Genomic DNA, 137186 nt, shown 5'->3' with positions numbered 1-137186 from the left:
ATGCACCCATCTATATCTTTTAAGTGCATGCCTTTATTGATCTTGTACCAACATTAGCAACCTCCATTTAATGCACCATATACATCTTTATTATATATATATAAACTAAACTTTTTTTCTTCAAACACCAAATATATTTCCACAACTAATGTTCATGGACTCCATAACTAGAAGAACTTTTTGGTCATGGGGGCTGCTTGTTGTAGTGCTAGCTACTATTGTCATTTCCATTTGTGAAGCTCAAGACTCTACTACTATAGTCCCGGCCGTCATTAGCTTTGGTGACTCTGCGGTCGATGTGGGCAACAACAACTACCTCCCCACCATCTTCAAAGCTAATTACCCACCCTATGGTCGCGACTTTGCTAACCATCAACCTACCGGAAGATTTTGCAATGGCAAACTTGCTACCGACATCACCGGTACGTATTTTGAAGGGGTCGTTTAATTCGTATTAATTAATTAATTTGCTTAGACTAAAATATGTTTATCTACTTTTGAATTGAAGTAAGTTATGGATATTAGATTGCTCAATATAAATCTTGTATACTCGATCAGCAAGTATCCATGAGCCTATATATCTAAACAAACAATTGTTCTTAAAGTGTTTGAATTAGTTAGTTATATTCGTCAATAGAAAGAATGATACGAAAGTCAAAGTATTAACAAGACAAATTTTCACTCTCCCCTAAAGGTGAGGAAAGGAGTTCGAATCTTTTAATTTACTCTTTTTGCCATTCAAAAAATAAAAATGTTACTCGTAATAATTTAAATTCATCAATTAAATATTTAAACATACCTTTGTTACTCAAAAAATTTTACACATCCGCTTTAAAATAAACGAAGGGACACAAATAAACAATCCGAAAACACCTGCTAACAATATATACTTATTGAAATAATTAGATACCCATGTATGTAGCTTTCATACTAATTATGCAAAGTAAAGTGCTTAATTATTTGAATATGAAAAATAAATATATTTAATTTGCTATATATGTTACTACGTACGTACAGCTGAGACCCTGGGATTCAAAAAGTACGCACCAGCATATCTCAGCCCCGAAGCTAGCGGAAAGAATCTTCTGATCGGAGCCAACTTTGCATCTGCTGGATCTGGTTACGATGATAAGACCTCCATTAATAGCGTAAGTAATTGAAAACTACAACAATATTAATTTTTGTTAACTTAAATATATTTATTGTTAGTGGTTTTATAGTACCAAAAATAGCAATAATGTCTAGGTACTAATTACAACTTTCTTTGATCTTGTAAAGCCTACTCATTTTTTCATTCCGTAACATAGTATAAAAACTAGGATTTAACAGATTAAATAAGGTTCAATTAAATTACGTAAACGGATAGAAAAAACTTTATAATTACCAAGATGCACACAGCACACTTGGAAAAAGTTTTACTCTAATTATTTGTGATATATATATTTTTTTATATAACTTTATCTATGGTGTATACTTTATAGTTAATTTATGTATGTCATATGTAGCATGCAATACCCTTATCACAACAACTACAATACTACAAAGAGTATCAGGGCAAACTAGCCCAAGTTGCAGGAAGTAGCAAATCAGCTTCCATTATCAAAGATTCATTGTACTTGCTGAGCGCGGGCAACAGCGATTTTGTTCAGAACTACTATGTTAATCCTTTTATTAACAAAGTCTATACTCCTGACCAGTACGGATCTTACTTAGTAGGAATCTTTACAAGCTTTGTTAAGGTATTGTTTTTTTTAATTATTATTATCTTTTTTTGGATATATGCTGGTGTGATATATTGATCAATGTATAAACAAAAAAAATATATTTATAAAAAAAAAAACAACAGGATTTGTATGGGTTAGGAGCAAGAAGGATTGGGGTGACATCACTCCCACCGTTGGGGTGTTTGCCTGCAGTTAGGACTTTGTTTGGATACCATGAAAAGGGATGTGTGGCCAATATCAATACCGATGCTCAAGCCTTCAACAAGAAAGTAAATGCAGCTGCAACCCAACTCGGAAAGCAACTTCCCGGTCTCAAGATTGTTATTTTCGACATCTTTCAACCACTCTATGATCTTGTGAAAGATCCTGCTTCTCAAGGTATGTAATTATAAATTGACTTAGCTAGATTCGGGTTCAAAGAGTTGGAACTTTTTGACAAATAAGTACTACTGTAATATGTTTGAACCTTTTTAGCTATCAGTTGTTTACACTCATGGCTGGCTGCTACTTAATTGGCCTATTTGTTATTTCCCTTAGGTTTTGCGGAGGCTACAAGAGGGTGTTGTGGAACGGGAAGGGTGGAAACAACAGTGTTGTTATGCAATCCAAAATCGATAGGCACATGTAGCAACGCCACTCAGTTTGTCTTTTGGGACAGTGTTCATCCGTCTGAAGCTGCTAATCAAGTACTTGCTGATGCGTTGCTCCTCCAAGGGATCGCACTCATCAGCTAATCATCATTTTCTGCTGCATCTTTTTTTAAACTTTGTATACTCATTTACAATGTTCTATATTTCAAAACAGGTCTACTTGAGTTTCTATTACTGTTTATTACCAATTCTGTATTTTCTGCTTATGTGAAGAATTTCAAAACACGTGTAAAAGATATGTTCATCCACTGGAACCCATGTATAAGATTTGTACTCAAATGCTCCATTTTCTGTTTCCACATGCATTTATTTGGCAACCCTTATCTATACAGACATACAGTGTAAACTAAACAATACAACACAAACCATGAGTTAAAATTTCACTTGCTAGGTGACTACATTACTAAAACAAATCCATCATCTTCATTATCATCACAAGAGCATGCTCCATTTGCTGGCTCTTCTTTCTTAGCTGGGTTTTCCACTGACTTCTGCAAGTCTGATGCCATATGAGTGAGAGGTGTGCATTTGGTCTTCAAGAATTTTGCAATTTCTTCTTTACTCAGAGCTAGAGACACATTCATGGACATTCCATGGTAAACAGATCCTGCAGAAACCCAAAACCAAGATCAAGTTAGAGAATGTAAAAGTCTATAAGAAACGATTAAACATGAAGTAAAACAGTAAATTGATTTAAATACCGTTAAGGGAGCCCATAGCTTTCTTTGCTTCATCCGGTTTGGTAAAGCAAACTAACGCAACTCCTTTACTAAATACCACTTTTGCCAAGGTAACACAACCGAAAGCACCAAACACTTCCTTAAGATCCTTCTCGGTTACAGAAGTAGCCAGATTTCTCACAAATAGATTTGAATTCTTAGCTGGTTTTTCCACTAAATTCTGTAAGTTTGATGCCATCTGAGTGAGAGGGACTGTGCAACTTAAGGCAAAAGCGGTCTGCAAGCGTTTTGCAATTTCTTCTCTACTCAGAGCTAGAGACACATTCATGTACTTTCCATGGTAAAATGATCCTGCAGAAACCAAAACCAAGATCAAGTTAGAGATCGTAAAAGTCTATAAGAAATGATTAAGCAGGATGTAAAAAACTAAATTTGATTTAATTACCGTTAAGAGAGTCCATAGCTTTCTTTGCTTCTTCTGGTTGGGAGAAGCCAACTAACGCAACTCCTTTACTGACACCATTCTCATAGTATACCACTTTCACCAAAGTAACAATACCAAAAGCACCAAAAACTTCCTTAAGATCCTTCTCGGTTACAGAAGTAGCCAGATTTCTCACAAACAGATTTGAAACCTTTGGGGTCTCTTCTTGATGAGCACGTCCTAACGATGCATCCCTTTGGGCTTTCATCATAGCCTTTCCAACAAACCATTTCTTAGTACCTAGTTAATGCAAGAACTACTGGTTAAAAATCTTCACAAGAGAGTAGAAAATTCATATATATTAACAATGGTATCTATGTTTTCTTACCAATTTGTGTACCATTTAAGGCCTCAATAGCCTTTGCAGCATTCTCATGTGACTCAAAATTGACAAATCCAAACCCTCTTGAAGTCCCCTGTTCATCATTCATAATCACAGCACTAGTGACCTCTCCATATTCTGAAAATCTTTCTTTTAAGGAACTCTCCGTGAAACTCTCATCCAGATTTTTCACATACAAGTTCGTAAGATGGGCTTCATTCCTTTCAACCTTCTTTAGATACTTAGCAACAGTCCTAAACAAGATTGCATTGGACAATACCAACAATGTTATTCAAACTGCTTTCAAGAAAAGGAATGAATATTTATAATCAACCCTTTGTAACAAACACATTTAGAGGACAACTATCAGCCATGCATCAGAAACTAAAAGAATGTAGGTTCAACATAAATACATCAAAACGAAGAATCGATTATTCAATACGCATGTCAAAATACATAGCACAACCATTGGCATAGTTACAAAGAAGGTCAAGATTTTGAAGGGATGTTAACAAGGAACACGCATATTAACATGGTGATTATATTCTTGAAATTGTAATAGTCAACATTATCGACACTTATAAATCCGTTGACATCATCAACGTCGTAAGGCAATCAAGAAAACGAAACAAAAATAACAAGAAAATGTATCAAGATCAGGATTCCCACAAAGTTACTTAAATCATGAACATATACTAAAACATAAACAAACAAATGCAGTAGATGAATAAGAAAGATACTTACATAATCTTGCCTTCAAAAACAGAGCCATTTAAGGCAGAGAGAGCATTTGAAGCAGATTCTTCGGAATAAAACTGAACAAACCCGAAACCTTTACTATTTCCATCATCGTCTTTAGCAATCTTACAAGAACGAATCCATCCGAAAACTCCGAAAATCTCTTCCAGTTTACCTTCATTCACTTTCAAATCCAGATTTTTAACAAACAAATTCCCAATTTCATTATTTCTGATAGTGGGGTCCTTTTCAACCCACATTACTCTTATGGGTTTCCCTCTCAATTCACTATGATTTAAATCACGCAAAGCAGCAACAGCTATTACAATAAACAAAACAAAAAATCCCAATTAATATCAAGATTCATAAACCCATATAGAAAAACATCAAGATTCATAAACCCATATAGAAAAACATCAAGCTTCATAAACCCATATAGAAAAATATCAAATTTCATAAAACCCATATAGAAAAATTTCAAGATTCATAAACCCATATAGAAAAACATCAAGATTCAAGAACCCCTACAGAAAAATATCAAGATTCATAACCCCATGTAGAAAAATATCAAGATTCAAGAACCCATATAGAAATATATCAAGATTCATAAACCCATATTGAAAAATATCAAGATTCAAGAACCCACCAAAAGAATGAAAAAACCTAAATTAATTCAAAATTTCAGGAACTCATAAAGAAACAAATCAAGTGGGTTTAAAGTAAATTGAGTTACCATTAGAAGGTAAGTAGAAATTGACGTAACCATAGCGAAGGGATTTGCCGGTGGAACGGTCCCTGCAGAGGCGAACAGAATGAACCGGGCCGATTGTCGAAAACAGAGTATACAAATCGCCCTCTGTAACGTTGGGATGGAGGTTGCCTGCGTAGAGTGGAAACAAGTTGTCGAGCAATGGCGGCAGTGATGGTGGTGTTGCGGTGGTCGGAATTTCAACAGATTTCGCCATTAAAGAAACGACTTGAACGTGAAAATGTTGTGTGATTGTATGTGTGTGTGTGTGAGAGAAGAAATCAGTTTGGGTAATTCTGTTATGAAGGAAAATGATTGTACTTTTTACTTATATAGAATTCAGTTTAGGGGGGAAGTGAACTGAATTGAATTTTCTGCAAATGATCGAAAACGATGTCGTTTTGTGGGGTATAATTTGTCTAAATTGGACTTGGTAACTTCATTTGGTTTCAATGTATATATTTACAAATTAAAATTGAAATTTCAGAAAAAATTCTACAATTATCATTTTCATTATGAATGAATTAGTTATTAGTGTAGAGTGTATGCAAGAGCCAAACCGACTTAGCCTATCACTAACTTCTAACAAACCATCTTTCCAATATACATAATTAGTCTCTCAAGCTATTACATATTACAACTGAGTCCCTGTACTACATATCTCCACAAACATTTAGATATCTTTATAATATAAAACTCGAGACTTGTGAACAAATCTTGTAGTTTTTGAGTCTATGAATACACTGTGAAATTGATGTAGCTTGAGATCTTCTTATATGATCTTACAATGTTATGTTTGTTCAAATTTTGTCACATATTTTTCTTCAGTACTTATGCCTCGATGAATAATGTTAGACACTATTTGTTTTTCATCTAAGCAGTGTTGAATCGGTGAGTCACATGTGTCAAATTGCACTAGCTCGTCGAGGCGTCACAAGAAAAATAGACGAAAGCGGATACAAAGGAAGGAAATGTGGTGGTTCATATGATGCATTGTTTGCTACAATAATGATGCATGATCAAAAGAAACAAAGTGATGGGGAACTCTTATGTGACTTGAAATTAGATGTTGAACGAGAGTCATTCAAAGCTTCTGCATATTTCGCTAGCTCTGATTTTTGACCACCTGAAGACGATGAACGACGACTACCACCACGACTGCTCCTGCTGATGCTGCTCCGACCACTTTGTGCAACAGAATCAATTTGTTTATAGAAACTCGAATCACTGTGCCTATGTGTCAATGTTTTAGAGCCTCCTAATGGTGTTTTCAACTTCTGATTCTCAGGTGAAACACAAGAAATAATGTCATCCCCACCTGACTCGGATCTTCCTAACGAGGAACTCCTACTATGATTATGGCGTGGAGGGTTAGGACTACTGTGACCGTCTTTTCCTCTTAACACTCGCATCAGTTTTCCAAAGAACTTATTGTTGCTTTTTTGAAGTGATGAATCATCAGTAGTAAAGGAGGATTCATCAAACTCCCCAAAATCAGTGATGACAGAAGTTTGTGAAGTTGACCATCTACCTGAGTCAATTTCTTCTATATTAATAATACCCTTTTCTCGGCCACCTTCTTTGTTGGCGTATTCTAGGATCATTTGTTTGGCTTTCTCTTCTGATTTGGGGCTTAATGTTTTACTAAGGTCCCTGGCGGTTGTTTTGCCAGGTCCGGGCTTATAATTCCTAAGTTCGTATCTTAAACATGCGTTAATCCATTTAAGATAAACAACTTCTTCTACATCAGCACATCTGTCTGCTTGGATTTGCTCAATTTCCTTTGATAACTCTTCATTGTGTTTCTTTAAGTTCTTAATTTCCTCTTTAAGTTTTTCTGTCTGTGAATATAATCAATAACTCTTGATATATGAGGATAAAAAGTAGATAAATTAAATATCGATGAAATGAAGAGTTGAATCCACTTACTTCAGCATCTTCTAAGACTGATGTAGCAAGGATTTGAGCAGAGTCCAACCTACAAGCCAAATCAGCATTTTCTAGCAACAAATCGTGGTTCGATTTTCTCAACACTTCAACTTCCGATTCCAAACCCTTCAATTTATCAAGGCTTAACTCCCATTTTTGTTCATCATCCTGCATTTTTTGAACTCGTTGTTGGAAATCCAATATTTCATTTTTGTGTTGTTCGGTTTCTGATTTAAGCTTCTTCTTGAGCACTTTTATTTTGCATCGTGTAGCCTCAAGGTCTGCTACAACTTTCTTATAATTAGTCATTTGTGTCTCTAATCTTTTATTATCAGCTTGTAAAGACTCTATTTTGAGTGTGAAAATTTTAGCCTCCATGTTACTCAGTTTAAGACGGTTTTGAAGTTCCATGACTGCAGTTTCTTGCTCTTTGAGACCATAGTATTCAAGCAACTCCATCTCCAAGTTACTTTCTCTTTCTTTAAGGATTTTAATCGTGTTTCTTAGACTTTTGATCTCCTGCTCATGGGTATCCTTCGCGGATCGTGAATATCCTTTGAACACTTCATAAGCAGGAATTTTTATTTGATGGGACTCCTCCTATACCAATTTGAAACCAATAGTCTCAATCATGAAAGGTAAGACACTAGTTGCTTGTCACTAACCAAATTTACATGAGACCCACAAATGCCAAACAAAATGGTAAAAACAAAAAGAAACTTACATGATTTTCCAAAGGATCAAAATGTAGAGAACTTGGTGATTTTCTTCTTGAAATCACCTGATTTTTGCAATCATCTAAACACCAATTTATCATTGAGAAAAGCACGAACAAATAAATTTACGAAAAAAACTATTAACAAGAAAACATATAGCCCAAATTAACCTGAATGTTTATATGGATCATGCGAGGATTGTGAAGCTTTACATCTTTTGTTTATCATCAAAGTAAATATGATTCCACCAAAAGACACTACTAATGGCACCCCAAATTTCAACACCAACGGTGCTACATCTCTATTTTCGTTTCCCATTTCTTAGCAAATTTTAATCGTCATAAAATATCATCATTAATTAATGTTTTTTCAAAAGCCTTGAAGATAACAAAGCATGCATTATACATATGTTTTTGTTTTTCATCACCATCATACGAGTATATGCATATGTACCCCATCTATTCAATTCATCCTAAAAACAAATTTTGAGCATGACCCATTTCAGAAAATGTACAGATTAGCAAAACCCTTGATTTGTTTTACACGTATATACGTGTGTGTATATAATCTTTGACCTAACACGTATATACGTGTGTTTATATATTGAGATTGAGATGTGGTTCTTGAAGAAGTTGGTTTCGTCATGTTAAATTATTGTATACAGGACCGATTATGGTCATATGAATATTGAAGGTTAAATATATAAATGCAAGTGCAAATTAATTAATTTATTAATAAAACATGTTTTGTTGAAATAAAAAAGCTTCATGTTTTTGATAAGCTGAAAATGGTCCTATTTAAATATAGGCATAAGGACGGGTCAAAACTTGGCAGGATCTAGGTAAACTTGGAATTCAGTAGTACGAATACATGACCTGGCCCGTTATGTTATCGAACATGTTGGTTCGGCTCGGTTCGATTCGTGTTTGATTCTCTAGATTTAAGGAACATTTGTTCACCACGTGTCAAAATCAGGCCTGATCCAACCCGAAACTTGGGAGTGCAATCAAACCCCTAACCCAACTTGTTACCTTATTGGGCCGGCCTGGGTCGAATATCAGGTTTTTGAGTCATATGCTTATTCCTAATCCTATGTAACTTATTACCCTTTTCACATTTTCAACCATTGAAATATCAAAAATACCCGCATACAATCTACATTTAACCATCAACAAACTTGGTTTATACCTATACCTCAATTATTTACACTACTTGTTAGAAGTGTATGCTTTCTAGAAATTTTAATTTTGACATTTATTTTTTAAATTTGTAAATATTTGATTTTTTTTCCCATTGTTTTATCTAAAAAGAATTTTAATTTTTCTTCAATTGGAATTTTTGTCTTTGTACTATTTATGACCAACATCACAAACACTATTTATAACTTATCTTATTTTTGCATAACAGTTAATTAATTTATGTAAATTTAAATTTTATAAAAATAATCTTATCAAAAGTAACCCAAACACCCATCAAACGTATAAGCAATTTAGATGAATTATTATCTTTTACCTCATCATATCTATCTCTTCCTTTGAAAGAGATCACTTCATAAGGTAAAATTTATAAAAATTGGTGATTATTATGCTACATTAAAATACCTGTCCATGTTTTGATCATCAAATGATCCTAAATTTTGAAATTCGCGCGTCTTCTTTATTAAACCCTAGAAGAAACCCCAATTCCTAAAACCCTTATGCTGAGCACAGATATGATGAGGCCTTTTCAAACCCTATACAATCGCACTCAATTTCTTGCCCCACAAATTCGCAAACTTTACAAATCTTTTCATTCCACTGAGTACCGTTTCGTCAAAGAACCCTCAACAGTGTCCACCTTTTTCGACCCGGTAACGGGCGGTATTTTAACGAGACGTGTAGCAGAGTCAGAACACACAGAAACCGAAAATGAGAAAAACCCTATTAGTAGTAAAACACCTGGTTCTGATTATGCAGATGGTTTGAAAGATGACAGGTCTTATGGGAGTGTTATGAAGGGGAATCTTGGAAGTGGGTCTGGGTCGCGTCGGGCCGGTTTTGGGGTTAGTAAGAAAAAAAGTAAAAATAAGACTACTTGGGTTTGTTCTGATTGTGGGTATAATGATGGACAGTGGTGGGGGTATTGTCGTGAATGTAAGTCCGTTGGGACGATGAACGAGTTTACAGAGATTGATAATGGTGGGAAGACGAGTGGGTTTCAGGTTTCGGAGAATATTGTGAGGTCTTGGTTGCCTAAAGGGTCAACAGGGGAAGCTGGTCCGTTGAGGTTAACCGATGTGAACCGTGGGGTTAATCACTTGGAATGGCGGTTTCCTTTGTAAGTTTTATTTACCTTTTAAAAGGAAGTAATTGATTATTTTGCCCATTTTTTGTTGTTACTTGTTAGCTTAATATTAAATATTATATATAAGACTGTATCGAGTTGAGAAAATTGTATTGAATATAACCTGCTTATAGTGTTAAAGATTAAAAGATTTTAGTGGAATTGAGAAGCTTATGATACGCTCTTTCGCATAAATTAGGATTGTTATGTTCTCACTATCTTGCTTCTACAGAGTTACTTATATACCCTTGTTCAATCTTTCATTTTTCTAAGAAATGTGATTGGTGTGCATTGAATTGGTGCCTTAATTTTACAAAGGAATGGAAATACATGATGTATACAAGGAGAGGAAAAGCGTAAGACGTATGTCAAAAGTCTAATGAATTAGGCCTACACATTAGGCGCATATATCATTACTCGTTGTTAGAATGCGCCAAACTCTCAAAGGCACTGGAAGTGAATATTGCAGCTTTGAACAACAAAATTTAATTCGAAAATTATCATCTGCACTATGTTTTATTTAAGATGATATCTGGAGCCTATCTTGTGGCATAAGCAAATAATGATCTCCTGCATTATGTTTCTATAAAAGTTGGTCATCTGATTGTGGTTATTCAACATACATTTCAAGTGAACGTACAAAAAACTATACATTCATTTTCTGGCAGGCCTTCACTTTTGTGTTGTAGGTATTCAATGGTTCATTTTTATTCACTGCAAACCCTCATACTTTGTTTTTGTTGTATTTATTAACATCGGTATAGTCGTGGTTCTAAATGGATGCTAGTTTACTTTCTTTAACAAAATATTTTGTGTATTCTTTGTTGTAACTGGACACTAGTTTCACTTTTTCTTTAACAAAATCTTATGGTGGCTCATCTACAAGGTTTCTTAATTTGTATCTATGTCTTGCTCAATGTTTAGGCCTGGACTATTTGGAGATGAAGTTTCTAGGGTTCTTGGTGGTGGTCTCGTACCAGGTACCCTTTCCTATGTTTTGCATTATATTTCATTATGTTTTATCGTAACCTTATATACACAATAATGTCAAGAGTTGCAGTTACTAGTGGTGATATTCATAAAGTTTTATTCATGACGGATTTTTTGTTTTTGCAGGTTCTTTGGTTCTGATTGGTGGTGATCCAGGTGTTGGGAAGAGCACACTAATGTTACAGGTATTGTAGATCATAATTATATATTATTAATTTAAACTTGTAATTTGTTATGCTTATGGATGTGTTATATTTTGACATACATATTGAAACGGGAAAGATAGCAGCACTTATAGCGGAAGGGGAAAATATTGGCAAACCAGCTCCTGTACTTTATGTCTCGGGCGAAGAAGTAAGAATTTACGTTCACCATTAATGTATGCATTCAAATGTATAGAAACTTGATTCACTAATATATTCAATGCAGAGTGTTGAGCAAATTGGAAATAGAGCAGATCGTATGGATATCAACACAGATGAGCTGTTTTTATATTCAAGTACTGACATTGAGGTACTTGTTTCACAAGATGCACGATTTAGTTAATTAGTCAGTGGATTCATGGACACTTTTGACATCTACTGTTGATACGTTAGTGAAGTTCATTATACTTGGTTACTTTCAGGATATATTGGGAAAAGCCCATGGTCTCTCTTTACGTGCTCTAATCATCGACTCTATTCAGACCGTTCAGTTGACTGGAGTTACTGGAAGCGCTGGTGGTATTTACCAGGTTAGTCTTTTTTCTTTTCATACATTTCTGGTCCCACATCTCCCACCACCTGTGTCGAGGTAGCCATATTGTAGAAACAAGCTCAGCCTTGACCTGTGGGGCAGACTTTGGGTGATGAACTTGCCCGTCTCATGAAGAAATCCATAAGGTGGACATACCAAAGCGGACCATGGTGTGACGTATCAGAGATGTCGGGCTAGCATGGAAATCCTCTTTGAGGACAAAGAGCTTTCCTCGGGGAACGTATTGATATATTCCTTGACCCATATTGCCCACCAACAGATGATATTCTGGGTAGACATAATACATGATTGGCTATGTCTTCGGGGACACGTGTCATTCTGGGTAGACATTATAGAGACCCTTAATGTAGAAGTACTCAAGTACCAAATTGGACCATATCTATCTTGAAAGGGATAGGTCATAAAATCTTTTTATCAAATTATACTTGTCAAAACAGCCATTTTGTAAAATTATAAAAAGTGATTGGATGTTTTACAGGTTAGAGAATGCACAGCAGCCTTGCTGCGCTTTGCTAAGAAAACAAACGTACCTGTATTCTTGGTGAGTACTTTTATATCCATTTTATGATTGTTATCTTCTTTTGCTATGATCATTTTCTATAGCTTTTAAGATCTTTTTTCTATCATAAAAAGGTATGACTTGGTGATATATACTAAACCTTTCTGGATATGTATCAGATCGGTCATGTAACGAAGTCTGGAGACATAGCTGGACCCCGCGTTTTGGAACATATAGTTGATGCAGTGTTATATATGGAAGTTGGTACCCTTTTGCTTTATATTTATTATCAGAATGATGATGTGCTCGTAAATATTAATTGTTTTGTTATAATGTTATTCCGTGATTATAGGGGGAGCAATATTCGTCTCATCGTCTTCTTCGTGCATTCAAGAATCGCTTTGGCTCCACGGACGAGGTGTGCATATATGACTCTTAGTGTTTGAATATGCTCTTACATCAGATCCTTTTGAAGCTGAAAGATAACTGTATTCCCCTCCTTTTTAGCTTGGAGTGTTTGAAATGTCTCCAACTGGACTGAAAGCTATCACAAATCCAAGTGAGATTTTCTTGAGTGAGGAACATTCGGATTCAGAGGTATTAGCAGGTCTAGCAATGACTGTGATTATGGATGGATCTCGCACATTCGTCATTCAAATTCAGGTGCCCATTACTTGTAATTTTGTATATCTGTTTTGCGGTTTGACAGAATTTTGACTATTTAGCCACTTATTTAAAAACTTGAAGAATACAAACAGGTGAAAAAGTACTCATCGAAAAGAAAATTGCTATAAAAATGAAATTAGTTGCATTAAATTTTAACAAAAAGTATTTTTATAGGAATGGCTTCATGATATGTGAATTTTCCTTACAGGCACTATGTGCACCAGGGATCTCGCTTTCTAAGCAAGTGAATGGAGTTCAAGCAGGCAAAGCTAATCTGATCATTTCTGTGAGTAATCATCAAATGTTTTTATTATCAGGTCTAATGCAAATTAGGAAATTGTAGTAGTTCAAGGCTCTTACTAATGTAGTAATGTTCCTTGTAGGTTCTTATGAAGCAAGCTGGTCTGAAGCTCCAATCAAGTGTAAGTCCATGTTTCTCGTAATCCACTTCAAGTCAGGAACTCATGATCTGAAGTTTTCTTTTTCTGCCTATCTTTAACTAAATTTTGGTCACTTGCATGTTATAGGCAATATTTTTGAATGTTATTGGTGGGGCTACTTTAAATGAAACTGCTGGTGATCTAGCAGTTGCAGCTGCAATATGTAGCAGGCATGCTGTCTATTTCTCTATCTTTATGCCGTTTAAAAATGTCGCTTTATCTTTCTAAAATATAATTTGCAAATCTTGTGTTATAATATTTTTTCTGTTGCGATCTTCAGTTTTCTCGAGTTCCCTATCCCTAGCAATGTAGCATTTATTGGGGAAATCGGTCTTGGTGGTGAGCTACGTATGGTAAGAATTTCATACCTTTGTTTAATGAAACACAAAACCACACATATGCTGCAGCACTAAGCATGGTAACTACAGGTTCCAAAAATGGAAAAGAGGGTGGGTACCGTAGCGAAACTGGGGTACAAAAAGTGCATAGTTCCAAATTTGGCCAAAAAGGTGTTGCAGGGGTTAGATTTTGGAGAACTTGAGATCTTGGGGTGCAGTAACCTGAAAGACGTTATTAACAATGTATTTGTTAAAAGTTGATATCTTCAATAGATGGTTTACTTATAATTGGATCTGTTTTGTACAGTGTTATATCATGAAGAAACTTGAATTATCTAATCTTTTGTTAAGAAAACCAGTCTTCCGTAAGTTATTTGTGTCTTTTTTATATATATACTAGATTTATTTACCCACACGATGTGCGGATGTTAATCAATAAATGTTTACTTGTAATGATGGATGAGACGTGTTATAAAAAAAAGTTAATGATGACTAAAAATTTACTAAAAATGAGCTAGAGCACAATCCTATTAATGACATTGGGTATTATGCGTAGCAGTTTCATAGTTTTTTAAAAATTGTCATGATGTTTTCAATTTTATATAATGATTACGTATAGAATGATATGATCTCTCTACATAAAAATAGTTAATAATTGTACAAAATATTAATTGATTTATTAATGATGATTTTCTCGTACAAAATATTAATTGATTTAGCAATGATGACTTTCTCGTGATTTGGTTTGCCAAAACTAAGCGATATTGTAGTTTAGTTGTTAAAAGAGAACCAAAATTCTAGATGACCAAATAAACTGTATTAATTTATCATATATCTTTACCAAATTTAAATCTAGTGCATCTAATTTTAACAAAGGGGGTGTTTTTTTTTAAATACGTACCTACATTTTAATATATTTTTCTTATTTAGAACTTAGTAATTTATTTAATTTAAGATAAATATAGCAAAAATAATATGGAGATGTCACGTAAAACAAAATCTTATGTGACAATGTTTAAAGCTAGCTTTAAATTGGAAGAAGGCTTCAGAATGCTAGGATTTTTACTGTTTTAATAATTATATAGATATTTTGTGCATTATGTGTGTGACGTTTCACCGGGTATGAGTTTTATACCGGTTTATGCTTTGGGTAGTAAGATGATACATAAAACTAAGGGTCTCACCATTTACTTTTTTATTTGCAAGCATATGTCATTTTAACAAACACTCAATTAATATATATACATACCACCCTTGGGTAGGAGAACAACAAATATGAAGAAAACGGTAAGATTTACTAGTTTTCCTCCTTTTTTTTTTTAAATTTTTTTCTCTTTTTGGTGTATTTCTTTAATTTTTGTTGTTTGTTTTTGATTTTCTTTTAGGAAAAACCCATTCAAAAAAATAAATTTTTCTTTTTTTTTTTTGTAAAAAAAACGTAGATACGGTATGGGCGTTGCTAGAGGCGTGCCTAGAAGGGGGCAAGGGGGGCTAATGCCCCCTTCCAAATTTAGATTTTGTTATGTATTTTTTAATTTTTCATAGATTTTTAAAAATTTACTATAGGTTTTTAACATTTTGTCCCCTTCTAAATTTATATTTCATGATTTTTTAATTTTGCCCCCTCCAAGATTTTTTTCTGGTACCGCCTCTGGGCGTTGCCATCATCCATTTTAAAGTGGTTGTTACCGAACGCATATGAGAATGGTATGAATTTGATGGGTGATGATCCAAGAGTTGATAGCGGTTGGATATGGTACAAGCGTCACCCTTAACTCTAAGGGTAAAGCCATTAGAAATAGTTTTTAAATGGTTTTCATGGTTATCACTATATATGTTGGTTTCACTTGATCCTTCACTACCACACATTATTATGTTATTATTTATGTATAACAATGCATAGCCACCACTTTTTAGTTTTAAGGTATGTTTTAATAATTAAAGGGAGCCCATATTTGTACCACAAAATTTTATTAATTTACCATACAGTACAACTAATATAACACACAGTACAAGTATATAATACATAATAGTGGTAGATATAGTAAAAATTGTGGTACGATTATCAATTTTCATAATTAAATGACGACAAACCGAATGAATTGATAAGTATTTAAATAAAAAAACAAACATTTTTAATTAGTTATTAATTACTTAATACGGAGCACAAAATAAGTAGCACATTATATGGGGTAACAAGTATGCTGCTACCATACTTCCATGATTTTGTTAGCAGGGGAGATTTTGTATTTATATATGTAATTTTTATAGGGGAGTTTGTGAGAAGAAAGCTTGCTTTCCTAATGCTAGATACATATTGGTTTTTTCTTTTATTAAATCACAAATTTTTAATTACAAAACTAAAGAAACACCGCCTTAAACTTAACCAACTACTGCCGGCAACCTGTTTTTAGACTTTCTACAACATTGAGCAAAACCTAAAACTTTTTTAATAAACTCAAATCCCCCATTTCCTCCGTCTTCCCTCGCTACTGTTGAAAAAAGCAAAACGGTAAAGGCTTTTTTGTTTCATGAATTGTTCAATTCATTCATGAATTCCAAAGCATTAAGATTAATTATTGTAATGTAACCCGTGGTAAGCTTCCACACATTTCTATATTTTTACACACAAATACTACTGCTGTGCTTAGGGTTTTATTATGCTGTGTTATTATACAACCATGAACTATATTCGTCCCCTTTTAATCCGCCGTGGCTACGCCACCAGGTACAGCGGCCGAGTAGTAACCGAACTAGATAATGGCCGTTCCTTCACCGTCGAACTCAAAGCCCCAACCATCCAACAAGTTGACCATAGAGGCTACCCTCTCCCCCGCCGTGACCTTATTTGCAAAATCATCAACATTCTCCACTCCAAATCATCCCAAAACCCATTTCTCGAACTTTCCGATTATCTTGAAACCCTAACCTTAACCCTGACCCTCCCCGAAGCTTCCGAAGTCCTTAGATCCCTTAATTCCACCTCACTCGCACTTCAATTCTTTCGGTTTTGCCCGTCTTCGATTCCTAAGTTCCATCATGATTGTTTTACTTATAACCGCATTCTTTTGATCTTATCCAATTCGTCGTTGCCTGACCGGGTTGATTCCGTTCGGAGGATTGTTAATGAGATGGATCGCCAGCGTGTGCGTGGCAATATCTCTACGGTTAATCTATTGATTGGTGTTTTTAGTGGTGGTGAAGATTTGGAGAGGTGTTTGAGATTGGTCAAACAATGGGAGCTTAAGATGAATAGGTATACATATAAATGCCTTCTTCAAGCTCATTTACGGTCTCGTGATTCGAATAAGGGGTTTCAAGTTTATCAAGAAATGAAAAGGAAAGGTTATCTACCCGATATCTTTTCTTATAACATGTTGCTTGATGCTCTTGCCAAAGACGAAAAGGTTTGATCTTTAGTCGCTTTTTGTGTTTATTGAGTGATATTATGTGAATTGTCAACTTATTATGGTATCCGATTTTGTTTTAGGTTGATGAGGCGAATAAGGTATTTGAAGAAATGAAGAGGAAGCATATTGAGCCTGATGAGTATACATACACTATTATGATTAGAATGAAAGGAAAGCTTGGGAAGACCGATGATGCGATATCAATGTTTCAAGAAATGTTGTCGAAAAATCTAGCTCTGAATTTGATTGCATACAATACTATGATACAGGTTCTTGCTATGAATCGAATGGTAGATAGAGTTGTATATCTTTTTTCAAAAATGGTTGAAAATGATTGTCGCCCGAATGAGTTTACATATAGTGTTATTCTGAATGTATTGGTTTCTGAAGGGCAGCTTGGTAGACTTGATGAAGTTGTGGAGATATCAAAAAAGTACATGAACAAGGGAATATATGCATATCTTGTGCGGACACTTAGTAAGTTAGGGCATTCCAGTGAGGCTCATCGTTTATTTTGTTACATGTGGAATTACCATGATAAGGGTGATAGAGATGCTTATTTATCCATGTTAGAAAGTTTATGCAACGAGGGTAAACTAATTGAAGCTATTGATTTATTAAGTAAGGTTCATGAAAAGGGGATAATTTCTGATACCATTATGTATAACACCGTGTTCACTGCACTGGGGAAATCAAAACAAATATCTCATCTTCTTGATTTATACGAGAAGATGAAACAAGATGGCCCTTTACCGGATATATTCACTTACAATATATTAATTTCTAGCTTTGGTAGAGGTGGGAGAGTCGACGAGGCTCTGAAGATCTTTGATGAGCTGGAAACTAGTGATTGTAAGCCTGATATTGTATCGTATAATTCTTTAATAAATTGTTTAGGGAAAAATGGGGATGTTGATGAAGCTCACATGAGATTTAAAGAGATGGAAGAAAAGGGTTTAAATCCTGATGTTGTAACATATAGTACGCTTATAGAGTGTTTTGGGAAGTCGGATAGAGTTGATATGGCTTGTAGATTGTTTGACGAAATGCTTTCCAATGGCTGTTGCCCGAATATTGTCACGTATAATATATTATTAGATTGCCTCGAGAGAAGTGGAAGAACTGCCGAAGCTGTTGATTTATATGCAAAGCTAAAAGAACAAGGTTTAACACCTGATTCAATTACATATTCTATTCTTGAACGTCTACAAAGTGGTTCTCATAAAAAGTTTAGAAGCCGGAGGCAGAATCCCATAACTGGATGGGTTGTCAGCCCTTTAAGGTGATCTTCGGATGAAATCCCGATGCTCAAATGTGTAAGTTTCATGTTACTTAATTCTTTCAATAGATGGGATTCAAAGTTCAAAAGATGCAATTCAAAGTTCAAATAGCTATAAAGAATTATATATTATATATAATGGTTATATCTTCTTGTGTTGATTGCTAAAACTTGAATACAAGTTTAGAACATTTGATCTTTGGCGATTGACGTTGCCAAAAACAGATTTGAGAAAAAGATATATAATTGCTGTTGTCTTTGGTTTACAAAATTATTGGAAAAGAGTAGAGTGACTAGAGTCTATAGTGGGCTTTGTCATACCTACCACATAACACTGAAAACGTGGGAGATTAGTGCAGGATGTAAGCTAGTTTCTGTGTGGCTATAATGAGTCACTGACTAGCCCTCTGGTCCGTATATTTTTGCCTGTCATTCTGTAAAGATAGTAGGAAATCCACATTCTTTTTGTAGATCTTTAATGAATTGAAACATGACAGATAGAATGGGGCCATTTTCAGCAAAAAGTTCGGAAGCTAATACAAATGAATCTAGAAAGCTCTTGCCTGTAAACTTTCCAGACCAGTTTATGTGAATGATGACCTAGGACCTCAAAGAGTTATGGGAAGTTTAGCACACGATAATCTTCCAGCTTCTTATATTCCTTATGAAAGCTAAGGTAACTTTGCTAATTTTTGTTTCAGATCATTTGGTTCGTTATACTTCTTGTTTTATTCAAAATTGAATCTATGTACTTTTGATCAACCATAAATTGTCTCTTTGACTTTCATCTGGTTTTATGATGTATGAGTAGAAAGTCATGATATGTTGAAACAGTATTTTGTATCTTGATTATGATTTTTTCTTTTCTTTTAAGGCTATGAACAGATCAAGTTCTATCTCCAAAAATTATTAAAGTATAGTATGTATGCTGATAATGGCTATTAGCCCACCTCCTCTTTAGCTCTTGCTTAAGTACACATGGGCCCAGCTTTAAATAGTTTGACCATGATAATGTATGTGGGTAGTTTTCTTTATATTAAGAAAGGTGAAAGGGGGCAGTTTCTGAAGCCAGCAATATTTTACTTGAAAATTATTTCACCCCTAAGGTTTTAGATTTTGGTTTGCGTAGAACAGCGTTGGATGGCCATAAGCATAGGGCTATCAATGGGTTCGGGTTGACAGGTTCGGGTTGGCGGGTTGGTGGGTTGAAAAACTCCGACCCTAACCCAACCCACTAACACTGTATTCTCGAGTTTTTTTTTAAATGATAGGAAAGGAAAAGATTGGATAAGGAAAGAAAAGAAAAAAATTTATATATCAAAAAGGCATTCTCGAGTTACATGAAAAACTAAAGAAAAGAAAAGAAAACACAAAATTAATAGTGTTCTTGAGATAGAAAGAAAAAAAAAAGAAAGGGAAAAAAGTTATAATTTTACAATTATGTCCTTTTTCCTATAAAGTTGTTATTAATTAATAGGGGTAAATTAGTAATTATACACATAACTTAAAAGTTTTCTATCCAAATCCTCCCAAAAATGGGAGGAAAGTTTTTACTTCAAAAACATCCATGTTTTCTTTTCTTCCCCTTTCCTTTCTTTTAAAAAAAAAACTCAAGAATGCAAAATAGAGAAGTTTTCCAATCCTTTCTTTTCCTATTCTTTAAAAAAAAACTCGAGAATGCACTCTAAAAGTTTTAGGTCAGAAATTTCAATCCTGACCCACAACCCGCCAACCCATGTGACCCGAGAAGCAAATATATATAAATATAAAATGGAATAAATCAACCAATATAAAGCTTTATCATTGATGGTGTAAGCCGAAAACGAATGGTACAAAAAAAAAAGAAATACGAGGGTATTGTTAATACTTGGCACAAAGTTAACAAACTTAATGCCTCATCCTACATCACTTATCATCTCACAGAGTTTTGAATCCTCCATTTATTTCATATTTGAAGTTACTTTAGGTTAGAAATATAAAAAATGAGAATAGGACGTATGAATTAGTGTAATGTGGAGTATGAACTATTATATATAATTCAATTATTTTAAAGATATTGGGTTGGCGGGTCGACCTGACAACCCAACAACCCAACCCGGACCCAACCCAGAAAAAATCAGGTTGGTGGGTTGGCGGGTTGAAAATACTCAACCCTAACATGATTTTTTTCGGGTTGGGTCGAAATTGACAGCCCTACATAAGCACATATCAACACATGTCATGGGAACTTTCGGGTATATTTCTTAGCCTATATGTTTGACTTTTTTTGCCCATCATTTGTTGACATTCTTTTCTGCTACCTTTTATACAGTTATCTGGGACCGGAAATCCGGAATACGCCATGACTGGCCATCTATTGGCGAAAAGTGATGTCTACAGCTGTGGTGTAGCTCTATTAAAGCCAGTGGACCTATTGCAAGTTTGCAACCACCAGGCCAAGAAAATCTAGTAGCGTCTGATAGACCACTGCTCACCAAACAAGGAGGCTCTGGAATCAACAGGTGGACCTATACACCTTCTGTTTGTTTATTATTCTGATTATGAATCATTCAGTAGTTTGCAGTCATGGTATGCAGTATCATCAAGTTGTCTCTTTTTTGCGATAAGCAATTGTAAATGAAATGTCGGAGCATATTAAAGTTTGTTGATGGTATGTGGTAACACATGATTTTCACTTCACAAACAAGGAGGGCCTGGAATTAACAAGTGGACCTATAGGCCTTCTGTTTGATCTTCCTTTCTGTTTGTTTATTATTCTGTTATGAATCGTTCAGTAGTCTGCTGTCATGGTATACAGTATCATCAAGTCGCCTCTTTTCGCAATAAGCAATTGTTAAATGAAATGTTACAGCCCAAGCAGGTTTGGTTCCAAGTTATTGTAAAGACGGGGCTGTTCCAGAACTCGTTTATCTGGGATGACATAGTTGATGATATGATACCTTTGGTGAAAGCATATCGGCAGAGTATTGTCACAAAGCTTGTTCTTGGTGCATCAGCTTATTCTGTGTGGCGAGAGCGGAATGCAAGGCAATTCAAGAACCATAGGCACATTTTAGATCAGCTTGTTGAGGAGATCTTTGGGACTGCTCGTTTAAAGTTGCTTCTAATTCCGTTCAAGAAAAAAAGTGAAGTGGAGGAAACTTTGAGGCCATGTAAACTAACTGGTTTTAATTGGATTGTAATATTAATGTAATGCTTAGCAGCTAGTATTGTGTTCTATGTGAGTGGCATGTCATGTCTTGTGGTTGGGTTTGCACAGTTTGTGTGGCTTTGCACAGGAATGTAATATTAGACTTTTAGTTAATGTTTCTGTACCTCAGCCAGTACGGCTGTTTTAATTGTTTGGTATATATAAAAGCTAACCATTTATACCAAAAATAAATAAATAAATGAAATTGTTGGAACATATTAAGTTTGTTCATGCTATGTGGTAAATCATGATTTTCAATTGAAAATGGCTATGTTGACCCAGTATGTAAGAATACGGTTTCTTCACACATGCTTACCCTTTGAAAGAAGCAGACAGTTTAAAATCAAGTCTAGTTTTAAAACAATCAGTGAAATCTTCCTTCTTGTTATTGATCATAGACCTGCTAATTTTTTCTCTGTAAGACATGGAACTCGTGCCCAGGGCCGGCTATACGGTGGCGCAGGGAGTGCTGGTGAGCCAAGCCCACCTCTTGTAAGGGCCCATATTTTTTTTTTAAAGTTATTTTTATATACATATGCGTTAATGGCGGAAAGTAAATTACACAGCGTGAACTGAATCACCAATGGAAACAATGACCCCCACTTCTTTTTTGTTTTATTGTCCTTTTACAGATAATATCCTTGTTAATGTTTAATAGTTCATAACTTACCCCTATACTTTATGGTTAGCTTTTTGCTTTTGAGTTTAGTATGATATCCTTTTATTTTTACAACATTTAACACTATGACATCATATTTGGAAAAAACACTTCGTTTTTTTATTTCCTCTTATAAGTTTTAATCATGTTATAGAAATTACTAAATTGTCTTTTCCTTTAAATCTAATATATTTTTTATATAAATAAAAATAATGATGTGGAATCAATATATTGAGATTTTAATATGGTATTTAAAGGTAAAAGTGGTTCAATGTAGTTAGTCGATCAATGTATTGCTTATGTGACATAAATAAATTAAGTTTCAGTGTGGTGAGTTTAAGATGGTCTAAATTAAAAAAAATGAAAAGAGAGCGCACGATCTATTTAAAAATATAGATATAAACTAGAACATATATATATATATATAGGTTTTACACTCAAGCTTGGATGTCTAACAGCCACATACTTCATTTCTCATACATATATACATATATATATATATATATATATCATTTTAGAGGCCCACTTTTTATTCTTGAACCAGGTCTAGAAAATTGTTTATATTCTCAGAGACGGCACGACTCGTGCCCAACTTTGTTGCTAGCAGAGCAGCTGTTTCGATGCTTCTCTCAACACCTGGTTATTTAATTTAGGCATACAACTAGATTCAAATGCTCTACTGTTGCTTCTATTCAAAGCTTTTGATAACATATTGATCCTTCCTTTAAAATGGCAACATATTGATCATTTTAATCAAGGGAAGTACAATGATCTAATGTTACTCTTTTCATGTGTTAGTAAGGGACAAGTTATACGGCAAAGAGAATATGAATCTATGATATTGGATTTGTGGAAATTGGGATTTTCATCCAAATGGATATTGATAACCCATTGTCGAACAGTGAAGGATCCATTCGTATTTGGTAGGGTGATGAGGATATTCTTGTGCCAGTAACATTAGAATGCCAGAGCCCAGAAGGTCCAACAACTATATAGGATTAACTACCGCGAGCTCACGAGTGCTGGCCACATCTTCCCTTATGAAGATGAGATGAGCGACCCTATCCTAAAAGTGCTTCTACTTTGTAGACATTAGCTAATAAGAGGTTTTGGGGGTTCAGTTTCTAGGTAGGTAACTTTTGGACTTGGGTGCAAACCATTTGTTATCTGTAACGCTGTCAGGGCAAGTAATTGTAAACCTGAAATAACAAAACAAAAGGTTTTGATTCTGTTTACATGGTACCTGATGAATGGATACCACGCCGGCTTTCTGGACATGTGGAGCTCTTTGCAGCGCTACCACCGCCCTGTTGAGGATGGTCCTAACATAATCAATGACTCAGAATCTCTCGAGTTATGATCAGAAAAAAGATATCCACGACCCACATTACAAAAAGTCATTGACCAGCTGTCAAGCAGAGAGATAGATATATTTATTGAAACAAATATTAAATAAGAGAGAACACTATCTTCCCATTTTGTATATAAAATATAAAATAAAAATATTGCCAATTGCCAACACAAGCAAAATTAGCTTAGTTTCCAATTATGAAAAATGCATAAACAATACAAAAGTGAAAGGTTAGAAATAAGCTAGAGGTTAAACATGTCCCATAGATTTTTACTGCATTATCTACGCACTAAGATAAAAGCATAATAATGATAATACGAATAAAAAGTAAGCTATGACCAACTTAATCAAGCCATGCATGAGCAGAAAGATGGCTAGCATTAGAAATATCCCTTACATTCTCTTGTACATTTTTGCCATTAAATGTGTGAAATGTGGATGTTTCTATTGAATAGAAATCTTGCCGTTCGCAGAAGAAACTTGTGGAAGGAAGATCTTATTCTCCATTTCTGGTATTTTGGCTTCAATGCATAGACAGATTGTATTACATATATAGATCGTGTGCTTTCCTATGCCATTTATTTTCTCCCATTCGTGCGTAGAATCATTTGGCTTGAATATCTCAATAGGATCTCCAATCCCGCCTATGATGAGTAGTAACACATCTTGATCACATTTTACCAAGAAATATTGCGCTCGAGATCTACAAGAACTTCTTGGGGCTTTGGCTTTAAAACGCATCCAAGCGTTATCTTCGCCCAACTTTTTGATAACAATAAGATCTCACCCGGTAGACAAGGCATAAAGATCTCGGCCAAATAAGGTTGACAAACAAAGAGGTGGTTTACGAATACCTAAAGAAAACGTACGCCAGGTTGGATTTCCAGCTACAAAATGGAAGTGAACTAGCCAATCTCGTACACCCCCAAATCCAATCACCATACAATCAGGGGAAGTAGGCGGAGCTGAGAAATATAAGCTGTCAAGAGAATGATGCAACTCTGGAAGCTTGTGGAGGTCATTAGTGAATGCGTTAAAAAACACCAGGTGTGTGCCTGTCATTTTAAAAACAACCCAACCAAACCTGGAACAATATATTTTCTCAACAAAAACTGATTTCTGCGAATTTTTCATATAGTAGTCGCCGCCCAACAGCGGATCCTTAAAAGTGATAACCCCTCGATGTCTTTGCAGAACCATCAGCCAGGGTGAAACTAATGAGTAATTCTTTAATGCTGTTTCATTTCTCCATTGTATCAGAGGTGCTGCAAGATGGCAACATCTGCATGTAGCACGAAAGTTCATGTATTCCACACCAACACAAAACTTTATAATCATCGCCAAAACATCAAGCGGCATATTAAGAAGGCCTGATTCATCAAATCCAACCTGGTCATTTGTAATTGTTTTTATCACTATCTCATCCTCTTCCTTTTTAGTATCAACAGCAGATTTGGCTTTTACATGGTCATCTAGTAACCTACACAAAATATGATTTTAATAGACATCTTGTCCTAAAATAAGACACATGATATATATATATATATATATATATATATATAGAGAGAGAGAGAGAGAGAGAGAGAGAGAGAGAGGGGTGAGATATTTTGAGACCACCTCTTATTTTAGGACCAACTAGGACCATTGATTTTTGTACACCATCATCATCTACTACGATATACAAGACTTTTTTGTAAAAACACTAAGACTTTCCGGCGACGGGCCCAACAGAAAATCATGTGTAAGTTATCTTACACATGTGTAGGTTACACATGTAACTTGTAACTTACACATGATTTTTCTGTGGGCCCATCGCTGGAAAGTCTTAGTGTTTTTACAAAAAAGTCTTGTATATCGTAGTAGATGATGATGGTGGTGTGTAAGTTACGAAAATCAATGGTCCTTTTTTGGACTTTTTTTAGTTGGTCTCAAATTATCTTTCCCCTATATATATATATATATATATATTGAACAGATACCTACATTCACATATTGACATGTGGCTTGTTGGCAGCAATGGAGAAGGTATAGGAGATGGGACGAGGGTTTGATAGTTGACGTGGTAGGAATGTATTAAATTGTCCATTCTATCACGAATGTGTATAAAACTCCCAAACTCTGAGGCAATTGCAGGGTTGTAAAATATCAAGTTGTCACGACCGAGATCCAGAAAAAAGATGGCGTCTTTAAGGTCATGGACTTCTGATGTGTCATATTTTATACCATTTCCCACGTGATTTTAGAACCAATTATTCGTCATTTTGATAGTTTTATATCCAACTTTCGATGCTTTGAAGGTGTGTTAAGTGTTTTCAGGTTGGAAATTGATTAGACGAATGAATTGGTCGATTTTGATGAGTTATGGAAGAAATGGGAGAAGGATTCGGGTGAAATCAAGCGAAAGACGAAGAAAACGAAATCTGGAAGTTGTAACTGCCGTTACTATAGTAACGGCCGTTATAGAGGTGATTTGTGGTTTCTCCTGTAACTGGCAGTTAGTAATGTAACGGCCGTTAGAATTTAACTGGCGAGTAACGGCCGTTACTGGGGTAACGCCCGTTAGTGATCTAGTACAATGGTAACGGCAGTTAGCCCTCTAACGGCCGTTACACGCGTATTTTGTATAAAGGTTCAGTTAGGGTTCTGCACTTGTGACGAATTTTTTTGGCATAATTTTTAGAGTTTTCTCATACCTTTCAACACTTTGGAGCAAACAAGTGGTTAGGGTTTTACATATTTTCAGCTTTGGATTGTAATCATCATTGCTACCGGATTATCTTCATTCATTTGGTATAATATGATTTCTTCTCTATTTGTTTGTTCTTGTGTTTTTAATATGAGTAGCTAAATCCTTAGCACCCACTTGGGTAGTAAGCATGTCATAGGGTCGAATTAATATTGCTTGTAAGTGTTGGACAAGGTTTATATGTTTAATCGAAGATCCACATTTATTTGGATTTAAATATTGTTTTCAACTTTTATATTAATTGATTGATAATTGTAATTAGAAGTTCGGGAGAAATCTATGTCATTGTCAATTGATTTATGAAATGGTTAATCGGTCTATAATTAACCTAAAATCGTTGGAGTTCAGGAGAAATCAACGATAAAGATTTTAAACAATTAAATTCATTTTGAATGTGTAAACGCTTATGATAGAGGGATCTGATTAGGCGAATAAGCAGTTCGGGAGAAAGCTTTCAAAAGATTAAATCATAAAATCAACTCAGGTATTTAATGCTTAACCGTTTAGAGTAGAATTTAAGTGCGGGAGCAATAATTATGTTTTAAGCAGATAAAGTGTCAAGTATAACGGGGGTTCATCTTGTCTACATTTTTAGTCGTTCAACAAATGTAAGTAATATTTAGACCCGATGATTGGCATGTGAGCTGTTCCAAGTAGGTGTTCCTTTTAAAACGGTGTTAAGATTCAACCAATCAAATATTCTTTTGCGATTAATCCTACGGGATTACTGACTTTCTTCACTAACTTTGCAACGTGACAATTCGGTCACAAAACCCCCCTTTTAATCTGAATCATTTTATTGTAACAATTGTTTATTAAGTCCTTGTGTTCGACCTCGGTTTACCAAGTCAACTATACTTCATACGAACGGGTTCACTGCCCGCAAGTGTGTAGTAGTCAGTAGCTAGGTATCTCGTGTTTATAAATTTAAGACTAGAAAATACACATCAACTTCTTCCCACAAAAGCCTTGCAATGTCCAAGTACTTAAAGTCTAGATCTTCCAGATCATCCGACGTCTTACCAGTCAAGTCCCAATCTTTTAGGCCTTCCAGTTCTTCCCAATTTATACTAGTCATGTCTACTTCAAACAAATACACACCACTAACTGCCTTCTTAGTTTTGTCATGAAAACCCAATACAATGTAGAACAATTCTGAGCCAGATCCTTTCAGCAAATGAATCCAGTTACGAGAGGAAGGAAGATGCGGATGTGGCCCAAATAGCAGTAGTTTTATAACAGTTTTTCTGTCCTTAATTTCAATGTCAACCTCTATAATAAATCCAGCAAGTACACCGTCGGTACTTAAGGCATATATTTTACCATTGCAACAAGTTAGGCTATGTAGTAATTTACCATCAAAGGTTAATTTCTTGAGTTGGATAGAGTATGACCTCTCAGACCATCTTGGCTTCTTTTTTTTAGGAAATAGAAGACAAAAAACCAAAGGTAGGCTTCTTAGTTATGGTAACAAGATAAATGAATTGGGATCATCAGGAGGGGCCGACAAACAAGATTCTCTGATAGATTGATAATCTCCGTCTTGCAAAATCAAATGTGGGAGATGTATGACGTTGGAATCCGATACGTTATAAAGAGACCACCTATTGTTGTATGGATGGTTAGAGACAATTAACCAGCCATGGAAACATCCTCTCATACGTCCACCAAGCAGATCAGGAATTCAACATTGATATTTAAACGACGGGTTTTGTAGGGTGGAGAAAATGTAGTCATCCATGTCGTCTTCCATGTTCTGAACAACAAAGCATGGATACTTTGCAGATAAACGAGGGAGTCGGTCATTAGAAACCTCCTGCTTTTTCTTCAGCTCCATCTAAGATGTTCATTTATTCATATAAATATATTTCAGTTTTAATTAACTAAGGCCAGCAGAAATAACTAGAAAGGGCTTTTTAATATTTTATCAAATATATATAGGGAAGGGATCTAAGTGAGAACCAACATAAATGGTGAGAACCGTGAAAACCATTAAAAAACCATCTCTAAGGGCTTAGCCCTTAGAGTTAAGGGTTACGTCCGTACCGAAGCCACCATCTCTTGGATCGCCGCCCATCAAATCCATACCATTCCCATAGGCGTCCGGTGACACCTCCTTTAGGGGATGAAGGCAAAGCCCGTACCGTATCCATACGTTTTCAACACGTAACCCATATGATTTGTAATATATTTAGGAAAAGGAAAACAATACATTGATACAAAAACTAGATTATATCAAACACTCGTTAGCTAAAAGACTTGATTTTGTGAAATTTTTTTTTTTTTAAATCACATACTTAGTTTCTCTTTTTTTCTAATCAGATATACTAATCTATCAACACAAAATCTGATTTTTATCATGTGTACAGTACATAAGAATACTCGTCTAACAATAAATGGAAGTATATCGAATAACAAAAACACATATAACTATTTTTATTGTAACTCGAGATGGAATTCATACCTCAAATTTTGCATCCGAAAACCAAATTCGATCATACACCACCGCCGCCGCTTTATTATTAATAAATACTTTAAGGGAAAAATACAACCTACAGTACTATTTCATACAATTTTAGTTTGGTTTTTATATGGATGGATATGAGGGTGTTGGCATCCATTGCAATAAAGGTACGGTAAAGGACTTTGCCGGTTTTTGGTGTGAAGTGGCAAAGTTTTGAGGTAAAGTTTACCCATGGTAAACATTGAGGCAAAAGCTGTGTTATTATTTTCTTGTGGGTAATTTTTTTTTGGTCTCGTAGTGGGTTTTGTTTATAGTATGGGTATGAGATAAATGAAGCTATTGGTGAATAACCATAATTAGATAAATAAAGATTCCTTATAAAGTTAATGTTTGAAAACTTAAACATAAAATGTATTTATAAATGGCAAGCTTAACTATAAGAATGTGATATTAATACCATAATATTTAATTAGTATGTCGTAATCATGCTTTATTAACATGTACAGTCTGCATTATAAGTTATACGTTGTGATAAATGAATCAAACACTGTGGTATTAAAATCATCACTTTTAACTATAACTTTGAGTGCTATAGATAGCAAAATACCTTTTAATTTTTAATATATAAAATATAATATGGTATGAGGTATATTATGAGAGATAAATTGCCAATGAAATAATCATATGTAATTTGAAAAAAGTAATGTGACATTAAAAATTGGTTGAAATTAAGATACGAAGATAAAATTAGAAGCTCTAATGTCAACCCCTTAAGATTAAGATATAGGGAATTAGGGATCTATGTATTTGATGGCAACACAACCTACTTCTACCACATACTTTGCATTTTAGCTAGGGTAAATTACAATTTTTTTTTCTTTTCTTTTAAGTTGGTAGCTATTGTGTTTTTAATCACTAAGTTCAAAATATATCAAAAATACATTAAACTATCTAATTATATATTTTTCATTTTTGGTCACCGCATTCAATTTCATTAGTTTTTTTTCATTAACTTGCTCACGTTTGTTAGTTTTTTTTTTTTTTTTTGTCCATACCATTGATACATGATTAAAAGTGATGATTTGTCCAATTTCATGGGGAAAAAAAAATAATTTACCCAATTTTTTCTATATAAATACTTTATACATCCCATTTTCAATTTCTTATTTTGACTTTTCTAATCTTTTACCTTTGTGTATTTGATTAAAGTTTGGATTTAATTGACTAGTGTCATTGTTTATTTTTTATTTTCTTAGCTTTTCTTATTAATATTCCAAAATGATTTTCAAATTTGGTTCATTCTTGATAATCTAAAGAAAAGTTTGAATATGTGTTGTTGGTGATAGTAATTTTAGGTCTTCATTAGATAAATAATTATTAGTTAGAAAGTTTTATGTATAAAGAAATACTTTTAGGAAGCTGGATATAAGATACGAAGGAATATGGGTGATCAATGGAGCAATTTACTTAAGTTTTATGTATAAGAAATACTTTCAGGGCCTATGTAGTAATGAGAATTAATTACTATGTAATAGTTGTGCATATAACTATGTAGTAATGAAAATTAGAAAACTTAAGTTTTATCAATTGGGTGATAGTTGTTTCAGCGAATACAAATTTTTCAAAGCTCAACTTATGTGAAAGATTAAATGAAATAACAATTCTATTGATTAGGAGTGATTTATTATTTTAAATTAATGTTTGAAATAAACTTTATTTAGAATATCAATAGTTTTATTATTCGAAAAAGGTCTCAATAGTAAGAACTTGATTTAGACCTCCGATTTGATTGAGTCGCCACTGTTTAATAGCTTTTTTGTAATTATTTGATATGAGTGACATACATATTATACAAACAACGAGATACATTCACGTTTCATATGTTAAGCAAAAATCATACTATTAATTAGTTTAGTCCATACACGTCAATAGGCGGTCTAAATCATGAGAACGAAACAGTCTTGCTAATCCCTTTAATCTTTAAATCTTTAATCATATCTTATCCGCAACTTCAAACATACATACTTACATAGAACTCATGGGTTATGGGTACACCACTAAAATTTAATATATCAAACCCTTCAATCACATTCAAGAATCCAATTCCAGAACCAAAATTATAAAAATCAAACATCTGATTCTAATAAAAGATTCATGCATAACATCCCCGCAAAGCTAGATAATTAAAAAAAGCAATAACTTTATTTCTTTTTCATATCTATTTTTTTCTTCAGAAAGTTTTTCACTTCTGAAACTTTGAAAGTAATCTCTCTTTCTCCCTCTCCCTCTCGAGTTTGATTTACTCCTTTTAGTTTGTACATTTGATTACTTCAATCGCATGTTTACGTCTTACAGATCTGTGTTCATATGTGTTTGTTCGGGTATATAAAAATGGGTTTGATTATTAAGTGTGTTTGATTTTTTCTTTTGTTTTTAATATGTTTGTCTGATATATATGGTTACACGATTACACGGGAAAAATGTAATAGGGAAAAATGATTATCCTATTTTTGTTATTATTATTATTTTTTTTACGCAATCTATCTTACTTTAACTTTTAAATTACTTGAACTAAAATAAATTATTCCAAAATCAAAAACTTTACTAATTATATATCATGATTCATGTCTTCCATACTCAAGTGTCAAAAAAGTGGGCTTTATTTTTTCTTTCAGATGGACATTGCTCATCTGGCTTGTTTTGTCTTGTATTCGACCCATCTTTTTGGAATGAATAGACTTTAATACACACGTGCTGAAAAAATGAGGTTGATTTTCCTTTTAAAAAGGACATTGTTTTGTCTTGTTTTCATCTTTTCGGGTTCTTTTAATTGGAATTAATTAATATAGTGCCACAAATTTTGATAAATATACGGTGTAATTCTTCCATTTAAATTTATCCATTGTTAACATAAAATTCAAGATTAATTACTTTATTAGTTTCCTTTGATTTAACGATAACATATTTACATATGTAATATGATTATGGGGGATTTTTATTTATGTTCATGAACTTACACATTCAAATTAAGATTCAAGATGATAGGTTATGTTGAACTTTTATGAAAGAATGAAAACTAATAAAATAAAATAAAAAACGGAATTAAGATAAAAACCTCACATATTTTGACGCTAACAAAATATAACTTAAAAAGATATATAATCTTCCACATTAGTTTTGATTTGATGTAATAGTTTTTTTTTGGGTTTAAAAACAACCTTGTTAATCACGGATGCTACCCAATACCCATAATAAACCTAGTAACTAAGTAAAAGAATGTGAGCTCCTTGATCCCGTCAATTAATTGGGCCCAGAATCGCATTATTACATGGATATGTGGACTTTTTAAAAAAAAAAATTTTAAAAGGCAAAGCTAATAAATGGCTAAGTTCTCGTTCTTTTTTTACTTAATGTACTTAATAATTAAGAATTTAATGCATTCAGTCAAATTTTATGTTCTTTTTTTGACTTAATGAAAAAAAATAACCGTACATTACCTATATTTTACTTAATACATTCAGACATTATTTATACATTCAACAACTTAATACATTCAGCACTTAATGACTGAAAAAAAGAACGGGCCCAGACCCTCAACTTTGATGCGTCCACGCCGAGTTCGAATCTTGGCAATGCCCTAAAAGATTTGTTCTCCCATGTGTAGATGGATATAGCATTGTTAAGACCCCCTCACTACATTTGCATGTGGCAAGATTTGATCTCATGACTCCCTAGGAAGAAACCACAATGGAAAACTCTCCAACCACTAGGCTATCACTCTAATAACCTATACTAAACTGAACATTATTGCTTCCTATTTAGTGTTTATTCAGGATACATTAGTGTTTTTTAAAAATTGCTGCTTTTATTTGAATCGGTGGGATGCCAAAATTTGATTTAATTTATTGGTTAAACTAGGTTGATTAGGCAACCTATTTATACATTTTTAAGTATAAGAAAATATCTTAAACTTGAAAAGTTTAAAAAATCAAACATAAATTAAAAGATATTAATAAATAAAAAAAGTTATTCTTCAAAATTGACCAAAAAAGTTTAATATGGATATTATAGTAACTTTTTACATGTTTAATTATTATATTAACATATAAACACACAACTCAAGGTATAACTATTTATTAAATAACTTAAAGTCAACCATCGTCAAAGCTGGTCGCCGCTCATCGTCACCCTTAGTTGAATGTACAAATTGAAGTTAATGAATTGATTTATACGATAACCAACCATCATATCGCGCATTACATGTGTAGTATTTCTAGTATTTCATAACAATTTTACAATAGTCGTTACAATCCGATAAATATATCCTTACAATCTATTAACGAATAGTACCTAATAATCATAATCTAATAAACAATAAGTCTTAAGCTTCGCAGATAACCCAAAATAACATTGAAGTACACAAATCATCATATTAAAAAAATAAAAAATAAAACTGGACGTTTTAACATTCAATCGGGTGAACAAAAAATTGGTCCTAGTAACACCGATCTACCGACTAGGTATTGATTAACTTTGTTAAAATTACCCTTTTAAACTGGTTTGAAAATCGTTAATGTTGCTTTATTCATCTTTGTTTTGCATTTTCTAAGAGCGTTAGTTGATGTCACAAAACAACTCAGGAAGTCATATTAGCGTCACATCTTTTTCATTTTTTTTTTCTCCAATTCATCAATTTTACTCCTCTTATTATTGGAGGATAACCCAAAACAACCAAAATTATTCTTTGAGTGTGTCTTATAGTGATAGGAAATGGAGAAAAAAGGAAAGTTGATTGGTAAAGAACATCGAAGATCCTTACAACTGATCGATAGGGTTGAGCTGGTTTCGGGTGTTCTATTGCTCTGATAGCTTGTAATGTTAAGAGTAATGGTTATTTAAGAACTGACAAACGAAAAAGAACGCGAGAACAATTCTGGACCACATATTTCCCCAATTTTTTTTCTCTCTTCAATTAAATAAGAAAATTCATTCAAAATGCTTTATCTCACAAACCGTAAATCGTTAGATGAAAAGAAATATGGGTAGTCTTAAAATTTCGTCTTCTTTCATTAGAGATGCAATTCGATATACTTTTGACGATGTTTTAATTTTTGTTTTTTTCCCTTGTACTTGTGTACCTACACATGTGTAAGATCTTTGTTTCCACATGTAAATTAGTAAATAACCATCTGTACACAACAATAAAGGTTAAAGGTGGAGCCCTTCAATCTATGGCAGAGCCATGGTGGCCAAAGGCGGAGCCTGTCAGTTCATGGTGGAACCATAGCGGCTAAGGGCAGAGTCCGTTAGGCACGTTACTCATCACCCATCACCCCTAGTGACCGATTACCCTCAATGACCTATCACACTATGACCTATCACCCTCAATGACCTATCACCCCCACCAGCTACCCTTTATGAATATCCTTAAGGACGAAGCCCGTTTCGAATCACAATTTTCGTTCAACATACAAATGTGTAGGTTATGTGTAAGTAAGAAAACAAAAATTAAAAAGTCGTTAAAAGTATCTAATTACATCTCTAATAAAAGTGAACAAAGTTTTAAGACTACCTATACTTTTTTTTCATCTAACGATTTACGGTTTGTGAGATAAAATATTTTTAATGACTTGGATAGATTTTCTTATTTTATAGAAGAAATAGAAAATACAACAAAATGAATGGTGCAGAGTTGTTTCTCGCGTTTTTTATGAGTTCTCAAAATAACTCACCCCGTATTCCCGTAATGGGAAAAGGATTCCCTCAATTTATAAATAACTTGATGGGTCAAGTTAGAGCAATCTTGACCCTTGATTTAAAATCAAAGGTTAATATTAAAAAATCATCTTTTAATCCCTTTTAATCTTAACCCTTGATTTAGGTCAAGATTTATATAATTTGACTAGTCAAGTTGGATAACATGAAGTCTTCCTCATAATGTTAATGTCTCTAATTTTCTCAAATAATAGCATGATACAACTGTCTCTTCAAAAATTATTTCATATAATAATGTTGCAGTTTACTTAATTAAAGTTAAAATGATTTATATTTTAGTCATAATCACATCGCCAAGAACGTACCATCGAGTAACGGAGTAACTTTATAAAAATTACAACTGTACCTGAGAGGCTCCAAAGTAGTCCAAGCATCGATCTACGTACGGTAAAAGTTGTAATATATCGAAAAAGAGTGCCCCTTTTTACAAAACACAACTTATATAAGCAAACAACATCGCATATGGTACCTACCAATCAAGGTAGTACAAGGATAATTAACTTCCCCAACCACCATGACTAGTACCATTATCATCTTATTATGTTTCCTTGTGGCAACCTCGGTTGCCTATTATCCGGAGGACCAAATCCACTTGCTCATGCCACATTCTGGCTCTGCGGGCCGCAAACACTCAAGCCTCGACTGCTTGAGTTGGCGGCTCGCAATCGAAACTAACAATATCCAAAATTGGATACAAGTTCCGTTGGCATGTGAGGCCTATGTTGGGCATTACATGCTTGGTGAACAATACCGTAAGGATTGTTACCTTGTCGCGTCTGAAGCGTATGAATATGCCAAAGGACTTAACATTTCCAAAGATGGCAAGGACGTTTGGGTTTTCGATATTGATGAGACCACACTCTCTAATATCCCTTATTACGCACGTGACACCGTTCGATTCGGGTACATATAAAATTAAACTATAGTATTATCTTTTATGATCCTTTATATATGCATAACAAAATCAATGAAAATATGAATACACATTAAATGTCCAAAATTAACAATTTATATAATTATTTTACACATCATATATATATGCTGAAGATGTTTAAATTTATATATATATACAGGGCAATCCCATATAATTCGACGGCATTTAACCTATGGGTGGATGAAGCAGTGGCACCACCGATACCCGCGTCTCTAAAGTTGTACAAGGGATTAGTGGAGCTAGGGTTCAAGATCGTTTTTATCACCGGAACACACGACACCCACACAAAACCTCGGGCTGAAAACCTAAAGAATGCTGGTTATACTACTTGGGAGAAGCTCATCCTGAAGTAGGTTACTATACCTTCTTATCCATCATCGAACATTTGGTTTACTTTTCATTTTTCTTTTTTGAAAGAATACTATGTCAGAAAACCTCACCATATAACGGTGAATATATATCAAATTAATTAAGCACTGCACTACTAGTTGGAGTGTTCTTCTTCAATTTATTCATTCTATTATAATTAAGTTCAACAGGCCGGAAATATAAATAATAATTGTTTTATACAAATGCACTATTAATTAGGGGAGTTGGAGATGGTCATGACTATAAAGCTAGCAAGAGAAAAGAGTTGGAGGAGGCTGGATACAGGATTCGAGGGAATATGGGTGATCAATGGAGCGATTTACTCGGGACCAATCCTGGAGATCGCGTCTTCAAACTTCCTGATCCCATGTACTACATCGCTTAATTAATTAGAGGCTTGGACTTCATTGCTCGGGGATCAAGTTGGCCCTTCAAGTTTCTTATCCATCATTTGTATATTGAATAAATAAGCTTGTTCGATCGATCAGACTCAAGCGAACTTTTCCAATAATACTTACTGGCTTATATTCCAATTCCATTGTGTTTGTACTGTAAAAGTTAGGATCCATACGTGTTTTCTATCAATAATTAATCAACATATGGTATCTCTTTTCGTACATATATTGTTGTTAAACTTTTATTAGCTCCAACGGAGCGACCTCAAAAACTGTTACCAGATTTCCCTTATAAAAGGAATCCAAGGGTACCGGCCGGCCTAGAGGTGAAAAATACTCCTTTTTATATAGAAAAGGTTAGCTTCTGGGTTCGCTTGATCTACAAATTAAGTGTACTTTTTACGGGGAAAAAAAACACCAGTTTAGTGTTACTAAGAATTGGGATACCCGTTCTTTAGATAATAACGACCAATAGTGCCCGCGTGTTGTGGCGGTGAGATGGTGGGGGTGATACATCAAGTCTTAGAGTATGATAGTTAAATTGGATTTAAAAATTCGTCGAAATTATATCGAATGACATCTCTAATGAAAGAGCATGAAATTTTAAGAACACCCATACAATTTTTATAATTTATCGATATACGGTTTTTGAGATAAAATATTTTGAATGAATTAGAGGAATAAAATGATTTATGGAGGAGAGAAAAAAAAAATAGTGGTTGAGATTTAAGGAGAGAAAAAAAAAATAAGTAGTTGAGATTTAAAGGTATTATAGGTATATTAGGTAGAAATGTTTAAATTAGTAGTCTAAAAAAAAGAATATATTAAGTATATAAATATAAATCCTTAATTGAGTTTTTAAAATGGGCAAAATGATTTATAAAATAGTATTAGATGTTGTGTTAATTCGATTTCCATTTTTACCCAAAATCTTTTTTCTTTCTTTCAAAACTTATATTTATTTTACCCGTTCTTTAGACCAAGTGGTGTGAGGCGTTTGGAGGGGGGTTCTAGCCTCGAAACGAGCTTGAAACGCGATGAACATCACCCCGAAAGGGCGTTCCGGCCAACTTGAAGGTGGTGGACGGATGGGCAAAAACGTTGACCGAAGCATGCACTTTCCCCCTTCCCAAGGGCTTCTACCTGTTGGAACATTGATTCCCCATAAAAAAAAAAAGTTTTAATTTTTAAATTATTACCTTTTAACCTAGTCTTGACACATGACAAGAGATGCTCCATGGTGTCAAGATGCCTCATACCATGCTTTTTTGAAGAGTGCCCATTTGTTTAATTGGAGCCACATGTCAAAAGACCCCTTTCATACCATTTAGAGGGTGTTTGGTATGAGTGAATTAAAGAGAATGAAAATGTAATAGAGAATGAATATAGTGGGAAAAAGAATGAGTATTTGGAAAGAGAATGGATTCCGTCGTTTGGTACAAGCAGAGAATGAATATATAAAAAATATAAAATTTTAAATAATAACCACATTTAATACATATAACATCACTAAAACGAAAAAAAAATAAAAATAAAATTCCATTCCCATCCATTCTCTACATTTTATAGAGAATTGAGGGAATGAAATGGATTCCCACTTCTCGATTCTCTTTCCCATTCTCCATTACAACCAAACATGAGAAGTTTTTTTCATTCCCTTTCCACCATTTCCTTTCCATTGTATCAAACACCCTCTAGTCTTAGATAATAATGTTTTCTTTTTAAAAAAACCAAACCGGCCATGTGTGTGATGCATAAGTGAGTGAATGTGATGCTTGATTGACGAAAGTTAATCAACAATACAAGCTAGCCGGCAATTTTTGTATTTATACATAATTAACGGTAATTAAAGATACCAAAAAGATAGCCCGGCCCATTTGACAGCATCCACCTTATATAATGGACCATATACATGTACACAACCATATTAATACAATTTATGGGTTTGAATATATTCAGCTGATCAACCATCGTGTATTCAATTCCTCGATCACAGTTTCAATTAACCACCACATCTACATGGTTGCCTCCATTCCCATCCAAAGTCACTTGGTCATGCCAAATTTTAGTTCTGACATTCCCACACCGTCACGAATCAACTGCTCAAGCTGGCGGTTGGCTGTGGAAACCAACAATCTACGGAACTGGACATTGGTCCCCGCCATATGAAGAGAATGCATAGCCAAGTATATGACAAGCCCACACTACCATGACAATTGTGATTTGGTAGCCAATGAAGCCTATAAATATGCTCAAGGACTTACGCTCAGTGGAGACGGCTTGGACATATAGGTTTTTGACATAGACGAAACGGCCATCTCTAATGTTCCTTATAATGCAAGCCTCGATTTTAAGTACGTATTACTTATTTCTGATATCACAAAATTTTGTCTATAATTTAAGAACAAAAAAGAACACAACATCCAATATCATGATTTATACACACAAATATTATTTTGTCTCATAGATGAATAATATTCTCCATATATCACCCACAAACAACACTTTCCCCAAAAATATCCTTCATTTCATCCCATCTTTCCAACAAACATCTTTGATAATATTGTCCCAACTTCGAATTCCCACAACTCCAATTTTTTTATATATTGGAGGTCCTTCTATAGTTCTATGAGGGCTTGGTATTTCCAGGTCTGAGGAGCAGGGTTTACCTCTATTAATTATCGTGTATTCGGATAGATTAATAGGGAGTTTTCCTCCCATTGGGTTGAGATCTGGTGTATGGGGTGCTTTAGCGTAGGCCCAGATAAAACGACATAGTCTAGACCCCCAAAGTTGAAATTCGCCGTTAAAAAAAACAAACATCTTTGATATTGGTAGACTAATTATGACGCATTAAACCACAATATCTTAATTGTTGTGCCACATTGACAATACTAATTAAAACGAACAACAGCGACTTATCACAATTAATGAAATAAAAGTTTGTATATTAAATTTTGATCAGGTTACACCAAACCAATGAGACAAGTTTTTACAAGTGGATGGCTTCAGCAGAAGCACCTGCAATACCGGCTACTCTGAAATTGTATGAAAGATTAGTACGACTAGGTTTCAAGGTCGTGTTTCTAACAGCAGTGGACCCTTGTATGACGGAAGCTCGGGTGAAACAACTAAAAACTGTTGGTTAGGCCGTTCCTTATAAGACTTCCACTTCGTGTCTAGGAGGCGTCTGACGCGGCCGAAGCAGAAGACGTTATAAGCACCGGCGCGTCTGAAGGGTGCGTCCGGTGCTTGCTTCTAACTTTGAACGCAATAGAAGTGGTGGTGGTGGGTCCATCTTTCTCGTGAGCCATTGCAAACAAAAGTTTTTTTTTGATTTTTTCAAATATTTTCAAATACAACGGCTAGTTTGTTTTTTTTTTCCTCCTCCTATATATACCACTATCACACTACCCTGTTATTTCACACTATCAAACATACACACTTCTGTCTATCTTAAACCATCTCTAGCACTTACCACCTCAGAAAAATGTCTGATTCATCAGCATCCTCCTCCTCTAGCTCTGATTTTGAAGCAACCGAATATGAATCCATCAATCGGGTTGTTTCCCAGATGAATGCAATTTTCAATCCCGAGGCCATAAGCGCTTGTGTTAACGTTATCTTTGACGAAGAAGAAAACCAGATCCAAGCAGCTTCAAGTTCTTCAGCACCCAAGCTGACTAGAAGGGTGATCCATCGAGATCACCTTGGTGCTGCAAAACTTTTATACGATCATTACTTTGCACCTAACTACACCTACCCACCCGACATGTTTCGTAGAAGGTTTAGAATGCGAAAGGAAATGTTTTTCCGCATAGTGCGGGATATACACTCCTTTAGAACCTCCTGGAGCACGACCGTCAACGTTGATGTCAAGTTTTTTTTTCTTATAATAATGTGATTTTTTCACAATTTATGTTTAAGTTTTTAAATAAATGTAATGTGTTTTATGTTTTTTATAAGTGTTGTAATTTGTTTTTCTAATAATAAAATGTGTTTTATTTATAATAGATTGTGTTTGTTTAATTTTGTGAAAAATAAAAAATGAAATAATATAATAATGGATGAATAGTGTTAGAAGTGGGTTAGCAGTAGGGGTGTTCTTGGTGTGTTTAGAAGTATGCACGCTTAATTACAAATAATGTACGTTATGCAGGGATGTGGCGGAGGAAGACGGAATGGTCTTCAAATCACGAAAGAGGAAAGAGTTGGAAGAAGATTACGGATACAAAATCAGAGAGAATATAGGGGATCAATGGAGCGATTTACTTGGTACCAAAACGGGCCAACGCACCTTTAAGCTCCCCAACCCTTTGTATAACATAACATCCCGTAATATATTGGATTGAGATTGAGATATTCTAAAGCTGATCTAACTGTATAGGTAAAGTCGGATCAATTTTAATCATCGGATTAAGTCTAAGGGTTAAGGCTTAAACATGAAATTTTAATCTTGATCATTGGATTTAATTTAATGTCCAAAATTAATTCAACTTTACCTATAAAGTTTGATCAACTTTAGAGGAAGCGATCCCATTCAGTTTTCAGATAGAAATAGAAAGCGCAGATTTTAATCTATATATATTAGTCACTTGATCAATGCTTTCTTAATTTATAAGCATATTCACACACATTATTCATACATATATTGTTGTCTATAGGGAAAATGTGTTATATAAAAATCATTTCCCATTATTAGATAGTTATATAAGGATGGTTGTACTTCTTAGTTAGCTCAAGTGGTTGAACACTTGCCTTATAAACAGGAGGTTTTGGGTTCAAGACTTGGGAAGTACATAGGTAGTCTTTTATGAAGGCTTGACTTGGGTATACCCAGGTTTAAGTCTAAGAGGGCAGGATTTACCCCTATTAATCGTCGTATTTGAAATAGACATTTCTACTTCGAGGGAGCTCTCTAACGCGGACCCGGTTAAGACAACGTATGTTAGACCTCCCACTGTTGAATCGCGGCACGAAATTTTCAAGCGAAATTCACCTTTAAAAAAAAAAGTTATATAAGGATGGTTCATGATCAAGCAAAAATTAATGATTAATGTACCAATTATAATTAAAATGTTAAAAATAAATAATAAATGGCTTTATAATTAAGGTTGTGTGAAACAAAGCCCATAGGACTTTAGATAGGGTGCATTAAATAGTTTCACACACTTAAGTATAAAGTATAAAGATCAAAAATGTACTTTTTGATATAAAAAGATGCAAATTCTTTATTCATATAAGGCTAAATATAACATTTTCTTGAGTACGAAACTTGAATTATCTACTAGTAATATAAATTAATCAGTAAACATGGATTATAATCTTGGATTTTATGCCTTTCTTAGACTTTTATTATCATATCAAAAGTAAACATCTTGGATACAAAGTTGGGTATATAGTGATATGTATATATACACAAGTGATATGTAATAATGTATATATACATTGCATGAATGCATATCGTTGCAAACTACAAAATCAACATATATGATATAAATAATAAAATATTGAACGTACATATCTTTTTTAATATATTTTTTAAGACAATGTGGGATGGTCACCCATTCCCTGGTAAACCCAGGTTTGAATCTTGTTAAATGCAAGATTAAATTGTGACTGAATTACTTTGACCTTATTTTTATTGGGGGTTATGTGAGTACCAAAAAGGTATACGGGCCTAAGAGGTTCTCAATAATCTACACTTTTTTATATGTGTCAAACCGTATATGCTCTCATATACAAGTTTTTGAATGACCGGTTAGATAATTTGAACATTTTTATTAAATTCTCTAACATATGTGATCTAAAACTTTATTTCGTTCGTACTATATAGAAGTATAGATTTAATTATAGTTATTTACATTTCGAGAAACTTAAGCCTTTTTAAACACACAAAATATAACCTCACAGTGCAATCTTGTATACCCCTAAAATAATATGAGTGATGATCATCCCGACTGACACCAACAAAACCATGCAACGACACGAGACCACGAGTTAATGAAGAGATAGATTGTGGATCTTTCACCTACTACTTCAAAATATGTTGAAATTTGAAAAACTGATATTGTAACATTACCAACTTCGTAAAACACGAGGTACTATAATATAACACCCGACCATCACGTGGTGTAGTTTATTAAGCAATTAACCATTTTCACTAATCTCAAATTTGATGAGGGGTTTTTATGATCCCCATGTCAATTTTTCTATGATAAACAAATTATCCAGCATTTTATTTTTAATTAATGAAGAGAAGGTTAATTAAGTTTATTTTTTCTTGATATGTAAAATGTAATATTGTTTACTCTGTTTCCGATCATAAGTATACTTTAATTAACAATGAGACAACCACATCCATAAATTATTAGATTTTCTTCTTCCCTTGTACCCATTTGTACTTCTAGCTTCTACTAGTTTTATTTAATAAAAGACTTTTTGAATGTTAAAAAAAATCTTAATATATACTATAAGACACTTGAACTAATAACTTATTAACCAATCACATCATTCGATTTCATCAAATTGACTTTTGATGATGTCATCATTTAGATAAACTACAAATTAAAAATCTTAATAATCATTATCCAGATATATTATTATATTAATATTTATATTAATTTGTAAAAAAAGTCTCATTAATCTACACTTTTTTGTTTTTAATCAATAATTTACACTTTTTAACACTGAATACTTAATTTATATTTATTTTTAGCCATTAACTTGAGAGAATTTTTTAAAATTTACAATCATTTAATTAAATAAAAAATATTTTAACATATGAAATATTTTATTAAAAAAATTATTTAAAAACCTAATGACTTATTAACAAATATTATATTATATTTTTATAATTATAATTATAAATATTAATATTTAGTTTAATATTAGATATAAATACAATGTGAACTCTAGATACATATCCCAAACATAATAACAGATAACGATATACAACATCATTATCCTAAACACAATAGAAATCATATGAGATGAGATGATCATAGAATCAAACATAATTTACAACAGAAAGTTATTTGAATCTTAAATCCAAATCAATATAAACTTCATTCAAGATTCATTTTATCTCTCAATAAAAAATATACATAATTTTCTCCTTTTTGTATATTAGTTTTGCATTTTAATGTTTAAAGTTACAGTTGTCACTCAAATCAAGAGTCCTAATTTTTATCAAAGAATATAAAAACAATCCTAATTGTTATCATATTATTATAGAACAAGTGATTGAAAAATAAACCTATGCGTGTTATGAACGCGCATCGTGATTAAATACATATACTTGGATGTCAAGTACAGGATTACAAATATGTTTATATTTTAATTTTTTGATTATCTTTCATAATAATATCACATTATGAGTATATCTGGTTTCAAAATATTTTATAACGAAGAAATTATTATATATAGCTTGTGCCTTGTGGAATGACTACGGCAAACACTTCCATCAATATGTCTAGACTAATAATGACAGTGATGAACCTATTATTATTGTACTACAACTTGCAAAATATAACACTTAAAACCGTATTTCTTCAAAATTATAAGCCTTTATGACTTAAATGTATGAAGATCTAATATTGATAATATCGTAAATCTCGTGTCCAGTGTTAGACACGGGTCTAAAATCTAGTATATATATATATATATATATATATATTAGCTTTCATCGATATAAAATCTTGATTTAGAATATATAATAGTAGTATGAAAGGAAATAATTGAACATACACAAATGAATGTCAAGTTTGACCAAGCATACATATAATATACTTAATAATTCTAACATGTCTAAAAAGACAGCCCCCTTTCCACAAATTAGAGCTTACATAAATACTGACATATGCTACCATGTATTGTATACATCTCATAAGTTCATAATTAACATGCAACTTGCCATGCTTTTCCATACACAAACTATGGCTTTCAAAATATTTGTTCTTCTCCTAACAGCCGCAAGGGCGATTGCATTTCCATACAGTTCTGATATCCATTTGCTAAAGCCACATTCGGGCTCGGCGGGTCACAAACATTCCGGCCTCAACTGCTTGAGTTGGCGCCTGGGGGTGGAGACCAACAACCTTCGGGACTGGACCCAAGTTCCCGCGTCATGTAAAGACTATGTTGGCCATTACATGCTCGGGAAACAATATCGTTTGGATTGTAATCTTGTTGCTGACTCGGCTTATGAATACGCTAAAGGACTAAACCTCACTGGTGACGGCAAGGACGTTTGGGTTTTTGATATCGATGAAACCACGCTCTCCAATCTCCCTTATTATGCTCGCCACTCTGTTGCTTTCGGGTAAAAACATACACATTAATTATTGTATTCTTTATTTATCAATATTAATGTTGAGTCATTTCGATCGATCTACTACGTACTGACATTTTGATGGTTTTAATTTCGTAAGGGCAATACCATATAACGCGACAGCATTTAATGCTTGGGTGATGGAAGCAGAGGCACCAGCCGTGCCAGGTTCTCTTAAACTCTACAAGAGATTAGTGAAGATGGGGTTTAAGATCGTGTTTCTTACAGGGTCGGGTGTTGCTTACACGGACGTTCGTACTAAAAATCTAAGAGCTGTTGGTTATACTACTTGGGAGAAGCTCATTCTCAAGTAATTAAGCCCAATTTTATTTTATTTTTTGAAAGGCACATTGCAGATTCTGCACTCCAACATAATTGTGATCTTTTTTGTTTATTTAATATAGAAGTACGTACATTATAATCCTTGAGAAATAATTCGTACGTACTAATTACAGGGGAGCTGGGGACGCTAGTAGAGGGGTGGTATACAAATCAAACAAAAGGAAAGAGTTGGTTGTTGATGCCGGATATAGGATTCGAGGAAACATGGGTGATCAATGGAGCGATTTACTTGGAACCTACACCGGTGATCGGACATTTAAATTGCCCGATCCTATGTACTACATTGGTTAAATTACTTCACCAACGATTCGTATAGCTAGAGATCTATCGATGGGGTTTCAAGTTTCATGCATTTGGTATACCGCACAATAAAGACTCGGATAATCAAAATCAAGTAAATTTCTTCGTATTACCGCATGTATCATTCGATCGGATGTAATAATATGGAAACATTAATTATTTTAAGTAGAGGTTTGTACCTATTTTCTTTTTTGTTGCTCTCAAAATAATCAAAACTAGCTAGAACCATATTTTAGACTTCACAATCTGTTTTCCTATACAAATGAATCTCAAAATCCAAAATTATTAGGAACAAATAATAACTTTTTCAATAACTCATACAAATAAGAATAGCTTTTAAGAAAGACTAATCAAAAAGTTTTTAATAAAATAATACGGGGTAGTATGAAGATGACAACTTATAATAAAGAAAATACTGGAACTGATTATAAACAAATGAGGCTGAAATACCACACGCTAGAAAAGTAATGCCGGGAATCATGTTCTTAATTTACTTTTATATAATTCATGGTTGTTGTTGGCCGGTGAGAGGTGAAAACGAGCTTTTGACTGTATCTATATCTATACTATCTATCTATACTTCTATACTCCTTTATAAAAAAATATTGAATTTCTTAAAATGCAGCACTTTTTTTTTCCCAAAATACCATTACGTAAATATAAAACCCTTATATACTCTCATTTCCCCTTTCTTTTTAATCATTACACATTCTCATCGACTTTCTATAACCCTCCGCGGCTGATCTCTTTCTCCACTGCTGCAACGCGTGGGTACTATGCTCGTATTATAAAGCAAAAAGTCTTTGTCTAACATTTTAAGTTTCAACATTTACTTTTTCAAAATGTCCCTTTTATGATCTATCAATAATATATTTACCAAATACTTTATATCACTTCTCAAATCTCAACCAATCACCTTTTTTCTCTCTCATACATAAATCATTTATTTCTCCAATTCATTCAAAATCTTTTATCTCACAAACCGTACATCGATAAATTATAAAAATTATATGGGTGTTTTTAAAATTTCATGTTCTTTCATTAGAGATGTCATTCGCTATACTTTCGATGAATTTTTAAATCCAATGGCGGAACCCCCCGTACCGTTAAGACATTTGGCTATCACACTTTATGACCTATCACCCCTACCATCTCACCGCCGTAACGCACGGGTACTTACCCTTGTTTTTTTAATGGCTTATTTATAAATGTGTGAGTTTATCGCTATAAATGTCGATAGCAATAGAACGCTTCATAAACATAACTAATTTACTAATTTTCAATATCTGTATAACTATTCTTGTTGATTAAGCCATGTTTGCGTTTAATTAGCATTGCAAGTTTCGTCCCTGTTAATTATTGTGATTTATGTCCTTAGAAAAAATTACAAAATAGTTCTAAATCACACTAGTTTGTTGCGAGTTATATCCCTAAAGAGGTGTTTACACCACGAAAATGAACAAGAAGGAAATAGCTCACAACGAAATTAATGGCATCAGAGAGGTAACTCACAACAAAATCAAGTAATTTAAAGCTCTTTTAATAAAAATGTTGAGAAGAGATGGAAACCACGAAAATAAATTAACCACAAGGATGAATCTTGTAATTAACTCAAATTTTTATTTAATATAAAATGCAAATTTTTAATTAACACTTTCATCTAGGAATCTCAAACTTTAAATAATGATGGCTTCTGCCTCTTCAATATATAAAGTCGTGTCTTCTTGCATTACCTAAAGATTGCTGTCAACGACGCTTTGTAACTGGACTTTATTAATCTGTTTATATATCCTGTTCTGAGTTTCGTGAATTTTGTTTGAAAAAAAAAAAAACCCCTAAATTCCTGTAAAGAAAATTAGAGGTCGATGATGGAGTTGCTAGACTGACCAAAACATCTTTGACTCATATTAGGAGGCGTTGGAGAAAGAAAGTCACGAGAAAATTGATATTTTAACGATACAAATTTCACAAAGCTCATCATAACATGGAATTCGGAACAAACAGAAAAATACCAAAACCTTTCCGATCCTCAATGTCTGAAGTGCCTTACCCCGGTGAACACAAGCGAAACATTATATTTGTTACAGCAATCAATTGCATCACTGTCTCTTATGCTTCCCCCAGGTTCAGCAATAACACTGATCCCGCTTTCACAAGCTTCCTCCACAGCATCTTTCCATGCTGTTGAAGAACATCACCCGATTATATATAGTTATTTATTTTTAATTTACATGAATGAGATTGGTTAAGCATTTACCGAATGGGAAAAAAGCGTCACTAGCCAAAGCAGCTCCTTTGACCTCATCCCCTGCTTTCCTTATAGCTATTCTCAAGCTATCCACACGATTAGGTTGCCCACTTCCCATGCCTAACATACAGTTGTTCTGTCACAAGATCACCAATATTAATATATTTGTCCTTCATCACATCAACTTGGAAAATTTCAACCCATTTACTTGTGAACGGGCCAATTTGGGTTGAGTTTTAAGGTTTTATATCTAAATGGTCCAAAGGGTACAAAAATTCGTAAACAAAAAGGGGTTAAAGAGGTCAAAAAGTAGTCAAACGGGTCGAAAATAATCCAAATTGTACTTCTAAAGCATAAACCTCTTAAAATATGCGATTCACAAGTTAATCATTAAACACTAATTATTTATAAAAAAATACATGGGATGCAGATATTATGGGATTGAATACCATTCTGGTCAAAAAGGTGTTTCAGGTTGACCCAACCTGCCTGTCTTTGCACTTCTAGCTCAGAAAATATGAGGACCAGTTGTGATAAAAACTAACCTTTGCGATTACAATGGCATTGCTCTTGACATGTTTCACACACAACCATGCAAACTTTGCATCATCAAGCTCCTCCTTTTCTGGTGCCCTTTTAGAAACTACATCGAATTTGATTTCTTCAGGCGTTAGATCGTCAGAATCTTGAGCTAACCAACCTCCACCTACTTGCCTAAGTGAAAGTTTCCCTCTACTGTTTTTCTTTGCTTCAAGAATCCTCAAAGTCTTTGACTTTCCACGAAGAATCTCTAAACCCTTTTCAGTATAGCTAGGAGCAACGACAATCTCATAAAACATTCGTGTCTCTCCGTCAGTTGGGCTCCTAAATTCTCTAATATCCCTAGCAAGAGTCTTCAAGAAAGTGATATTCAAAGTCAGGAAAAGGAGAATGAAAACAAGTGCTAATAATTAAATCATATGCTAGATATTTACCTCATCAATTTCTTTGTTAAAGGCTACTATACCACCAAATGCACTTACGGGATCGGCTTTTACAGCTAACCTATATGCTTCAATCAGATCATCACGTGAAGCCACTCCACAAGGGTTCGTGTGCTTTACAACAACACACGTAGGGTTTTCAAACTCACAAACACAATTCCAAGCCGCATCAGCATCCAAATAATTATTATATGACATTTCCTGTGCCAAAACAATGACAAAAATTGTTACTAAATCTATGTTTTATTCAAAATCTATGTTCACAATATAACATACAATTCCTGGAGCCATGAACATTTACAAATAAGAGTACAAAAGTCTGGATATAAAAGTAGATGTAAGCAGCAATGTAGAGTGTCACCTTCCCATGGTGTTGAATAGCTGTTGCAATACCACCACCATTGACCTCAGACAAGCTACTGTCGGTGTAAAATGCAGCATTCTGATGAGGATTTTCACCATAGCGAAGTGAACTTTTGAGAGAAAGTGGCACAGTAAAGCTAGGTGGGAATTTATCTGCCAGCAAATTTATAATACAATGAGCTCTTGATGGTGTTTCAATAATAACAAGGAATACTATACTGAATTATACACTTTTGATGAATTAAATACAGCAGCGTACCTCCTTCAGTTTGCTTCCATAACCATTCAGAAACTGCAGAATCATAAGAAGCAACGTGTTGGAAAGCTTTCCAAGCAAGCTTCTTTCTAAATTGTTGGTCATCCTTGTTTCCTTTGAGGAATTCTAGAAGTACAGGGTAGTCTTGCGAATCAACAACCACCAAGACATCCTTGTGATTCTGTTAAAGAAACGCTAGTCATTTTAACATCGGCACAAAAAAGACATAAAGACAGGGCTACCCTTTAAAAAATAATAATTAAAGAGTTTATTCATAAGTTATTAGCAAAATATCTTTGCATTTTATTGCAATCACCATTAATCATAAACACGTAAAGTGACTATTAAAATGAAAAAACAACCTTGGCTGCAGCTCTTATCATTGTAGGGCCACCAATGTCGATGTTCTCGATTCCATCATCAAATGTAATTCCATTGGTAGAAGTAACTTTTTCATAGAAAGGATATAAATTTACTACCACCAGTTCAAATGTACCTATGAGAAAACATATAGTAAATTAGCCTTAAAAAGTCAACTATTGAAAGTTGACCACTAGCCAATGGACCAATAATGTCAGCTGTGGCAGCAAGACTTAAAGACACATTTATCGCAACGCTACCGAATTTTGGCATAATTAGTCAGAAATGGATTGTCGATTATGTAAGTTACCGATACTGTGCTTTTCTAGAGCTTTCATATGATGGCTTTGGTCTCTTCTGGCAAGAATACCTCCATGTACATTAGGATGTAAAGTTTTTACACGACCATCAAGCTGCGAACAAATGAAAAGAGGAATCAAACCTCGGATGTAAAGCAATAAAAGGTTGCTTTTTCTCATGCTTTATCGAAAGCTTACCATTTCAGGGAACTTGGTTAGCTCTTCTACTTTTGTTACAGAAATTCCAGCTTTCTCCAGCGCAGATGCTGTTCCCCCAGTCGACACAATTGTGTATCTATGTGTTCAAGTGACAAGCTTCAGATATGTGACTTCACAAGTCAAAGTTAAGTAGTAATTCATTTCAACTTTTTGGTAGAACCGAATATATACAATTAGAAATAAGAGTATATAGTATAACTTATTGCAAAATGTATCAAACAAGAACATCTGTCCACGTTTCCAATGGTTTTTAAAGATCACGAGTAAAAATGAACCAAAGAAATGTATCGAATGTAACATAGGTATTATCAGAGCACTTTACCCCAATTCTTGAAGTCCAGTAGCCAAAAGATCAAGATCCCTCTTGTCTGACAATGAAATTAATGCCTGCTTACTAGCTAAGAATATAGGATGCAATCAGCATGGGGTGCATTTAGATGGACGAACCAACATCAAGTGAAAGTTTTAGAACCGTTCAGAGGTGCATACAGTGTCTAGTACAGCCAGAAACAATTTGAAAAACTTTGTATTCTTCTCATTTTAATAAACTTGTCATTTGAGAGGAAGGGTTATTTAAGAACCCACAAATAAAAAAATAACTCAAGAACCATTCTAGACCACACATTCTTTATTTCTTTCTCTCTCCTCAATTAAATAATAAAGTTCACCCAAATCATTCAAAATGTTTTATCTCACAAACCGTAAATCATTAGACGAAACAAAAAACATGGGTAGTCTTAAAATTTCGTCCTCTTTCATTAGAGATCCAATTCGATATACTTTTGACGACTTTTTAATTTTCGTTTTTTTTCCTCTTGTACTTGCGTACCTACACATGTGTAGGATTATTGTTTTCACATGTAAATTAGTAAATGAACATATGTACACAACAATGAAGGTTAAGGACGGAGCCCGTCAATCCATGGCGGAGCCATGATGGCCAAGGGCGGAGCCCGTCAATCCATGGCAGAGCCATAGCGGCTAAAGGCGAAGCCCGTTAGATAGGTCACCTATGACCTATCACCCCCTATGACCTATCACCCTCTATGACCTATCACCCCACTAGCTTTGGTTTATGAATATCCTTAAGGGCGAAGCCCATTCCAAATCATAATTTTTGTTCAACCTACACATGTGTAAGTTCAACCTACACATGTGTAAGTTATGTGTAAGTACCAAAAAGAAAACGAAAATTAAAAAGTCGTTAAAAGTATATCGAATTGGAATCTCTAATGAAAGAGGACGAAATTTTAAGACTACCCATGTTTTTTGTTTCGTCTAACGATTTACGGTTTGTGAGATAAAACATTTTGAATGATTTGGGTGAATTTTATTATTTAACTGTAGAGAGAGAAAATGATAAAAAATGAATGGTCCAGATTTGTTCTCGCGTTCTTTTTTAGTTGTGAGTTCTCAAAATAATTCAAACCTATCATTTGAACCCACATCCATATATATATACACATAGAGGAAGGTTTATTTGAGAACTCACAAATAAAAAAGAACGCGAGAACAATTCTGAACCACTCATTTTCTTATATTTTCTCTCTCTTCCATTAAATAAGAAAATTCACCCAAATCATTTAAAATGCTTTATCTCACAAACCGTAAATGGTTAGACGAAACAAAAAGCATGGGTAGTCTTAAAATTTCGTCCTCTTTCATTAGAGATCCAATTCGATATAACTTTGACGACTTTTTAATTTTCGTTTTTTTTTCCCATCGCGTTCATCCTACACATGTGTAAGATCATTGTTTTCACACGTAAATTAGTAAATGAACATATGTACACAACAATGAAGGTCAAGGGCGGAGCCTGTCAATCCATGGCAGAGCCATGGTAGCCAATGACGGAGCCCGTCAGTCCATGGTGGAGGAATAGCGGCTAAGGGCGGATCCTGTTAGGTAGATCACCCCTCACTGGTCACCCCCTATGACCTATCACCCTATGACCTATTACCCTCTATGACCTATCACCCCCACTAGCTTTGGTTTATGAATATCCTTAAGGGCGAAGCCCGTTCCGAATCATAATTTTTGTTCAACCTACATATGTGTAAGTTCAACCTACACATGTGTAATGTGTAAATGCCAAAAAGAAAACGAAAATTAAAAAGTCGTCAAAAGTATATCGAATTGGATCTCTAATGAAAGAGGACAAAATTTTAAGACTACTCATGCTTTCTGTTTTGTCTAACGATTTACGGTTTGTGAGTTAGAACATTTTGAATGATTTGGGTGAAATTTATTATTTAATTGAAGAGAGGGAAAAAGGAAAAGAATGTGTGGTCCAGAATGGTTATTGAGTTCTTTTTTTTAGGAGTTATCAAAATAACTCACCCCTATACACATAATCTTTTATAAAGGTTATAGCATATTGTTGAAATTTTATTTTTTTGGTGTATATATATACAAAAACATACATGGATAAAATCTAGATATAAATTCAATTGCATGCAAAAGCAGAAAATAAATTTAAAAGAGAAAACTAGGTTTAGAAATAATACGAGAAGGAGAGACAACAGAGGTAGCCATAGTTTCAGCAGCTTCAGCCATAGCCTTGTTTCGATAACAATTTAATCTTGTTGAATAACTAATACCCTACAATTAATAGCAAAAAGATATATATATAAAATCGGTTACAGCTACCATCTTAGAATATAACAATAAAACTTTTTTTGAAAATGATGGAAATACCTGTGATAAGCAAAAACTGGTAATATTATGAGAATCAGATAACTGAGAAGATGTTAACGGACTGCGAAAAGGAGTCGCCGGAGATGTACGGAAGGCGGTGGTCGACGGAGCTCCAAACCTCAAAAGAAGCATCTTCTAGTCAGTCAGTCAGTGTGTGTGAGGGTTTATGTGAAATTCGCGGCGTTCACCCTTTCCTAAAATCTAGCCCGTTTTGATTCCAGTGTGGTGTACAGTGAGTGTACTCGTATTTTACTGGATCTGGATTTTCTTATTGGGCTTACAAACTATTAGCTAACTTTGCCTATATGGTCCAGATAACATTATTATTCTTATTGTTCATGTGGTTTCTTGTTTGTTCACTTTTCATCCTCACTGTTAATTTTTGTCTAAAATCATCCTTGTGGTTGTCTTTTCGTCCTTTAGTTCGTTAACCACCCACGTGCAAGTCACGTGAGGGGTAGTTGAGACATTTGGCACCTGCCTTTCCTCGTGCAATCACGTGCAACGATATATAAAAACCCACCCACCCCATTTTTCCCCTAATTTCAGTATAATCGTCCCTGTGGTATTTACGATGAAGAAGAAAACCAATAAAACTAAACAAATCCCCTCACATTACTTCACCCCTTACAAAACACCTGCAAAATGGATGAGGAGAACCATGAAGCTCGTCGCTATGTCGTTTATATTCGGTTAGTATATTTTTAGGGTTTTATTTAAATTTTCTAATTAATTTAATTTAATTTAATTTATTAATTTAATTTATTAATTATATTTTTTTGGTGTTGTTTACAGAGGATTACGAAGGGTTGCTAAGCTTAAATGTTCATCATGGTGGTAAGTTTATCACAAACCCTAAAAGACAATATGTAGATGGAAAGGTTGCTTCTTTTGATTTTATTGATTTAGAAGAGTTTTGTTTAAATGACATGCATGAAATTATGAGGGAGATTGGTTATAAACATGGGTTATGTTATTATCACTACTTAGTACCTGAAAGCAATTTAGATGATGGGCTTAGGGCATTAGTATGTGACCAGCATATTGAAACAATGAAAAAATATGCTCCTAAGTATAAACAAATTGATGTTTATGTGGAACATGGTACTGGGTTATCTATTGACCAAATTAGGGAGAAAACTCCTGAGCTTGAACCAATTAGGGAGAATGTGGTTAGTTTAGAAGAACCAATGTAGACTGAGCTTGAGAATGAACCAATTAGGGAGAATGTGGTTACTTTAGAAGAAACAGAGGCTGAGAAGTGACTGGGGATAGTGAAACAGATGGTGTATAAGAGAAGGATAATGAAACAGATGGTGAAGAAGAGACTCAAAGTAGGTCAGAGGGAGATGATAGTGAGGATGTTGACTTTGAACCAGAGAAAGAGAAAGATGTTGGGGATGATGAGGAGAGTGAAGAAGTTAATGAAGTAGATAGAGAGAATGTGAGAGATAACATGAATGAAAAGGAACCAGTTATTGATGTTGAGGTTAATATGAATGACTTTGAGTTTAACTTAGAACCAGAAGGTATGCAAGAAGCAGAAGGTATGCAAGAAGCAGAAGGTATGCAAGAACCAGAAGTAATGCAAGAACCAGAAGTGATGCAAGAACCAGTAATTCAGAAAGAACCAGTAGGTATGCAAGCATCTAAAGCAGTTGAATTTACACCACATATAGATGAATTGAATGTAAGTGAAGAGATATTAGGCATTGACTTTGATGACTTTGATAGTGGGCCTGATGATGACACCATAGAATGACTAAGGAAAAAGCAATTAAAACTGTTTAGGAGAAACAACCAAGTGAAGGCAATGGCTCAAAAGCAGTTTCTTAAGAGCAACTTTTATGTAACTCAAGTGTTTGGGTCAAAACTGCCTGTGAAAGAAATGGTCAAGAAGCATGCCATTGAAACTAGGAGGGACATTAGATTTGTGAAAGATGACAAGGAAAGGGCCAGGGCAAGATGTTTTGGGACTGTTACTGAACCTAAGCAAAAATACACAAAGGCTAGAGTTGCAGCAGAAAAACAACAATTATCTTCACCAGAAAAAAGAAAAGAGAGCTATGCAGGGGGTGTTAAGGGTCTGCATGATAGAGGAAAGGGTGTTAAGGGTCTGCTTGACACTGCAAAGGATGTTGAGGGTCAAAAGGGTAGTAACTCAAAAGGTAAGGGGGTTGTTGTGGAAGAAAGAGATGTTGGGGAATGTGAGAGAGAATCTGGACCAGAAAAGAAAGTCAAAAAGGTAGAAAAACCCACATGCCCATGGACCTTATTTGTTTCCATGAGAAAGGGTGAAAATAGGTGGATGGTGAAGACATTAATTGAAGAACATAATTGTCTACAACTAAGAACACTTAGGCAGTGTAATTCAACTTTCATCATGAATCAGATAATTGGAATAGTAGATGCAGATCCAAAAATCAAAGGAGCTGCCATTCAGGACATTATCTCAAAAAGGTGACTTCTTAATTGTTATTTTATTTAGTTGTTAATTAATTTAGTTGTTATTTATTTACTTGTGAATTGATATTAGTTGTTTATTTAGTTGTTAATTAATTTAGTTGTTAATTCTTTATTTACTTGTAAATTAATTATAGGTATCAATTGGGAGTGAAAAGGTTGACTGCTTCTAGGGCAAAGAGTAGAGCAAAAAAACTGCTTAAAGGAGATTACACCCAACAATATGCAAGGTTGAAAGATTACTGTTTGGAGTTGCAGCAGAGAAACCCAAATACAACAATCAGAATTGGGACAAATGGAGAAGCAAACTCTAATTCAGAAACAAGACAGTTCAAGAGGATCTATATCTACTTGGGGCCATTAAAAGAAGGATTCAAGGCTTGTAGGAGAGACCTGCTAGGATTTGATGGAGCCTTTATGAAAGGTCCATATCTAGGACAAGTTCTAACTGCAGTTGGGGTAGATCCTAACAATGGAATCTATCCCCTTGCATATGTTATAGTTGAGGCAGAATGCTTTGATTCATGGAGATGGTTTATAGTTTGTTTGGGAGAAGACCTAGATCTATCTCCACAAAGTAATTTCACTTTCATGACAGACAGACAGAAGGGTTTGGTACCAGCAATTGCAAAACTGTTTCCAGTGGCTGAACATAGATTTTGCTTAAGGCATATCTATGAAAACATGAGTAGAACTTTCAGGGGTGAAATCATAAGAGACTTGCTATGGAAGTGTGCAATCAGTACTACTGAGCAGGATTTTGAAGTTGCAATGGAGGAGTTGAGACAACAAAATGAAGGTGCTTATAATTATTTGAAGGCAATACCTCCCCACCACTGGAGCAGGGCACATTTTTCAGGTATGCAATGTATACTTTTATGATTTTGCAAAACTGTATCTTGTTTAAGTTTAAGTATTATAACTATTGAACAATTGTGATATACAGGTAGGGCACATTGTGATATACTATTGAACAATATTTGTGAGAGTTTCAATAGTAAGTTGGTTGAGGGTAGGGAGAAACCAATAATTAGTTGCCTAGAGTATATTAGGGAGTATCTCATGAAAAGGATTGTCATTGTTCAAAAGATAATTGATACACAGAAGGGTCCATTGACACCTACAACTTCTGCATTATTTGAGTCCATTAAGAATGATGCAAACCATTGTACTGCTTTATGGAATGGATCACATAGCTTTCAGGTTAAGGATTCATACATGGATCAGTGTGTAGTTGATATACAGGAGAGGACATGTAGTTGTAGAAAGTGGCAATTGACTGGTATGCCCTGCAAGCATGCAGTTTGTGGTATTTGGAATGCTAGAGATAATTCTGTGCATGACACAATAGTTGAGGATTGGGTTGATCCATGCTATAGGTTAGATACATGGAAAGAGGTTTATAGTTTTAAGGTGGAGCCTGTCACTGGATCTTCTTCATGGCCAAAGAATAGTTGTCCAACTAGGCTTCTCCCTCATGTTCATAAGACTCAAGTTGGCAGACCTAAGAAACTAAGAAGGAAGAGTGTCATGGAACTGGAAGAAGGAAAAATGGTTAAAAATGGCAAGCTTACAAGGACTGGGAAGACTATTACTTGTTCAAAGTGTAAGAACAAGGGACACAATAGAAGGCAGTGCAAGGGTCAACAACAAACTCAAACTCAAACTCAAGCAAGTCAATCCAAGAAAAGGGTGAAGAGAAAGAACGTTGTTGGTGAGGCAAGCAACTCTGGTGCAGGTGTTAAGAGATCAAGAAAACCTGGTGGTGCAACTCAAAATGCAAGTCAAAATGCAAGTCAATCTACAAGTCACTTGTAAACTTGTTTCAATTTGGTTGTAATGTTTTATGTTTCAGACATTATCTTATGTTTTTCTGCTATGTTTAAGACAATTTGGTTCAATTTGGTTGTAAGTTTGATTAGTCTTTTGAATGGTTGTATGTTGCCACAATCTGTAAGACAATTTGAAAGGTTGTATTTTGCACTTTGGTATGTAATTTCAGTGGTTGCACTTTCATTAGTCTTTTGTTTACTGCAATTTTAGTAGTTGTATTTTGTCAAAATGCAAGTTGGTGTTTACTTCATTTTATTTTGCAATTTGGTATGTAATATTAGACTTATGCAATTTCAGTAGTTTATTAAAGTTGGTGTTTATTGCAATTTGCTTACACTTATGCATTAAACAAAAACAGGTATTACAAGAATGTACAAAATTACAAGAGTAATTACAAAAGGTAAAAACTTAATTTTCATTCATCTACTACCATATTACAACACAAACATGGAAAGCAAATTACAAGAACAGGGACTACAAGAACCTATTGAAACCACCCAAATTAGGACATATACATCCAAAAACATATGAAAAAAACCAGCTAAGAACCAAACACTTCTTCAATTTCTTTACTTGACCATTTTTTTCCTTCAAATTTTCCTCCATAGTGTTTTTAGCTCTTAACAATCCGGGTATAATGTCCATGGATCTTGCACACATTGGTGGATCAACCCATCCAATAAAGCCAGAGTTATTTAATCCCTGTAAAGATAAACTTTGATTTCCAAGAAATTAACAAAATCAAAAAGCTTAAAATTAGGGTTTTTTATTACTTACAATACGTGAACAACAATAAAATCGACGACCTGGGTTCCTTGTAGTCCATGATGTTCGAACGATTGAAACCTTCCCACACATACAGAGAACAACCATTTGTGATTATGAAGGATGCGAGAGAAAGAAGAAAAGGTAGAAAGGGGGGCGGGAAGAAAATGGCTGCACAAAACCAAAGTGGGTGAAAAATGAGGGTTTTTTTGGTTTTTAGGGATATATAACGAAAATGTGTATAGGAAATTCCAAAAATGCCCTCACGTGCATAGCACGTGTAAGCGTCAAATGGAGAAGTTATAACGGCAAGGACGAAAAGACAACCACAGGGATGATTTTAGACAAAAGTTAACGGCGAGGATGAAAAGTGAACAAACAAGAAACCATAGGGACGAAAAAAGTACTTAACTCTATTTATTAATATTGTACCCGCGCAATGCGGCAGCGGCGAAGACGGGTGGCGTTGGTGGGTAGCAATGTGGTTATTAATGTAAAAGTAATTGATTTAATGGGGGTAATGTAAAAATAATTTATTTTATTAAAATATGATAGGTATATCAGGTGAAAATATTTTAATTAGTGAATAAAGGAAAATGATTATTTTGGTATTTCAAAGGCTGAAAGTTTAAAGAGGAGGGAAGGATGATTTGCTTTATAAATTAGTATAGATTATTATTATCATCAAGTTTAGTGGAAAAACTAGTTACCTAACCCATGTGTTACTAGGGGACACGGTTTTTTTATTTTTAAAGTTTTTATTTTGATTAACTTGACTTATTTTATATAGACTCCAATAATCCAAACCTACCAATATAGTAAGTGAGATTTGAACTTCTGGTTAAATACCTTAAGATCAGAGATCGATTAGGCCACCCCTATTGGCTGGAGCACATTTTTTACATGATTAAGTTGAGAAAGTGAAAAGGAAGCTCGAGTGTTTGTTGTTATCTTCTTCTTCTCTATCATCTGCTTTCTGATCTATTTTCACGCTCTCGATATATAAAATAATACTCGTAATATATAAAAAAAAATCTATGGTTCTTTCACCTTGGCCGGTGATCAATATAACAAAAATTAAAAAATATTAAATGCAATCCAATCCATCTAATTTAACTAGTAAGGCGCAGTAATGACTTTTTCTAAGATGGTACAGTACGCGCTTTTGATTGGTACAGTACACGGACACTCCCTCTATATATTCATTATTATCATTTTTAGCATTCTCGATAAATAAAAACTTATAATTATTATTATGATTAAAAAAAACACATGTCAAATAGAATCTTAAGGAAAGTACGACATTATCTAAATACTGTATGTAAATATAAATTTGTGACACACAAACACATACACAAAAGATACGGCGACCGACCAGTTCCGTAATTAAAACAAAAATCTTTTCTCTCTTTATCTGATCCAAACCTTTTTCTTTCTTTCTTTTTTTCTTTCTTTTTAAAAAGAAAGAAAAACACATGCAATCAAATACAAACACAAGCAGATATTGATACAATCTTACATACATATCGTTGGTCGTGAATAAGGCCGAGCCGAGTCTTGTAACAAATGACTCGGCGATGCTCTCATTGTAGCAACAACGGCCATAACTCACGCACGTGTCCAACACGTGCCGGTGGCGGTGGTGGTGGTGGTGTGAAGCTGTTTGGTGTTAGGCTTACAGATGGAGGGTCGATTATGAAAAAGAGTGCCAGCATGGGGAATCTATCCTCTGTTTATAGCAGCAGTAATCACTCGTCTCCGGCAACCGCTTCACCGGTAAATCCTAGCTCTCCGGCCACTTCTGACCCCGTTCAAGGTTATCTCTCCGATGATCCTTCCGCTAAACGCCGTGCTGATCGAAAAAAAGGTTTGCCTTCTATACACACACACACACACATCTTGTATATGGCTAATTGTAAATTAATTTTTTAGGGACAATTATTTTTATGTAGCTCTAGGACTACGAATATCACACATATAGATATATAAAGACAAAAATGCATAAACGACTCATTATTAATCACATTCTGTAATTAATGATCTTAATTAGGAATGTAGAAATAGGAAAATGTGATCATCTGGTGTTTTTTTTTTTCCAAGTGGATGTCTTTGATGGAGTATGAGTGTATGACTTTTTTATTTATTGGCTGTTGTCCCTTTTTTTTGTTTTATTTTGAAAATTTTAAAATTCCACAAAAGGAAAGAACCAACTAGTATTAGCCTATTTCGAATGTTCAAGTGATATAACTAAGCATATTTGGCAATCTTTGTGATAGGATATCCCTAGAGTATACCGAATTCTGTATTATGCTCATTTGTCTTTCGTTTTATCTTATCGGGTGTTTTGTGTTCCATTTCTATAATCGCTTTTTTTGCTGGAAAACACAATCAGTTTGCTTATAAAAAGGGTGCTTATTTCTCCTAAAATAAGCAGATTGCTTATAAAAGGGTGCTTATCTATACTAAAATAAGCAGATTGCATATAACAGGGTGCTTATTTCTGATAGGGTGCTTATTGCTTTACTTGGAAAAAAAAAGCAATAATCAGATAAATCCCAAACACTACCTTATTTGTGAATTTTGATTGGATGACATATTTTGGTCTGATAGAGTAGAAGAAATGTGGTAGTTTATGGTTAGTACACCTTGTTTGATGGTTGAGATTGAGTCCCCATTTGTTTACAAGAGTTGGAGAAAATGATATCTTCTAAGTAGGATCTTGAACAACATAGCTGATTAGCTGTTGCCTCTTTATTTAAAAGATTTGTTAGGTTACAGTGTAGGGAATGTTTGTTATCTTTTAAGTTAATTGAGATTTGTGATACTATATTCTGGCACGAAAGATTTCCTTATTAATGATATCCAGTGTGCATGTTTGACAATCTATTACTTGTCAATAGTCATGGATTCATAGGCCTTGGTTGGATGATTATTATTTCTACAGTATGATCGGCAATACAAATAAGTGCTTACAGAAAGAACCAAGAGTCAGAGACATCCGTTTATTTAGGATCGTTCATAAATGTACAGTGCTGGTAGGAAACTGACCCTCATATGAAAAGATTACTTGAATCTTTTTAAATATGTACAATTGTATTTCTTAAGTGAAAATCTTGGCCAGTTAAGTTTAAGCGTGGGAGATTATTAGTATGCATAAAATGACAACATTCACCTGTCTTTGTAGTAATTATATCGAGTGACTCAAACTGGAAGACTTATCAATCAGCTAACCACAAATAAGGGGAACACATTAACATGTGGACACTGGCATAATAAAGGGAATTTAAATTGTCTTCTGTTCTATGGCAGAAAACTCAAAAGGGTTGTGAATGTATGCGTATGCCACAAAGTGACCAAAAACTTCATGAGGCGTGAAGTATTGCTACAGAGCTGACTGTGAGCTCTTCTTTAATTTGTTTACATTGAATATATCTGTCCCAACTCCCAACTATATGGCTTTAAAAACACCGATGTTATCGTGTCTCTGAAGAAGTTGAAGCCGACAGCCATAAGTTTCGCACCGGACAATTATGTGCAGAGACGAGAGCTTATGTAGCTATGCTAAATCAATATTCATAACTCTGTTTTTTCAGTGATCAGAAATAATCTTAACATAAGTATGTCAAAGTCACTAATAGTTAAATCATAGCATGCCAATGTTAGATGTCTATTATAAAGAATAAGATAAAGCAGAATTACAATAAATAAACATCTTTGAGAACTCCCGCTGTCTAATGCGTGATGACTGATGAATACCAAAGGTGGTGTAAGTTTAATTTTTTTTGTAGGTTAGATCTTCAATGGAAATTAGATAACTCTGGAAACTTTGAACTAAACACCCAAACAGGTACATATAAATCCGATCTTCTAACTGCTGAATGAACAGACTATGAATTTACTGTGGGAGTTCAGGGGAGTTGATCTAATAGTCATTTCACAAACTGAATCGGGAAGGTAGCGCAATAGAAGGGATATTTTGTGCCCAGTGTAGATTGGACTTTCCGAGAATGAGTGAGATGTTTGTGTAGACGTAACAAGAGTACATATATAGGTGTTCTTTTGGAATAATCTGATATCTATATCGTATTTTATATATCCGTGCTCTTATGCTGCCATAAAGTCACAAACTTTTTAGTCCCATCATTTTATTATCTCTATTATTATCTTGTAACTTGAAGTTTTACTAATCTTGCCATCATTACAAGATGCCGATCAAGATAATGTAACATAACCTTGCTTACTACTACTTGTTGTGGGCTTGTTTACCACATCATTTCTATGTGTTTATGCCTGATGTGGATGTTCTACATTATGCACTCACCTGATATGTCTGCATTGTGTTTGCATGACATAGTGAACACGGCCATCAAACCAGATTCTAATTAGATATATTGTTTCATGATTATTATTACCATAATTCAAGATGAATAGATGATTAATGATAGTTGCATTAATTTCAGGTACTCCTTGGACAGAGGAGGAGCATCGGTTGTTCCTACTTGGTCTGCAAAAACTGGGAAAAGGAGACTGGCGTGGCATAGCACGTAATTATGTTATATCCAGAACACCTACGCAAGTTGCCAGCCATGCCCAGAAATACTTCATAAGACAATGTGGCTCTACTAGAAGAAAAAGACGTTCTAGCCTTTTTGACATGGCTCCAGATATGGTTTGTCTTGCTTCTTAATATCAAAGCTTGCAAGATGTCATATTTGTGGGTCAACATGCTATAAGTTTATTTAGATCGGTAATTCTTTTATATGCATAAAAATTGATACGGGTGTTTGTTCTGCAGGCTGCTGAACCACCGGAAGATCAATTCATGCTACCTCTAGCTGCAGGTACGGATCATTCCGACAACTCCCATTGTTCGTTAAAACTTTCGTTAAAACCTGGTTCTGATGAATCCATGGTGGCTGGTCCAAGTGAAATGAAAGAAGACATCAAAGAAGTATCACAATCAACATCTGTGAGTGAGCTTCCACCAATAATACCTGCCTTTTATCCAGCTTACATACCCATTCCAATCCCAGTTTGGCCATCAACTATGACCCCACTTGAAGAACCACCCAACAATAGTAACATGGGACCAGATGCATCTCACCATCGGGTTCTGAAACCAATCCCAATTCTTTCCAAAGAACCCATGAATTTGGATGAATTAGTTGGAATGTCGAAACAGCTAAGTTTAAAAGATCCGGATCATCATCACATCGAGCCTTCATCATTATCATTGATGTTATCAACTGAGCCCTCAAGGCAGTCAGCATTTCATAGCGCACCCATGGTTGGTAGCTCGGGTATAAACCCCGGTCACAGTAATGGTTTCCAAGCAAGTTGACGAGGTTGAAAGCCGAGTTGGGCTGCTTTGGTTGATATATTTATCCACTTTGTTTTTGGTTTAGTTGCTCCCTTCAACCTTGCTGATGCAAGTCAATGATTGGGGCAGCATACTATATTAGTATGTTCTATATATATATATATATATAAAGGTATTCTTTTATTTTACTGTACACTGTCTGATAGGAAGAATAAAACATCTATAGGGAGTTGTTTGTCAATAATCGCATCATCGTTTTTGTAATATAAAGATCTTTGGTGTTAGAAAAGAGAAAAAGAAAAAGATAGAAGAGATGCAGTATAGAGCAAGTTAGAGTATATAATATAATCTTAATATTGATTGATTTTATTTTTGGTGGGCACTAACCAAAGATGGTCTATGGGATAAGTTATATACTTTTAGTAACATATAATTTTAGGTGTTTTTATAAATAAATGAAGGATTTTTTTTTTCCAAAAAAATGGGATTAATTATAAATGAAGGATTATTTGTGTATGTTTAAAATAGTTGAAGGACCAAAAATATAAACGTGTTATCTGCTAAATCCCTATGACTCCTGTATGTTAGTAGTTGAATATTGCTGCCAGCAGCATTCACATATATTGAAGATAACTAATATGTGCTGCTAGCAGCATTCACATACCTGCTACCTTTCTAACAATTATTAATTTTTTTAGTTAATTAATCGTATGATTGAGAATGATAGTGAGAGCAGCTAAGCAGCATATATTTTTTCCTACGATATATAGGCATATAGCCCATGTGTTTGTGGTGAAAGTACAGTTTAGAATTTGTTTACATAGTTGCAATAATAAGATGGATGGAGAAAGAGAATCTCCTTTTCTTGTCCCCTAAAAGTCACAAAATCATATTCTGATCCTTCCCCACCCACCCTTGATAAGTTTTTGTTCTCTAAGAAAAGCATTAGATGTGACTATACAGTATATAGTTGTAATAAATTATGACATAGAAAAAGGACAGATTATGGAACTCTCCATAAATAGAACTACTTTGCCAAGATCACTTGGGATAACAGAAGTTATTTGGCTTGGTCTAGTGGTTTGGAACTTTGTTAAGATAGTTTAATATGTTATAATTTCAATTATTTTCGCTTTTTTGTGGTATTAACTAAATTGTCACAGTTGACATTAAGACGGTGACAGTACTATCATATATAGTATGTTCGTTAGAATAGAAGTTGGACATTTATTGCCGCACAACTTTTAAGCATACTATTACACAACAATATGTTTCAAGGCATGCAGGTGTATACCTTAAACCTCGCAGCTCCAATACTCCAAAAAATTCTAAAGACGGATGTGGAATCTGTATGATCTTTTAGGAAGGAAGAAAAGGAGAATCTGTTAGCAACAGACACACTTGTTTAATATTACTCTGCTGGAAGTTATTGGTATATAAAAGAAAGGTATGACAAGGACCATCCTCTACTTGTAACTTCTTTTTGTGTGTTTAATATTCTCTATCCACTAGTTAAATACTTGAATTGTCCCTGCAGTAGATCAATTTGGTCCACAATCAATATCGAACGGTTCGAACCCCATTTGGTAGTCTTCGTTTCATTTAAACTTAAAATTCTCTTAAAATGATGTAGGTTTGATTCAAAATTCAGGATGGTTTCTTAGGAAAGGATAACATTATTGTTATTAAGTCATTGGTAAGGCCTTTGACCTTGAGGTTTTCCACTCGGATTTGAGTCCCAGTTCCACATTTCACATTTGTAGGCGCAGATTTTTTTTAATTTTTTTGGAGGGGACGGGGGTTGGGGGTTGGTAAGTCCTAGAATACCCAGACATTCGTGCAGTTTAGTAGTAGTAGTGTGGTGTGCCGTTCTAAAAAAAGTAAAAGTATTACTGAGAATGAAGTAGAATTTGTAAGTAAAAAGGTGGAATAAGTGCATTTACATCCATAGAGTAGACTGTGTTGGCATTTGCATGAATTTATCACATATATGCAATGCATGATAGTAGTTGATACCTAATTGACAGCATATTGTAGGCAAAACAGTAGGTGTGTTGTCAGTTTATTCTAATGGGTATAATAGGATATATATCCGAAAAGTAAATAAACCCGAATGAAGAAAGGTGGAAGAATCGGAGGTCCTATCATGATATTGTTTCGTGAAAGGAATGAAAGCGCTGACTAATTGGGATGAACCATCATTTGCTGGTTGCCCTTTTTCTCTAATTCCCTTGTTGCTTGCTGTATAATGGATCAGTGGTTTAATGTCAAATGCCACTTATATTAGCATCATCTGTCCATTTCAATAGCTACTACTGGTCACCCAATTCTTTTAGCTTATTTACCATGATAGCATCATGTAAACATTTTTAATTTCTTGATTTATACATATTTGTAATCCACATTTGGTACTATCCCTAATTTCTTATACTTTTAGATTGGAACACACTAGGCGAATTCCACATTTCCCGTGGACTATAGCTCTTTTGAACCCCACCCTCTACATAACAGATCCTGAGAGAATTATTTTAGTTAAACATGTTCTTGTGGAAGTAGTACCAATATGGGTAACCCCGGGGAGTGATCATGTCACCCACGAATAAAGTTGTGTACATGTGCGCAAAACAAACAATATTGTGGTCATGGTAGACGGGACATTACATATGTAACAGTTGTTTTTGATTATGTTTGTGGTTGCTGTTCGGTGTAGATGTTTGTAGCATTCGTCAATCGTCTCATACTTGCTGAAACGCCAAGAACTTAATCACACGGCTATGCTACATGCTTTGTTACTATATGAACTATGGTAAAGTAGTAAACTTCTGCTTAATTCGTTATTAAAGAGTATTAGTTGGCTAATAAAGCATAGTATAAGCTTTTGATTGTAAAGAGATATTGGTAGGGTAATATAATAATCTTCTAATGAGATTCAGGAATGGAGATATATTCTGATTTACTATTAATATCATTTGCTACATATTTTTGTGGGTGTGTGTGTATATATTCTGATTTACTATTAATATCATTTACTATTAAACCTCTTTCCCAAAAGCCACCTATATATGTTTTACATGCCTTTTATTTTGTCTAATGCTTACTAAGGGGAAAAAAGACAACAAAAAAATCACCCAAAAAATACCAACCGAATAAGCTAGTGTGTGTATATATTCCAATGCAATTTGTGTTATATTACATTGGAGTGAAATTAAATATTCATTATTCTTTCATTAATTGGATTATGGAAATGGAATTATTACCTTTTTACCTCCCTAGAATCGAATCCGCATTCCATTTCCCATGCAAAAGAAAGTTTTGATTAAAAAGGGTTTGATAAGCGTCTTTTGTTGCTTGGTACTTATTTCATGCCAAAAAGATACATAGCCAAAATCCAATACTCTTTCTTTTTCTTTACATATGTTATAATATGAATTTGTTTCATGTCATATGGTTGATTCGATGCTGAAAACCAATGGAATTTATTTGAGAACGATCGACGTGACATATATACTTCTACTTTACGCGCCTATAAAACATCATCCTATCGTTCCATATTTACCATAACTTCGATTTTAACACTTGTTCATTAGTAAGCAATCATAAGTGCATAATATCCAGTCTTTGAATTCATTCGTGTTTCTTGTTGTAACTTACATCACAGGGCGGGTCAGTGATGGATAGAAATCAAATGCATAGGCAGGTTGCTAACATTCGCAAATCCCTTTTCGACCAGGTTGGTTTCATTTCATTAGGTAATTTTTTTCTTTAACGGGAATTAAAATTTTAAATAATTAACAAGGAGCTAGAATGATATAATCGTCAAACAATAATATAATATATAATGTAAGTAACGGCGCGCTATGTTTAACAAATTATCATATTCCTAAGAGCTAGCTAGCCGCGTATTACTACCACCTAGATACATGGATATGTGTCTTTAATGTATAGCTTTATGTATGCAGTAACATTTTAAACATAAAAGTTTATGTTTATTTTTAAAAGATGTAACATACGCCTAGTATATGGTTCAAAAAACCAGTAAGATTAGATAAGTGGTTAATACCTTTGTCTCTGAAGACAGAGATAAGGGTTCTATCCGCATGCCTTGCAAGGCTGGAGATTCTTTTTCTATCTTAGATAGATACTGGAAGCAGCCTCTCTGCACCATCATGGTAAGGGTAAAACTGTAAACAAAATAACATCCCTCATACATATCGAGGTATTGGGACTCAAAATCCATGGAAGACAGCATTGGGTGCTTGCTTACTTTTTTTTGCTTTCTAATGTATGGTTCAAGTTTGATTTTACAGACTACAATGCATATAAATTAAGATTTGAACTGCTTAAGTTACTATACCTTTAATTATATGTGCAGGGATATTTGGATGAACAATTCATATTGTTGGAGGAGTTGCAAGACAGTTCTAATCCCAGTTTCGTAGAGGAAGTTGTCACCTTGTACTATCGTGATTCTGCCCGTTTTCTCTACAATCTGGATCAGGCCTTGTAAGCAGCAAATTTGGTTTTCTTTCTTTCTTTCCTTTTTTGCATATTTGAAATAAAAAATAGATTCACATTGTATATTATATGATATATATGGGGCATACTTATGATACAAATTACTGTATGATCATAAATTTTCAGAGAAAAAAGGCCTCTAGACTTCAGCAAATTAGATAGTTTGATGCATCAGTTTAAAGGTAGTAGCACTAGCATTGGAGCCAAGAAGGTGAAAGTTGAATGCTCCCACTTCAAGGATTATTGCAATGCTCGAAATGCTGAAGGGTACTATACATAATCACTATTTTACTCATCATCCGAAGAAAATATATATATATATATATATATATATAAACAATTATTTTAATTATCGAATATCAATTGAAGAAACAATATATTGTACATGATGTAGGTGCAAGAGGACATTCCAACATGTCAAGAAGGAGTATACAACTCTCAAAAAGAAGCTTGAAGCTTATTTCCAGGTATATATTCGTTATTTCAAAATGCATGTCATCAAAAATTAACCTTTGACATAAGTGATCACATAACTAATTAACGTTTCTATATATGTTTGACCTCAAGATGTCAAGACAAGTTGGGCCTGTTCACACCGCATGTCGGCCCAGGTAGAGAGTTCGGATACAAATGGGCCTGAGTTGGCTTTATAACTAGATTTATGTTTAAGTTAGACCTCATTGTAATTTAGTGATGTTGTCATAAAACGAGGTCTCTTGCATGAAATGAGAGATAATCAAGTGGTGTTGTATTTGTACTTGGTTTTTGCTTCCAACTTCTCGTTAGTCTAATAATCTATTACTACCCTTTTTTTTTTATTGAGTTTCCATTTATATTATTTTTTTGTTATAGTAAATAGTAATAAGTTCATGTTACACAGACATCCACTGTCTGTTATAAACTTATAATATAGTAGTCAAAATACTAAATTAAGAAAACTCTAAGTTTCATGTCAAATAATTTCAACTGAAAGATTAAAAGTCAAGTTGTACGTTTTAATTAATTCAAATCTTAAATCTAGATTAGAACCCTAGCCATTTTTGGTTGTGTTGCTGATGTTAAAACAAAAAAAGGCTTTACATTAACATAAATCTTTAGAGCAGCAGAATGGTACAAGGATGCAGGCACCCGGTCAGGTTTTCGCTATTTTTAAATACCATAGAAAGTACATCTGCAAGTGCATTGTAATGTTGAAAGGAAAAACACTGCTCCAAATGAATTTATGATTTCGAAACCACAGCGTATATGTCTCAAAGTAAAACAACGGAATTGTGACACTAATCCTATAAAAAAAATATAAAAAATTGATAGTCAAACTACATAAACAAGAGATTGATACACTCAAGTGGGTCACAGATACCATCCAAATTTTGGAGTTAGATGCATGGATTATGTACGCTGCAGTAGCATTATATTAGTCCAGCCAATGAAGCTGAATGATTGGACACAATATTGCACTGAGGGGGCCGAAAATATCTCTTCTAACAAAAATTTATATACGAAGACTTCTAGATGAGATTGAGGCCCTGTGTGATAGATAACAAAAACCGTGTAAGACATCAAAAAGACATTCTGAACAGATCTAGAACTTGTGGAGTTATGCAGATATAGATCAACTAACCATGCCTGCCGACATTTTACAGCCTCTTGCCTGACACTTCTCTTCGGGTCATCAAGAGCCCTTGATAACACTTGTAGCACCTGAAGATGAATACAAACACGTGAAAAGATGGCACATAAATGTATAGCTGAACTGAAGTGATTAGAAAGGAAAAAAAAATAAAGAAGCAGAAAACAAACCTCTAGCCTGAAAGGATATATCCTAGCATAGGGCAGCTCAGACATGGCAGTTAGACACTGAATTGCCGTCTCACGTACCAGCTGCACGTGTTATTAACGTACTAATTTAGCTACAAAAAGACAAAATATAGATAAAATAAAAGGCTTAGTTTAATAGAATAGTGTTATACCATCATGTGTGAGTAGAAAGCAAGCCTATTGAGGCACCTTATGATGACATATGCATTTTCTACTATAGCATCCCGACCTGCATATGCAATAGAAAAAATAAATTAAATCTTAAGTAATTCTTTCGCATCGTCATTAATATATTACTGTAACACATAGAAAGTCTCACCATTTTCATCAGTCAACATTCCTGAGAAAGCAAGGAGGAGGTTATATACAATGTCTTGATTTTGAACATCTTCACTTAAGATCGTCAAACCATCAACTACCAAAGGGACGAGCTGTGAAATAGTAAATTGCATCATGCCATCAAACATTAGCAAATAAAACTGTCCACATATATATTGTAGTGATACTCGGATTATTTATAGCTTACCTTCTTGGCATCACCCATAACAGCACTCAGTGGAGTATTGGATATGACATGTGCAAGGGCCCGGTGCACCATGGATCTGCAAGTTGTTGGCGAATCTGATTTGACTAGTGATGATTGCAAGATCGGTATCACCATATTGAAAAGCCTCTGCTTATATAGTGGTCTAGTGGTAGCATGCAATCTTCTATTTAAACAAGCCTCGGAATCACTCATTATTATACTAAATGAGTCTGCAGCAGCTCTCATCATGAGCGTCATTTCAGACGAATCTGTGCTTCCATTCGAGGTTGGAAAACCACTATTTGAAATCAAACAATTCAGAAAAAACTTGATCACATCTTTTACCTTTTCATGTCCCCTCATAATTAATCCTTTTCCTATCCATGCTAATCCAACAATGACATTTACATTTATGTTGCTTGCTATTAAACTGTCACCGTTGTACAACCTAGTTATGAAGCTGTTAAATGTGATATCCACTGCTTCTTCCAAGGGCATCTTGTTGAACACAGACCCTAATGCATGAGCTGATGAAACATGACCATTGGAGAGGGATCTCATGAGTATCTTCAAAATTTCTTCATCGTTATTAAACTGTCGTCGAGGACGAAGGGCTATTATTACTGAATCAAATAATGAGATTATCCAATCTTCTCTACAAGAAAACACAGCAGATTCATTCAGGTGGAAACTTGTGCTTGAAGAAAGTATGCTGAAGGCTTTATCAAGAATCATGCTTTGATCATCCTCTGAACAACATGCCACAGCAAGCTTCATTGCATTCATTGTTGAATCTAGAAGTTTCTGTTCCATGAGGCTGTCACAGAAAACTGAGCAACCGTGAATTTCATCCCAAATATTCAATGCAAAATGCAGAGGCACATAGTCAGAATCTTTGATATTCTGAAACCATGGAAGCACCTTGTCAGAATAGCATTCCAACAGGAGCATCGCACATTCATTTGACTTTGAGTTTCCATCAAGCCAATATTTGTGCAAACTGGTAGAGATAGCATTGTCCAGTTTGTGGACGAATCTCAGCATGTATTTCAAACTGACCATGTTGATCTCAGCTACTGCTTCAACTTTTAGTGACAAAGGCATTGTCAAGTCTTCAGAGGACAACAAACCCATCATCCACTCTACAACAATAACGTCAAAGCTTTGCCTTTTCTCAGAATCATCAGATTCTTCAATATATGAGCCAACTTCAATTAGTGCCTTCAATATATATCTCCAACGAGATGTATTGTTGAATTCAAGGATCATAACTACAAATTCTCCCAAAATATTCTCAAATGTTGATTTTGATACAGCAAAGAAAATTCCAGGAAATGAAGCCAAAATCTGTAAACCCCTAACTGAAAAAAGAAAATATTGAGATCATTTTAAATAAAGTGTTTGGGTCTAAACTGAAGTCAGAGACAGAAAAAAAAAAAATTAAACTAAAATATATATATATATATATATATATATATATATATATATATATATATCTTACCCCCCAATTGACTGTAGACATCCTGAGTGTTTTTTTTCATGCTTTTTACAAATGTAGAAGTTAATGAACTACAGAAACCATGAAGCACGCTGCACCATGTCTCATTTTCAGGATAAGCTATCGAGGTCGTTTTGACCAAAGTTTTGCAGGCAGCAAGTAATTCAACACATATATAAAGGTAACCAAAATTGAGTCTTCCAGAAACATGATTTTTCTCTTGGGTCGTTGCTAGCAAACCCTGTACTAACTCCGTGAAAAAACCTTGAAATATTGCATTACAAGAACCCATGGAAGCTGCAGTTATGACATATAGAATCCGACCAACTGCAGTTAATCTTTGCTTTTCTGTCATTGTAATATCATCATAACTCGTATAATTCGAAAGGGATTTCAGAGTCATGTTCATATCCACATCCTTCAGAACAAGATTTAGAAACGAGCTGTCATCTTGCTGAATAAGCTTCTCTAGAAGAATGAGGGCTTCATCTACAATTTTGTTATCCTCGAATGGACCCACCGTCAAGTTAGATGGTACAGAACTAAAAACTGCTTCTTTAAGCGATGACCATATAGCTTCAAGATGTTCTAGTATTCCACGTGTACCATACTTGACTACAGAATAACTAAGATACTTAAAAGCTTCAATTTTTGCTGATGGAAGAGATGAAGAGAGTTTCTCTAGAAGCACTGGGATGGAAAACGGTAAAAAGAGTGGTGTAGATGCAAAAGCCAGCTACATTAGAGAAAAAACTGTTAGAAACGGTAAACAAAAATTATCAAGGACTATAAAAAAAAAGTGCATAATACCATTAATGCTCTTGAAAGCTCCTCCCTCTTCACATCATCCTCACCTTTTGACTGAGAAAAGAAATGAAAAAATAAAATAAAATTGAGATAATACTCGGAACGGTAGCATATATGTACCTTACAAGATTTTCAGAGTAGGCTCACATGTGTAAAGTGGATGGGAAAATAAGATCCCAGAATGCTAAAAAGATCCTCAGCATAGCTTGCTAGTGAACTTGACGATTCTGTACACAGCTGTGTGAGCATTTCAACAAGATGAAAGGTGATTAATAAGCACTGTGGGTCCTTTTCACCATCTATAGCTTCACAGACTGCATAAACAAACTCATCCTCCTGCACAATAATAAAAGGTCAACATGATACAAACATAAATATGACAATAACAAACACTACAAAAAAGAAAAACGAAGTTTTGAATAAGTGAAGAAAGCTTACCACATCCAATATTGTGTCAGGATATTGATCTATAAGGCATTCTAGAATCTCGAAGCAAAGCTGCAAAATGTCGAACATAAATAAAAAGAGCCAAACACGCGGAGATCACATATGAAAAGGTTTGTGAAGAACTATATGTATAACACATATGTCTATCACCTTCCTGTCATGTTGTCCTAAAGATTGAACTTGTAGATTTTGCATAAATGACTGAGCAACTGCAGTTGCATCACTGCCACTTATTACACCGATGTCACCTTTCCTCCTCATTAAAGCCAAACATCCAACAAGTGCACCACGCAACGCTCGCCAATCAGACTGAAAATTTGGAATTCATATCATTTTTTTCAGTTAAATATTTTTAAAATTTGTATGTCAGTGTGTATGCAAATTATATGCATAACCACTTACAAGGCTACGTGTCTTTAGCTACTACCAAATTGTCATACTTTGTTATAGGTATATTATAATTTTAAATCTTTAAATTTGTGTGTATCAAACTATCAATTCACTGCTATTATGTTTCAGTGGCCCATTCATCAAATTTCTGCCAACGAGACAGTCTTATAAGTTACCACATCATCAAAACCGGCACTGGTTTATAAGCTATAAGTGGTCAAATACGTCAAATGTCAAAACTTGGAAGTTTGATAAGTACAAAAGAAAGTTTAAAGTCAAACATATACATACTGTGGCGAAAAATGACAAACTTGATTTAGCAGTTTGATTAAACTCACCAATCTATCTGAGAAAAACCCAATCAAACTATGTACTGTCTTCTTCTCTATATGCTTTGACGATAAACGAGTCAACAACTCGGCTAGAAGAAGAATGCCTAAAAAACAAACATAAAATCACATTAACCACAAGTTTACTAACTCAAAACTGACATAACGTAGCACGATCACAAATTTTGAAATATAGAAATTTACCTCTAGCACGAATAATGTTATCAGTAGTAGTTAAATACATCTCCATCTCTATAACCTAGAAATTGAAAAACACAATCGTTAATTGTAGGTCTAAAGGGTTTTTTAACTGTATATAGCTTTACCCGAATATATATCCAGCAACTTTATAATTTCATATCGTACATCCCGAAGTTTCATTATCGTTATTGTATGTATCCGACAATTCGGATGGATTTAGATACATTTATAAAGCCATTTAATATATATATATATATATATATATATATATATATATAGACATAGGGGTGGGTTATATAAGGAAAGCAATCAAAAAAATACAAGGGGATCAATCTCCACCGTTGGATCAGGAGATCGGATGGAAAGAGAAGATGATCTCCGGCGACATCTCCAGCCATCTTCATCGGATCTAATCACCACTGATCATCTCCGGCGACATCTCCGGTCATCTTCATCTCCGGTGACATCTCCGGCAATCATCGTTTTCCGATGGATACGGTACGGGAGTTGCCCTCATCCGTTCTAAAGTGGTTGTCACCAGACGCATATGGGAATCGTATGGATTCAATGGGCGGCGATTGAAGAGATGGGTGACGGTTTGATAAGGTACGGGCGTAGCCCTTGCTGCCGGCGCCGTGGTGGTCAGAGATGATGGTGGTGGCGGTGGTTGTCTTGCCGAAGAAGAAGGAAGAAGGAGGATGTGGTGACCGTCGCCGGAGAAGGAGGTGGTGATGTTGTCTCGTCGTAGAAGAAGGAAGAAGGAGGAGGAAGATGCTTGATCTGAGCCTTGATCGGACGGTTGGGATGGATCCCTTGGTACTTTTTTTACCCCATCCTCAAATTATCTTTCCCCATACATATATATTTTCCCTCCATTTTTTTCAGTTGATAACCTAAAATGTCCCTCCCTTTTATTCACTATCTTAACCATTTTCACTTGAAATACCTACGGTATATTAATATGTACCTGAAATACCTATAATACCCTAACAGCTACCCTTAACTCCTAAGATAACTACACTACCCCATTGCATCAATAACCTGAATTATTCTCCGCCACCACCACCACCACTCGCCGCCACCTGACCACCACCACCCGTACCAGGATCGCGCGGGTACTCTTCTAGTATATTTATAAAGTATAAATGGTAGTAATAAATAGAAAATATAAACCAACAAATAGAATAAAACAAACCAGTGATTCGAGAGTAACGATATCAGTAATAAGAAGCTTAGCTATGGCATCTAAACTTGCATCCTGAATGATAAAAGTAAATTAATTAGTTTAGTTATAGTTACTGTGGTAATTAATAGAAAATAAAAAAAATTGGGGATTATGAAATAAGTAAAACCTGCTGAGCTGGAGATTTAGAGGAAGATGAATCGACATAAGTTTCGATAAGGTGGATGAAGGTAGCAGCAGCAGCCATCGGCGGTGGGTTTTAGTAACTGCGACGATGTTTGTTCAAAGGGGTTTATTTAAGGGTTTTTGATTGTTTTGTTTTAAAGAAAGAAAGAAAATTTTGATGGTGGTGTATTGGATACTTAAAAATGCTACACTTTTTTAACTATAATTTTCATGAATATATATGATTACTCGCGCGTTAGTAATGGATATTATTGACGGACTGTAAAATAACACCAAAGAGGTTTAGATAGAAAGAGCATAGCGGATTTTATTGACGGGCTATAATATAACACCAAATAGGTTTAGATAGAAGGAACATACTTAATATCTTGGTGTGTGTGGGAAGATAATAGGTAAGGGTAAAAGGATAATATCTCATGTCCTAAATAGGCAAATATTATAAAGTTTCAACACATACCCTATAATTTTTATAAGATATATAAGGTATATAGATATAGATATAGATATATAGATATGTCAAAATATTGGATTCCCTCTTACGATTTTGTAAAGGGTGATCTATATACCACCTATTTTTAGCGGTACACCACTAAATGTGCTTTAGATTGTTGTATTGTACAATACTATAAAACATGGTTGGTGGTGTATGATTAAAAGTAGGTGGTGTACAGATCACTACCTTTTTTGTAAATAATAACCCATATACAATGTTCGAATATTCTTTACTTTTATAAAGCTGAATTGTAAAGAGTTTATAAAAGAAATCAAATTAACTAAAATAAAACATTTATCCGACCTAGTATAAAATCTATTCATTTAAGCTAAATGAAGATATTAATCAAGTTGGCTTGTCTATTCACGTGGATAGCATACGAAGAAGGGACGACCAAAGATGAGGTGGGAGGATCGATTAGCGAATGATCTAATAGAACTTGGCTTGTCGGAGGACATGACGTCGGATAGGACGGCATGGAGAACTAGGATTAGAGTAGAATACTAGGTTAGGGTGGGACTTTTGGGGCGACCTAGATAGTCTTCTTTTCCCATATTGCCTTGCCAAAGGAGGTTTGTGAAGGTTTGGCCTAGAGAAGTGGCTTAACTACGCTACAGAGGACTTTAACGTGACAGGAAGAGTGGTAGGTAGATGGAGGTGGAAGTACAGAATTCCGAATGCGTTAGAGGAGCTTCCAGGTAGAGGTAATGGAATGCGAGGGTAAGGCATATGGGTTTTAGATTAAGTAGACTTTTTATTTAGACTTTGGTTCTCTGTGACCTTTCGTAGGGGTTTTTGGCCTTGAGTCTCGAGAGGCCTAAACCGAGGGAGAAGGTTACTCTTGTGTTTGTTTCCCCCAAAATAGCTGTCGGAGGACATGACCAATGAGAGTTTATCTAAAGGACTAGGGGTTTAGGACTAGTTTAATGGTTTGGAAGAGCGGGTGAGAGGATTAGGATTAAGATAGCTAGGCGACCTAAGGTCCTTTTTTTTTCCATAGGTTGTTTAGAAGTAGTTACTGCCTTGGCTCAATCGGGATCTTTTCAGGTTTTGTCATTTCTTATTTATATGTATGTTTGTCTTGGTTGTTTCCCACTACTTGTTCGAGGTAGGTAGTAGTTTGCTACTTTTATGTGTTTAATATGCCCAATATGTTTGCTTTCGTATTGATATTTGTATTGTCAAACATGTTTCTAAGATATCGGCAGGACGCATGATTGATAAACGTTCGACCCGCATAGTAGCCGGACCCAGCGGACAGGTATTTCTGCTTTTCAGATTCTCGGCAGACAGGTATGATGTCTAAACATTTCTCATTTTCCGTCTTGCACTCCTTTGTGGCCGGAGGTCCCCATGGAAGCAGTCTCTCTACCTTTGTGTAGAGGTAAGACTGTCTACAGCTTACCTCCCCCATACCCCGCGCAAGAATTGGGTCCTGTTGTTGTTGTGAAGATATTAATCAAGTTATATTTTTTAACTAACCTAATAATTTCAAGAAGGACTTTTGCATCATACATCTAGCAATATCCTCAACCTAAAAATCATTTTAACTTGAAACATATATCGAAAACCGGATGCATAATCTATATTAATGATGAAGGAATTACAAATCGTAAGTGCATAAAAAAAATTAAAAATTTAAACTAAAAAACCATATTGAGATATTTATATAAAAAAAAAAGGTTAGATGCATATTGAGATATTGTGATTTTCGAAAATCCGACTTTTCATTCCTAACTATACAAAATGAGTTTTTTTTCTCCCTACGTGCAAGTTAGTCATGTGAGAGGTATTATTGTCATTTTACTTGGCATAATCCATGTCCTTCAAGTCTTCAACCATCAAACCCGGAAACCATACAATAATTATCAAGGAGACCGGCACCCTTTTCGTGTCCAAATTAAATTACGTTTTCTTTATGCTTTTAGTACTTACACTTTTATAGTTTCTCATTTTAAGTATCAAAAGTTAATAAATAGATTATATGTTGCAAGTACATACTAAAAATCGAGTCGTGATTTTCTTGGTTTTTATAACCATATGTTGCAAGTATATATTCATATTATGAAGATGACAGAAACTACAAAGTACAAACCATTATAAGTCTGCGATAGTCAAAATTTTCAATTATAGCCAAGTGCATTAGTGCATACATATTTATGTATTTCCAAGCTTTAGTCAAACAATGGATTTCGGGTCATCTGAAGAAGCCTCTTCCAACAAGTCCATGAACCCTCTGCTGGTACTAGTATTAGCAGTCCCTTGATCAACGGATGCTTTAGGTGGAAACTTATAAGCTATTGTTGCTTCAATTCGCATCCACAGTTCTTTCTTTAAAGTGTTCTCACCAGCGCACTTGCCTTTTAGAATTGTGGTATCAAAATCCTTACACATAGGAGTACTTTCAATCACTGGTAACAAGTACACACAAGTAATTCATAGTCAAGAAACAAAAGATTTACCATTCTAGATACAATAAGTGATCATCATGCGACTAGAGGTGGCACTTCTGACTCGTTTTCCTAATTAAGTTGCTATTCTTTTTTTTTTTATCTCTAACAGGGCCAAACAGGTAAGTCGCCCGGGACTAGAGGTGGCACTTCTGACTCGTTTTCCTAACTAAACCTTTCAATGTTAACAGAAACAGTCAAATGGGTCGACCGGGTCATAAGTCGCCCAAATTATTTAGGATTCACTAAATCTCCAAATCGTTTTATAAACAAGGCGGGGTTATTCTAAATATAGAGTTTTTTAAATCTCGTATATAATATATATATATGATTGGAGAAAGTGCACCATTAAGTGTTAACGAACCACCCAAAGCCATGTCACTATTATCCAACCCACCATTTTGTAACATATGGAAGAGAGATGTACCTTCATTGCGTGAAACAACACTTTTATAATCACCAGCCCTTGTCAAGTTCGTATCATTACTCAGATCATCACCAGGTTCTAGCAGAACACAAGTCTTGGGTGGTGAGAAACCCCAACCTGGTGATTCCTCCACGACATTTCTTGCATTTCCAAGCTTATTAGCACGCCTAATTCCAAAAAGCTCAGGGTATTTCAAAGCCAGATCAGAGGGTTCACTGCTAGATGGTTCAGAACCTCCAGACCCACCACCTAGAGGATGATGAATCGTTGGGTTTTTAGTGCCATTAATCTTGTTGCAGCATTCAGAAGCTGGTTCCAACAGTATACAAGATTTTGGTGGTGACATTTTGAGGCAAGGAGTAGAAACAACTACAGAATTCTTCCTTTGTATCAACTTTTCTGTCGATGAAAAAACACTCTCCACTGGCCCAACAGTAACAGCATTGTTGCCAATAGTAACATCATCGTTTATCTTCTTAAATACCGACTTGGATGATTTCTTTAGTCTAGATGTGAATGGTGTTGGTCTAGGCAGAGGCGTCAGCATAAACAGGTTTCTACCACCATCTGCAGCACCATCGTCACGCCAAGACACGAGAGGTGAAGGAGAGACCATAAAATCAAGCTTGTCTAGATATGGGCTGTCAATAGCTTTGCTCAGTTCCTCATTTCTAGAAGGAGCTATATTCATATTTGCAAAACTCTTTTCCAGTTGATTGTCAGAGCCTGTTGCACTGGTTGAAAGAACTTTTTGGAACCTTGGAACCCATGGCTGTATTTGGGAAATCAATGAACAGTGTTAGAATAATACACAGCACACAAAACTAATACCGACATCAGTTAATATTAACCTTCAGTGACGTTTGCATCTCCTGCAGCACATCAGCAAACATTTCAACGTCCTTTGTGTTGCTCACTTTTCTATCCACTGCTTGTACAACAAGTTCATCGATCTGCACATTAAGAGATTAACCCATTTGAGAAAAAAAAAACACAAAATTTGCTTGTAAGTTTGAAAAATGGATGATTTGTCATATATATGTTACATAGTCCTATAAGTAAGAAGGATACATTATATTTCCAGTTTCAGGTATTCAACTGTCTACAACATTTTTCCTGCTTAAGCCCTACTAATAACATAAATGCAAAATTCGTCAGTTTGTCCGCACTCTTATGATTTTGTATTTTCCAGCCAAACACCCCTAAATAAAACCCCAAAAAGGTATGTAAATGCCTAAAGTTTACACTTTATACAGGGTTTTGTTAAACATGGCATTAGGGCTATGTTTAAGTCATCTAAAGAAATGCCTAAAGAAATTAAACACGGCTCCGTTTATCAAAACCCTAATGATACCAAATATAATTAGCATAGAAAAAGAACACAAAGAAAACTGAAAACACCACGCCCACGCCCGCGCCCACAATCACTATTGATATGATAATATAAAAACAAACCAACAATCATCATCAAGTATAAATAAAGAGGTGAATATGGGCTAATTTTAAACAGAAGATACACATAAACCCTAAATTAGATTTTTAATAAATTAGTAATTAAATCTGTAACAATTGAAAAAAGACCTGATGAATAAGAACTGAGAGTTGGGAGTGAGCGAGAAGAAGTCGATCCATTGGGCCGGAAGAATGTTGCTGGGGGTGAGTATTCTTATTATTATTAGGTTTCTTTTTCATGACAAAAGTAGAAGCATTCGGATTAGTCGATATGTCTCTAAGAGGCTTTCTTTTAGATCTGGATGATTTGGGGCATTTCATGTCAGCAATCTTGGGCATTTTTTCTCCCCGGATTGATAGAAAGGAAATTAATGGTGGCTGATGAAGATGATACCCTCTCTAACGGTAATAAGTGTTTATGACGGAGGGAAAGGGCCTTTTGTTTTCAAATCTTGTGGGGTTTTGAATCTCTGTTAACTTATAAAACATTTGTTTCTTTTTAAAAAATTTAACTTTTCAATGATGTATACTTATTAATGTATAATGTATAATATAACTATAAACATTTTAATCATTCATTTTTTTTTTCTCTTCTCAAATTTCAACCAATCATTTTTTCTCTCTCCTCCACAAATCATTTTATTTCTCTAGTACATCGATAAATTATAAAAATTATATGAGTGTTCTTAAAATTTCATGTTCTTTCATTAGAGATGTCATTCGATATACTTTTGACGAATTTTTAAATCCGATGGCGGAGCCCGTATGGCTAAGGCATTTGACTATCACGCTCTATGACATATCACCTCCTATGACCTATCACACTCTATGACCTATCACCCCACCATCTTACCGCCGCAATGCGCGGGTACTTTGTCTCGTCCCTTATAAAGTATATTGATCTCTCCTATTTTAGAAAATTTAACATTTTTTTATACTCTAAATACCTTATTTCTTAATCTTAATTTCCCTATACACCTAATCTATACTTTTATACTATTTAATAAATAAAACAACATTAGTTATGAAAAAATTATCTAAAATACCATTAATGATAAATTACAATATCAATCATTTATCCAAAATATCTACATTAACCTTTTACATCAATTATATTTACATCAATTATTAACACCACTCGTCGCCGCCCCCACCACCAATAGTCGCCCCCACCATCACACCGTTGCCGCCACAACCACCGCCTCATTGCGCAGGTACCATGCTAGTTTCCATCGATTGATATTCGATATCTTATTTAATTTTATTATTACCCAAAATCCCACAATTATTGACTTTAATTTCATATTTTATGATTTATGAAATGGTATAGTCATGCGTTCAAAATTGTTTTCATTATCATGACTAATTTTACCAGTTATATGGGGATTTTTATTGTTTGATTTGGTTAATCGGTTATTGGGATATATTAGGTTGAAGAAATAATTACAAATACAAGTTTATAAATAAATCTTTCACCAATCAAATATAAATTTTTTTTCTTATTTTTATTTTTATTGATTAGTCCACATCATATTTCACATGTAGTTTTAATATGTTTGTAGATCTAGCATTTCTCTTATTAAATAAAACTTTTGACTTTGAATATGGTTCAACGATATTCTATGCATTTTTAAGCACAAAACACTTAAAAATGAGAATCTGCATGTTTAGATGTCTCATAGGAATGTTTTAAAAACAAGAAGTTTGGTTTGGATTAGTGATAAATTTATAAGCTTTTGAAGATAGAGGTCAGAGGTTCGATCTCTATTTCATGCACTAGTCGGAAATCCTTTTCTATCATTTAGGTAAAACCTGAAAACATCTCTACCCAATTAGAGGTAAAGTCTGTCTACATTTTAACCTTCCCCATATACCGTCAAGGTATTGGGGCCGCATAAAACTTAGGTTTATTCATAAGTAGATATTTTAACAAAGTAAATTTTAACTATAAAAAATCATCAATACATTTTTCTTTCATATTTTCACCATTTTATTTTTAATAACAAAAGTAAGATAAAATTAGTAATTCATTTATTCGGGTCAATAAAAGCATTAAGCATATTTGACAAAGAGGTGTAACAACCACTTTTGAAAAAATGAAAAATAAAAAGGACATAGGACCTACTGTCCCTAATTGAAAAACTATGAAAATATTATATTAAATTTCAGGATTTCAAAACTTACCAGCCAAACAATAATGACTAAGTTCATAAAATAATTTTATATCTTTTCAATTATGATGTTATTTGATTCGTCCTTTTCTATATTAAATCAATCAATTGAAAACTCATAATAAACTAACATGATAGCCACACATCATTACCGAAAAATTGAAACAAGTCATGATGGCTACCGTCAAAACAAAAGTGCACAAATTCACCATAGATAGGTTGGTAGAATCAATGGATTGATATATTTTAGAAATTTGGAAGTAAATTTTGAAAATAAGTTGTTGATGAATAAAAATATGGAAGTAAATTTTAGAAATTGGCTCGCTTATGAAACATGAGTTGGTGGTCTAAAAGGTATTATAGACATTTTACATGTTTGAAATCATGGAATGTTCACCGGAGGACAATGTTTAGAATTTTTTCTAACGACGACCTTAAGAGTTGTCATTAACCGCTAAAAACTTATATATTTTATATCAAAAGGTCACTTCTATTAGGGCCCGTTAACAAAACTTAATAATTTTTAATAAGAAATGGAGATTAAGTATATATTTGTTTTTGAAATAACAAACGAGAGTTTTTCTGATCCATCACAATTTATATTTTTAGACCACATGCTAGCTTATTTAGCTCCATGAGATGTCCGAATTTAGGTTCTAAGATTTGAAATATATACATTTGTATTCCACTAACTAGCGAATTTACTCGGGTTTGACATTTAAATTAAAATTATAAAACTACAAATATGCAAGTAACTTTTGGAGATAGTGAATTGAATAACACAATATTTATATATTGATAAAATACCTATTGCATTAACAAAACATAAAAGGATATTATATACTATATAAAATAATTTTCTTTGTTTGTAAATAAAAGATTAATAACTTTAAATAAGCATTTAGTAATCTAATTTTAATAAAAAATAGTGTAAATTATTTATGACATCATAATTAATATAAAAACCTTTTTAAGTAAATTATAAACTTGTCACATCATATTTTTTATAAAAATATTTATGAAAAATAATTGTATTTTATTTATTATAGAGATAGAGAAAGATTGTCTAATTTGTTTGTGTCTAAAGGTAAAACTTTATCTTGATTGTAAAAAACGTATGTCACGTGCAGGTAAACTGACTAAGTTAAAATATAATATTAATGAAATGTTTATAAAAACACTTTTTCATACCGATTCAATGAGACGTGTTAGATTTTTCTGCTGACTTTTCTATTTAATCTTTGGAACTTTGTTTATATAATAATGTAAGGGAAAAAAGGTTAAAAAAGGTAAAGTTGCTTGCCACATACACATATCCCAAATGGCCACCGGAAAATTCTTCCAAGAAGTAGAGGTACCTCAGCAAAAATCTCAAATCCAAAACCATCTTCTTTTCCCGGCTGTTTTATCTCCCGCTGCTACTGATTCATCAGTATGTGTTTTGGAAGACGCGATTAGAGCCGAAAAGGCATGGCTAGAGTGTCTTCTGAATGAACGAGGTGCTATTCTGTTTCGAGGCTTCCCTGTTACCTCTCCCGATGACTTCAACGACGTCGTTGAAGCTTTCGGTTACCCAGAAGCAATCTATGTGGGTGGCCGAGCTTCTCGAACCAAAGTTGTTGGCAGAGTTTACACTGCAAATGAATGCCCTCCTCATATGGGAATTCCTTTCCATCATGAAATGTCTTACGTATGTACTACTACATTCTTTCCTTTCATACTTAATTTACTAATTCCTTTTGTATTATTGGTAATTATAATTAGGAACAACTATAAAAATTAAGTTTAGGGAAATCTGAATTCCTTAAGGTCTGGCCAGTGGTGTACGTAGTTACTAGTCAGGATTTCAATTATGTTACTCGTATATGAGAGTGACTTTTGTATATTCTTGCAATAATTCAATTCGTTGCTTTCAAAAATTGTACACATAGTATAAGTGTATAACAACTGTGGGGAAAAAGTGCATTTTTCCACCACTTTGGACATCAATAAATATATAGTCGTGTGACATATATTGCGAACCGTTTAGTGGGTTTTGTAGTCTCTGGCCAAGGCTACGTAACAAACTAAGATGCGTCCAAATTGGGTTAAAGGTGAATGAGATATCGAGTCTCAAAGTTGTGTGTTTGGTGCATAAGTTGGAGTTGGAAAAGCTTTGTCCCACATTGGTGTGGGATATAAACTTTTACTAGTTTATAAGTGGAGGTTTCTAAGCTATGTCAAGATCTTGTGTTGTGTTTTACTCTGGCTCCTACCCGCGCGCAGGGGTGCAGAAAACGGGTTTCTGGGTCAAAATTCTCTGAACCAATGCGTGTACGCGCGACCTGCGGACACGAATGCAGCTCGAAAAACTGGGGCCCGTGCGGGGCTCCTTTTGAATTTGTAACTCATGAAACTGATAAATAATTAACTCACCATTAGTGCTAGTTAATTATTTTGGAGTTACAATTTTGTGTATATAAGGTCCTATCAGGGACTTGAAAGATACAACAACAACAATACATTTCGTTCATACCACACACACATTCTCTGCAATTTCGGTCACGAAACAGCAACCATCGTTCGTCTTTCAGGCAAGTGTTCAACGTCCGGCAGTACGCTGATTTTAATCGGTGTACCCTGGGAACAGACGGCGAATCTGTTTAAGGGAATTGTGTCAAACACAAGCCCGATTCTACTTATTATTATTACATTTTTCTTGTTTTGCAGGAAGCTTTCAAATTGCCTCTTTTATTTAGTTCCTCCATTCTGTTCTTGTTTAATTCCTTTATTATTATTTAATCGTATTGTAATATATATATATATATATATATTTAAGGAATTACATATTGTTATTATACTGTTATTTCCAACAACAACACAAGCGATCTATTAATCCAAGTAGTTATAATAATTAATTTAAGGGTTTTGTTGCATACAGCCTAAAGGCGGTAGATCAGATGCATAAAATTCAAGGTTAAGCTTTTTGATATAAAAAATACAATTTTTTTTATGCACGTTAAATACAAACTCTTACAGTTGTATTTAGCATTTTTCTTAATTTAAAGACATTGTCTGGAAAAAGACAATTACCATTTTCATTTTTCAATTTAAAGCATTGTTAAGCAATATATATCAAAACTAGTTTTGGTCTTATGAGATTACTTATTGCTAAGGAGGAAGGATCGGCTTTGTAAGAAGTCCTAATCCTAATGGAGTAACTAAATGGCTTTCAGATGATTATATATAGGTTCCAGATTTCCCTACCAAACTGGTTTTCTTTTGCGAAGAAGAACCAGGAAAAGGTGGGGAAACCCCAATAGTTTTGAGTCATATCATTTATGAAAGGATGAAGGAGAAACACCCTGAGTTCGTGGCACGGCTAGAGGAGCATGGATTGACATACATCAAATTCGCAGGTGATGAGGACGATCCATCATCCTTCACAGGCAGTAGCTGGAAATCAGCATACAAGACTGATGACAAAAGTGTTGCCGAGGAAAGGTTGTCTGTTTCTTTACAACAAACACCAATTCAGCATAAGGTCAATTAATCTGTTGCAATACGAACCTAACCATTGTTCATATATATGAATGCATGGTGTCGAAAACAGGGCAGCTAAGCTGGGAACAAAGCTAGAATGGATGGGGAATACTGCAAAAGTTATAACAGGTCCAGTACCAGCCATCAGGTTTGATAAAGAGAGTGGCCGAAAAACATGGTTTAACAGTCTTTCAGCTAGTTATAGTGGCCCTGCAAGTGAGAAAGGTTCTAACAGGAATACAACAGTGGAGCTTGGTAATGCAGACCCTATACCTGATGATGCTATGGAAGACTTGATGAAAATCCTGGAAGAAGAATGTGTTGCGATACCTTGGAAGAAAGGTGATGTCTTGCTTGTTAATAACTTGATGGTTCTTCATAGCCGACGACCACTACTAAAGCCACCCCGTCGTGTGCTAGCTTCCCTTTGCAAGTGATTGGAAATTTAAAGAAGTTCTAAAGGAAATGTCAAAGTTATGTTATATAGTTTTATAAAGATAAAGATATTTATTAAACTGTTAATTATACTAACTAATAAGGCCAAGATGACTCTGTGATTTTATACTGGTTCAAGACATAGTATGTATCAGGATGAGGGGTTTTTTCAGGACCAATGGTATATCGATCATTACAATAGTTTCCTATTAAGGTCATATTTTTTACTTGATTTTTAAAATTAGGGTTTTGGGTGCATAAAAATTTGTACTTTGCTGTTAGGAAAATCATGGGTAGTTTTTAATATATAATGTACAAGTTTTTAAGCATATAATAAGTTGTTAGTGACAGGGCTGTCATTATCATTAATTGAAATAGGGAAATGATAGTTGTATTATTAATTGAAATAGGGAAATGATAGATGTATCATTATTTTTGATTAATTCATTACTATGTAATGTTTTACAACATATATCGAACAAGTCTACAATTAATACTTATATATGGTAAATGTTTTACTTTCCATTCAAATAAATGAGAAATGAAAGGGTTGCAAGCTTACTTGAGAGGTTTGTTCAAAGATGAATCTACTTTTGCCATTTGTGAATGTACGAACGGGTATAACCGTACAACTACTGTACAAGTCAATATATCTTTTGAATCTTTGTTGAGATACTGCCCACCCATTTGGTCATAAACGGCGTGGATTTGTATTTGGGCTGGGAAATGATATATAATTTCATTTGGTCATAGAAATATGTTATACAAGTGTTTTAAAAGAGTTGAAAAAAAAAAGAAGATAAAATTGATAGTATTGAGGTAAAGTGGGTAATGTTGACCCATTTGTGTGGTTAAGAGGTAAATTGACCCGAATACGACTAAACTTCATCATGGTCAAGGGAAAAGACTTTTAGGTAGTCAAATTGATTGCACGAAAATGTTAGAAAGAAATGAAAGTGTCAAAAGTGTAATGTTTTATGAATCGGTCAAAACGAGCCAATCAAACCATTCTGACGTTGACGTCGTAGAGTCGTCGAAACGGGTCAAGACCTATATTTTCGGAAGTATATATGTTGTGAAACCCATTTTTAAATTGTAGAAGTATTTTGGATCGAATTAAAAGGTTGGTTAAAAAGCTTGGTTAATAACCCATTATTTGTAAGTCGAGTTGTTAAATAATGTCAAAATGATTTGTAGGCCTAGTTTGAGAGTTCTTAAGTATCAAGTAGTTAAGTTTTGGTAAATGTTCAAAAAAAAAAAGTTAAGTTTTGGTAGTAGACTAGTAGGTACGTACCACGAAAGTGTTGCAGTTTTAGTCCACATGACATAAATAGAAAACTTATTAAATGTATGAACGGCATTGAATTAAATTCACAACAGAGAAGTGGCCCGGTGGGAGTTTCATATACATATACATATTTAGGGAGTATAAGGTTATTCTAAGCTTAAACGTCTAACATTTACATATTGTTTTTAATACATAAAATTCACGAAGACTTAAACATTTATTGATTAATCAAAAAAATATTAAAAAATATATATATAAGAGGTTTCATACCTAAACTTAGATATCGAACAATTTTAAATTCACTTTTCTCATATATGTATATAATATATATGCAGAAGTGAATATAGAGTTGTCTCTCATCTAAACTTATATGGAAAACACTGTAACCAATACTGGTGGTGTTCCCATTTTAACTTAGGAAAAAGACAATCCCATATTCATTTTGCCAAGTATATGTATATGTATATATACACACATGTAAGCTAGCTGGATCCTCGAGTAATTAACATGTGAAACTTGATATTATATATATATATATTAAAAATAAAATCTCGTAAGTCGTGCAAAGAATAGTAACTCTGTTTTTTTTTCTCATTTTATTTTGGTAGGGTCTACATGTTTATTATTTTTTATATTATTATTTTTTACCTTTTTCTATTAAAACGGTAATTTTTTATCACCACAAATTTATGTAACTTTATTCATTATTTTTTACCTTTTTTCTATTAAAACGGTTAAATTTTTATCACCACAAATTTATGTAACTTTTTCAAACCTTTTTATTTTATTTTATTTTATTTCTTTTAAAATTATTTTACACCAAAAGCTTTGATCTCTTACAATTTTACACTAAAGATTTCATTTAAACTGTATGGGTTTCATTTTCACACAAAAGAAATTTTTACCTTTTTTTAAAAAAATGGTTAAGTTTTTTTCACTATAAATTTATTTAACTTTTTTTAACATTTTTTATTTTTATTTTCTTTTAAAATCATTTTATACGAAAAGATTTAATCTATTACAATTATATAGTAAGGATTTCATTTTAAACTGTACAGGTTTCACTTTCACACAGAAGTTTTAATATTCTTTTTTTCACATGGGCATGCCACCTTCATTTATTTTTACCATTTGTTTTTTTTTAACCACCAGATGAATATTATATGTTCCCCTTAAAAAAATTGTTTCTTTTAACTCCCGGCTCATGAACCCATAATTATTTGTAAAACATAAACTCATCGTATAATATTAAATATATTTTTATTGTCATTTTTTTCTATTATTGTTTTTAATATTATACCAATCTTTAAAGAACGTCGTTATCGGTATTAATATAGTTATCGTTAATGGGCTTTGCTATTCCATATTCAAACTTTTGGGCTACTTATTTATATTTAATTTTGGGCCTTGTGCTGACATTTTAGTATGTCAGGTTAATTCAAAACTTTGGATTTATATGTAAAAAATGTCATATTTTTCTATTATTGTTTGTATTATGTTCGTAACACATTTTGCTATTTTTTTAAGAGCGTCGTCTCGGTATTAATATAAGTATTTATAGACGTATTTCGTTATTTCGCCTAATACCAGTATCTTAATAAATTTAAGTAATTTTTTTTTAAAACATCCACATACGTAATGTCTCCCGGGCCAACGCCCGGGAGTATTGGGATTTGTGCAAAGAATAGTAACTTTTTCTTTTATTTTTTTGTAGGCCCCACATGTCCATTATTTTCTAATTATTACTTTTAAATTACATTTTTTACATGCTTAACTTTTTTTTCATTATACATTTATTATCTTTGTAAATTTTTTTAATTTTATTTCTTTAAAATACATTTACACCAAAAACTTTGATCTCTTACATTTTGTACTAAGGATTTCATTTCAAATTGTAGGCATCCATTAAACCCTTTTTATTTCCACACAAACTTTTTAAGGGAACATGTAATACTTTGGTTAGAAAATGGTAGAAAGAAATTAATATATCAAAGTCATCTTTTTTCTAATATTATTTGTATTATGATCGCAACACATTTTGTCATTCTTATAAGAGCGTCGTTTATGTATTATATTTCGTCATTTCTCCTAATACCATTTTCTTAATAAATTTAGATAATTTTTCTTAAAAAGAAATACATCCACTAACATCATGTCACCCGGGCATTAAATGTATAAATATATACTGTACATGTTAGTTAGCTGGAACAGTAAATAGTAGGTAACGTGTCAACCTTGATATAATTAATTTAATATATAGTTATATAGATAAGCTTGTTGGATCCCTAGGTAACGTATCAAACTTTGATAACTAATACATTACATAACACATTCATAATGGCCACCAAGAGATTTTTTCAAGAACTAGAATTACCTGAACAGAAATCTTACGGAGATGACATTCTCTTTCCAGTTGTGTTGTCTCAAGTCACGAATCCGAAACTAACACCAAAAGAACAATTGCATGCGTTTGAAGAAGCGATCAGAGTGGAAAAACCATGGTTAGAATCTCTTCTACGGGAAAGGGGTGTTATTCTGTTTCGAGGCTTCCCAGTTATCACTCCTTGTGATTTCAACGATGTTGTGGAAGCGTTTGACTACCCTGAAGTACCCTATATTGGTGGTATAGCCCCGAGAACCAAAGTGGTTGGTAGAATTTACACTGCAAATGAAAGCCCTCCCGATACGAAAATCGCTTTCCATCATGAGATGTCTTATGTAAGTTCTTCAATTCGATACTATATACGCACTAACTGCTCTCTCTTCTCTTTTTCTTTTTTTAATTTTCTTTTCGTTTTTAATTCGGCTTAATTAGTTAGCAAATTAATTACTCCATGTGTTCTAATATATATATAACTTTCCAGTTGACTAGCTAATAGCATAAGAAGTATAAGAAAATATCACATTCCACCGTATTCTATTTTAATTATTTAGTGGCGGATTCAAAGTGTTATTAGGGGTCACAGGCCCACTCTCAAATAAAAATAAGCCCAACTATTTTTGTTAATTTTACTATTAAACCACAACTAAAAAATTAAGTAAATTGAAGGTTTTTTTTTCTTTTCATTTTTCATTTATTTGTTTCTATTTTTTAAATCAATCCAATTAACACTTCTGTTTTCAATTCACATGCTATAAAGCAATTTCTCAATCCACTTCTTCACCAATACGAACATTCAATAGAAAGGTAATTAAATTTTATAAACCTTAAATCCTTCTTCTTTTTTTTATAAAAGCTATTTTAAAACATGAAACAATTTGTTATTGTTATTTTTTATATGGCATAACTATTTGAATTGTTGGATGATATGACAATTTGCTATGAAGTTTGTTATTAAGAGTTACACATAAATAGTAATGTAATGTGTAATTTGTGAATTATTAATAAATTGTGGATTAGTTATATATATATATATTGTTAGGAAACATGGAAAGCTATCAATATGGTTTATTTGTTTATGCAGGTTTTTTGTCAGGTTTCTTGCTTTTCATTTTTCCTTTTGTTTTGCATTCATATTAGTGTTGTCTAAGAGCTATTTATTGTCTTGTTTTGCAATTGTTTAAAAGCTTTTTCGCAGCTGTTTTGGTTTTGTGTTGTTATTGTGTCCTTTAGCGGCTGTTATTATTGTTGTTATTGCAGTTATTTGGACCTTATTTCGCAGTTGTTATAGCTCTCTTGATGTTCTAGTAATTTTTTTTTGTTTGCCCCACCCTCACACAAATCTCTGGATCCGCCACTAACGAAAGGTATATATGCCACACGTACGCTAGACTCAAAAATCACATTTTTGGGGTCTCGGCATAGTTAGTGTGTCGCACTAGATTTAGTGTGCCGCACCAGTTGGTCTCGACAGCAAAAAACTAGCTAGTACAATTTAATATATGCTTTTTCCCCGACAAACCTAAACCAATCTTCTTATCTTATATACCTACTATTTAGAAGCTCTTTGAGTCTATATTATATCCCAATGGTTGCATAATTAGTAAGCTAGGCTTTTTAATATATGCTTTTTCCCCGACAAACCTAAACCAATCTTCTTATATAGCTACTATTTAGAAGCTCTTTGAGTCTATATTATATCCCAATGATTGCATAAGTACGTGTGACAGATCCCAAACTTCCCCCCCAAGATATTTTTCTATTGTGAAGAAGCACCAGAACTAGGGGGAGAAACACCAATAGTTTTAAGCCATATCATATATGATAAAATGAAGGAGAAGTACCCAGAGTTCGTTGCGAAGATAGAGGAGCATGGATTGACTTATAGTGTATTTATAAAAAGTGATAAGGACCAACCATCAATGATCGATGGCAGAGGTTGGAAGTCGGTATACAATACTGATGACAAAAAAGTCGCGGAAGAAAGGTTTGTGCAAACTCACATGCAACCACTTGTAATTCAATCTTATTTGGAGCCAGGAAAATGTTAATATGAGAACCATTTTGAGACCTGGAAAAACCATAGGAACCTTTAGAATATAACTTGATATTTATATGTGAATGATACATGTGAACAAATTTACTCACGTATGAACATATCAAGTTATACTTGAAATTACCTATATTCGTATGTGAATATATAATTCTCACATGAACCTTACACACACACACACACACACATATATATATATGGGAGATGAGAATATAAGGTTGTCGGGTATCTAAGCTTAGGTGTGGAACACTCACATATTGTTTTTTTAATCCATAAAAATCATGGGGCCCATGCATTTATTCATTAAAAAAGAAATAAAAAAATATTAGTATGTGAGGGGTTCCACACCTAAGTTTAGGTGTCGGACAACCTTATATTCACTTTTCCATATATATATATATATATATTTAAACATAAATAGATTTTGTGTTTGATTGGTAGGGCGGCAAAGCTGGGAACAAAGCTGGAATGGATGGAGAATAGTGTAAAGAGTATAACAGGTCCACTGCCAGCTGTAAGATTGGACAAGGACAACCAACGTAAAACGTGGTTCAATAATCTGACTCGTACTTTGAATTCTACTCAAGGTATACTCGTTGAGCTAGGCAATGGCGACCCGGTGCCTAATGATGCAATGGAAGATTGTTCGAGAATCTTGGAAGAAGAATGTGTTACTATACCTTGGAAGAAAGGTGATATTATGCTTGTTAATAATCTGACTGTTCTACACAGCAGACAACCACTGTTAAAACCTCCTCGACGCATACTTGTATCCATTTGCGAGTGACAATTTGCACTTTTAAATTGACAAGTTTTCTAGTAGTAATAAATTTCTTGCAAAAACACTAGTTTGACGAGAAGTAATGATATCATGGTGATGTGCATAATAAAGACACCTTTTGTACATTGTTTAATTGAAACCTACCTATCTATCTATGATATAATTAAAATAAAAGATTTGAGCATACTTGACACCTTTAAAGCTTTTTTTTTCTAAAACCTTCTCCTGGTTATTTTAGAACTCTCTCATTGTTTTAAATTTTAAAGTGATATAAAAAAAATCGTATGTATTATTATTAAGAAATTTACCGTACTTGATTTGTTTATTAAAGATAAGAAGGAAAGAAATGATATGAATGAGATCGATTAACAAAAATTTAGGTTGTATATATAATAATTTAGTGCGAGATTTCTAAGGATATTATATATATTTTAAAATTTAAAAAGATTTATTTTGATACTCTAGAATTTTAAATATAATTATCTATTTAGTAAGCAAATAAAAAAAAATCTAGAAAAAGGTAAGAGGACTAGAGTAATTAGGAGGGAGTTTTTGGCTAAAAGGGCTTTAATGGGTACCAAGTGTACCCCAACTTCCTCTTTTAGTTATAGTATAGATTTTGTTCGTGTTTGTTTATTACTCGTATTTGATATTGAATTGTTTTTTATTGTTATTTTCATCTTTTTTAATTTAATTTGTTGTCAATTGTAGTTTGATTATGACTTTTTCTTATTCAAATACTACAAAAAGGGTTATTCTTTTAAAATTGTTTTGTTCATGTTTTGTTATTTTTCACCTGTTTTATTATCTAAAGTTGACACGTTTTTTACTTTTGATCCCTAAACTTTAAAAATTACAATTTTGACCCTAAAGTTGGCCAATTTTTTCAATAATTGTTCTTTGGCCTTACGGCGTTAAAAAATAGCCGTTAACGTACGCACATGCTAGACACGTGAGGGCAATAATGTCATTTCACCTTACACTAAGGGACGAAAAGTGAAAAAATAGTTACTTGAGGGACGAAAAGTGAAAAAATAACTACTTGAGGGACGAAAAATGAAAATCATACAAATAAACTTATTCTTCCATTCTTTCTTTTCCGATCATCTTCTCTCATTTTTACCGATGGAATTTTCCGACTTTGAATCCAAATCTATACCACAAACAAAATCATTTACTCAAATTCATGACATTCAAAACACAACCAATCAAACAAATTATAGTTCAAACATGTCAGTCATCTTTTTTTTTCTTTTCTAAATTTTGATTTTAATTGAAAGGAAGACGGTGGATGGTGGTTATTCTAGGTGGCGGCGGTTGGTTGGTGGTGAATGTAGACGGCGGTGGTTGGAGGTGACTGTAGATGGCGGTGTTTGGTGGTAATTGTAAGCGGTGGTGGCTGGTGGTAATTGTAGGCGGTAGTGGTTGATGGTGATTGTAGGCGGTGGTGGATGGTGTTGATTGTAGTGGCGGTGGCTGGTGGTAATTATAGGCGGCGATGGCTATGGGTGGTAGTTGCTCGTAGTGGTTATAGACGGCGGTGGCTGGTGCTGGTTACAGACGACGGTGGCTGGTAGCGAGGCTGTTGTTGGTGGTTATTTGGTGGTGGTGATTGGAGAGGCTTGGGGGTAAAGGGAAAATAAATGTCTAGTCGGAAAATTTCATCAGAAAAGATGATCGGAAAAGAAAGAATGAAAGAATAAATTTATTTGTATGATTTTCATTTTTCGTCCCTCAAGTAGCTATTTTTTCACTTTTCGTCCTTCAAGTAACTATTTTTTCACTTTTCGTCCTTCAAGTAGCTATTATTTCACTTTTTGTCCCTTGGTGTAAGGTGAAATGACATTAGTGCCCTCACGTGTCTAGCACGTGCGTACGTTAACGGCCATTTTTTAACGTCGTAAGGCCAAAGGACGGTTATTGAAAAAATTGGCCAACTTTATGGTCAAAATTGTAATTTTTAAAGTTTAAGGATCAAAAGTGAAAAACGTGACAACTTCAGGGAAGAAAAATGTAATTTACTCTTTTTTATATTTACCTTTGATATATAATTATATATAATAGAGTAAATTACTGAAATGGTATCTGTGGTTTACCCAAAATTACTGGTATCATACCTGTTAGATTTTTATTACGCCCATCATACCCAAGGTTTGCAAAAACCCACTCGCACCATACCTGGCCATGACGACCGTCTACAGTGTCGTTAAGTCACCCCACGTGATTTGCACGTGAGGGGCAGTTTCGTGTTTTCTCACCCTCTTTTTCTCTTCCCACGTTCTTTTATATCGAAATCTCTTCATATTCCATCCCTTTTCTTAATCTTTCTTTCTTATTTCATGCCATTTCTTTCATTTTATCCAAAAATCTCTCATAACACCCAAAAACTAAATATTAATCTGAAGCTTAAACCCTAATTTTATTGATTCCCTCGTGATGGTGGAATGGAAATTGCGCCCAAAACCTAAAGAAGATTACGATCTTGAACGTCTGTACGATAATAATCATTTCAAAAATCTTTTATAATTTAATTAAATAAGAACCCTAAAAGAATATATATCTTTTTTTTTTAGGATTATGATATATTTTCTAAGCGATAATTTATTATTAATTTCTTTTTTTAGATGGAAACCCTAGCATGTTCAGTTTGAAGATTCATCATGGGGGTCGGCTAAAAACTACTGTTGATGGGACTAGTTATTATGTTGGTAAGCATACATTTGTTGATTTCATAGATTGTGATTGCCTTTCATTTATTGAAATCAATCACATTATGGCAGAATTAGGTTATAGTGTAACAAGCATTAGGTCATTCAAGTTTGATATCCCTAACTGTGATTCTCATAAAGGGTTGGGTGATCTAAATAGTGACAAAGATATGTTGACGATGACTAAGGTTGTCCAGGGTCAATATAAATTGGTCAATCTGTATGTTGAACATGACCCAACTACTTTGACCCCTCTTCTTACCAAGAATGCTGCAAGGAGATTAAGTATAGATATACAACCTAGGAGATTAAATTTAGATGGTGAGTCTCTTAATCAGGGTGAGAATGCATTTGGTAATGATTGTGGGGATGGTAATGGGGATGTTAGGGAGAATGAGACTGAGAATGATATTGATATTGAGAATGATAAAGAGGCTGCAAAACAAGATGATGATGTTTTGGTAGAAGATGACAATGAGGTGGTGGATGTTGAAGTAGATATGACAGGTTATACTTTGAACATGGATGCTCAAAATCTACCACTTCCACATTTAGGCTTGAATGACCAATTGGGTATAGATGATGAGCAAGTTCCAGTTATAGATATGAAAGCATTTGAAAGTGCAAGTGAAACTGATGATGATAATATTGACAAGGTCAGGAATAAGAAATTGAGAAAATTCAGAAGGGAACAATATGCACAAGGTGGATCAGTTGAACATGCTCCCTTTTATGCTACACAAACATTTGGTATTGCACAAAAGGTAAAGGAACTAATTAGAAAATACTCAGTTGAAAGTAGAAGATGCATCAAGATAATTTACAATGATAAAAGGAGGGTAAGAGCCATATGTGAAGGTGTCATGCCAATTTTTGTGAATAATGATGGGGTAGAAGAAATTGTGCCAAGTACTGGGCTTGCTGTAAAGGATAAAAAGGCTGGGCCTGTTGAGAAAGGCAAAAAAGTTAATGGGCCAAGTAGTGGGCTAGATGGTAAAAAGGATGGTCCAATTGATAAAGGGAAAAAAGTGGTTGGAGATTGCATTAAAGAAAAGGATAATAATTTACCAACTTGCAAAGATTCTGTGAATGGGGAAGAGAATAAGACATTAAAGAAAAAACCATAAAAGCCAACCAACAAGTGTCCTTGGGTTTTGCATGCTGCTAAAGTTTCAGATGCACAAACTTGGATGGTCAAAACTTTTAAACCTAAACATGAATGTCTGTAGTCAAGAGATAATAAGCATTGCACCTTTAACTATATGTCCAAACAGATCAGAGATCAGATCAAAGGAAATCCAGAAATTCCCACAAAGGCACTTCAGTCAGAGTTAGAACAAAAGTTGGAATTAAATGTATCCTGGATGAAGGTTTTTAGAGCTAAAAAACAAGCTGAAAAAGAAATTCAGGGGGATTATCACCAACAGTATGCACTTCTTAGAGATTATTGTGAAGAATTAATCTTACAAAATCCAAGTTCTACTGTTACTATAGATGTTGATAGGGTGAACAATGTAACTGAAACAACAAGAATGTTTAAGAGGATCTATGTGTGTTTAGGTCCCTTAAAACAGGGTTTCAAAGCATGTTTGAGGGACTTGATAGGCTTGGATGGTGCCTTTATGAAAGATCCTTTCCCAGGTCAGGTGTTGACAGCAGTAGGTGTTGATCCGAACAATGGAATTTATCCAGTGGCATATGCAATTGTAGAGGCAGAGAACAAAGATTCTTGGATTTGGTTTCTGGAATGTCTTGGACTAGATTTGGATTTGGATATTAGGTCAAATTTCACATTTATATCAGACAGGCAAATGGTAATACTGTCTCATTTATATTTCACATTTATACCTACTGTTTATTAATCTTTGTTACTTATATTATAACTGTCTTACCATTTTTACTTATATTGTTTGTAATAGGGTCTCATTCAAGCCATTGCCAAGGTTTTTCCATTTGCAGAGCATAGGTATTGTTTAAAGCATATTCATGAAAACATGAAGTTGCACTGGAGGGGAAGAGCATATCAAGATATCCTTTGGAGATGTGCAACAGCCACAACAGTTCAACAATTTGAAAGACATATGCAAGAGATGAAGAGTTTGAATGCTGATGCATATAACTGGTTAGCAAAGATTCCACCTAAACATTGGGCAAGATCCCACTTTTCTTGTATGTATTTCAGCTTTGAATGTAATTATGTAATTTAATTTGTACTATGTCATCTAAAATTGCTATTATGGTATGCTTATTATGTATACAGGAAGATGCCATTCTGATATGCTCTTGAACAATTTGTGTGAGGTCTTGAACAAACAACTTGTACATGGGAGAGACAAGCCTATAATAGTTGCTGTTGATTTCATCAGAGAGTACTTAATGAAAAGAATAGTTGTTGTGCAAAAAGAGATTGACAAAGCAAAGGGCCCACTGACACCAACAGGTATGAAACTAATGAATGTGATCAAGCATGAAGCTTCCAGTTGCAAAAGTATATGGAATGGTGGTATCAAGTATCAAATAAATGGTCCATGGGGTGACCAGCAAGTAGTAGATGTAGTTGAAATGACCTGCACATGTAGAAAGTGGGAACTTACTGGGCTTCCTTGCAAGCATGCTGTGTGTGCTTTCAATGATATGGTTAAAAACAGGAAACATGTTGGCATACCTGAAAATTGGGCTCATAGGTGTTATTGGTTAGAGACTTGGAAGCATGCTTACACCTTCAAGGTAGGTTCAGTAACTGGTACAACCACATGGCCTAAGTCTAGGTGCCCAACAACTTTAACACCCCCAACTCACCACAAACAAGTAGGTAGACCTAAGAAAAAGAGGACTAGAGGTATGTATAAAGTGGATAACATGGTTAAAGGTGGAAAAGTGACAAGAAGATTGGCTTCTGTTACTTGTGGCCAGTGTCATAAAAAGGGTCATAATTCAAGAACATGTAATGGACAAGGTGTTAATGAGCCAAGGGGTAGTCAGTTTGCTGGTGGTAGTCAAATGGATGGTAGCAGTCAAGTTGGAGGTAGTCAAATGGGTGGTACCAGTGAAGTGGGTGGTAGCAACTAGGTGGGAGGTAGCCAGTTTGGTGGTAGCAGCAAGGTAGGGCAAAGTCAAGTTAGTGGCAGTAGCCAAGGTAGAAAGGGTGGTAATGTTTCCAAAAAGGTTAGAGGTAAAAGTGAGAGAATTATGAAGATGAAACTTGCAAAAGATGTGCCTGGACCTGGGAGAACCTATGAAGATGCTATGTTTCTGGACTAGGATGTTTGTTTAATGTCTTTTTAATGTATTTTGCAGTTTCATTTTATGTTATGTATTTTGAATTGTCTTTGAATGGTCTTTTGGATGGTCTTTTGAATGTTTTGGTTATGTACTGTCATTGTAGACAGTTAAGGTTATGTAATTTGGTGGACAAGTCTTTTTAATGTGTAATGTGTGTTTTAGATATTGATTATGTAATTTTTACTTTGAATGTGGTAATTTACTTTGCATTTGCTTATGTTTGTTTGAATATGGTATTTCTGGGGGTAATTAGCCAAGTTGGTATTTTTTTTCTGGTATTTTAATCTGGTGGGATAAACTAGTGAAATAGGAATTATGCAAGTTTGGTAAATACATAATTACAAGAAACTGATGAAATGGGAATTTTGCTAGAATATTGTTCCAAAACACAAAACAAACATGTTAAATTGTCTTCTACTTAATAAACAAAAGAGTACATGTCTGGTGAAAACACTACTTCACAAACAACCAAATACATCTTGAATCTTGAATAGCCAAATCAAATACATCTTTTTTTTTGAACGGCAAATCGAATACATCTTGAATAGCCAAATCTACCCTATGAGTACAATAAACACAACAATGAAAAAGAGCCAACTAACAGCCAAATACATCTTGAATCTTGTAAGTTCCATTTCTCTTGATTTTAATTTGGCATCAACAACATTCTTCGATCGCAACAACCCAGGTATGATAACCTCTGAACGAGGACACATAGGCGGATTGACCCAACCTATGAATCTACAATTTGAACGCTGGTAACAACAAAAAATTAACAAATAAACAACCTTGTAATCGACATTGATGCGAGTGTAAAGTTTCTTCATTTACCTGTTCTGGACATGAATAAAATCGACTTCCAGGGTTATTATCTGTCCACCAAGTTCGAACAATTGCGTTTCTCCCACAACGACAAATCACCATTCGATTAATTTGTTTGTTTATTGTGTTTTGATTGTTAAAACCCTAATTTTTTGGGGGAAAGAAGAAAAGAGATAAAAGAAATAGATTTTGGGGGTTGATTTCGATATAAAAGAACGTGGGAAGAGAAAAAGAGGGTGGGAAAATACGAAACTGCCCCTCAAGTGCAAATCACGTGGGGTGACTTAACGACACTGTAGACGGCCGTCATGGCCAGGTATGGTGCGAGTGGGTTTTTGCAAACCTTGGGTATGATGGGCGTAATAAAAATCTAACAGGCATGATACCAGTAATTTTGGGTAAACCACATGTACCATTTCAGTAATTTACTCTATATAATATAATTCAGTACGACAACTAAGTTTTTTGGAAGATTGCAATTAGAGGAGAAAAGGCGTGTCTTCCTAATGAAAGAGGTGCTATATATTCTGTTTCGAGGCTTCCGTGTTACCTCCCCTATCGACTTTAACCGCGTGGTTGAAGCTTTTGGTTATGCAAAAGCAATCTATGTGGGTGGCCGAGCTTCTCAAATCAAAGTTGTTGGCAGAGTTTACACTGCAAATGAATGCCCTCCTCATATGGGAATTCTTTTCCATCATGAAATGTCTTACGTGTGCACAACTGTACTACTTTCTTTCCTTTCATACTTAACTTACTAATTACTGCGTCCAATTGTATTCTTTCCCCTATATTTCCTTTTGTATTGGTAATTAGGAACAACTATAAAAATTAAGTTTGCGGAAATCTGAAATCCTTAAGGTATGGCAAGTGGTGTAGTTACTAGTTAGGATTTCAATTATGTCACTCGTATATGAGAGTGACTTTTGTATATTCTTGCAATAATTCAATTCGTTGCTTTCAAAAAATGTACACATAGAATAACAACACAAGCGATCGATTAATCAAATAGTTATAATATATAATTAATTTAAGGGTTTTGTTGCATACTGCCTAAAGGCGGTCGGTCAGTTGCATAAAATAAGTATATACTTATATCATAGACTTATGATAGGAAAGATACGAAAATTTTTATGCACTTATTTAGCATTTTTCTTAATTTAAAGACAAATTGTCTAGAAAAAGACAATTACTGTTTCATCTTTCAATTTAAAGCATTGTTAAGCAAAATATATCAAATTTAGTTTTGGTATTTATTGCTAAGGAGGAAGGATCGGCTTTTTGAGAAGTCATGGGAGTAACTAAACGGCTCGCCTTCGGATGATTATTATACATAGGTTCCACATTTCCCTACCAAACTGGTTTTCTTTTGCGAAGAAGAACCAGGAAAAGGTGGGGAAACCCCAATAGTTTTGAGTCATATCATTTATGAGGAGAAAAGTGTTGCTGGAAATCAGCATTTTGATTATTATCATTTTGAGTCATATCATTTTGATTATTATCATTTTGAGTCATATCATTTTGGAAATCAGCATTTATGAGGATAAAAGTTTTGAGTCATATCATTTTGATTATTATCCATCGTCCTTCACGGGCAGTTGCTGGAAATCAGCACACAAGACGGATGACAAAAGTGTTGCCTAGGAAAGGTTGTCTGTTTCTTTACAACAAACACCAATTCAACATAAGGTTAATCTGTTGCAATAGGAACCTAACCATTAATGTTCATATATACGAATGCATGTGTCGATAACAGGGCAGCTAAGCTGGGAACAAAGCTGGAATGGATGGGGAATACTGCAAAAGTTATAACAGGTCCAGTGCCAGCCATCAGGTTTAATAAAGAGAGTGGTCGAAAAACATGGTTTAATAGTCTTTCGGCTAGTTACAGTGGCCCTGCAAGTGATAAAGTTTCTAATGAGGGGTTTTTATCAAGACCAATGCTATATCGATCATCGATCATCACAATAGTTTCCTATAAAGGTTATATTTTTTACTTTTTAAAAAAAATATTATATCTCACAAATTTGCGCTCATCATTACTTGTGTTATTTATGAATATAGAGGTTCAAGTCAATCTTTTGAATGTTTGTTGTGATACTGCCCACCTGTTTGGTCATAAACGGCGTGGATGTGTAATTTGGGTTGGGAAATTATATAGGACTTGATTTGGTCATAGAAATATGTTATTTAAGTGTTTTAAAAGAGTTCAAAAAAGTGATAAACTGATACAAGTATTAAGGCAAAATGGGTAATGTTGACCCATTTGTGTGGTTAAGAGGTAAAATTGACCCGAATTTGACTAAAGTTCGTTAAGGTCAAGGGAAATAACTTTTGGTGAGTCAAATTGGTTGCTTGAAAATGATGGAAAGAAACGAAAGTGTCAAAAGTGTAATGTTTTATGAATCGGTCAAAACAGGCCAATCGGACCATTTTGATGTAGAGTCGTCGAAACGGGTCAAGAACTATATTTCTGGAAGCATACATGTTAAAAACCCATTATGAAGTTTTAAAAGTATTTTGGATCAAATTGGAAGGTTGGTTAAGAATCTTGGTTAATAACCCATTTGTAACTAGTCAACTTGTTAAAAAAATGTCAAAGTGATTTTTAGGCCTAGTTTGAGAGTTGAGAAGTATTAAGTGATTAAAGTTTTGGTAATAGGTACCACGAAAATGTTGCATGCTTCGACCACATGTCATATATGGAAAACTTCTTAAATGTATGAATGCCATTGAATTAAATTCACAACAGGGAAGTGAAATAGAGGAGACAGACATGCATGCTAATGAATGTGGCTCGGTGGGAGTTACATACATAATAAGCATATATATGTAAGCTTGCTGGATCTCTAGGTAACATGTCAACCTTGATATAACACATTACAGCAACACATTCATAATGGCCACCAAGAGATTTTTTCAAGAACTAGAATTACCTGAACAGAAATCTTACGGAAATGATGACATTCTCTTTCCAGTTGTGTTGTCTCAAGTCACGAATCCGAAACTAACACCAAAAGAACAATTGCATGCGTTTGAAGAAGCGATCAGAGTGGAAAAACCGTGGTTAGAATCTCTTCTACGGGAAAGGGGTGTTATTCTGTTTCGAGGCTTCCCAGTTATCACTCCTTGTGATTTCAACGACGTCGTGGAAGCTTTTGACTACCCTGAAGTACCCTACATGGGCGGTATAGCCCCGAGAACCAAAGTGGTTGGTAGAGTTTACACTGCAAATGAAAGCCCTCCCGATAAGAAAATCGCTTTCCATCATGAGATGTCTTATGTAAATTCTTTGATACAGTACTATATATATGCGCACTAATTGCTTAATTTCTTTTTTTCCTTCCTTTTTTTTGGGCTTAAATATTACTCCATGTGTTCTAAAATTATTGTCCAGTTGACTAATGACATAAGAAGTGTAAAAGAATATAACATTACACCATATTTTGTACTAATTTTCATAAGTAAGGCTTTTTATAATTACATAACGCATGTGTACGTGTGACAGATCCCAAACTTTCCTTCCAAGATATTTTTCTATTGTGATGAAGCACCGGAACAAGGGGGAGAAACCCCAATAGTTTTAAGCCATATCATATACGATAAGATGAAGGAGAAGCACCCAGAGTTCGTTGCAAAGCTAGAGGAGCATGGATTGACTTATAGTGTATTTATAAAAAATGATAAGGACCAACCATCAATGATCGATGGCAGAGGTTGGAAGTCGGTATACAATACTGATGACAAAAAAGTCGCGGAAGAAAGGTTTGTGCAAACTCACATGCAACCACTTGACTCATGAGAATTACCTTTAAATTATAACTTGATGTTCATATGTGAATGATATATGTAAACATGCAAATTCGCTCATATATGAACCAATCAAGTTATACTTGAAATTAGAATAGTTCTCACATAAACCTTACCCTATATATATATAGATGAACATAAATACATTTTGTGTTTGATTGGTAGGGCGGCAAAGCTGGGAACAAAGCTAGAATGGATGGAGAACAGCGTGAAGAGTATAACAGGCCCATTGCCGGCTATCAGATTGGACAAGGACAGCCAACGCAAAACGTGGTTCAATAATCTGACTCGTCCGATGAATTCTGAGCAAGTTACACTCGTCGAGCTTGGCAATGGCGACCCCGTGCCTAGTGATGCACTGGAAGATTGTTCGAGAATCTTGGAAGAAGAATGTGTTTCTATACCTTGGAAGAAAGGTGATGTTATGCTTGTTAATAATCTGACTGTCCTTCACAGCAGACGACCACTTTCAAAACCGCCTCGACGCGTACTTGTATCCATTTGCAAGTGAAAATTTGCACTTTTAAATTGATATGTTACAAGTTTTCTGGTTGCAAGTTAATAAACTTCTTGCAAATACACTAGTTTGGCGAGAAGTAGTAATGATATTATATATGGTGATGTGCATAATAAAGACACCTTTTTGTACATTGCTTTGAAATAATACATCAAGTCATTATAACTTCAAGGTATATTCATGAGTTTTAAATCCGCTACAACAGAATAATTTAGGTAATTAGCCATACAAAATTATAAAGCTAAGACTATCTCCAATGAGGTGACACATTATATCCTTACAAATCCTTATACATCCTTACAAATCCTTCAAATCTTATAATTTTATCTTCAACCATACAAACATCCTTACATATCCTTTTACCTCAACTAAAAAACAAAAAAATATTAGGTAATTAAGGACAAGTAAGGGCATGCCCTTAGGTAAGGGCATCCTTCAAAAAATTCTTGGTTTTGGACAATCTTCAACGGCAAAGGATATCCAAGGGCACCAAAGGGCGCCCCCTCCAATGCTAAGGACGTCCTTAGGCGTCCTTGAGGTGTCACATCATATCCTTACAAATCCTTACACATCCTTATAAATCCTTAAAATCCTATAATTTTATCCCCAACCATATAAACATCCTTACATATCATTTAACTCCACTAAAAACAAACAAAATATAAGTAAGGGCACCTAACGGCATGCCCTTGAGTAAGGGCATGCATCAAAAAATCTTTAGTTTTGGACAAGCTTCAACCGCAAAGGATATTTAAGGGCACCTAAGGGCACCCAAGGGCGTCCAAAAACATCCCTATTAGAGATAGTATAAGAAACAAAATACTACATGCAGTAGGAAAAAAAATGTACATTTTCTCACAAGCTATACAAATACACGTAGCCTACACACGTTTGCAACCAGTTTAATTGTAGAATTTATAGATAAACCACGTACTCTTCATAGCAATCTTTTTTTGGGTAAATAGGGCTTTGCCCCTCGGAATATATTACCACAAAGAATGAAAGAATACAAACTACTATGGGCATACCTATTGGGGACTACACTAAAACATGCTTTAGTGCAAAATCCCAAAATTAAACATCTTTCATTATTCTAAAACCAAAACTATGGATCATCTAGACAATATTCAAAAACACAAAATACCCACATAAAATAACAATGGACTTAACAAATTCAAAGCTAAAAATTCCATGGGCTATACGAATTCCACAAATCAGCACACGCCCATCAGAATACTGAAGCCCAATCTGCCATAAGCGTCCATCTTCAATAATACAAAGCAGCCCATAGCCATTACTTCTACTATAATGTAAATTCCAGCCATTTTTAAATAAATAAAACAAACCTTTCCCACCAAAATCATTTCCCACTTCAATACTCTTCTGAATTCGACTAGTACCAAAATCACCCAGAAATCTCCATTATCCACATTTATCCTTAAAATTTTCCTCATTAATTCCCTTATTACTTCATAGGAATCTTAAAATTAACGAAAGATGGAAATTTACGAAGTTAAGATTGGGGAAACCACTCATTTGTTTTCTAGACTAGTTTTCCAAAATAAAAAATATAAAAAATGAAAAACAGAAAACAAAATCATATTAGATTGCGCTTTCTAAAATAGTTTATCAAGAAAAAATAAATAAGTTTTCTTTCTTTAATTTTGAATTACCACATATTGTTTTCATACTCGTAATATATATGTGAGCATGATCGATCTCTTGTAAGGGCGTTGGCCCGACGAAAGTTCGATGCGTGGTCATTGCGGCGCCACCACGGAACACCGCCGCCATCAAGCCACCGCACGTCGTGGGGTTGAAATGCGTGGTCAGACCACGCGGTTGATAATGCGCGGGAGTGAGGATCGAGGTGCTTCCAACGACTCTTTTGACCACTCAAACGACTACTTTCTTTCTTTTTTTTTAATACTTTATTACTTTATATATACATATAACTCACAACACAAAACACACACACTACAACTACAAAACACACACACCACATTCACTTTCTCTTTCAAAAAACACACTACAACTCAAACATATATACACACTAATAAAAATGCAAAAACATATTGGTTCCACCACAATCATCGACGAACCGTTCGAATGGTCCAACGATAGTAGTTTAGAGGTGTTTGCGAATGCCATTGAGTCCGAAGAAGCCGAAAGTTCTACGGCGCGGTCACGGGTGAAACGTAAAGTCGTGAACCGCAACCATTGGACTGCTTCAAAAAGGTTGCACCGCAACTACTTTTGTGAAGAACCAAAATACGACGATGATTTTTTTGAAGATAGGTATCGTATGCCTAAAAGACCTTTTTTAAAGATCGTGCATGATCTTGAGTCGTGATACGCGTATTTTCAGGACTCGTATGATGCCCGGTTGGCCAAGAGTTTTACACCGATACAGAAGTGCACACCTGCCATCCGACAACTTGCAACCGGTAATCCTCCTGATGAGTACGACGAGTATTTAGAGATGGCTGGGAGAACATCACGTGAATGTCTTCAAGTTTTTGTGACACTATCGTTGACACTTATAGCACCGAATATCTGCGTAAACCAACAACACATGATCTCCAGTGTTCGTTTCAAGCACACGAAGAGAGACATCACTTACCTGGAATGACCGGTAGTCTAGATTGTACACATCTTGTTTGGAAGATGTGTCCAATGGAGTGGAGGGGTCAATACAAAAGGGGTGATCATGAGTACCCTAGTATTATGTTGGAAGCAACGGCGTCTCAGGATTTATGGATATGGCACGCCTTTTTTGGTCCTCCGGGTGCTCTAAACGACATCAATGTGCTGCAACAATCTACCTTGTTCCTCCCCGAGCGTATGGGTACTACTTCTTACTGTCCATTCTCTGTAAATTGGCGTACGTATAGACGTGGGTACTATCTAGTCGACGACATATATCTTACATGTTCTACGTTTGTTAAAGCGTACAAATACCTGACCGACGAGAAAGAAAAAATGTTCAAAACGGCACAAGAGGCGGTTCGCAAATAAATTGAACGGGCATTTGGTGTTCTCAAAGGAAAATGGCATATTGTTGATAGACCGTTTCGACAATGGTCACTAGCAACAATAAGGAACTTGGTGTATGCGTGTGTGATTCTACACAACATGGTCATTAAGGATAGTGGTCGTGTGATCTACCCAGTTCATATAGGAGATCCAGTTGTCCGACCAAGTAGTCATCGGGACGCCTTACCGGAGATACAGGACGAGGAGGTACATTTACGTCTCCGGTATAATCTGACAGAGCATCTAGCGGGTCTAAACTTACCACACCTCCAGCTGAACGATGAGTAGTAGTCGTATTTCTATTATTTATGTTATATCTTTTAAGTATTTCTAGTATGTTATTTTTTTAAAATTTGTTTTATGGTTTATGTAATGTTTATGTATTTTAATATTTTTAGTTTAATGAAATTTAATGTTTAAATAAAATGAAAATTGTATAATGAGTGGTGAAGTGAGTGGTCGGATACCAATGAAATTTGGATTAGTGGTGAGTGAGTGATGAGTGAGTGGTGGAGTTGAGGTGACTTGCTGTGATTGGTTAGAAGTGGGTGGTGAGAAAAGAGATGAAAGGTGGGTTGACAACCCACCAAGTTTGAAAGAATGGCGGCGTTGTTTGAGAAAAACAAAATTGAATATTCTCATTGGGGGATGAAAGAGAGGAAACATTTCAAAGAGGATGTTTGGTACATAGAGAGAGAGGAGGAATTGAAGAAAAGACATACATGTAGCGATATGTTTCACATTATTTTTCTATTTTTGTATCCCCTTCTATTAAACTTTGGAAACACCAAATTAACTCAAAGATTCAAATTACAAGCATGGATCTAGTCTTTCAGCTTATAAAGCATAGTTTGAGAATCGATGTATTCTTTGTTTTATATAAGTTATATCGATCCATTTAATGCATTAATTAATTAATTTTAGTACTTGGGAATATATATACACACTACTCTCGATCATCGATCATTACCAAAGGCATAAATAATATCAAACGGCATAACAACGTACACATTAATTCGAAATGGCCTCTGGAAGCAGATTTTTCCAAGAAGTGGAACTACCCGAGCAAAAGTCTTATGGCCATGGCATTCGTTTCCCAGTTGTGTTAACGTCAAAATTAATTACCACAAAAGAAAAAGTACTAGAAGCGCTTGAAGAGGCTATCAGAGATGAGAAGCCTTGGCTGGAATCTCTTTTACGGGAAAGGGGCGTTATTCTTTTTCGTGGCTTCCCGGTTATCACTCCTTCTGATTTCAATCAAGTTGTGGAAGCTTTCGGGTACCCTGAAGCATTCTACATAGGCGGCCGAGCTTCAAGAACCCAAGTAGTTGGTAGAATTTACACTGCAAATGAAAGCCCTCTAGATAAGCGAATTCCTTTCCATCATGAGATGACCTATGTATGTAAATATATATATATATATACCCTTCCATTTTAATGTTTAATTACGTACATTGCTAGTTCATCAATACTTTAACTAATAAATAGTTTTGTGTTTCTTTTTTTTTTTTTTTGAAAAGTAGTTTTGTGTTTCTAACAAACCATTGGGTAATATATAGCCCAATGACCACCGGCCTCCACTTTCCATTGGAGATTTTGGGTTCGAGTCTTGTCAAAGGCAAACTTCAGATAATCAGGGGATTATTAAATGGTTGAGAATCACCTGGACACTAGCCTGACTGAAAGATTAGTGGGTACCAAATGGTACATGGGATCAAGGGATTTCCATCCAATTACCCTTTTTTTATATGTGTTTCTAACAGGTTAAGAATTTTCCATCCAAGTTATTTTTCTTTTGTGAAGAAGAACCAGGAAGCGGGGGACAAACTCCAATAGTTTTGAGTCATATCGTATATGAGAAGATGAAAAAGAAGCACCCAGAGTTTGTTGCAAAGCTAGAGGAACACGGATTGACGTATACAATAGTAACAAGTGACGAGGACCAGCATTCGTCTTTCACTGGCAGAGGCTGGAAGTCTGTATACCATACAGATGACAAGAAAGTTGCGGAAGAAAGGTTCATTTGTGCTTAATTCGCAACATTACTAATTTAATGATTAAACCTTATATTACATACAAAGAATAAAAAACTAAAAATAAATAATTATAGGGCGGCAAAGCTGGGAACAAAACTGGAATGGATGGAGAATGGTGTGAAAACGATAACAGGTCCACTGCCAGCCATTAGATGGGACAAAGAAAGCCAACGCAAAACGTGGTTCAATAATCTGACTGGCCCGGTGAATGGTGATGCTAAAATTTATGACAAGGGTACATATGTCGACCTTGGAAATGGTGAGACTGTGCCTAATGATGCAATGGAAGATTGTTCGAACATCTTGGAAGAAGAATGTGCTATAATACCTTGGAAGAAAGGCGATGTTATGTTTGTTAATAACTTGACCGTCCTTCACAGCAGACAACCACTGCTAAAGCCTCCTCGCCGCATACTTGCATCCCTTTGCAAGTGATGATATTTTTGAAATTAATCACTGCATGTGCGGATGTGCATTGATGTTTTATCAAGGTGAAAAAAAAAACACTGTCTGGCTACTTTGCATCTTTTGGAGTTTTATAGGTAACCAGTACGTGTGGTAATTTTTGGGTTTTTTGAGCATCAAAGATTATTCATTAAAAACTACCAAGAAAAGTTAAGTTGTAATCATGAGCTTATAATTTAATCAGGCGTGTGTTGATGTGTATATGCAGTTACTTTGAGAATCGATTGATAAAGATGCAGACTACAACACAAAACTTGACTGCTTGTTGATGTGTTGATAGTTTTGATACTTAATGATGTTCTTATCCACACGTTATTAAGAAAAAAAATGCATATACAAACTCTTCTTTCAATAGTATTTTTATATAACGATAAGACTATTCGATAGTTTTCGTTTGATAACAAAATCTTCTTTCAATTCTCTTGTTCATGGGACCATAGCCGTACTATATACATATGTTATTTTGTATAAAGATAATTTTTTCCATAACGTATAGTAACAAAAATGGTTAGATTGACAATAGTTCATTTACAAAGATCTATAAAGTTTATGCAGGCCGGATAGATATATCTTTATAAACGGATTAGCTTAATTTGGACATGATAATAAACTCATATGAAAACAAACAAATATATTAGTATACCCACTGGCCACTACACACATGCATGTACTACAAGTAGAGGCAAACAAAATATCTTCAACAAATCAACTAACACTACGTACTACAGACACACCCCAAATTAATGGCCACCCAAAGATTCTTTCAGCAAAATACAAACACATATTTTACACTATGCGACTTTAAATACGTACGCCATCAAAGCTGAGAAGCCATAGCTGGAGTTTCTTGTACAGAAGAGCGGGGCTATCCTCTTTCGAGGCTTCCCTGTCATAACTCCTTCAGATTTCAGTAACATCTTGAAAGCTTTTGGCTTCCCCGAGGCGCTTTACATCGGTGGAAGAGCCCGTAGAGTCAAAGTCATTGGGAGGGTATACACTGCAGATGAAAGCGGTGACTCCTGCAAATGAAATAGATTGACTTATAAAAAAGTAGTTAGGGAATAGGGATGCTCACTAGCCGAGGTTGGAAGTCGACATACATGACAGATGACAAAAAGGTTGCAGATGAAAGGTTCGTGATCTGCTACATCAATTAAAACTTATAAGTCATGACACAAGATAATAGACCAACTTTATGCTAATCCATAAATTATATGTGAGGTGGCAAAATGGATGGGTCGGACTTTTTGGAAACTGCTTCAGCTAAAAAATAGATAATTTTGGTACTAGTTTCGGGCGGAGGTATAAAATTTTTGAAATAGGTAATTACTGTGTTACATATAATTACAGAAACCGTTTTATTACAGTATAAGGTGTTCTTTTATTTAAGTTATGCCATTTTCGACCCATTTGACTTGTAGCCTCGTTAAGGAAGTATATTGAATTGGTTCATTAGAGATGTGAAACGTAAAACATGACCCAAATCTGTCAACCCACAAGTAGTTAGGTCGGTTTTCCAACTCTACGATATCTATAATGTGTGATATACAGAGCGACAAAGCTGGGAACAAAGCTGGAATGGATGGAAATTGGCGTAAAAGAAATAAATGGCCCAGTACCAGCCTTCAGATTTGATAAGGGATCTCAACATACGACTTGGTTCAATAATCTTTCAATTAGTAACACTTGCTCTATAAATAGTAATGTACATGATCACGCTACTCACAGCTTGGAAATGGCGATCTTCTGCCTGATGATGCTATGAAAGACTGCTTGAGAGTCTTGGAAGAAGAATGTTTTCTGATACCTTGGAAGAAAGGCGATATTTTGCTTGTTAATAATTTGATGGCCCTTCACGGCAGACAACCACTACTTAAACCACCTCGTCACATACTTGTATCCCTGTGTAAGTGACATGAAAGTGACTGAAGTCATTACATCATCAAGACTGGAGTAACTTAGTTATGGCATTGTTGGAGTTACTTCAGATCCAACTTGTCATTTCATCATTTAGGCCATGGTAAGATAAGTTTGCTATAGTAACAATTTCTAGGTTGTTGTTATCTGTATATACTCATCATCTAAGAAAGAATAAACTTCGAATTTCTTTGACTCCTTTTCTCTTTAAGTTTGTTATTTTCTTTATCAAATCATTATGTAAGATTGTTCCAGATTGATCAATGAGCTATGGTTTCTACAAATAAGTAATCTTAATGCTCGTTAAACTTGAAATGATATGACCTATGGGGGCTATTTTGAATATTACTATGCATCCTAAAATATGCATTGTTAATCACGAATCTCTATGCAAATTTCTGTCATTAAAATATCCATCATTAGCACCCTTCGTTGGCAACAAAAGATCTCCCTTTCCGTGACGACCACAGCGAAGAAGTTACCTAGTTATTTGTGGCAAAAAAAAAGAAGCAATCGTTAGCATCATTAAAATTTAAAATATTAAGATAGTTAGAATAGTCGTCTAAGTTAATATATATGTACACACCTTGGCTTAGAGGCAAAAGATCTAAAGACAGTTATTAGAGCCACAGTCTAAATGGCCATCGGAGGATTCTTCAAAGAAGTAGTATTACCCGAGCAAAAATCTTATGGTGACAGTGTTCTGTTCCCTGCAGTGCTGTCCCCAACCATTAACACTAGTTTTACAGTATTCGAAGAGGCTATCAAAGCTGAGATGCCATGGCTGGATTCTCTTTTAAAGGAAAGAGGTGCTATTCTCTTCCGAGACTTCCCTGTTACCTCTCCCTCTGACTTTAATGATGTTGTGGAAGCTTTCGGCTACCCTGAAGCACCTTACATTGGTGGGCGGGCCTCTAGAACCCAAGTAATTGGCAGGGTTTACACTGCTAATGAAACTCCTCCTGATAAACGAATCCCTTTCCATCATGAGATGGCATATGTGCGTAACTAATTCTTTCATTTAATTGAGCTAACATCTTAGTAGTCACTAAAGTTTGCAATATGAGTAGGGGTAACCGCTTTCCCTAGCTTATGTGACTCCACCAACAATTCATTTCTAACAGGTTCCAGATTACCCTTCCAAAATATGTTTTTATTGTGAAGAAGCACCAGGAAGCGGGGGACAGACTCCGATAGTTTTGAGTCATATAGTATACGATAAGATGAAAGAAAGGCACCCAGAGTTTGTTGCACGTCTCGAGGAGCATGGAGTGACGTATATAATTTTGACAGGTGATGAGGACCAACCATCATCGTCCACTGGTAGAGGTTGGAAGTCAGCGTACAATACTGATGACAAGAAAGTTGCAGAGGAAAGGTTTATGTGAATCTTTGTACATTAAAATCATATTACACAAGAAAATTAGCTAACTTTAGTTTGACTCATTAAGAATATTAAAATGGTAACTTAATAATGTTGTTTGATTATTGATAGGGCAGCGAAGCTGGGGACAAGGCTCGAATGGATGGGAAATGCTGCCAAAGTTATAGCAGGTCCAATGCCCGCCATCAGATTCGACAAGGAAAGTCAAAGGAAGACGTGGTTCAATAATTTGACTGGTCCAGTACATGGTAGTCGTAAAATTCATGATAAGGGTGCATTTGCTGAGCTTGGAAATGGTGAAGCTGTGGATGATGATATCATGGAAGACTGCATGAGAATACTGGATGAAGAATGTGCTATAATACCTTGGAAGAAAGGTGATGTCATGCTTGTTAATAATTTGACGGTTCTTCATGCCCGTGAGCCACTACTAAAACCACCTCGCCGGGTACTTGCAGCCATTTGCAAATGACAGGACGATAAAGAGAAAAAAGTACTTATTATATTCTTCCATTTGAATAGCCATATTTCACTTTCTCGTTGCAGTATAATAATTTTTCTTGCATAAACGTTTGGAAATAAGTTCGCTAGAACCAAAGAGTTTAGATAAATCTATGTATTGTTAATGAAAATAAATATGTCTTTAAGTGTAATGATGGGATGCCTAGAGTACTTGATACCGGTTGGAAGGCATGGAGTGCACACTTGTAAAAGTCAATATGCATCCAGACCCAAATTACTTGGTCAAATCCGCGAGATTATTGTTGCATATGTATATCAGACAGTAACTTTTAGGACTAGTGACCTGCTGATTAGCAAAATGTAGCTTTTGTTGTTTCGGACAAGTAACTCCTGTGTAACCCATTTTGACCAGCCAAATACATGGTAGTCGTAAAATTCATGATAAGAGTGCATTTGCTGAGCTTGGAAGTGGTAAAGTTGTGAATGATGATATCATAGAAGACTGCAAAAGAATCCTCAATAAAGTATGTGTATATAACACCTTGGAAGAAAGGTGTATGCTTGTCAGTCACTTGAACGTCCTTCATGCCCGCAGGCCACTACTGAAACCACCTTGACATATACTTGCAGCCGTATATCTGCAAGTAAAAATGAAAAAAATGACGATTACATTTTGAACCATATATTTTCTCTCTTGTTGGAAAATAATGACCTTTCTTGCAAAGACACTAAAAAACACTATTGTTTGATTTAAACCATTTTAGACAGACTTTGTGTACCTTTCATCTTTTTGACCATTTTTTAGACATGCGTCTTAGTGTATATTATGTATTAGGTGAACAATCTCCCATGTGTTATAATCTGTAGAATATTAGTATTCTTTATGATATCAGACGTCAACACGTTCATTTTTTTTTTTTTTTGTTAATTGTTAAACATCTCCATCAGTTTTGAATTTAAGGAGCATAATTCCCTGTTAAAATTACATATTTTGGATAGAACACTGTCAAACATGGCAGAAGAGAGTTTGTTCCATGAAGTAGTCGGGTTATTACCACAACAGAATTGTGGGGATGGAGTTCTCTTCCCTGTGGTTCTTTCTCCAAACCTTACACTTGCGAAAACTGTTAAGTTAACCGAAGCCATCAAAGTAAACAGATCATGGTTGGATTCGATCCTCCATCGATCAGGTGCAATTCTTTTCAGAGGATTTGATGTTTCCTCTGCTTCTGACTTCAACGAAGTAGTTGAGTCTTCTGGGTATGAGAATTTTTGCCACCCCATCGGTGGGGCAGCCTACAGGACTAAAGTTGTTGGCCGTGTTTACACAGCTAATGAAGCTCCACCTGACCAGAACATTCCCTTTCATCACGAAATGTCTCATGTAAGAACATTATGGATAAAGTCATATTTACTTGATCAGTATACTTGAATTGGACTTCACTTAGTTTCTTTCTGACAGGCTCCTGTGTTCCCATCCAAATTGTTTTTCTTCTGTGAAGAACAACCAGGAAGTGGGGGAGAAACTTGTATAGCGCTAAGTCATGTCATATATGAAAGGATGAAACAGAAGCACCCGAAATTTGTTGAAGAAATGGAAGAGAAAGGACTGATATATTCACGAGTTCTTGGAGAAGAGTCTGATCCTTCATCACCAGTCGGTCGTAGCTGGATGGATACGTTCACAACAGACAAGAAGGCGATCGCAGAAGAAAGGTTTGATCATAGCATCAATCACACACCAGCACTTAAAGAAACAAAATGAAATACACAGCATTTCAATCTTTAAACTGTTTGATTAAATCCACAGATAATGACTTAATATCCAGATTGGACAACAGATCAATATTTACTTTTTGGCCATATCTTACAAAACTAATGAAGATTAAAGGGTGAAATATAGTTAAAAACAAGATTATTACAACAATAATATAAATCTTTGAAGTAGAACCTTTTAGGAGTTGTATTCATTAGAGATTCATTTCAGGTGGTATTATTCCCATTCAGGACCATTTGACATGTTCCATTTTTGGATAAATTTGAAGGCACTTGACCCGTATGATTTATTAGTGTAACCCAGATCCACTAATTTATGCCCTTCTCCATTTATATATGGCACCCTATGTTACAGTTGACTTTTGGGGTCAAATGGACTAATTATGTGACAGAAAACTCTTTTGCTGTTTTTAAATAATTACTTTGTTGATCTTTATAGCAAATGAATAACACACTGAAACACGTGTATCTCAATTTGTAAGATATCAAGTTTTGGATGTAATAAGCAATGTTTGTTTGACCCGAATGACAGGGCTGCAAAGCTAAGAATGAAGCTAGAGTGGATGGATGGTGCTGTGAGGGTTATAATGGGGCCTATGCCTGCTTTTAAATACGATGAGGTAAGAAATCGCAAAATCTGGTTTAATGGTTTAGTAGGAGAAATGAAAGATAAGCTAAACGACGATCCATCAAAAGCAGTCATGTTTAGTGATGGTAAACCACTGCCAACTGATGTTCCTAGTGACTGTGCGAAAATCTTTGATGAAGAGTGTGTTGCACTACAATGGCAAAAGGGTGATGTTCTATTGCTAGATAACTTGGCAGTCATGCATTCCCGGCGACCATTGATCACACAACCTCGCCGAGTTCTTGCTTCATTTTGCAAGTAAAATATTTGTGAATATATGTATCCATATAGTGATTGTGATAATGTAAGATATATATGTATGTTTTGAGATTGTTAGGGAAATTCGTGAATAACGAACAGATAACCGGATATAATCAAACTCTGAAAGGCGTGTAATCACTTTCAGATTGAATCAATTTGGCGGTTCACCCAAACTATTCAATCGGATACAATTCAGAGAATTAAGTACGTTCTGTGTGTTTATTATTTGAGAGAAAAGAACCAGAAAGAAGGAAGAAAAAGAATGATCAGAAAGTTTGTTACGGGTTGTATAAATCCACCAGAAGGCAGTTATTTGCAAGGTTTCGAAATTGCCATTTTTAGTCCCTCAAGTTCCGAAAATTTAATTTTCGGAGGGATTTTTACTCAGCTCGACCCCAGCCAGGGGCTCTGCCCCTTGGACCCCGCCAGGGGCTGCCGCCCCTTGGACCCCGCTCCCAGGGGCGCTGCCCCCGGACCCCCGTACCTTAGGGGCTTCGCCCCTAAGGTCATAATAAATTCAAATAGGCGTGCACTCCGCACCACCAATCCTATATGATGTATTATTATGACAATACTGATCAAACAAGTTAACCCAATTACACTAAAATATCCAACAGAGATCACATTCATGTTTGTATTATAGAGAGCATATTCATATTATTGTATAAATTATCATTAATAGTCACACATCCACTCTCTTATTTTGGTTTTTTTATAAGTTTCATGTCATATTTTACAGTTTTGACTGATAGGAAATTTGGCTTAAATTAATATATGATGTAGATGACTCTTCAATTTTAGCAAAAGTTGAATTCTTTTTTGAAAATAAATAATAAAGAACATCAAAAAAACACAATAGTTTGATGTTAGACCTTTTTAGGAAAAGCTTGTGCACCTTTCATATTCTGGACCATTTTTTAGACAAGTGTTTTGATGTATATATAGTGTATGTAAGTGAACAATTTGCAATTGTCTACTTCCACAAGAATAATAATTAAGATAAGAAATGTCGACTTTTGAACTAATTCACCATTGACTTACTTATGTAACCCTTTAATCTCGCACGTTTTAAGCATGGGTATTAGTTAAATTTTTACATGAATTTATTATGAAGTAGTGGAACGTATTAACCAGTTTAAGTTACAAATTTTGGTTATAACACTGTCAAACATGGCAGAAGAGGGCTTATTTCATGAAGTAGTTGGGTTAGTACCACAGCAGAAGTGTGAGGATGGAGTTCTCTTTCCTGTGGTTCTTTCTCCAAATCTTAAACTTGCGAAAACTGTTAAGTTAACCGAAGCCATCAAAGCAACCAGATCATGGTTGGACTCGATCCTCCATCGATCTGGTGCCATTCTTTTCAGAGGATTTGATATTTCCTCTGCTTCTGACTTCAACGAAGTAGTTGAGTCTTCGGGGTATGAGGACTTCAGCTATGGCGTCGGTGGTGCAGGCTCCAGAACTAAAGTTGTTGGCCGTGTTTACACTGCCAATGAAGCTCCACCTGATCAGAACATTCCCTTTCATCACGAAATGTCTCATGTATGAATGAATTATGATTAAAATGGTATTTTACTTGATCGGTTGTTTTGAATTGGAACTTAGATACACTTATCTGTGACAGGCTCCTGTATTTCCATCCAAACTGTTTTTCTTCTGTGAAGTAGAACCAGGAAGTGGAGGAGAAACTTGTATAGCTCTAAGTCATGTCATATATGAGAAGATGAAACAAAAGCACCCAAAGTTTGTTGCAGAAATGGAAGAAAAAGGACTGGTTTATTCTCGAGTTCTCGGAGAAGAATCTGATCCTTCATCACCAGTTGGTCGTAGCTGGAAGGACACGTTCATGACCGACAACAAGACCATCGCTGAAGAAAGGTTTGTTTCATAAGATCAACCACACGCACCATATATGATTAGAAATCAAATACATAGTATTTTAGTGGCCTAATTATTTGAGTGAATCGAATATAGTTACTAGAACTCGTTATAAAATTATAAAATTGAGGTATACACTATAGCAAGATGGGTGGGTTAGGCGATGAGTCAATGTTAGTACGGGTCAATGTTATTACAACAATAATATAAATCTTTAAGCCGATCTAAGAGTTGACCAGTTGTATGCATTAAAGCTAAATTTTGATTCTTTTGACCCATCTGATTAGAATAAAACCCGGCTTGCCTTTTTTATAGTATACACTTGCCTTTTGTATATGGCACCCTCTGAATACAGAAAAGATGTTAAGTTGACTTTAGGGGTCAATGGACTGATTTGTGAGAAAAAAAAAATCAATTTCTGCCTCTAGATAATTACTTTAATAATCTTTATAGCAAATGGATTAGACACAGAAAAAGAACGTCTTGAAGTTGTAATTTTTTCAGTTTTCTAAATGTAATGTGTGTTTGACCCAAAATTGCAGGGCTGCAAAGCTAGGAATGAAACTAGAGTGGATGGAAGGTGCTGTAAGGGTTATAATCGGGCCTAAGCCTGGTTTCAAATACGACGAGCTGAGAAATCGTAAAATCTGGTTTAATGGTGTGGTAGGAGGATTGAAAGATAAACTAAATGACGATCCATCAAAAGCAGTCATGTTCAGCGATGGTAAACCAATGCCAACTGATGTTCCTAGTGATTGTTCTAAAATCTTTGATGAGGAATGTATTGCATTACAATGGCGGAAGGGTGATGTCCTGCTTCTAGATAACTTGGCAGTCTTGCATTCCCGACGCCCACTGATTACACTACCTCGCCGGGTGCTCGCTTCATTTTGCAAGTAAAAAAGTTGTGGAATTGTATCCATGTGTTCACTAGTATAATTGCCTTTAATATTTTGTGTATCATCATAAAGGACAGGATTCAGCAAATAATGATTGTGATTATATGATATATGTATCATTTAAGATATCATTCAAGTCACATAACTCTTTTTTTTCATCCAATCTAAATGACTGACTATACTTATTTTTCACCCCATAAAAGTATGACACCTGACACATTCGCTCCCTCTTAACCTACCACCAGTACTAGCCGTCGTTGCCGCCCCACATGACCACTCACATCTACCGTCAACCCGTGCTCAAGTCATATATCACTAAAAATTGCTACAAACCGTTAAAATCAAGAAACCAATGCATATATTTGCCATTGTAGCATTGTGCAAATCCCATATCGATATGTAACTGGTGTTTCGTGATCCCTTTGAGATTTTTGGTCCAAGTAACCACTTCGGATTCTTAACCCATGATTTCACTCTGATTTACGAGTATAATATTTTTGTTATATATATCTATTTATATTTTTAAAATATATATTATGCAATGACTAAGGCAGGAGGGAGTACCAGTCGGGTACTCATCGGGTATGCCGTGCCCGATCGGCTACACCGTGGAGGGTGTTCGGGTAAGGCTCGGTTAAGGCCCGATCGGCTACACCATCGAGTAGTGAAACCGATGTTGGGTAAGGATTTGGAACGTTGGAAGCCAGTGCCCCCACCAAAAAAAAAAAAACAACTAGATCTGGATTTTTTTTTAAAAAAAAAATTAATCCACTTTTCTACCTTTTCAACCATAAAAACCCCATTCGTGATTGTAAAATGGCTATCCAAACTCACCTAAATTACGAGTGTTAGTTTAAGTTTTAATTATATAGTTTTATTTAAGTGTTTAAGTTTAAGTTGTTTAGTTTTATTTATGTATTGTGGTTTTAAGTTAAATGAAATTATGTTTTATGTTTATATGGTTTTAATTATATGTATTAAAATTAAATGAAAAAGAAAATGAAATTGGGTAAGTATTGGGTATGTATTACAAGTCATTTGGGTAAGAATTAGATAGAATTGGGTAATTGTGAGTTAAAGAGTTTTGATTGGAGGATGAATTGGATTTATGTACTCCCTCCACAGTCCACCCTAATTAAACAAGAAAAATGCATTTATAATGTTATCCTTTCTTATCTACATGATCCATTATTCATTCACACCAAATATTTCGTCAATTGAAAATTAATGCTTGAAAATTCCCTAACTGTGCGCAAACTTATTTATTTCCATCATAGCAAAAATATCGTTACAATTATATAAACAATTAGTGTTGAAAAAAAACAAAAGTTACTCGTATATGGTACAATAGGACTGCGGCATAGTAGTTTTTTTTCTATATAAGAGGTATCAGGCTTAAACTTTATCTTAAAAGTGTACATTTTTGGGACTGCCAGAAAAAGGTTTGAAAATCAATAACATGATTATCTAATTAGATGGTGTATTAGTTGAAAAGTTTGGACTCTCCCAAAAATCCGAATAAATAAAAAAAAAAAAGAATGATGACAGTGACCCCACCCGTGAACCTAGACGAAAAACCAGCCAAAGGGGAATCTAAATGTGTCCCTCTCTATATGTATCCATACATACATAAAGGAAGACGTTCATATGTAAAAAGCTTTTAAGCTTTAATTCAATTGGAAATTGGAAAGTAGTAGTCACTCCGTAACCGTAAAGTAGTAAACATGCCAGAAAACCTGTTTAATATAGAATCACAAGACTTGCCCCAACAAAAAAGATACCACAATGATTCCATCACTTTCCCAACAGTTATAATCCCCAACACACAATCCACAGATGATTTAAAAAGTAGCATTCGTGATCACAAACCATATTTAGAATCCATACTGCATACGAATGGTGCCATTCTATTCCGTGGCTTCACATCTGTTTCCTCTGCTTCTGACTTCAACGACGTCGTCGAAGCCTTTGGTTATGATGAGCTCCCTTACGTCGGCGGGGCTGCTCCTCGTACAAACGTTGTCGGTCGTGTTTTCACTTCTAATGAATCCCCACCAGATCAAAAGATCCCCTTCCATCATGAAATGGCCCAGGTCCCCTCCCTTTTTGATATATTTTATTTTTAATACTCCCTCCGACTCATTTTAATTTTCCAATTTTGACTCGTCAAAGTCTTTGTCTTCCGACTTTGACCGTAAATATCTTTGTTTGTGTTAGATATTAGTTGATGAAAGTTATATCAATGGAAAGTACATTTAAAACTCAATCTATGTTATATTAAGTGTTATATAACATAAACAAAAATTTTTACGGTCGAAATTGAAAGAAAGGAGGGAGTAATTATTTTGTATTATGTACGTATTTTTCCCTTGGAATAGAAATAGAAATAAATATATTTGTTGGAAAACCAGGTACCTACGTTTCCATTGAAGGTGTTTTTCTTTTGTGAAGTGGAACCGAAAATTGGGGGCGAAACCCCTATTGTGTTAAGCCATATTATTTATGATAAGATGAAACTTAAGTATCCCGACTTCGTTGACAAATTGGAAAAAGATGGATTGATATATACACGAGTTCTGGGGGAAGACGACGATCCGTCTTCCCCCATTGGTCGCGGATGGGTATCCACGTTCATGACCAAAGACAAAGCGGTCGCTGAAGAAAGGTATATATATTATGACAAAATTCAGTCTTTAGGGTAATGCAAAATTGGGTTCTTGATGTTTTGTGTTATGAAACATTGCAGGGCTGAGAAGCTTGGAATGAAGCTGGAATGGACAGATGATGGAGTGAAGACAGTCATGGGGCCGATCCCGGCTATCAAGTTTGATGGAACTAGGCAAAGGAAGATATGGTTTAACAGCATGGTGGCAGCTTATACTGGATGGGAAGATGCGCGGAATGATCCTGTCAAGGCGGTGACTTTTGGCGATGGTACGCCTTTGCCTGCACATGTTATACATGATTGTTTGAAGATTTTGGAGGAGGAAAGCGTGGCAATACCGTGGCAGAAAGGTGATGTTCTGCTGCTGGATAATTTGGCAGTTCTTCATTCCCGTCGGGCATTTGAGCCGCCTCGTCGTGTTTTGGCTTCTCTTTGCAAGTGAAGGGGGAACATTGGCTTGTTTACCTTATACCAGTGTTATTATGTATTGATATGATATGATAAGAAGCTGCATTTGTGATTCTTATCTCAAGTTTAAACTAAATAAAGAGCTTCATGTAATAATTTACATCAATGTGTGGCTCCCTTATCTGATTGTTTGAACCAATGTGATACAGTTGGATTAAAGACTACTTATTACTGTTGACAAGTATCCATTACTGTAAACTAAAAACATGATAACCAGATCCAAGTCGCATCTTTATATTACAAGAAAAACTCGTTGGGAAAATTTCCAGAACATAACATATATTGGAGACAAATAAATGCGGACGTTTGGAACCTCACTTTGATTGACACTATGAGGAACCATCTATGCAGACTATATACACAGTGTAATGGTGAAAACTGAGACTGCTTGTGATCTGAGCCTAATAGATTAGAGACCCTCTTCACCAAGTAATGAATGAATGGTGATTGTAGAGAGATTATCGACCTTGTACAAGCCCACTAAAAACTTGGCTGTTCCCGGCAAGAGTCGCTTCCCACTCCACGGATGATAAAAGAATATGTGAAAGTGAAATAACAATTTGCTTCATATCTGGTCGTAAGATTGGGTCGTCTTCCACACATTGTTTTGCCAATGCTGCCATCTATACCGCATATGGTAGAATCATACATGGGTCAGTTACATACTTACATGTATTAGCTTTTAAGTATCTGTACTTATAGATATAGATAGCTCATATGTTACCTTGAAAACACAGTCATGAGGGTATAGATCCAATAGATTAGGATCAATGTGATCTTTTAAGCCAGACATACTCATAGAGTCAGGAGAGTGCTTAAGAGCTGCCAACATCTGCAACATTCCAAACAAAAAATAAAGGCCGCTGTCAAATTATAGTTAATAAAGCACAAATGTATAGAAGTCATTCACATAAATTGAATTGTTGGTAGTCACCATAATGCTTTAATTATTCGTTTTCAAGTCAGATAAATCTGTTACTGTACTTGTTACTCCACGTAACGAAGATGGAGCTCTCAGAGCGTTATGTGTTACTCAACATTATGAAAATGAACTTGAGTTTGTAATTAGACTTACAATGGATGCCAATGAGCGTCTGTCAGAGTTCTTCTTAACAACAGCCTCGGTTCGTGTGGTGGCTTCTTTTCCTGATATCAACTCAAAAAGAACAACACCAAATGCATAGACATCACTCTTTGTTGTAGCTAACCCATCCCTGAGGTATCTGTGGTAATAAGAACAATCACATAAAGTCAATTATAAAGATATATAGCAGAGCTCTAGCTGCAAATATGTTATACAAACTTACTCTGGTGCTAAATAACCAAAAGTTCCAACCACTCTTGTAGCTGAAACTTCTCCGTCATTAGTGATTCCAACAAGTTTTGCTAAACCAAAATCTGAAATCTGTTCAGATGGAAGTTCTCCTCAGAAAATGATAGATAATATTTATGTTGTTATGCTACGTTGCAAAAAAACATAGATAGAGATACCTTGGCTTTGAAGGAACCATCAAGTAAGATGTTGCTAGTTTTGACATCTCGATGCACATAATGAGGCTTAGTGTGCTCATGTATGTATTCCAGCCCCCTTGCAGTGTCCAACGCAATTTGAACCCTCATAATCCATGATAGTGTTGGATGACCTAGAGTGAAGCCATATACACATCTTTGTGTTAACTTAGATACAGCTTCTATGATATGGTTATAGTTGGGACAAAGATAAAAGTATCATGAGGGACTTGATAGCTTGAGTTGAGTGTTAATTATTAGCTAATACGAAAGCATATAGTCCAGTATACTTCATATACTTCAAGCCAATGCAATTTCCACATGAAAACAACAGCCTATGCAATATCTACATATTTTTATGTCTCTACCTCTAAGATCAATAAGGGATTTGGATGCAAAGAGAACTATACCGAGGATTAAGCAGGGATATAAATAGTACATACTAGCAACAAAATACAACTCAATACATTATCAAAAAGAGCTAAAATCATTTCCATTTTCCAATATTTTCAAGTAGTGAAGCAGGGATATTTATAATACCTACAAGCAACCAAAATACTATATACTGTAACTGCTATCATTGTTAGAAATTTTGAGCAATTATATATTTTTATTCAAAATTTAGGTGATCATGATCCCTTTAAAGATTTGGCATCTGACCGATCTGTTGTAATACAAGATGTTCAACTTGACACATTGATCTGCTAGATATTCAAAATTTACCCGAACAAGTAATATAATGTGTCAACAAGATTGCAAAATTGTATCTATGATAGTGCACCCCCAAATAACCCAAAACACCTGTCTTTGGAGAAAGCACTATGTAGTAATGTATTACCCTTGTTTTGAGGATCATGCAAATGACTTGCAAGTGCACCTTTCTGAGCATATTCATAAATGAGGAAGAGCTCATCATCGCTAGCCGCATAACCAATAAGTTCTACCTTGACAACAAGAAAACCAAACAGAGTCAATACTTAATATATAGTAAAGTTATAAACTTTACGGAGTTATGACATCTACATAATCCTTACCAAATTTGTATGATGAACCTTACACAAGAGTTTAATTTCTGCTATAAACTCTTTCGTTTTTGTTGCAGTCATCCTTTTGATAGCAACTTCCTGAAACAAAAGCAAAAAAAATGTCCTAGTAAGTTTGGGACACATATATTTGTTCAAGATATCTGAAGGGAAGTCATTGTGTCAAACCTGCTCACGAAGTAAACCGTAATATACAGAACCATACGTTCCATGGCCTAGAAGATTGGACTCAGAAAAAACATCTGTACATGATAAAATCTCTTCATATGAGAAGACAACAGGCTTCTCTACATCAAACACGTCAGTCCCAATAACTGCAATGGCAACAAAAGAACAAAAATCACTTCAAATACTATAAATACATGATTCATTCAATGCGTAAACCCTAAAGTAACATAAACGGAGAATCCAAACCTTTTGGAATATTGGTATTACGGTCACTAGATTCCTCAATCGTATGTCTCCTCCAATCATCAGATTTGCAACAAAGTCTCCCAGAACCACACCAAAAGCTCGACGTTCGTAATATATGGAACTTATGACCAAAAGGTTGATGTTGATCTTCCTGATCCTTTACATGATTCCTTGAGCCGTCATTGAAGCAAATCGATGATCTCAAAAACACAAAAGCAATCACAACCGCTAAGACCACAACCAAACCAACACATAAACTCCCTATGATCCACCAATGCTTTAGATCACTCTTATGTTTACTCCCCTCCTCTACATTATAAAAAGATACACTTACAATGTGAGTTAATCCATCTCTAATTTATAGGGTATTTGGGGTTGTTTATCTTTAAAGTACTTATCTAGTTAATAAAATTAAAAAAAATAGCCGGCACCAAGCTGCTTCTTTTAAGTACTTATTCCTTAGAAATAGCTTTTCAAAGAGTGTTTTATAATTGTTTATTGGCAGTAAAAACAAGGCACTTAAATAAGCAATTCTAAAACGGAGGAGGTTTTTCTAAGATGTATGTCAGATAACCAAGTGACCGTTTTCAAATGACGAGGCATTTGGCTACCTTAAGAGAGTCATAGTTACTCCCGCGCCCCTCAAATTATTTACCTAACTACACTGGTAACGATTAAATATAAATAAATTACCTGAAACACCTGCTGCATCAGCAACCGGCGATGGGGCAGGCGCTATTATCGACCTATTCTCTACACGATATGGCGTGCCCGGAACTACATTAAACAAAAAAAAAAAAAAGTAAATAAATCAAACAAATAACAAAACTAACAAAAAATCAAGAATGAATAGTGAGAAAGGAAACGAACCCGAATTCAAAGGAATGTAATAAAGAGCACCAACGGTGACATTATCAGGATTAGAAATCCCATTAACACTCTCAATACTATCCATACTTACACCAAACCTACTCGCCAACAACTCAATACTATCTCCGTCTTTCATCACATAGCTCATCAAGTAATTCCACAGCCCACTTGAACACCCACAGAGCAGCTGCAGCGAAACAACCGCACCGGCACGCGCAGGGCGCGTGAAGTTAGACAGGTACGCCAGGCCACCATAAGCATCCGTGACTATATCGTACACAGATCCACCTGTTCTCCGTACAGTGTAGGTAGTGGCGGTTAGGTAGTTATGAGAAGTGGCGGAGCAGGAACAGTTTTTCCTAATGAAGAGGTAGTTGCTGGAGGAGGAGGAGGTGATGTCTTTGGAGGTGATGTCAAACATACTGAGGATGATGTCAAGTGTTTGGTTTTTTGTTGGTGAGAAAGCCAAGAATGATGTGCATAAACGCGATGTTTCTGTGCAGTTTAATGGTGGTGTTGTTGATGAACAGAAACATGGTGAAATGAAGAGGAAAATCAGTAACAAATTGAGTGGTGAATTCGTCATATTTTGGGAAGAAAGAAAATGATTAGAAATGGTTTTTGTTTTGTTTGGTTGAGTGAAATCAGAGTAATGGAGAGGAAGGGAGGGGGGGTGGGGGGTGAATTTTTTTTTTATTTTTTTATTTTGGGTGTGTAAGGAGGAGGAGGAGAAGAGTGAGTGATAATTACAGGCTAAAAAAAAGGAGGGATGTGGACAAGACATGAGAGGGAGGGTGATAGTAAAAGTAGAAAGGAGGAACTGTACAGGTTGTGAGAATCATGTTTTAGACTTCAGGCTTTATTGTTTTTCATGTATAACCAAAGTAAATTAAATGATGATTTGGAGTACCACAGTCTTTTATATCACACATTTAGGGGGAGCGGCCCCTCACTTAATTTACCATCAATCAAAATCTTTCTATCTTAATATTTTTCTCAATCTTTCCCCATCCTTCCTAAAAAACGGGTGCCACTTTCCTCTCACTTCTCTCGATCTCTACCTAATTATTTATTTTTAATACATTAAATCTAAAACTTTATAAAAAAAATATACATACATATATAAATATAACTAATAATAAACAAAATAAAAATACAGGGGTTGAAAAGTAAATACAAACATAGTTACAAACTTTATATATAACAAACTACCAGGACTGAAAAATAGATCCTTCCCTTCTTCTTCAACAATAAAGATATATATATATATATATATCTATGTATATAACAAAAAGGAAAAAAAGAAATAAATAACCAATCATGGCTCACTCTCTCTCTTCTTCCCCTCAAACGGTGACCTTCGCCGTTTTTATTCTTCTCTCTCCTGTGGGGAACCGCCGACGGCAGTGTGCCCGCACGGGCCCAGTAGCGGGGAAACTCTTTCCCGTGTCCACTCCCTTCCCTCTTACAAGTTTTGGTTTGTTTTCACTATATATATATAGTGAAAAGTTACTTTGAGAACTTTTTTTTTTGTGAGAACCTTTGAGAACTTTTCAAATCAAGCCCAACGGATGATTATTCTTTACATGAAAATTGTTTTTTGATTGTTTTATGAATAACTTATGTGTAATTTTGAAGTTTATAATTGTGTGAAGACATAGATTATCATCCGTTATACAATTATGTAGAGAATTGGATTCTTGATTACATGTGCACGAATATTGCTATGATTACATGTGATCGACTTGCATACATGTGATCATAACAATATTCGTGCACACGTGATCAATAATCCAAATCTCCACATAATTGTATAACGGATGATAATCCATGCTCCACACAATTATAAACTTTAAAATTACACATAAGTTATTCATAAAACAATAAAAAAACAATTTTCATGTAAAGAACAATCATCGGTTGGATTTGATTTAAAAAGTTCTCAAAGGTTCTCGTAAAAAAAAGGTTTTCAAAATAACTTTACCATATATATATATACACACACTTTATGAAATAAAAATGGATTAGTATTGTAATTTGTTATATGATGGCATAATTCTTAATTTTTTCAAATATTTAGTCGGTATACTACATCAAGAAAAAACTGCATCGTATAATGGTAAATTTTTGCACATACCCTAGATAATGAGATATTGAATATATGCCGTTACAAATATTCGAATGGAATAACTTCACGTTTTGTTGCTCATAAGGATCGAATTCAAAATCTTAAATAAAATTGAGAGTTTCTTTGACCAGTTAGACTAGACATCATTGGCTAAGGTATCATTGCTAGACATCATTGGCTAAGGTATCATTGTTATATGAAGGTATAATTTGAAATAAATTTGTTATTATATATATTCTTATTCCTAGATAATAATTATTTGGATAATGGTATAAACATTGAAGGTGGTGGCCCTTCAAAAGGAAACATAAATGCAAATTTGCATGTGCGTTGAAAAAAAAATAATACATATATAGGTGTCAACAATGTTACCAGTATATATTTTAATTTAAATATTTGTTTTATATAACGTAATAAGCTACTTTACGTGTTTGTATAAACTTTCCACCGAATTCCATATGCTAGTCCCCCATATTTATATCTGGAGGTAAATTTACTCAAGATTCATTGGTTTTTGTTTACTCGTATATTAACTCTCTCTTTATTAGATAAAAATACAATTTTGTGGCTAACTTAAAGAAAAACACATACTTACATACAAAATGAACAATTTTAATATCAACGATACTCACTTAATGATTTAGATATGATGTAAATAACCCTAGCTTACTCTTATTTATATATAAAGATAAGGTTTTACTAAATGAAACCCTAAGAGTTTTCATTAAGGTGAATTAAATAACTGTACACTTACCATAAAAATAAGGGGTGAGATTTTGATATAGAAACGTACAACTTTTTTATACACGTTAAGTGAAGTACTAAGGGCTTCGTTTAGCATTTTCAATAAAGATATTACTTTGTGAAAATTACATAAAGATCAAGACAATCTAAAATCTAATTGTCAGTACGTGTTAATAGGGATCAAACATTAAAAGGTTGATCGTCTAAGGTGTCTTCGAAAAAATGATAATAAAAAAAAATGAATAAATAAAATTTAAAAAGTAAAATATTGTAAAAAAACAAAAAACTTAAACGGGGTACCCGGTTTATCTGTGATCTTAGACGTATCATATATGCCTATTCCCCTCTTTTAACCCAAACTCCAATTCCTATATATTCAACCAACAAGAAGATATCCGGGTGAACAATGAGCCATATAAAATAGGACTTTATGATTTAATTGGCTGTAATTATTGCCTTGATTTTGAGAAGTTTATTTCAATTATCCTACTATTTACTACGTATTATGTTTGGAATTGAAAAGGAAGCAAATAATCGATCGGCATCAAAGCGAAAGTGGAAAAAAGCTCAAGTATGCTTAGCCAAACAGCACGAATTCTAAAAGGATTGATATTGGAGGTCATGAAGTTTTAGTTTGAGGGGACTTATATCCAAATCCAAAGATACATCCGTACATATAGACGAACGGGTTCATGGATTTTTCTAGAAACGTGGAGTTAAATGGGTTAGGAGTTCCGAGCGTTTGAGTTGGACCAGTTGGTAAGTACTTTTAGCGATTAAGAGTTTAAGACGTCATATAAGAAAAACCCGACATCATATTAGTTTGTCGTTAAGAAAAATGAGAAATATAAAAATCATAATGCTTAGTCAAACAACAGTTGGTTTGGGACCCTATCTCTTATGTCTCCCGGGAAATCAAAGTGATCTTGACTGTTGAAAAGTCAAAATTTGATAGACCACAAGTCAAAGTTACCTATGTTTTTTTTGAACGTTAACAGTCAAAGCTACTTGAGTTATATACCGTTACTAGTCCTAATACTCGTACAATGTACGATAGCTATATAGATTTTATCATAAAAAAATTCGAACATGTTTCAAACATGATTCGTGAGTATGAAATAAATTGTTGTTAAAGTAAATCGATGATCGAATGTAAATTATAATATACAGCAACGATAAATATAATATATGTTTAGTTAGAATTTTAGATTAACCTTAAATTTTTAAAAGCACATCAAAATCAGAACTTGTAAGCATAATGGATGATAATAAATAACCTTGTGATTTCGGATCGTAAACTTAATTTTTGAAGTCTTCATGTTAATAACTTACTATTATAATTAATATAAGTAATAATAGGAGTTAAATAATTGGAAAATAAAAAGAGACAACTTATTAATGAAAAAATGATCAGTCAAATAAGGTTATAATGTCTTTTGTATTAATAAGTCAAGAGTTAGAGTTTAATTTTAAACCTAATAAGGAAATTGAATTTATATACAACTAAAAAAGCTAATTTAACAAAATAATAAATTAAAAAGACACTTGTCGATCAAGGATTACACCACGTATCGTTTCAAGAATATGTCAATCATGTTTTAGTTTATTGATAGATGTTATGTTTTTTCCCTTCCAAGACTTTAAATTTGGCACGTAAACGGTAATCCATATATATATATATATATATATATTATTTTTTTCCTTCTCGGAGTTAGATTTACGTACATTTTCAGTTACTCATAAAGTCAGATTTTGTTTTTATGATTTGTTTATGGTAACCCTTAATGTTATCCATAGACGTTCGAACTAGATATATCTAGTAAGAAGATAATGTCGTCGTTTGCCAGCTTGGATTTTTAGCAAAAGCTTTTTTCTACTATGTTGACAAGATGTCCAAATTTCTTTTAGTAATGCATAATAGAATATAATTTTGCTCTCAATATTTAACTACAAAATTTTATGCTTAAAAAACGAGTCCACTACTATGGTAATTATTTTAAATTTATAACAGTACTGAAATAAGTGTAAGTAACAAGAAAGTTGCCATAAAAAGGCAAAGTAGTGGTTGGAAATGTGAAAGGATCCAAAATTCCAAATAAGAAAACTCCTAGTGAATAATTAGAAACGATGTGATGATACGATGATATATACATAATACATTATATATGTAGTTGGGACTTGGGAGTAGGTTTACATATTATTCGATCCCACACTACTTTGTGCGATGACAACTGTAAAAATATCATGATTACAAAATTGCCCGAAGTACCTGCCTGCCTTCTTTAGAGGTGGTCCAATAACAAGTGACCAAAATTGGAAAAAAAAAATATATTTGCATACACGAGGATGATATATGATAAACATTTGATGTATGTTTTTGACTAAGTAATCAAAGATGTATCACATTCGGCTGGCCCTCCATTAGCATATGCTATTCAACCATGCATATATGTCTGCTTTCTTTTGAATGCTTAACTCTATAATCGGACTTAAAATTCTTCACGGCATCCAAAATGAAGATTTATTATAAAGCTAATTAATTTGCAGCCTTGTCAAATAAAAAAATAAGTTATTATAATTAAATCTAATTAATACAACACAAAAATACGATATTTTGATACATGCAATAATATTTTAACTTTAACGATAATAGATTATTGTTAAAGAAATCTTAAGTATATAAGTAGGGTAGTTTTATGTCCCTCTGAAAATTCCATGGTCTCTCATATAACGAACTCATATATAATGTTAGTGTACGTGTTATGCTTATGCCTGATAAATAAATGTAAATAAATTAAATATTAAAGGCCTATTTTATTCTGAGATGCAAGTGTACCAGTTAGCTAATTTATCAACAAAAAGGAATTATTAAATTTTCACATTTTTCTACTATGCACTAGCTATCTTCTCTGTGTTGACCATTGCTTGCTCTTAAAATAAAAGTTAAAAGCATATTATATATTTAATCAGTACCAACAAAGTATATTATCCATATATGGACAGACCAAAAAAAGCAGTCCAACTTTTTAGAAAAAATAATATGCATATCTTGGTGATGTAAGTTATCTAAGTTGAGTGTTGAACATTGAACTAGCCAAAAAGCATACCCTCTAATATAGTGGTCACATTTTCTTATTAGTTTTAATGAGATTAGTCTTTGACTAATAAAAGTAGAATTCAAGATTTTAACCATACGAAATCAATCATTACGAGAGATAATACTCGCACGTTACGGCGGTGAGATGGTAAGGGGGTTAGGTCATAGGATAAGTCATGAAGTGTGATAGCCTATGCCTTAATCGTACGAGCCCCGCCATTAGATTTAAAAATTCATCGAAAGTATATCGAATGACATCTTTAATGAAAGAGCATGGATAAGAAAACCCATACAATTTTTATAATTTATCGATATACGGTTTTTGAGATAAAAGATTTTGAATGAATTAGAGAAATATATAAAATGATTTATAAAGGAGAGAAAAAAAATGAGTGATTGAGCTTTGAGAAGGAAGGGAAAAATGAGTGGTTGAGATTTAATTGTATCATATGTATATTAGGTAAAGATATTTAAATTAGTGAATAAAAAAGAGAGGTAGTTTCGTCGGTTCAAATCATCTTTTTCTTAAAAAAAGGGTTCTCCTCTTTTATAAGATAATATAGATATAGATATATCATTACTAAATACCTATGATGAAACTACAATCTACAAATAATTTATAAGAATGTATCAAAGATTATAAACATGGTCTAATTTAATAAACTTTACGGAGAATAATATGGGTGCTTTAAAATGAATTTATTAGCGCTTTTGATGTGGACTTCAATCCCAGCAGTATGTTCAATGGGCTTACGATTTTGAATTTCATTGGGCTGATTTCAAAACTCTTCTGGGATTCTGATTTTTCGTACAAATTTCAAACTAGCATGTTTGACTCTGCTTATTTAAAATCTTTATGATGTGGCTTTTTTTAAAGGTATAATTACGTTTAAAATCTTTAGTATTCGGTGTTATCATACTTAACTTGCTATTGCTAGGAATAGTCAATCCAGTATAATGCATATATAAATCAAAATTTTTAAACATTTATCAAGGTGTTTATCGATATTGTCAAAAGATGATATCTCGAAATTTCATTAAAAATGATTTTCTAGTTAATGATACGATCAAGTTCAAGTTTAATTGTTAACAAATAACAAATATATGTGAAAATATTTGTGTTAGAAACCTTTTAAGATGATAATTTCTTGTTCTGTATTTATCTACCCAATCCCAAACATATAACTATATAAGTCACTCTTTGACATTGTCATCACATTGGATATACTATAAAGGCATACAACCCAAAGAAATAAGGCCCGATACCACTTAGACCGTATGGATCGAGTGGGGGTAAATAGCCCGACTGTCGCCCCTTGCCGCCTTACTGCCGCCCGCTACACCGCCCCGAGTGGTGGCTTTGGCCAAAAAAATTGAATCCGATTAATATTCATCGTCTTTTTTTTTAGTGTTCCAACAAAAAATAGCCGTTAATACGGCTATATACCAAACAACTCGCCTTAGCCCAATATATATGTGAAACAAATATTTATACACACAGTACAGTTAAAATATGGTGGTATACAGTCCCCCCCCCCCCCCCCCCCTCCCACCCCCACCCTCAATAATCCACTCCTACAAGTATAAAAAGTGAAATTTAAACCTTACAAGTATAAAAAGTGAAATTTAAACCTTAGTAGATTTTTTTAAAGTTTAAGACCTAATATCCATTTCAAAAACGAATTAAAAAGTATCCATTGGTCCCGGTAAAATTATTTTTTTAAGCAAAAACTACTTTTTACGATACATTGCATGTATCCATTTCTTCATTCATGATCACCTATAATGCAAATAAGAAATTCTCTTCGCTGATTTAAAATAGAAAAATAGATATAAAAATAGCTTACCTAATACATAATAATTAAAGCGTAAGTTGATAACACCATGCTTATCATCCTATGATTATATCTTTTAAGATTTCCCATGACAAAAGTAATTAATAAAGTAAAATGTTTTCTTCGTGACCAAAAAGAAGTATTGAAATTAACCTGAAAATACTTTATGCTCTTTCTTTTTTTCGAAAAAGTGGGTCGTAGTTATCCTTATTGTTCTATAATATAAGGCCATAAATTTGAATCCTCAACTTTTTAAAGGAACCCACTTTGGAGCGGTAAGTTAACAAGGTGACAAATCACAAATGGATGATGGATATAATGTTCCGGGAAGCAAATGATTAGTTAAATGAATAATGTCGATTTTTTTTTTTTTACTTTTAAACTACGCAGATACATATAATGCAACATAATAAAAAGTCTGTCTATAATAATATAACTAAAACAGGGGGTTGGGGTACACTTGACACACCTAATCTCTCCCCTTTAAGCTATTAGGAGTAAGGGGTTCTCAAGTGAGGGATTATTGTATTTAAGCTATTAGGAGTAAGGGGATCTCAAGTGAGGGATTATTGTATTTTTGTTACCATGTAGGATGCATCATGGAGGAAGGGGTTTCTTTGGAGTAAGGAGTTCTTTGGAAGGAGTTCTATGGGGAAGAAAAAGAATTAAAATGGTCCTTTGTAACGTTCAAATTTGCATGGAGACTCTCAACTTCCTCCCGTCCCTAAAGAGCTGCTACCTGCCGAATTTCCTTTGAGAACGCCGCCGGGGGCGGTGTTCCAGGCGTTCTTGGGTACTTTTTGGGATACGGACGCCTTGTTCCTAATAGTCTTAGCGTAATACTCTCTCCTTATTAATCCTTTATTTTTTTAATATTTATTTAATAAAAAATGACAGACCTTTTAATAAAAAAAATCTTATAAGCCAACCACTAGCGGAACCACACTTATACAAGGGTAGTCCGGGCTACGGGTCCATAATTTGTAGTATAATTTTACTGAAAGATGATGTATTTTTTTATTGGTGCGACGATATGAGGATAACAAAAAAACTTTGTGCTACGGGTCACGTTCGATACTTGTTCTGTCACTGATGCCAACACATGTTAACCATCATCTACGACTCGGTGTTGTGAACAACTTGAAGAAAATCAAAACGTTCGAGATGATCTTTGTTGATGAATTATTATGTATTTTTCAAATTATATTTACTACACTTTTTGATCTCTTTTTATTTAACTAAAGTTGGAGAAAAAAAGGGTAAACTATAATCATTATTTATATGGAGTTAATTTTCATTTGTTTCTTTTTTAGCTTTCGTATTAATTAAGTTGTGATATTGATCATACACTTTTTGTTTCTCTTTTTATTTAACTAAAGTTGGAAAAAAGGTAAACTGGAATCAATATTTATATGGAGTTAATTTTCATACGATTCTTCTTTAACTTTCGTATTCATTTAAGTTGTGATATCAATCATACACTTTTTTTTTCACAATTATTACAAGATTTATATATCTCGAGACTACCGTCCTGGTCTGAGCACTAGTTAATAATATAAAGTGGGATCTTCGAACCTAGTTAGATCCTTTTAAGATGAAGAATCTTAATATAAATTTAGTTTAATACGAATTTTATTTAGATTGGCATAGGAACCGGAAAATTATTTATGTTTGAAATATATACCTAAAAAAAGATTTTAACACATGTCAAATATTAAATGTAAATGAGTACATAAATACGTAAGGTTTATCCTGTTTGAGGTATTCAATCTGGATGGATGTGAGTTCTCCCAATTACCATTTTTTCCTGTTCTAGTTACTAGAAGATGACAAGTTTTTATTTATTTATTCTGGTTTGTTCGCCTCTTGTCACCGTCTCTAGCCATTTCACTGGTCATACGAGGATGTTTGCTTATAGAGTTTCGAACCTCACAACTCTTTTGAGAAAACCAAGAAATTCACCTAGATAGGTCTCGAACTATCCTTAATGCAGTTTAAAACAAGAGGTCTCTTGAATTTAAAACCTAAAATGTCTTGAGTTTTATTTATCACTAGGTTAGTCCCGTGCGTTGCAGGTTTATATATTATTAATATTGATTCATTGTAAATTAGATCCTGTAAAAACAATAAACTACACAATGTTAATCTTTAATCTGATCGTTAGTGATAATATCAGTAAAATATGTGAAGTTAAAGAAATAAAGGGATCCTGTAAAATCTTGGATAGACCTCATGAAGACGTTTATTTTTTAATATGATTATATATTGATGTCGTGGACTGCAACAACATGAAGACGACGACGACCAACATGACAGACTTTCATAACACATAAGAACAGGTTTTGCTAGAAAAAATATGGAATCAAATAAACGAATATAATGAATAATGTGTCAAATATGTTCATCAAAAGTAACAGAAAATAATATAAACATATTGATTAAAATCATGAGTTAACTGTAAAAAAAAATACAACCATTGATTGAGAATATGAGTTAATAAGCAATAATACCTAAAGAACCAATAAACATAGTCATGTAGGTACTAAAAACATACGAAAAAAATCAACCAACATAAGTTAATAACAATAAGAAAAGCTACAACCATTGATTAAGAATATGAGTTAATAATCAACAATACATATTGAACGAATAAACACTAACGGAAAAATCCCTGAATTAAGAATTCGTCGTAATCGTGTGAAAGGCTCGACTAAGGGATTTACGTGAATAAGGGATTTGGGAGCACCCCATATAATTTATACACCCAAAGTGGATGTTTGAGGTTTTAGGAAAGTAAATGTTTTTCTATAAAAAGTAAATCTATCGTAGTGATATTTAGGATATATCTTTTTAGATTTTGAAAGGTTAATTGTTAGAAAACATTATAAGGCGTGGTCGACGATTTTAGTTGGCTATTTAGATTTAGGATTTGAACAAATAAACAACACTAATTTTTAGATCGAGTGAGAAAAGTATTCGAATCTAAATAAGTGGTTGTGAGTTCAATTCTTGCTTCTTGTATATTTTTTACTTAATAGAGATGATAAAAATATTTTATGCATAGGTTTTTAAAAGACCGACGTTATATGAATGTCACGTAGAAAAAATATGACGTGGCGAAAGTAGAAGCATTCCACATAATCACTTGAAGATAGAGAATTATATATATAGAGAGATATGATTATCACTCTTGAGTTCCATTTCCTGCACAATGTTTGATGGTGTTCTACAAAGAAAATGTTTGATGTGCGGAAAGAATAAGCTGTACAGATATGACCGAAAAAAAAAATGGAAATACATGAGATATATTGGGTAAAATTTTAATTTAGTAAGCAATAAGGTAGGCAAGAAGAATGTGGCTTGACTTGTTGGGTGGATAGACGTTTGCTTTTTGATGTTGAAAACGTGGATTTAATTGAAATCACACAAAAGAAAAAAGATGTGAGAAAATAGTAGCCGCCATTATACACACGACCACCTACCGAAGCTCGAAAAAGGAAGCCGTCACTTGAAACTTGAAAGCTTTAATGTAATGCCAATTCATTATTTTTTATTTTGGTGTCATCTGAAGTTATTTTACTAGTCGTATATAATATCAAACCAACTTGGGTCTTACATTACTCCTAAAAATGGTCACAAAAGCTAAAACTTAAACAGAAACGAGTTAAATAACCCAATCTGTCAAGTTGGTCAAGAGCATCGAAAGTTTATCCTAACGAGTAACAACTAAAACTTCTATTTAAATCATCCGAAAACATATACTAATTACATAAATTACATTACATAATGGCGTTTTATGATCTTATTTCAATGTTGCTATTAGTAAGATT

General features: G+C 34.4%; 26 protein-coding genes, 1 long non-coding RNA gene and 1 pseudogene across 36 annotated transcripts; 20 read left to right on the top strand and 8 right to left on the bottom strand.

The window, feature by feature from the left end:
* The first annotated feature begins 119 nt into the window (after positions 1-119).
* On the top strand, positions 120-2673 carry LOC122588720 (GDSL esterase/lipase APG-like). Its single transcript, XM_043760892.1, has 5 exons — positions 120-422; positions 1018-1148; positions 1506-1739; positions 1847-2102; positions 2262-2673. Exons 1-5 carry the CDS (start codon positions 149-151, stop codon positions 2456-2458), a joined length of 1092 nt encoding a protein of 363 aa, XP_043616827.1. The 5' UTR covers positions 120-148; the 3' UTR covers positions 2459-2673.
* Positions 2674-2769: 96 nt separating this feature from the next.
* LOC122588363 (polyadenylate-binding protein 2-like) lies at positions 2770-5563 on the bottom strand. The gene is made up of 6 exons (XM_043760469.1): positions 5332-5563; positions 4605-4917; positions 3867-4114; positions 3500-3778; positions 3076-3405; positions 2770-2981 (listed from the first exon to the last, which is right to left on the bottom strand). The coding sequence occupies exons 1-6, from the start codon at positions 5561-5563 to the stop codon at positions 2770-2772; spliced, it is 1614 nt and encodes a 537-aa protein (XP_043616404.1).
* An 802-nt stretch (positions 5564-6365) lies between these two features.
* On the bottom strand, positions 6366-8309 carry LOC122588361 (protein CHUP1, chloroplastic). The gene is made up of 4 exons (XM_043760468.1): positions 8162-8309; positions 8000-8073; positions 7276-7875; positions 6366-7187 (listed from the first exon to the last, which is right to left on the bottom strand). The coding sequence occupies exons 1-4, from the start codon at positions 8307-8309 to the stop codon at positions 6366-6368; spliced, it is 1644 nt and encodes a 547-aa protein (XP_043616403.1).
* Positions 8310-9527: 1218 nt separating this feature from the next.
* LOC122589475 (DNA repair protein RadA) lies at positions 9528-14371 on the top strand. Its single transcript, XM_043761768.1, has 15 exons — positions 9528-10307; positions 11238-11293; positions 11430-11488; positions 11586-11657; positions 11733-11816; positions 11929-12036; positions 12538-12600; positions 12738-12818; positions 12911-12976; positions 13066-13221; positions 13433-13510; positions 13608-13646; positions 13752-13834; positions 13945-14017; positions 14093-14371. The coding sequence occupies exons 1-15, from the start codon at positions 9688-9690 to the stop codon at positions 14261-14263; spliced, it is 1809 nt and encodes a 602-aa protein (XP_043617703.1). The 5' UTR covers positions 9528-9687; the 3' UTR covers positions 14264-14371.
* Positions 14372-16413: 2042 nt separating this feature from the next.
* On the top strand, positions 16414-22097 carry LOC122589984 (pentatricopeptide repeat-containing protein At1g51965, mitochondrial). 2 transcript variants are annotated; one of them, XM_043762315.1, is made up of 5 exons: positions 16414-17409; positions 17493-18728; positions 19189-19367; positions 21003-21192; positions 21543-22097. In XM_043762315.1, exons 1-2 carry the CDS (start codon positions 16663-16665, stop codon positions 18696-18698), a joined length of 1953 nt encoding a protein of 650 aa, XP_043618250.1. In that variant the 5' UTR covers positions 16414-16662; the 3' UTR covers positions 18699-18728; positions 19189-19367; positions 21003-21192; positions 21543-22097. The 2 variants fall into 2 exon arrangements, with proteins under 2 accessions (XP_043618250.1, XP_043618248.1); XM_043762313.1 differs by having other exon boundaries at positions 21003-22097.
* Positions 22098-23987: 1890 nt separating this feature from the next.
* On the bottom strand, positions 23988-26171 carry LOC122590026. Of its 2 annotated transcripts, none has more exons than XM_043762362.1 (2): positions 25870-26171; positions 23988-25370 (listed from the first exon to the last, which is right to left on the bottom strand). In XM_043762362.1, exons 1-2 carry the CDS (start codon positions 25974-25976, stop codon positions 24674-24676), a joined length of 804 nt encoding a protein of 267 aa, XP_043618297.1. In that variant the 5' UTR covers positions 25977-26171; the 3' UTR covers positions 23988-24673. The 2 variants fall into 2 exon arrangements, with proteins under 2 accessions (XP_043618297.1, XP_043618298.1); XM_043762363.1 differs by having other exon boundaries at positions 25874-26171.
* Positions 26172-35360: 9189 nt separating this feature from the next.
* On the top strand, positions 35361-36795 carry LOC122589105 (acid phosphatase 1-like). The gene is made up of 3 exons (XM_043761349.1): positions 35361-35778; positions 35949-36158; positions 36398-36795. The coding sequence occupies exons 1-3, from the start codon at positions 35390-35392 to the stop codon at positions 36561-36563; spliced, it is 765 nt and encodes a 254-aa protein (XP_043617284.1). The 5' UTR covers positions 35361-35389; the 3' UTR covers positions 36564-36795.
* A 1797-nt stretch (positions 36796-38592) lies between these two features.
* LOC122588360 (acid phosphatase 1-like) lies at positions 38593-40925 on the top strand. Its single transcript, XM_043760467.1, has 4 exons — positions 38593-38733; positions 39757-39812; positions 40060-40359; positions 40733-40925. Exons 1-4 carry the CDS (start codon positions 38593-38595, stop codon positions 40923-40925), a joined length of 690 nt encoding a protein of 229 aa, XP_043616402.1.
* A 3550-nt stretch (positions 40926-44475) lies between these two features.
* On the top strand, positions 44476-45706 carry LOC122590020 (acid phosphatase 1-like). Its single transcript, XM_043762357.1, has 3 exons — positions 44476-44896; positions 45006-45215; positions 45361-45706. The coding sequence occupies exons 1-3, from the start codon at positions 44478-44480 to the stop codon at positions 45536-45538; spliced, it is 807 nt and encodes a 268-aa protein (XP_043618292.1). The 5' UTR covers positions 44476-44477; the 3' UTR covers positions 45539-45706.
* A 1763-nt stretch (positions 45707-47469) lies between these two features.
* Positions 47470-53165, bottom strand: LOC122586880 (bifunctional purine biosynthesis protein PurH). The gene is made up of 12 exons (XM_043758895.1): positions 52973-53165; positions 52783-52876; positions 50598-50673; positions 50255-50351; positions 50068-50170; positions 49760-49893; positions 49401-49578; positions 49140-49294; positions 48770-48979; positions 48341-48688; positions 47805-47931; positions 47470-47728 (listed from the first exon to the last, which is right to left on the bottom strand). Exons 1-12 carry the CDS (start codon positions 53102-53104, stop codon positions 47577-47579), a joined length of 1806 nt encoding a protein of 601 aa, XP_043614830.1. The 5' UTR covers positions 53105-53165; the 3' UTR covers positions 47470-47576.
* Positions 53166-54785: 1620 nt separating this feature from the next.
* On the top strand, positions 54786-57253 carry LOC122588359. Its single transcript, XM_043760466.1, has 3 exons — positions 54786-55432; positions 55573-56294; positions 56382-57253. Exons 1-3 carry the CDS (start codon positions 54786-54788, stop codon positions 57251-57253), a joined length of 2241 nt encoding a protein of 746 aa, XP_043616401.1.
* A 2184-nt stretch (positions 57254-59437) lies between these two features.
* Positions 59438-63623, top strand: LOC122587318 (transcription factor MYBS3). The gene is made up of 3 exons (XM_043759449.1): positions 59438-59900; positions 62494-62702; positions 62829-63623. Exons 1-3 carry the CDS (start codon positions 59600-59602, stop codon positions 63372-63374), a joined length of 1056 nt encoding a protein of 351 aa, XP_043615384.1. The 5' UTR covers positions 59438-59599; the 3' UTR covers positions 63375-63623.
* Positions 63624-64061: 438 nt separating this feature from the next.
* Positions 64062-68640, top strand: LOC122589070 (histidine-containing phosphotransfer protein 4). 3 transcript variants are annotated; one of them, XM_043761313.1, is made up of 7 exons: positions 64062-64800; positions 66064-66159; positions 67012-67083; positions 67726-67856; positions 67995-68135; positions 68263-68335; positions 68436-68640. In XM_043761313.1, the coding sequence occupies exons 2-7, from the start codon at positions 66157-66159 to the stop codon at positions 68481-68483; spliced, it is 468 nt and encodes a 155-aa protein (XP_043617248.1). In that variant the 5' UTR covers positions 64062-64800; positions 66064-66156; the 3' UTR covers positions 68484-68640. The 3 variants fall into 3 exon arrangements, with proteins under 3 accessions (XP_043617248.1, XP_043617247.1, XP_043617250.1); XM_043761312.1 differs by having other exon boundaries at positions 65381-66159; XM_043761315.1 differs by lacking the exon at positions 66064-66159.
* A 418-nt stretch (positions 68641-69058) lies between these two features.
* LOC122586301 (MMS19 nucleotide excision repair protein homolog) lies at positions 69059-75395 on the bottom strand. Its single transcript, XM_043758303.1, has 15 exons — positions 75237-75395; positions 75080-75142; positions 73888-73942; positions 73693-73790; positions 73115-73273; positions 72956-73015; positions 72665-72853; positions 72521-72571; positions 71714-72446; positions 70213-71573; positions 70006-70117; positions 69839-69915; positions 69669-69749; positions 69490-69569; positions 69059-69394 (listed from the first exon to the last, which is right to left on the bottom strand). Exons 1-15 carry the CDS (start codon positions 75312-75314, stop codon positions 69361-69363), a joined length of 3231 nt encoding a protein of 1076 aa, XP_043614238.1. The 5' UTR covers positions 75315-75395; the 3' UTR covers positions 69059-69360.
* A 2349-nt stretch (positions 75396-77744) lies between these two features.
* Positions 77745-80494, bottom strand: LOC122589827. The gene is made up of 4 exons (XM_043762148.1): positions 80205-80494; positions 79475-79576; positions 78624-79395; positions 77745-78157 (listed from the first exon to the last, which is right to left on the bottom strand). The coding sequence occupies exons 1-4, from the start codon at positions 80412-80414 to the stop codon at positions 77925-77927; spliced, it is 1317 nt and encodes a 438-aa protein (XP_043618083.1). The 5' UTR covers positions 80415-80494; the 3' UTR covers positions 77745-77924.
* A 3017-nt stretch (positions 80495-83511) lies between these two features.
* Positions 83512-86330, top strand: LOC122588501 (clavaminate synthase-like protein At3g21360). The gene is made up of 3 exons (XM_043760633.1): positions 83512-83936; positions 85476-85729; positions 85839-86330. The coding sequence occupies exons 1-3, from the start codon at positions 83568-83570 to the stop codon at positions 86203-86205; spliced, it is 990 nt and encodes a 329-aa protein (XP_043616568.1). The 5' UTR covers positions 83512-83567; the 3' UTR covers positions 86206-86330.
* A 3450-nt stretch (positions 86331-89780) lies between these two features.
* On the top strand, positions 89781-92811 carry LOC122588565 (clavaminate synthase-like protein At3g21360). Its single transcript, XM_043760702.1, has 3 exons — positions 89781-90209; positions 91602-91858; positions 92366-92811. The coding sequence occupies exons 1-3, from the start codon at positions 89829-89831 to the stop codon at positions 92709-92711; spliced, it is 984 nt and encodes a 327-aa protein (XP_043616637.1). The 5' UTR covers positions 89781-89828; the 3' UTR covers positions 92712-92811.
* A 3759-nt stretch (positions 92812-96570) lies between these two features.
* Positions 96571-98912, top strand: LOC122589574. 2 transcript variants are annotated; one of them, XM_043761878.1, is made up of 3 exons: positions 96571-97227; positions 97333-97535; positions 97674-98912. In XM_043761878.1, exons 1-3 carry the CDS (start codon positions 96676-96678, stop codon positions 97687-97689), a joined length of 771 nt encoding a protein of 256 aa, XP_043617813.1. In that variant the 5' UTR covers positions 96571-96675; the 3' UTR covers positions 97690-98912. The 2 variants fall into 2 exon arrangements, with proteins under 2 accessions (XP_043617813.1, XP_043617812.1); XM_043761877.1 differs by having other exon boundaries at positions 97333-97582.
* A 179-nt stretch (positions 98913-99091) lies between these two features.
* Positions 99092-99766, bottom strand: LOC122590272. Its single transcript, XR_006322432.1, has 2 exons — positions 99527-99766; positions 99092-99450 (listed from the first exon to the last, which is right to left on the bottom strand). It is a non-coding gene; the product is annotated as an uncharacterized LOC122590272 (long non-coding RNA).
* Positions 99767-99931: 165 nt separating this feature from the next.
* Positions 99932-103881, top strand: LOC122590270 (clavaminate synthase-like protein At3g21360). Of its 5 annotated transcripts, XM_043762600.1 has the most exons (6): positions 100194-100239; positions 101113-101163; positions 101271-101497; positions 102493-102797; positions 103023-103279; positions 103490-103881. In XM_043762600.1, exons 3-6 carry the CDS (start codon positions 101302-101304, stop codon positions 103833-103835), a joined length of 1104 nt encoding a protein of 367 aa, XP_043618535.1. In that variant the 5' UTR covers positions 100194-100239; positions 101113-101163; positions 101271-101301; the 3' UTR covers positions 103836-103881. The 5 variants fall into 5 exon arrangements, with proteins under 5 accessions (XP_043618533.1, XP_043618535.1, XP_043618534.1 ...); XM_043762598.1 differs by lacking the exon at positions 101113-101163 and having other exon boundaries at positions 99932-100239; XM_043762599.1 differs by lacking the exon at positions 100194-100239 and having other exon boundaries at positions 100287-101163.
* A 2022-nt stretch (positions 103882-105903) lies between these two features.
* On the top strand, positions 105904-106859 carry LOC122588358. Its single transcript, XM_043760465.1, has 2 exons — positions 105904-106139; positions 106388-106859. Exons 1-2 carry the CDS (start codon positions 105904-105906, stop codon positions 106857-106859), a joined length of 708 nt encoding a protein of 235 aa, XP_043616400.1.
* Positions 106860-107898: 1039 nt separating this feature from the next.
* LOC122590258 (clavaminate synthase-like protein At3g21360) lies at positions 107899-109348 on the top strand. Its single transcript, XM_043762589.1, has 3 exons — positions 107899-108276; positions 108641-108894; positions 108988-109348. Exons 1-3 carry the CDS (start codon positions 107899-107901, stop codon positions 109346-109348), a joined length of 993 nt encoding a protein of 330 aa, XP_043618524.1.
* An 800-nt stretch (positions 109349-110148) lies between these two features.
* On the top strand, positions 110149-111492 carry LOC122589670 (annotated as a pseudogene).
* Positions 111493-111932: 440 nt separating this feature from the next.
* On the top strand, positions 111933-113321 carry LOC122589671 (clavaminate synthase-like protein At3g21360). Its single transcript, XM_043761986.1, has 3 exons — positions 111933-112295; positions 112420-112673; positions 112791-113321. The coding sequence occupies exons 1-3, from the start codon at positions 111933-111935 to the stop codon at positions 113149-113151; spliced, it is 978 nt and encodes a 325-aa protein (XP_043617921.1). The 3' UTR covers positions 113152-113321.
* An 814-nt stretch (positions 113322-114135) lies between these two features.
* LOC122589102 (clavaminate synthase-like protein At3g21360) lies at positions 114136-115807 on the top strand. The gene is made up of 3 exons (XM_043761346.1): positions 114136-114525; positions 114604-114857; positions 115450-115807. The coding sequence occupies exons 1-3, from the start codon at positions 114154-114156 to the stop codon at positions 115805-115807; spliced, it is 984 nt and encodes a 327-aa protein (XP_043617281.1). The 5' UTR covers positions 114136-114153.
* A 975-nt stretch (positions 115808-116782) lies between these two features.
* On the top strand, positions 116783-118741 carry LOC122589101 (clavaminate synthase-like protein At3g21360). Its single transcript, XM_043761345.1, has 3 exons — positions 116783-117348; positions 117431-117684; positions 118227-118741. Exons 1-3 carry the CDS (start codon positions 116977-116979, stop codon positions 118582-118584), a joined length of 984 nt encoding a protein of 327 aa, XP_043617280.1. The 5' UTR covers positions 116783-116976; the 3' UTR covers positions 118585-118741.
* A 1486-nt stretch (positions 118742-120227) lies between these two features.
* LOC122586337 (clavaminate synthase-like protein At3g21360) lies at positions 120228-121822 on the top strand. The gene is made up of 3 exons (XM_043758331.1): positions 120228-120676; positions 120995-121248; positions 121330-121822. Exons 1-3 carry the CDS (start codon positions 120308-120310, stop codon positions 121688-121690), a joined length of 984 nt encoding a protein of 327 aa, XP_043614266.1. The 5' UTR covers positions 120228-120307; the 3' UTR covers positions 121691-121822.
* A 101-nt stretch (positions 121823-121923) lies between these two features.
* LOC122586336 (lysM domain receptor-like kinase 3) lies at positions 121924-126241 on the bottom strand. The gene is made up of 11 exons (XM_043758330.1): positions 125553-126241; positions 125376-125459; positions 124683-124991; positions 124437-124582; positions 124260-124349; positions 124064-124169; positions 123208-123359; positions 123024-123121; positions 122792-122939; positions 122441-122548; positions 121924-122339 (listed from the first exon to the last, which is right to left on the bottom strand). The coding sequence occupies exons 1-11, from the start codon at positions 126136-126138 to the stop codon at positions 122175-122177; spliced, it is 1992 nt and encodes a 663-aa protein (XP_043614265.1). The 5' UTR covers positions 126139-126241; the 3' UTR covers positions 121924-122174.
* Positions 126242-137186: the final 10945 nt, after the last annotated feature.

Source organism: Erigeron canadensis, chromosome 2, assembly GCF_010389155.1.
Source record: "Erigeron canadensis isolate Cc75 chromosome 2, C_canadensis_v1, whole genome shotgun sequence".
NCBI classification, from domain to species: domain Eukaryota; kingdom Viridiplantae; phylum Streptophyta; class Magnoliopsida; order Asterales; family Asteraceae; genus Erigeron; species Erigeron canadensis.
The sequence above is the reverse complement of the archived record's forward strand: the minus strand, read 5'-3'. Positions and strand labels throughout refer to the sequence as shown.

Bases quoted from the DNA above. Each gene is read 5' to 3' on its own strand.
- LOC122588720 (XM_043760892.1), top strand. From the start codon at position 149: ATGTTCATGGACTCCATAACTAGAAGAACTTTTTGGTCATGGGGGCTG. The intron at 423-1,017 runs GTACGTATTTTG...ACGTACGTACAG, and splicing joins ACTTGCTACCGACATCACCG to CTGAGACCCTGGGATTCAAA. The intron at 2,103-2,261 runs GTATGTAATTAT...TATTTCCCTTAG, and splicing joins GAAAGATCCTGCTTCTCAAG to GTTTTGCGGAGGCTACAAGA.
- LOC122588363 (XM_043760469.1), bottom strand. From the start codon at position 5,563: ATGGCGAAATCTGTTGAAATTCCGACCACCGCAACACCACCATCACTG. The intron at 4,115-4,604 runs GTAAGTATCTTT...AATCTTGTTTAG, and splicing joins GTTTTTGAAGGCAAGATTAT to GACTGTTGCTAAGTATCTAA. The intron at 3,779-3,866 runs GTAAGAAAACAT...TGCATTAACTAG, and splicing joins CTTAAATGGTACACAAATTG to GTACTAAGAAATGGTTTGTT.
- LOC122588361 (XM_043760468.1), bottom strand. From the start codon at position 8,309: ATGGGAAACGAAAATAGAGATGTAGCACCGTTGGTGTTGAAATTTGGG. The intron at 8,074-8,161 runs GTTAATTTGGGC...ATTGGTGTTTAG, and splicing joins TGATCCATATAAACATTCAG to ATGATTGCAAAAATCAGGTG. The intron at 7,188-7,275 runs GTAAGTGGATTC...TTATATTCACAG, and splicing joins CAGTCTTAGAAGATGCTGAA to ACAGAAAAACTTAAAGAGGA.
- LOC122589475 (XM_043761768.1), top strand. From the start codon at position 9,688: ATGCTGAGCACAGATATGATGAGGCCTTTTCAAACCCTATACAATCGC. The intron at 10,308-11,237 runs GTAAGTTTTATT...CTCAATGTTTAG, and splicing joins TTGGAATGGCGGTTTCCTTT to GCCTGGACTATTTGGAGATG. The intron at 11,489-11,585 runs GTATTGTAGATC...GAAACGGGAAAG, and splicing joins AGAGCACACTAATGTTACAG to ATAGCAGCACTTATAGCGGA.
- LOC122589984 (XM_043762315.1), top strand. From the start codon at position 16,663: ATGCTGTGTTATTATACAACCATGAACTATATTCGTCCCCTTTTAATC. The intron at 17,410-17,492 runs GTTTGATCTTTA...ATTTTGTTTTAG, and splicing joins CTCTTGCCAAAGACGAAAAG to GTTGATGAGGCGAATAAGGT.
- LOC122590026 (XM_043762362.1), bottom strand. From the start codon at position 25,976: ATGGACAATTTAATACATTCCTACCACGTCAACTATCAAACCCTCGTC. The intron at 25,371-25,869 runs GTATCTGTTCAA...TATTTTGTGTAG, and splicing joins ATGTCAATATGTGAATGTAG to GTTACTAGATGACCATGTAA.
- LOC122589105 (XM_043761349.1), top strand. From the start codon at position 35,390: ATGACTAGTACCATTATCATCTTATTATGTTTCCTTGTGGCAACCTCG. The intron at 35,779-35,948 runs GTACATATAAAA...ATATATATACAG, and splicing joins CGTGACACCGTTCGATTCGG to GGCAATCCCATATAATTCGA. The intron at 36,159-36,397 runs GTAGGTTACTAT...ACTATTAATTAG, and splicing joins TGGGAGAAGCTCATCCTGAA to GGGAGTTGGAGATGGTCATG.
- LOC122588360 (XM_043760467.1), top strand. From the start codon at position 38,593: ATGGTTGCCTCCATTCCCATCCAAAGTCACTTGGTCATGCCAAATTTT. The intron at 38,734-39,756 runs GCCATATGAAGA...CTTCGTGTCTAG, and splicing joins GGAACTGGACATTGGTCCCC to GAGGCGTCTGACGCGGCCGA. The intron at 39,813-40,059 runs GTGCGTCCGGTG...TTACCACCTCAG, and splicing joins AGCACCGGCGCGTCTGAAGG to AAAAATGTCTGATTCATCAG.
- LOC122590020 (XM_043762357.1), top strand. From the start codon at position 44,478: ATGCAACTTGCCATGCTTTTCCATACACAAACTATGGCTTTCAAAATA. The intron at 44,897-45,005 runs GTAAAAACATAC...TAATTTCGTAAG, and splicing joins CGCCACTCTGTTGCTTTCGG to GGCAATACCATATAACGCGA. The intron at 45,216-45,360 runs GTAATTAAGCCC...TACTAATTACAG, and splicing joins TGGGAGAAGCTCATTCTCAA to GGGAGCTGGGGACGCTAGTA.
- LOC122586880 (XM_043758895.1), bottom strand. From the start codon at position 53,104: ATGCTTCTTTTGAGGTTTGGAGCTCCGTCGACCACCGCCTTCCGTACA. The intron at 50,352-50,597 runs GTAAAGTGCTCT...TTGAACACATAG, and splicing joins ACTGGACTTCAAGAATTGGG to ATACACAATTGTGTCGACTG. The intron at 49,894-50,067 runs GTAACTTACATA...GTTTTCTCATAG, and splicing joins TCTAGAAAAGCACAGTATCG to GTACATTTGAACTGGTGGTA.
- LOC122588359 (XM_043760466.1), top strand. From the start codon at position 54,786: ATGGCTCAAAAGCAGTTTCTTAAGAGCAACTTTTATGTAACTCAAGTG. The intron at 55,433-55,572 runs GTGACTTCTTAA...AATTAATTATAG, and splicing joins CAGGACATTATCTCAAAAAG to GTATCAATTGGGAGTGAAAA. The intron at 56,295-56,381 runs GTATGCAATGTA...TGTGATATACAG, and splicing joins GAGCAGGGCACATTTTTCAG to GTAGGGCACATTGTGATATA.
- LOC122587318 (XM_043759449.1), top strand. From the start codon at position 59,600: ATGACTCGGCGATGCTCTCATTGTAGCAACAACGGCCATAACTCACGC. The intron at 59,901-62,493 runs GTTTGCCTTCTA...CATTAATTTCAG, and splicing joins CCGTGCTGATCGAAAAAAAG to GTACTCCTTGGACAGAGGAG. The intron at 62,703-62,828 runs GTTTGTCTTGCT...TTTGTTCTGCAG, and splicing joins TTGACATGGCTCCAGATATG to GCTGCTGAACCACCGGAAGA.
- LOC122589070 (XM_043761313.1), top strand. The intron at 67,084-67,725 runs GTTGGTTTCATT...TTATATGTGCAG, and splicing joins GCAAATCCCTTTTCGACCAG to GGATATTTGGATGAACAATT. The intron at 68,136-68,262 runs GTACTATACATA...TACATGATGTAG, and splicing joins AATGCTCGAAATGCTGAAGG to GTGCAAGAGGACATTCCAAC.
- LOC122586301 (XM_043758303.1), bottom strand. From the start codon at position 75,314: ATGGCTGCTGCTGCTACCTTCATCCACCTTATCGAAACTTATGTCGAT. The intron at 73,791-73,887 runs GTAAATTTCTAT...TTTGTTTTTTAG, and splicing joins TAACATTATTCGTGCTAGAG to GCATTCTTCTTCTAGCCGAG. The intron at 70,118-70,212 runs GTAAGCTATAAA...ACTATTTCACAG, and splicing joins TTATGGGTGATGCCAAGAAG to CTCGTCCCTTTGGTAGTTGA.
- LOC122589827 (XM_043762148.1), bottom strand. From the start codon at position 80,414: ATGCCCAAGATTGCTGACATGAAATGCCCCAAATCATCCAGATCTAAA. The intron at 79,577-80,204 runs GTCTTTTTTCAA...CTTAATGTGCAG, and splicing joins TCTCAGTTCTTATTCATCAG to ATCGATGAACTTGTTGTACA. The intron at 78,158-78,623 runs GTACATCTCTCT...ACTTGTTACCAG, and splicing joins TGTTGTTTCACGCAATGAAG to TGATTGAAAGTACTCCTATG.
- LOC122588501 (XM_043760633.1), top strand. From the start codon at position 83,568: ATGGCCACCGGAAAATTCTTCCAAGAAGTAGAGGTACCTCAGCAAAAA. The intron at 83,937-85,475 runs GTATGTACTACT...GATTATATATAG, and splicing joins TCCATCATGAAATGTCTTAC to GTTCCAGATTTCCCTACCAA. The intron at 85,730-85,838 runs GTTGTCTGTTTC...TGTCGAAAACAG, and splicing joins AAAAGTGTTGCCGAGGAAAG to GGCAGCTAAGCTGGGAACAA.
- LOC122588565 (XM_043760702.1), top strand. From the start codon at position 89,829: ATGGCCACCAAGAGATTTTTTCAAGAACTAGAATTACCTGAACAGAAA. The intron at 90,210-91,601 runs GTAAGTTCTTCA...TACGTGTGACAG, and splicing joins TCCATCATGAGATGTCTTAT to ATCCCAAACTTCCCCCCCAA. The intron at 91,859-92,365 runs GTTTGTGCAAAC...TTTGATTGGTAG, and splicing joins AAAAAAGTCGCGGAAGAAAG to GGCGGCAAAGCTGGGAACAA.
- LOC122589574 (XM_043761877.1), top strand. From the start codon at position 96,676: ATGTCCAAACAGATCAGAGATCAGATCAAAGGAAATCCAGAAATTCCC. The intron at 97,228-97,332 runs GTAATACTGTCT...TGTTTGTAATAG, and splicing joins TTATATCAGACAGGCAAATG to GGTCTCATTCAAGCCATTGC.
- LOC122590270 (XM_043762598.1), top strand. From the start codon at position 100,109: ATGCAAAAGCAATCTATGTGGGTGGCCGAGCTTCTCAAATCAAAGTTG. The intron at 102,798-103,022 runs GTAAATTCTTTG...TACGTGTGACAG, and splicing joins TCCATCATGAGATGTCTTAT to ATCCCAAACTTTCCTTCCAA. The intron at 103,280-103,489 runs GTTTGTGCAAAC...TTTGATTGGTAG, and splicing joins AAAAAAGTCGCGGAAGAAAG to GGCGGCAAAGCTGGGAACAA.
- LOC122588358 (XM_043760465.1), top strand. From the start codon at position 105,904: ATGCAAAAACATATTGGTTCCACCACAATCATCGACGAACCGTTCGAA. The intron at 106,140-106,387 runs GTATCGTATGCC...TGACACTTATAG, and splicing joins GATGATTTTTTTGAAGATAG to CACCGAATATCTGCGTAAAC.
- LOC122590258 (XM_043762589.1), top strand. From the start codon at position 107,899: ATGGCCTCTGGAAGCAGATTTTTCCAAGAAGTGGAACTACCCGAGCAA. The intron at 108,277-108,640 runs GTATGTAAATAT...TGTTTCTAACAG, and splicing joins TCCATCATGAGATGACCTAT to GTTAAGAATTTTCCATCCAA. The intron at 108,895-108,987 runs GTTCATTTGTGC...AAATAATTATAG, and splicing joins AAGAAAGTTGCGGAAGAAAG to GGCGGCAAAGCTGGGAACAA.
- LOC122589671 (XM_043761986.1), top strand. From the start codon at position 111,933: ATGGCCATCGGAGGATTCTTCAAAGAAGTAGTATTACCCGAGCAAAAA. The intron at 112,296-112,419 runs GTGCGTAACTAA...CATTTCTAACAG, and splicing joins TCCATCATGAGATGGCATAT to GTTCCAGATTACCCTTCCAA. The intron at 112,674-112,790 runs GTTTATGTGAAT...GATTATTGATAG, and splicing joins AAGAAAGTTGCAGAGGAAAG to GGCAGCGAAGCTGGGGACAA.
- LOC122589102 (XM_043761346.1), top strand. From the start codon at position 114,154: ATGGCAGAAGAGAGTTTGTTCCATGAAGTAGTCGGGTTATTACCACAA. The intron at 114,526-114,603 runs GTAAGAACATTA...TCTTTCTGACAG, and splicing joins TTCATCACGAAATGTCTCAT to GCTCCTGTGTTCCCATCCAA. The intron at 114,858-115,449 runs GTTTGATCATAG...CCCGAATGACAG, and splicing joins AAGGCGATCGCAGAAGAAAG to GGCTGCAAAGCTAAGAATGA.
- LOC122589101 (XM_043761345.1), top strand. From the start codon at position 116,977: ATGGCAGAAGAGGGCTTATTTCATGAAGTAGTTGGGTTAGTACCACAG. The intron at 117,349-117,430 runs GTATGAATGAAT...TATCTGTGACAG, and splicing joins TTCATCACGAAATGTCTCAT to GCTCCTGTATTTCCATCCAA. The intron at 117,685-118,226 runs GTTTGTTTCATA...CCAAAATTGCAG, and splicing joins AAGACCATCGCTGAAGAAAG to GGCTGCAAAGCTAGGAATGA.
- LOC122586337 (XM_043758331.1), top strand. From the start codon at position 120,308: ATGCCAGAAAACCTGTTTAATATAGAATCACAAGACTTGCCCCAACAA. The intron at 120,677-120,994 runs GTCCCCTCCCTT...TTGGAAAACCAG, and splicing joins TCCATCATGAAATGGCCCAG to GTACCTACGTTTCCATTGAA. The intron at 121,249-121,329 runs GTATATATATTA...GAAACATTGCAG, and splicing joins AAAGCGGTCGCTGAAGAAAG to GGCTGAGAAGCTTGGAATGA.
- LOC122586336 (XM_043758330.1), bottom strand. From the start codon at position 126,138: ATGACGAATTCACCACTCAATTTGTTACTGATTTTCCTCTTCATTTCA. The intron at 124,350-124,436 runs GTTTGACACAAT...CTTTTGTTTCAG, and splicing joins ACGGTTTACTTCGTGAGCAG to GAAGTTGCTATCAAAAGGAT. The intron at 124,170-124,259 runs GTAAGGATTATG...CTTGTTGTCAAG, and splicing joins AGGTTCATCATACAAATTTG to GTAGAACTTATTGGTTATGC.